Source organism: Phyllostomus hastatus, unplaced genomic scaffold (genome assembly GCF_019186645.2).
Source record: "Phyllostomus hastatus isolate PE091 unplaced genomic scaffold, TTU_PhHast_1.1 phas_contig_283, whole genome shotgun sequence".
NCBI classification, from domain to species: domain Eukaryota; kingdom Metazoa; phylum Chordata; class Mammalia; order Chiroptera; family Phyllostomidae; genus Phyllostomus; species Phyllostomus hastatus.
Genome location: NW_025333833.1, coordinates 16,491,745 through 16,635,923, shown reverse-complemented (window position 1 = coordinate 16,635,923; position 144,179 = coordinate 16,491,745). Strand labels below are relative to the sequence as shown.

Here is a 144,179-nt window from a genome sequence, read left to right as displayed (position 1 = left end):
ATACTATATGTTTGTGTATATATTTATATATTTATAAATAGTATATATATAAATAGTACATAATAAAGATGATATGTAAGTATACAAGTGTATATATGTTAAACAAAAGGTAGGCCTTATTATCATTATTTCTCTTATATTGATGGCTTCCAACACAACCTTTCCATCCCTGTCTGGTCCCAAATTTTCTCTAGATATTTTCACTTGGATGTTTCAATGTTCCTATAAATGTAACTAATTTCCTGCCTCCTTCATCTAAACTACACTTCCCCTCCTGTGCTCTGGACCCAACAGCTTTAGCCTAATGTACTTCTACTTCAATATCTTTCAGAAATGCATCTGTCATGACCTGCTCCTTGATCCCTCAGGTGCCATGAACAGCCCTCTCCGCCAGCTTCCCATAGTGCTTTGTATCTCCCATGTCATTTTTCATTATGAGTAGATTACAACCCTGTTTCCCCCTAAACTGTAAGCTTCTTGCAGACTGAGGCTGTAACAGGAAAACAGCACGAGTATACTATCTGCCACTCCCTGACAGTAAGTACCCTAATTTTCAGCCAGATGTTTACTCTCTGGCCTGTTGGCTTTGGGAGAGATGATCCCACGCCACAGCTAAAGAGGTGGGGTTTTACCACCTAGGGGTATTCCCAGGATGCTTGCCAAGCAAACCGGCTCAGGCCTGGGTGTCTGAACCAATAAATGCATGACATTTCTTTCCACATAGAGATTGGTTTGGAAAGGAGCACGTGACCCAGGCAGACCAATGAGAAATGAGATGAACTTTGCTAGGCACTTCTGGGAAAGAAGTGCCTCTGCTTTTAAAAGTGAATGTCCACAAAAACTTTCCTCTCTTTTGTAAATCCCCGTGTCTAGAAATGCCATTGGCCACAGTCTGGGAGGACAACGTGAAGATGAAGCCAGTGCACAGAAGGGGGGTGATTCAGAAGCCACCCAATTAATCCAACGCTGAAGACTGCCTTACCTCCGAAATTCCAGTTACATGAGCCCCCCAAAAAATTGCTTATTGAGAGGGAGCCTAGTTCTCTGTAACTTGTAACATGAAGAGTCCTAACTGATACAGGGACTCTATCTTTAATTGATACAGGGACTCTATCAGTCACATGGCAGATACTCAATAAATGCCGACTGGGTTGGATGAGCCCGTGATTCTAGTATGGCTGCCCTCTGGCTCTCTGGAGCAAGTTCCCCCTCACTAGGCCCCACCAGCTTCCTCCTCATTTGGGCTTCTGGTGGGAGTGGATTACTTGCTGAGACTAAAACAGAACTTCCTGTTGTGACAGGAATGTTCATGTCTGTCCAGTCCCTCTCTTCCTTGAAACTTCCTCAGCGGGAACTAGCACATCTGAACTCACTGACTGTCCTTCTTCTAGACTTTGGACGGCCACATTTAGGGTTGCAATTGCACTTATCATTCCAACATACTTTCATGAAGTTTATTACTTCCTGGTGATAACTTTGGAATCACCACCATCTAATCAATAAACATCTGTCCACAAAACACGTTAGAATGGATTATTGTTATTAAACATTTCATCACCGGCTATTTGAGGTGCAAAGTCCCATACTATAGAATGATAACATTTCTGAGAAGTTTCTGTTTGTTTCATTTATCTCTTGATGTGGATTATTAAGAGCTTATTGTCAGTGAGTAATATGTCTTGACTTGAATAAATATGCGTTGTCTAATTTCCTCTTGCCTCCATCATTTGTTTTAAATGGCACTCATCTATCTCAGGGACAGCAAATAAGGCTGGAGTTGGCACTGGTCCTAAAGGTCCGATAAGCTGCCCGGGGCCCAGGAAACGGTCTTGTGTGGGAGTATCATGCAACCACATTGCACTACACTGTGTCCAGCCAGTTACTTGGATCACCCCTCAGAGATTCTGAATGCCAACTGCAGACAGGGAGAGTTACAGACTGAGGAATGAAAAAAATTAAGCTTAACCACATTAAATTTCAGTATCCTATTCATCAAAAGACCAATTAAGAGTGAAAATATAAGCCCAGAATGTGGGAGAAATTATTCGCAACAGTATGTAAATGATTAATTGTTACATGAGAGAATTCCTAAAAATTAATATGAGAAAGATATATTACTCTATTCAGAACCTTTGAATGGGCATAAAAAGGAAAATCCAATTGGCTAATGAACAACATTCCCCTCACATTTTTTTAGATTAAAAATATTTTTTATTTTTAGAGAGAGGGGAAGGAAGAAAGAAAGGGAGAGAAACATTGATCAGTTGCCTCTCACATGCCCCCAGCCAGGGACCTGGCCCACAACCCAGGAATGTACCCTAACTGGGAATCGAACAGGCGACACTTTGCTTTGTGGGATGACGCCTAACCCACTGAGCCATGCTGGTCAGGGCTCCCCTCACTTTTAATATATGTGTACCTCTCCAGGGACTGTTCTTGCTCACCTAAAAGAAAGTGATAATGATCCAGGATAGCAGAGGGAGCTGTTGCTGCCCAGAGAGCCCACAGACTCGAAGAGCAGCACCAAGGTAGTGCCCCAGGTTGCCCAGTGGGGAGTGGTAACCTGAACGACATAAGGCCGTCATGGCTAATTGAACACCCCAAGAGCCACTTCTTACTTATCAAGGCCTCTCCTGGTGAGCAAGCTCCTTCTGACCATTGACCTCTCTAGCCTCATGGACTGTCTGGCCCAAGTCCATCTTGTTGAACCACTCTCTCACCCAGCAGTGGAAAGGAAACACAGCCTGTCACAGCCGCAGCAGGTGGGGGCAAAGGTGAGAGTGTGCATGGCCAGGCAGGGTGTGGGAGTACGGTGGGGAGCTCGCCCATTGCACCATGCACACCAGTGGTTGGCTGGCGGGGACAGTGGCCACCTCCCAGCAGCCACTCGGGTTCTGGTTTATTCAGTTCAGGCAGGTTGGAAAGTTCAGGAATGTGATGTGATAGATTTTCCAAAGTTCAATCAGATCGATTAAATAGATGCTTCTGTTTCTGAATATTTGAGTAAATTCCTGTCTGGGGTGCCTAAGCCAAAGGTCACTGGTGTTGAATCTAAAGCCCTGTGTAGCTTTATGTCCACTGTCAGGAGGTGGCCAGCCACAGGAAGAGGAAAAAAAGGACAGGACAATAAAGAACGACATTTGAGAAATCCCCTGTGAAAGGATAACAAAACACACTCTCCCATGCAATGAATTGGCACCAGTTGTTTGTAAAGACTTGTGCTGGGTATGAAAAGGAGACTGGGAGGAAGGCCTTTGTTTTACCGTCCTCCAGGTGGACAACAAAAAAAACGGGGAAGACAAAATTATCCTAAAAGAAACATTAGTACTAAAATAAAACATAGCATAGTCAATATGTCAGAGTGAAGAGACAGGTGAATGAAATGAATGTGGGAAAGAAATGAGTTTGTTTAATTATTCACTTATTCATTCAATCATTCCCTCTGACTATGTGCCATTCACTGCAATAGGGACTAGAGACACAAAAACAAATAGGACACAGGGGCCTCTGTCACAGCTAGAAGTGGGAGACAGGCAGCTAAGCAAACGAAAGCACGAATAAATCATCAGAGCTATCACAGACTGGGACAAGGTTCAGGGCGATTCCAACCAGGTGAGGAGGAGTCTGTAGGCAAAGGTCAAGAGGAGGCTGTCAAGGGCGAAGGTGACAGCTCTCATGAGGGAGGGAGCAGCACTGTGTAAAGGGCAGGCTTACGGTGTGAGGTGCTGTGTAACCCTAGAAACCCAAGCTCCACAGCAACCGTTTCTGTGGCGTGCCTTTAAAACCTGGAAAGCGGCCCTTTGCAGGAGAGGTGCGTGATCCAGGGAGAAGGCAACGATGGGGAACCACTGAACTGTATGAACTAGTTGGACTCTTGCTGGGCAGTCCCCTGCCCTTGTCAGGGCAGCTGGTCATCAGACAGGTGATGCCCAATCAGCACAGGGGCCACCTTGATGAAAAAAGAGCAAGCTGCCCCACCAAACCTTCCTCTAGGAAGTATCGCCCTAAGATTGCCTCTCTGGAGCAGGCAGAAAGGAGCCAGGAGGTCCTGTGGATGGACTCTGGAGGTAGACAAACGTGAGTTGGAAGCCCGGCTCTTTAACAGATGGACAAAAATACCAGTATTAGTAAGAACTTACTGGTTTTAAGGAATAGATACTTAAAACAGCATAAGTGAACAGGATCACTTTAACATCAAGATACGGGGCTGTCTCTCAGCTGGAGTCCAGGGAGGCATGCAGGTGCCAGAAGGACCAGACCAGGGAGTTGGACGGCTTCCTACCAGGAACCATGTGGTGAGCTCGCCCCATCTCTGCTTATCTCTAGGAATTGGTTTTCTCTCTCTCTCTCCTCCAATCTCCGTCTCAGCCTGGAGGCATACAGCTACCCACGGGGTCCTTGTTTCCCTCTTGCAGCCCCCAGCCCTCGGAAAGCCTGAACTCTGGACACAGTTCCAGATGCCCGGGAGACTCTGAGTCTGCTGAGGGCAGGAGAGCAGGGTTCAAGCTGAACAGATGGCTGCTGGGAGCTCCCACTGGCTCCTGTGAATCAGGCAGGCATCTCAAAGGAGGTCAACCATGGTTTTTCCTGTCACTGGTCCCTCCCCCGTGGAGACAAGTCACTACTTCGCCTGGTTATTGAAGAGATTCGATGAGTTACCATATCTAAAACAACAACTTTACAGAGCAGGTCCTTAGAGAATGGAAGTGATTATAATTATTACATTATTCAATAGAGACAGAATATGATCTATTTTTAAGAAAAGCCAGTCCAGGAGACTGGCATGCAGCCTCCAACATAAAGATGTAGAGCAAGGCATCTCTCCCTTCACCTCATCTCTCAACTTTTAGATATAAGTGAAAACTCCCACCCCTACTTCCCCTCCGCCCCCCCCCCCCAGGCTTTCTTCACTATTACAGATTAATTATTTACTCTTTGGGCCCTTGCCACCCCTCGTGACTATATTTAGGGGTGTTAATTTTATATGGCGATTACGTGTCTTTCTTCTTTATTAAACTTTAAACCTGAGGGCCGAGAGACCACATCCTGATACCCAGGGCCTGCCATCCACCTAGTGTTCACTTGATAATGCTTGTCCATTCATCATGCTTCCACAGCAAAGGCTGTATCTCTTTACAGAGTCATAAAAGGAATCTCAAGAACTCATTTACTTCGGGCCACTGCCTTTGACCAGGATAAGGGTGAAGCTTCGTAAATAAATGGCCTCGTGTCTGATTTCTGTGATTTCTGCTCTAACGTCAGCCGACAGTCATACCACCTGGGGTTTGGCATGGACTTTCTGGACCAGGCGCCTCCCGCTCTGGGCTCCTGCCCTGAGACATGGGCAGTTGGTTTCCACTTGAACGGGGAGCCTGTTGCCTTCCTAGGAAGCTCACTCCAGCTTTATCTTTATATAATTTAGGGCGTTCTTTGTATGAAGAATCTCAAACCCGCTTCTGCGTCACTTCCATGAAATGTTCCAAATTCTGAAGCACCACAACTGATGCCTCTTCTCAGACTGGGCTAATGATTGTAGTAGATGCTGTGGTATGCCCACACATCCCTGCTTCAAGACTGAGTCATTCATTCCCTCAACTGATCGGAGTGTTGACTGCTGACAGATCACAGGTAGTGCATGGTCACTTCCCCTCCAGGAATGTAGCCTATATCCAGTGACAGGTGGATGGAGACGCAGCCACCTCACAGTGAGCCAGCTCCGAAGGACAGTCCCCTGGGACTGGCTACAGACCTTTGTTGCACCTGCATCACAGTTCAATGCACCCCTCTGTCCACTTCCACTCCCTTCACTTGACAACAGGTGTGGATCCCAAGGGCGCGCTCAGCAAACTTCCTGCACACACTCTCCATCTCAGTCTCTTTCCTCAGGAAATCATCACAACAATGAGCTTTTGCACTTGATTTGAATTGAATCCACAGCACAGACTCTCCTTTCAGGACCTTTTCTACCATCCTGGGGTCTCTGTTCAGCTTGAAAGACATTCTCCTCTTCATTCTCCTCCCATTCATTTTGCATTCACTGAAGAAACTTTTATTGTACTCCTACTATGTGCCAGGCCCTGAGCTCAGCCTGGGGATTCGGAGACTCGCCCATGTCTTCAATAGTGAAAAGAGAGCAAGCAATTGGGAGCTGAATGTCTCCTCTGTCTCTTTGTCATTTATTAACACTGACTAGGCTGTGGGACTAGCCCGTCTTCTGGCTCTGAACGTGACCCAGTGGGCCTTCTTATCACCCTTGTCATGGTTGGCAAGGCTCCTCTTTGTAAGGGCTTTAACCTTCTTGACACTATCCTTAGGGATTTGTGTCTCTCTTTGTATTCGCTTCTTAGCTTCTGGGTTCTTCCTTCCCGCTCTTGTAGCCAGGCTTGGCAAGGGCCAACATAAATGTTTCATTCACTTAGGACTCTAGTGCCCATTTCATGCTTACTGGGCTCAGGGCAGTGAAAAATCTGGAGGAAAGGTTCTTAAAGCCTTTCAGAAGGGCTAGGGCAGAAGGGATCAGGGTGCAAATTTTCACCCAGTAACCTCTCCAGGACCTACCCACCTCCCCTGGAACTGGAATAAACCAAATACTGCTGGCACTCCTCTCTTTTACCAATGCCAGTCCCTGCGGGCACGCTTCAGCACGGCCTCCCTGCTTTCTGTTCTGTACACCTCCTCATCCCTTCCTGTCAATCATTTTCACGTTTCCCTTGAAGAGGTCTGAGTCATAATGCACCCTTTCCAGGGAGCATCACTTCTTAAGCTTTTTAAAAATACCAGATTGCAACAGAAAAGGCTCTGCCTGACGGACAAGGACAAGGCACTGACAGACATGAAGAAAACAGAGGGCTCTTTTCAGCTCTTGTGCAATCACATCATGGCCAAGCGCTCTTCATTGAACAGATACAACGACGTGGCAAAGAATAAAAGGAACCCAAGCCCAACACTCTCATGCTACAGATGACAGACCAAGGGACAGTGAGGTCAAGCAGTGTGCCTAAGGTCACACAGCAGTAATAGCCGGGGCAGGGAAAGCGGGCACCTTCGTTAGGCAAGGAGACAATACATGGGTGGGATACTTTAGTGTGGGTTCTGTCTAGACCGGTGTTCATTTCCCGGTACTACTCGAGAGTATTACTTTGATCCATGACGTGTAGACGCGGCCCTATTCTTATTAGTCAGGCCTCTTTCACCTGTCACTCCTCCACAGGGAGCAAGACCAAGCCTGAGGTGCCTTTTTTGATGGATGAGAAACAAAGAACCAGGTTCCAGTCCACACGGTTACAGCACTTACAAGTTTCTGACCTTCAAAACATCATTTAACTGTCATTTCCTCAGTCCCCCAGCCTGGCCTTCCTCCCAGAGTCGTGGGGCATCAGGCGAGACAACGCACACACAGTCCCTCAGAACGCTGGAGAGCGCCGCGCCGCACCACCCGAGGAGCTGTTTTCCATCTTCCCCGTGCGCCGGCATCGTCCATGAAGCTTGACATTGGGGGCTGAGGAGGGGAGATAAGAGGTGAGGGGAGGGAGGGTTTGGGGTCAGACCTAGTATCTGGGAACATTTTTAAAAGCGCCCCAGGTAATTTCCACAGGTGCACAGTGGAAACCACTGATGAGACAAAAGAGAGAAGTAAATTACACTGTTAACTAAAAGGGAGTCTTAAACTCTGTTTAGAGTGGATAACTAAGGTCAAACCTAAAGAACAATAAAATTGCCTACCTTTTTCAGAGCACCCAAAACCCTAATCTCAGGTCCCTTTCCTTCCCCTAGAAAAGATCTATATTACTACCTCAGTGACATTTCTCTTACCTTGCAGCACACGCGCACACACACACACACACACACACACACACACCACGAACCATCTCCACCTCCCCACAGGCTGAAGTCAGATTCCAAGTACAGTGGTACCTTGGTACTCCACATTAACTTGTTCTGGAACTCATGACAAGTGGTGAAATCAATGTATTCCAAGCAAGCGCCAAGTGCCAAAATGCTTTTTTTTTTCTCGTCAAAATGTGTGGAGTCCAGGGTTTGATGAGTTCTGAAGCTGACGAGCACGGAGGTATGACCGTGGCCTCTGAGTCATCGCTCTGTTCTTTCAGGTTCAGAAAACTAAGATGCTCAGGCCCTGGGAAACGGATTCAGAGCCCAACCCCAGTCCCCACGCGGTGATCTATAAATCAGATCGTTCATGTATTCCCTGAGGACATCCTGTCAGCATCCTAGTTCCCCTTGTTAAAATAATTAAGTGGCCTTGAGCAAGTTGCTTAATCTATGGCTCTAAGATGATTATTGTCTGACCATCACCCTTTACACCATATTTCCGTCTATGTAACAGTTCCCTTTGGAATGCCAACTGAGTGTCATCAGAAACTTGCTCAGCGGCCAGAGCGTTAAAGAAAATGTAGAAGACTGAGAAGATGGAATTTGAAGAATATTCCACTCAGTCCCTGAGACGCCAGGGTAGACAGCTGTTACTTGTGTCTGCCTCGCAGCTCTTGCCCCTCTTTTGGGAAGAGAACTTCCTTCCTTGAAGGAACCACTCTTTTCTTTCTCTATATGGTTCTGGGCTGTTGGTCAGAGAACATGGACCTGTACTGCTGGGCCACAGGGATGGACATGTGACCTTGGCCTAACCATAATGACACCCCACTTCCCTCACGTTAGCAATTGGTCTGAGGATTCATTCAAGGATCAATAAAAAACCCCCAAACAGGCATCTTTCTAAATAAAGCCGGTGGGTTAAAACTATGTATTCTTTTTGGTCAAGTTGCTATAGAACTGTGGCATCAGAGCTGCCACGTGGGAATGCTGAGAGGATGAGGCCACCACCCAGAGATGAGGCTAAGAGAAACGGAGAAGCAAGCAAGGAGAGAGTAAGTTTTTACGGTGTCAAGTTCCATCGGACTGTCCTGGCGTTGTCCAGCAACTAGTCTTTGGACTCTTTGGCCTACCCTAAGACTCTTTTGCAAAAGCTTCTTTTTTACTTAAGTTTGTTTTAGGATTTCTGTTACTTGTAACCCAGAGTCTTGATAAACAGAAACACTCTGACAAGCTTTCCTCTTTATCATGTTTTTTAAAAAATCCTTACCTAAGGATTTATTGATTTTAGAAAGAGAGGAGGGAGGAGGAGAGATGGGGAGGGGAGAGAGAGAGAGATCAGCTGCCTTCTGTACATGCCCCAACCGGGGATTGAACCCACAGCCTTGGTATGTGCCCTGACCTGACTGGGGATCAAACTCGCAACCTTTTGATATACAGGACAATGCTCCAACCAACTGAGCCACCCAGCCAGGGCTACCATATTTTTTTTTTGAAACTTCAAGAATTTGGGGCTCTGTAAGAACTGAGTGTGTCCTAATGTTTACTTGATCAGAGAGTTGGATTGTTTAGTCACCTTGGTTACACTGGGAACTGTACTTCCCAGCACCCCCTTCTCTGTATGATTCTGGCTAGAGCTGGCCAAACTGAAGTTGCATCAGATGTGGCAGGCAGCAGTGAAGCAGTGGCCATCCTGCTCTGACGGCCACTATTGGCTGGAGCTGGTGGGGGGGGCGGGACACAAAGATGAAGGCTGGCCCCTGTGTGTTCTCGCTCTTCCCTGCTCCCTACTGTTGGCCTGTGGACCAACGGTGACTCCACGCCTGCTATCAGATGTTTTGCTACACACTCACACAGGCAGCATCTACAAGAACCAGCATCCTCCTGAAGATGCTGTAGGAACGAGCCCCATGCCAACAGCCAGACCTGCCTCGCTTTCTGCAAGTTCCACTCTGTTCACCTGCACCGGGGGTGGTTAGTGACCATTCAGTGGGCCTTCGACACCTCCTTGCAGACATTCAGATCTTTACTCCTCCCTCAATTGTGTAAGATTGATTTCTTATAATAAGTTCTTTCTTCCGTGACACTCATAATGGTAGGCCTCCATACTCGGTAACTCTGACTAATGCACATGGGATTGGGTGGACCCTGCCAAAGCAGCTTCCTGCTTCCTTTCTGTGATGCTCACACCCAGCCCTCCTATCTCGAGGGTTTTCCTCCTCTCTGCTCACTACGTTGCCTTCATTTATTCATATATCCTCCATAGGTTCGTGGGAAGATCTGAGCCTGTTCCTGCTCACCTTACCATGGGGCTATTGGCTGTCCTGTCTCAGGCTACTCCTCTCCGACCCCGCCTGATTCACTCGAACACTATCTCCTACTCTTCACTCTAATCACAAGACTATGTCTAGCAGGCAGCATGGATGTTTAACTCAGACTGTCAAATGCTGGGATGTCCTGCCCACAGCCTCCCACTCCTGATTTCCAAGTAGGAAAGTCATTAGATTAAAGAATAAATGTCCCCTGAAAGAACTTAATGGACACTGAGCATTTTCTACAGTAGATGGCAAAGAAATATTTTTAAGATGAATTAAAACTAAAGCTAAGACAAAACAACAAAGTCTTTGAGTTGGAAATTATTGAGGAATATTTTTTAAATGAACATACATGACATGCTGCTGGCCCGGTGGATGTTGCATGCAAGGCTTGAAATTTCCACCGAGATGGGCTCAAGGTCTCTTCCAGCTCCGTGATAATAGCTCAAAGGCCAGAGCTATTAATCCCAGCCAGTCATTGCTCAATGCAACCGTGGTGGAGCCGGCTGGCCTCTCCCGGCTTTGGCTAGGCTATCTGGATCAATGAAGTAAACAGAGAAAGATTAAAAACTTGTGGTATCTCAGGCCTGGAAGCAACCTTAGGGGTTATCTCTAATTTGGGTAGCTGGCCCTTGCTTATCTCCACCTAACCCCTCTGGTTTTGTTTGATCCTTCCCTCAGCTGGGGCCCTGAGGCCGTCTTCCAGTGGCCCATCACTGCAGGCAGAGGCTGAGGGTGGTGACTCAGCCTCTGTTGGGACTCTGTCCGAGAGCTGAATTTTCGTCACATAGAATTAGAAATCCTCAATTTTTAAAAGGACCCTGTTGCCCAGTGTGATATGAGACAAACAGCAGAGTATAACCAGGTAAGAATGGAAAGAACTTGGACCATGCAAGAGGAAGAATAATTTATTTCAAAGAAGAATAAAGCAACTAGCTACAGACACTGGGCATCTAGCATGTGCCCTTTCTCTAGCCTCAGCCTTCCACACTGCCTCGTGTCTGCAGCCCCAGGTCTATGCTCTTTCTGGGACCCACAGGGGATACAGTGGGTTGTGTTTTAAGATGCAGTTAGGGAAGTGTGTGGAGGGTAATCACAGGGCCTGCCAGCTGCAGACACAGCCTCGAGCAGACTCTCTCCAGGCCCTGGCTGATGTGCTGAGCTGCAGAGCCAGTGTGTCGGACACAGGGCTGAGAGGCTCCAGGAAGGCTGAGAATGAGCTGCGGTTAGAAACCTGAACAGGAGGTGGTGAGTGAGCGTGGGGGGCCGGACGATGGCTTGACCCTGAGGAAACACTCACAGAGTCCTTTGCTGACCATTTGTGGCGGAGTAGCCTCTCATTTGAAGGGTTTGTAAGGTTACTGCACTGGCTATCTAAAAACATCCGTAAGGACTGGGTAATAATGGTCTTGATGGAGTGGGGAAAGGCACAATGTCAACACCAGCAGTCCCAGAGGCTCAGAGCGTTCAGTGCGTGCAGAACACCCCTGCGCACCCAGCAGGTGGGCCTCAGCCAGAGCACGCCCTTCCCGCCCCATCAGGGGTCTTGCCCAGGTAAACAGCTGTGGAATGTTGACAGAGACGTGAATGTGGATGCAGCTGAAGATCCTGGACACTGAAGCACCTTTCCTGCCAGAATAATCTCAGAAAGTAGTTGGATGGAGTAGGGAAGGAAATGCACCCAGAGAGCTTAAAAATTTTTTTTGTAAACCTGTACTTGCTATAGCAAATACTGTTTACAATGTAAATGGCCTTGGACTTTTCGGGGCTTCCACTCACGTGTCAAGATTTTGATGATAAGAAAATACATTCTTAAATTTTTTTCTATGCCTATAACATAATTTGGAAAGTTAGAAGCTGAGGTGAATTATTTTTTCCTACTGCAGGACCATTAAAGAAATTAAAACAAACCTTTTGATTGTTTTAAGTAATTACAATTTAGAAAGAGTCACCTTAGCCCTGGCTGGTGTGGCTCAGTGGACTGAGTGCTGGCCTGCGAACCAAAGGGTCACTAGCTGGATTCCCAGTCAGGACACATGCCTGGGTTGCGGCCCAGGTTCCCAGCAGGGGGCAGGAGGGAGGCAACCACACATTGATGTTTCTCTCCCTCTCTTTCTCCCTCCCTTCTCCTCTCTCAAAAAATAAATACTGTACTTGAACAACAATTAAAATTAAAAAAAGAAATAAATCTTTTTAAAAAAGAGTCACCTTATTAATATTTTGACAGACGCCACAGACTCTTACTTATGCTCCTACACATAAAAATACGGTTGACCCTTGAACAATATGGGTTTGAACTGCATGGATCCACTTATACATGGATTTCTTTCTGTTTCCCTGGGTTTTGCATCCGTGGATTCGACCAACTGTGGCTAGAACAACAGCGTTTTGGATCCTCCACTGGAAATCCACAAGGGGTGCTTGAACCAACCCCCTGTGGATCCCTAAAAACAGCTGCAGTTAAGTTTCTGGAGAGTCAAAAGTTTTATGTAAATTTTTGACTGGGGGGGGGATCAGTGAGCAGTTTAAAACATTTGTTTCAATTAAATATTAAATATGAAAACAACATTTCAAACACGTGAAGAACCTAAAGACTAATAAAACACCCGTGACTCTAACACCTGGCTTAAGAGCTGGAACGTCACAATTACCCAGAAGCCCCGCTGTCCAATCGCATCCCTGCCCTCCTCTGCAGAAGAATCGGCTGCCAGAATTGAGTCCCCGCTAGTCCCTTGCTTTACTGTTACCACATGTGCGTGTACCCCTTAACACACACGACTTAGTTCTGCATGCTATTTTATAAAAATAAAATTGTACTTTACGTATGTGCTCTTTTATGACTTTCTTTTAAAACAATTGTATCGATCAATTATATCGTATGTACGAAAACACACAGTCATCGTAAGTGTTCAGCGTGGTGAATTTTCTCAGAGTGAACACGCCCCTGGATCAAGGCACAGAAGATTGTTATCACTCTGGCAGCCCTCCTGGGCCCCTCCCAGGTACTATGTCCCTCCAAAGGGAGCCGATAGTCTGACTTCGAACATCACAAAACGTCATAAAAATTATATGAATGGAATCAGTGTCTAATTTTATACACTCAGCTTTATGCTAATCCACGTTGCTACACGTAGCTAAAATCATTTGTTAGTGCTGTACAGTGTTCTATTACATGACTATATTACACTTTCCATATTTATTTGTCTATTGATGGATATTTGGGCTCTTTCCAATGTTTGCTATTACAAACAAGGATGTTATAGACATTACCAAATGTGTCTTTCTTAAGCCCAAATGCAAAGGTTTCTTTAGGAGAAATTAGGAAAGGAATTTCAGTGTCACAGAACACAGTTAGTGTTGGCTTTATCAGGTGACTCCAAATGTGCAATCAGCACTCACCACTAAAAATAAAGAGCTTTGCCAATCTAATAGGTAAAAATTTAAATCTCATTGTTTAAATTTGCATTTCTTTCCTTACATTTATTTCATTATTATATTTTAAAAAGCTGTTCATTGGCCATTCCTAGTTTTTCTTTTATGGGTTTTCTGTATTCTCAACCCATTTTTCTGTTGGGTTGCTGGTAGTTTTCTTAAGAGCTCTTAAAAACCTTCATATATTAAGGGTAGTACTCATTACACATACATCTACTCAATTTATAAATTGAGACATAACTGACGTAGAACATTACTTTCGGGTATACAACACAACTGGATTTTGCAATTGATACAATTGTGTTTATACAACACAATTGGATTTTGTGTATGTTGCTAAATGATCAGCACAAAGCCAAGTTAACGTCCGTCACTGCACATAGTTACAAACACTTTTCTTCTTGCAGTGAGAACTTTTAAGGTGTACTGGTTGCAACATTCAAATATATAATACAGTACTGTTAACTATAGTCACTATACTGTACATCAAATTACTAGGGCTTATTTCTTTTATTGGGTTGGCCAAAAAGTTTGTTTGTTTTTTCCCATAAGATGGCTCTAGTAGCACTTAGTTGTCTTTCACTTCATTCGAAACAATGTTGTCAGATAGAATTGTGACAGCTGTCATATCAGCGTGCATTAAAAACACACACGTCAAAATTGGTGAATTTTTGTGTAGCCATTTTAATATTGAAGATGGAAAAAATATACAACATTTTCAGCATATCATGCTTTATTATTTCAAGAGAGATAAAAATGCAACTGAAATGCAAGAAAAGATTTGTGCAGTGTATGGCAAAGATGCTGTGACTGATCAAATGTGTCAAAAGTGGTTTGTGAAGTTCTGTGCTGGAGATGTCTCTCTGGATGATGCTACACAGTCTGATGCTACACAGTCGGGTAGACCAGTTGAAGTAGAGAGCAATCAAATTGAGACATTAATTGAGAATAATCAACATTATACCACTCGGAAGGTAGGTAACATACTCAAAATATCCAAATCATTAAAAGTCATTGGTGAAAATGAAAAATGTGTCTTTCATTTTATAGAAAAAGCTAACTGGACATTTTGGTCAACCTAATATAACCAGAAGTTTGTACCTTTTGACCCTCTTCACCAATTTCACCCACTGCTGGCAAACCCAATCTAGTCTCTGTATCTACTGTTTCCTTATATTCCACACGTGTGAGGGAGTGAGATCATACAGCATTTGCCTTGCTCTGACTTATTTCCGTGAACATAATTCTTAGCATAATGTTCTTTTCATTGTGTAGTTCTTACAGTTTGGTTTGTGGTGCTTTTTGTCATTTGGAAGTTTGAAATGTTTATGCCATCAGAGCCACATTCTTTTTCTTTGCAGATCCTGCCCTTTCTGCTGTCAGGGCTGGGCTCAAATGTATTTTTCCACTCCAGGATGACCTGTTTGGTAAGGTGGCTTTATTTTTCATAGCTACATTGCATCTGGTGGCTTTCCAAAGTTACTGAGCAGAGGTAGTAATGGCCGGGTCAAGGCAGGACCTGGATGCTATTTCTGCTCTGCAGATTTTAGAAGTGAAAGTGTTGATGAAGTTTCTATTATCTGGAGAACTGTCTTCATCATACGGAGAATAAAAAGTGAATTGAGCTGTGCTAAGGCCAATTCTTTGCTTCTTATGCAAGGTGGTAGAAGTAATGGTGTCTTTTTCCCAGAACCCAGCAAACAGGCTGGAGTCGTTACAGCAGGGGAATTTCACCAAAGGGAGAATACCTGAGGGACAAGACTTACCTGCCAACAAGGAAGAAATGAGCCCTGCAACAGCGGCCTGGCATGGGCTCCCCTCCCACAGGGGCTGTTGATTGCTTAGGCTTTTACAATTCTCGAGCCCTGTTCCAAGGAGCTTTTGTGGTTTAAATCAATGTGCTTCTGGGAATAAGTGCCCTTATTATTTCTAGTTCACATTGTTTGCTGTGCTCTTATACCACTGTGACATAATGCCCTTTGTGCAGCTGTACAATAACAGTCCTTTCAGGAATCTCTAACAGCTTTCTAATTAGGACCCGCAACCACATGACAGATGTGGAAAACCACAGCCTAGAGACAAATGACAAAGCTTCACCTTGGTCACAAAGGAGCCAAGCCCAGGTCTGACTCCTCCCAGGAAGTTGCAGGGTCTGGCTGTACCACTGTCTGGGAGTGTATCCCTGCAGCGGTGTCTGCCGTGTTGTTAGGCCGCCCCAGCACAAGGCAGGGAGTGCTGGGCCCCTGGCAGTACTGCTTTGAGTTATCTAAGCAGCTGAGCTATCAGGTTGAGGACTGAAAAGCAGAAATTGCCAGCATTGGTACTGGTTGGTTGTGGCTCAGTGGACTGAGCGCTGGACTGCGAAGCAAAGGGTCATCAGTGGTTCAATTCCCAGTCAGAGCACATGCCTGCATTGCAGGCCAGGTCCCCAGTAGGGGGTGTGTGAGAGGCAATCACACTAATGTGCCTCTTCTTTTCTTTCTCCCTCCCCCTCTAAAAATAAATAAATAAAATCTTAAATTAGAAAGAAAGAAAGAAAGAAAGAAAGAAAGGAAAATTCCCAGCATCAGTTGAGCAATAGCTCTTGAGTTTATAACCAGTGCTCAGTGACTAAGCTTCTGGGATGGTGTAAAGCTAGGTCACTTGAAATGGAATTCTGCATTAAGTAATTAAACTTGATTGACTGCCTACTATGCACAAAGATGAACTCCCAGTGCCCCCTGTGGCTGTTCACATCCTAGATGAAAGAGGAGACACATATGGAAGCAAGGAGTTATCAGAAGCTGAGTGCCTCAGTAGAGAGCAGACCAGAAAATTGAGGTAGCACCCAGCTCCAGGGGCTTTCAGGAAAGCTTCTTGGTGAGCAGGACTTTACCCTGGGCAGATCTTTACAGATGGACTGAGCCTGCCATGCAGAGCTATGGGGAGGAGACCATTGCATGCTGAAGGTTAAGTGCATACAAAGGTCTGGAGGTGTGGAATGCTCTGGGATTCAGGGAAAAATGAAAATGTCAACATGTCTAAAGTGGCCCTGGTTATCCCAATGCTCTTTCTCCGTTCTATTTTTATAGCCAAAACTCTGTCCCTTTTTATCCTAAATAGCTTATCTTGGATGTTGAAAAGATCGAGCTTGTTTTTTGTTTGTTGTTTTGTCTTTGCACTATTGCTTTAACCCTCCACTTCTCAGGGTACTGTGGATAGGTCCAATTAGGGAAAAGACCATGTATTGGGGAATGCCCCAGAGAAAGGCACAGAGATGAGTATCTCACTGCATGATAAGGACACAAAGGCAGCTCAGGGAACTTAGCTGGGCTGTTTTCTTGTACTGTCCACAGAGCAGTCAATCCAGTCCTGGTTGACTCCCAAGCTTACCTGTCACAGGTCCTGCTGCCCAAAAGAGGGCCCTATGGTCTGAAACTTGTGGAGTAGCTATCGCTGAAAGCAGGTGGGGGATGAGGATGCGAGGGGAAATGTGAGCTGGCCAGCAATTTAACAGATGACCCCCACAGGAGTGGAAGCACCGGATGTCAGCTGAATGAGTCTGGGTTGCAGCTGGCTCTGGAGTCAGGCTGGACTGGAGTGGCCACCTCTGGCTACCTCTCCTTGCCTTTCTTTTCCTTGGTATCTTCCGTTGCCCACCCTACTTCCCACAGGGTGTTCAGGTAGCACTTTACAAACCTCCTCAGTCAATGAGAATAATTACATGGTGCACTTCTCAGGACTCACCTCTGTGATTTTGGTACCTCTGTGTGCTCTTGGCACTACAGACAAACACTGACCAGCCTTACATATGGACAGTCACTGACCAAAACCTCCTGTGTAGCAGGGACTCTACCTGCTGCAGGGTTGTACTGATAACAGGTACCATCAGTCCATGGAAAAGAAAGGCAGAGAGGGAAAAAGGGGGAAGAGGGAGGAAGGATGGACAGGGAAGAGCCTGGCAGGTAAGTGAAACCCAAATCACTCAAAGCAACAACATATTCTAACTTCTGACCAGGACAAGGCTACTGCTGGGGGCGAGTGGAGGTGATTCTAAGGAAGGAGACAGATGAGCGGTCCTTATTTTTACTTTCCTGTGAGCTCTAGGCACTGGTCCACTCCTCTAGCCTCAGGCTTCATATCAGAGTCTGAGCTGCACTCTCCACCACCACTGGGCCTCTGCGATGCCCGTGGATTGTGTTCCCGTCTCCCCACTGCTTGGAGCTTGGAACTCGTAGACAACTTGCTTTACCCCTTGTCTCCAGGGCGAACGTAGGGTCAGCGGGCAAATCGGTCAGGGCTCCCCCACGCAGGGATGTGAACCAGGGCTTGGTGCTGGGGTGGAGTTGCATTAGGGAGGGTCTTAGGAGAGAGGCTGAATCAGGCACCTAAACCCAAGGGCTGCTTTCTGTGGTAGCAGCAGTTTAAGCAAAGGTGCCGACAGCAAGCAGATCTCATCGCCTTGGGGGCTGTGCCTCTGCCTCTCAAAACGAGTCAAGAGGTTCCACACCCCTTGGGGGGAAAGGGGTGGGAAGAAAATAAAAAGAAAAAAGAGAATAATGAAAGAGTGAAGAATTCAGGATGTATTGGGTTCCCACTGGACGAGGTGAGTGAATCGGGAAGCAGTGGGAAGTACGGATTACTCGGAGATGAGGACTAGCACGCAAGGAAAACAGGAAGTGAAAGTGACAGTTCAGAAAGACACAGTGAGGTTGTGAACTGGGTTGACAGGAACAGAAGGGAAGAAACCGAGATGAACAGCCCCCTTCCTCAAAAGTAGGACAGCTCCTCTCCCTGCCTGGACACATATCTCATATAAACACATAGACACACACTTGGGAGGTGAGAGAAAACGTAATTCTTCACTCTCCCTCTCCTCCGCTGTCAAGCCCGGCGGGGGGGAGGAGGGGCCTTTCTCCTAGGGTCCTCCCTCCCACCTCTCCCGGTCCCTCCATCCCATTCTGGGCAGTGGCCAGAGGCATTTACTCTAAGGACAGGAAGAGTCACGAGGGGGTTATTTATATCTGCAGCTGCACTGCGGAGCCCTCTGTCTGGAGGGCATGTGGTGTTGGGTGGGCGGTAGGACTACACCTCCTTGCCCGGGCACAGCCCTCAGCCGGGGAGTCTGCCCCACATAAGGTCCTGCTGATGTGGGGACAAGAGCACAGATAGGCCACCTCTGCCTCCCGAGAGGCTGCCAGCAAAGGCATCGGTGCGGTTGGACAGAACAGCTCACGCAGTCCAAATGCCACCTTCCTTTAGTATTTCATTATTTTCACAGTTCACGAAGTCCTTCCTGAGGCCCAACCTAAATTTCTTCCTGCAATTTTGTCTCATGTTCTCTTCAGGGGAGATGGCTAATTCTCCAAAACCTTTCAGGAGGGAAATAGTTCTGATCAGTCAGGTAGAAAGTGCCCATTGAATTATGGGGCTTGTGCCCAATAGATTTGATGGCAAGAACTAACTTTGGACACAAGCCCATTTATTTCGCAATTATTAAATAACTCAGAAAGAATGACAGAGACGCCTGGGTTGGCTCATTGAGATGGTGACACTTCCTTTTTTGTCGTCTCACCCCAGGGCTTGCGCTGACAGGAAAGCTGGGTGTATATCAATGCCCCCCTCCTAAGAGAAAAGAATAAATTCCTCTCAAGCCAAGAAATTTTAGTCCCCTTAAGGTTCTAAAATGGCCCGGAATATCACTTTCCTTTAAGGCAGAGATGATCTGCGACAGAACTGCCTCATGAAGCTGAAGTTTCTTCCCCTGCTGTTCTCTGGGCCAGTGCCCCGTGCCGGCCACTCCACCAGAGGCAGGAGGCCCCCAACGTTTGGTGGGCCCCTGCCAAAGTGCAGGCTTTGGGCACGTGTCATTACATTTCATTTCCATAATGCGACAGTTATCAGCCCCATTTCACAGATGAAGAAGCCAAGGCTCACAGAAAATGTTATGAGAGGAAACCAAGACCAAACAGCCAGGGGGCTGATGCGGTGCGTGGAGTGCTGGAGGGAGCTGCCCGTTCCCACTGCCAGGACGGGGTAACCTGAGCTCCACCTGTCCACAGTTAGGCCAACCCAAGGGCCAGGCAGTGCCTCCTCGCACACAGGGCTGGATGCGGTGCTGGTCACAGAGGGACCGATACAAAGAGTCAGGTCTGGTTGGAGGAGTCAGGGCGAGTGTGTCTCTGCCAGGGTCTGGGGGGAAGAGCGGGGTAGCTGGGGTCAGGGGAGAATGCATTCTGATTACACTATTTCCCTGCGGCCAAGTTTGGGGAGTGAGCCGTCTCCCTCAAACACAGGGAACTGAAGCTGGCAGTTCGAGAACTGCGAGGAGGGTTCAGTTAATGCAGGGGCAGCTGCTCAGGCTGAGAGCTTTTCTGAAGGGCCACACAGGAGTCGGCGGGGACTCTGACCTGGACAGACCTGTGCAAACTCACTCCTTCCCCTTTTCCCGGGGGGGAAATGATCAACCACCCAGGAAGCTCCTGCCCACCCAGCATAATCAAAGCCCTCCCTCCCACAGTCTGTGCAAAAACAAGGAGTGGCACAGCCGGGAACCCAAGGAGCTTGTCCATCTCTGTATTCCCGCTCCCTGCTCCCCTGTGCACATCTGAGAAATATTTATTGAATAAAAGATCACCTGTTTTGAGAATTGTTTGTGTCCTTGTTGGCCGGGCTTTTGGCATACATCTGGGAAATCTGCTTGAGTTCACAAATTCCTGCTCAGACAAATGTTGCTGACTGAGCTATAATGCCCTGTGATCTCAGCGGAGTTACCTTCAGGGCTCAGGATGAAGGAAAAATGCTTCCCATCAGCTACTCTTGGTCAGCCACGTGGGGGTGGGAGGAGGGCGTAGGAGTGCTTAGGACAGACTCACCGGCCCTCTCCGGTGTCAAGGGTCCTCAAGGAGGTTCCAGATACACTCACTCTGAGACAATTCTAGCCACAGCTAGTATGCTTTTTGAGCATCCCCCGGGGACACTGTAACACTCATTGGGATAGATCTGATGTCGCTTAAGTGATTCTGTGATTACAGTCACTCCTCTCTAATGCCCTGGTAACTCGACATGTGACACTGAGGGGCTCATGTCATCCAACAGCCCGGCCAGAAGCAGCAGTAGCTTCTGCAACATGATGCAATGTTGACTTCTTTTTGAGTGTCAGCTCCTGCCTCCTTGAGGCTAAATATTGACTTTACACTTTAGGGGTGTACCTTTTTCCCCACATGCTCTTCTGTTCCCCTCTGGCTTCCAAGTAGTAGGTACTCACTTGGCTCTGATTGTGTCAAGGAGAGGGTTTCTGAGCAGGAAGAACACCTGCATTCCCAGTGCTGCAAAAGAAGATGCCACATGACGGCCAGTCTTCTAATTACCTAGGAGCCCCTTCTGACCGCTACATTCAAGGGGAGATACTACCAGGATTTCAGAAATGGCACCTTTGGTGCTCTGTCTACAGGTTTTATAAAGGCCACTTCTCATACTCTGAAAATAGAGGTCTTGCCGTGGCTGATATGGCTCAGTGTGACTGAGCACTGGCCTGCCAATCAAAAGGTCGCCGGGTCGATTCCTAGTCAGGGCACATGCCTGCATTGTGAATTGAGGCAACCCATCAAAGTTTCTCTCACACATTGATGTTTCTCTATCTTTCTTTTTCCCCTCCACTCTCTCTAAAGATCAATAAAATCTTTAATAAAAAAAAATGAAAATAGGTCTTTTTCTGTTAATTGAGGGCTTTCCCTGTCAGTTTCCATGTGCACTTCCACCACCAGCTCAGGGCCCAGCATGGTGATGGCGTACCCCAGGAAAGGCCCTGTCCCCTACTTGCATTTCTGTAGGTTTTACACCTACACGTCCTGGCATGTGGGGAGAACTTCGGCGCTGACTCTCCTGGTCACATGCTGTCTGCCTGTGCTGGTGGGTGGGGGTGGGGAAGGGAAAGCAAGGAGGGGCATACGAACATCAACAACCCACCATCTCTTTGCTCATCTCCTCAAGGTTGAGGGCACACAAAGACAAGATGCACCATTCGCCTCTTTCCAACGGAGAGATGAACTCTAGGGGCACTGCAGCCCATTCTCCCCTCCCACGGTGTTGGGAAACAGACTGGACGTTATCATCTTCTCATAATTCCTCAGTCTAATTCAGTCCTATTTTATCTGTCCTACTCTATTTTAAGAATTTTTGATTCATAGACATGAATAAGCTTCACCAAAATCCACAAATAAAGTCTTCTAGAAAAGCCAAAAGGTGAACTACAGAGTATTTCTTCTCTGCATACAATCTCTTTTTCTTGAACTCACCCTGACTTTTAAGGATACTGGGTAGAGGCTCGTTTTCCTGATTGTTCTAATTCACTTCATATTGTATCACCTCCATAATTTCACTAAAAAAAAAATCTGGAAACCACAATACAACTATTTTTTAGTCTCAGTTTTCCAGCTAGGTGTCACTAAACCAAAGCTACACCAGTAGACGTGCTCTGTAAGGAAGACAGTCCCCAAACTCAGTTCACCGACTTTCAATCTTTAACCAAACCTAAATAATAAGCGAAGAGGGCAACTGCCCAGCACCCTGGGCTGTGCAGGAGAGAATGGCTCTGGGAGAGACTGCCAAGTAAGCAGAGGGCAAGGGAAAAGTACAGACTGACAAGTGTTTTGTAACTGTAGTAGGTTTGAAAAAAGTTATGACATTCTGCATTTTTCATTGGAATGTGGGAATCAATGGCTCTAGGTCTGTGTGTCATTGAAGGAAAATAACACGACTCACTCTGTCTGAATCCCAATTACAATTAAAAATTAAATTGCTCATAGAATGAATACTTCAGACTACACACCACAGGATAAGGGACTAGGCTCCTGCTAGGCCATTAAATACACAGCCCATGATGTTAAAAGATCTTTGTGCTCCTGGGCAAGAAATGGAGAACTACTGGTAGGCGATCTAAGCCAATTCTCCAGACTTTCTGACTTCTCACTACATCCCATCACACTTTTAATGCTGGTGACTGGTAAAGGCTAAATCCAAGGGCACATTCCAGAAAGAACAGGGTCGGGTGTTTGGCTGAGCAACACGGTATTGTATCACCAGATGCAACACACACTCGCACAAACCTCAAACACCTTGTTATCTGCAAAATCTCCCATGTGAAACTGTTGGTATGTCAAAGAATCCCAAGGTAAATCCCTTGGGATTGTCCAGAAACTTACTTAAGAGTTATTCAGGTCCCAGGGTAATAGTGGGTCTCATTTCTGCACTTCTCACTCTTGCACTGTCCAGTTCTACAGGAAGTAGACATATGAGACTATCTGAATTTAACTGAATTCAAAGGAAATAAAAGATTCAGTCACACTAGCTGTATTTTAGATACTCAATAGCTGTGTGTGACTGTTGGTTGTCCAGGATAGCACAGACTTAGAACATTTCCATGACCACAGAAAGTTCCACTGGACAGTGCTGCATATACTCTATGTACCAGGTGTTGGTACACCCTATTCTCAACACTGCTGGCAGATACTGGCATGGAAAGATCCAGTGACCTATCCAAAGATCCACGGCAAGTGATGTTATAAATAGAACTTAAACTGACATCTCTGAGACCCTAATGTGAAGATCTTGTTTGGTTGGTTGGTTCTTCTTTGAACTGTGTCTTAATGTAAAAAGTGACTTAGAGCCTCCAGTTGCAAATTACCTGACACCTCGCTTGTCATTCAAACCTCGCTTGGTTTGAGCTAGAAAGGTCATATCACAAATCTCTGTTTTAACTGGCATACAGCACTACATCAATTTCTTAAGTTATTATAATATTGCCATCACCCTTAAAGGCAATCAGTAGCTGTAGAAAGTATTTTCATAATTTTCCTCATGTCTTTAAATATTTTAATTGAACAGGACTTACAGCAGTGTAGGCAGAATTCCCACTTTAAGTCAACATTAAATTATTTTATTACTCTATGTACCCAAATTGAATACAAGGAAAGATAGTTTAAATGTGTTTAGAAGCAGAAAAAGGTAACTTTTATTTTGAATGAATAAATGCTGAGATTAAAAACTGATCCAACACTGAAAGGTAATACCAGTGAAGGTCACAATAATGATAGAAAACACACATATCTATTTACTATGTGCTGGGTACGTTCTAAGTGCTTTACACATACTAATTCTATAGTAACTCACTTAATCCTCATACCTACCCCACGAAGCACTAATGTGCTTCCCCATTTCAGTTAAAAGGAAAACGAGGCACAGAGAGATTAAACAGCTTGTCCGAGGTCACAGAGTGAAGAGTTAGGGTTTGAACTGTGCCCACCATATGGCTTCTGAGCTTGTGCCCGTAACCACCAGGCTCCGCTGCAGAGTTACTGAACGCTGAGAAAGAGGAGTCCTGTCTTCCTGGAATAAATCAGCCCATGGCCTTTACTATCCGTGTTTCTAAATTCAGGGAACATACTCACTTCACAATTAGTATGTGTATTTTTCTTTTCTGCATAATTCCTCGAGTTATTTTTCTTTTCCTTCATTAGTGTTGAAATTATAAAGTTTCCCTGCACCACAAGTAACTGTTTAATAGTTGATGCCAAAAATGCAGTAGATATTATACCAAACATAACGTCAGAGTCCCAATCTTGGATCTAATAGACGTACTGAAATAAAGTAGACTTTTTTTTTTTACAAAGTTATTTTCATACTCTGAACTATCTGGATGTTTTTATTTTCACAATTCCTTTCCAGGTTTGTGCCAGGGGCCCTACAGTGTATCAAATCAAAGAGTCTATAACTAGACCTATCAAAAACTTATCTTCCCAAGATTTGCTTCTTTTCTAGAGAATTCTGCCTTGCCAGAAATCTGAAATCAACATTGTACGATTTCCTTTGGAAAACAAACAGCCATTTAATGGGGGGAGAAAAGATATTTTTCCCCCATTTAAAAATTTTTTTTGCTTTTAGTCTTCCAGGCATCTCATGATAAAACTCTGGACTGCAGTCGGGCAATCCAGTCTGATTCAGTCACTCCACAGACAAAGAAACTAAAGCCTACGGAGAGGAAGTGACTCACCCCAGGGCCCAGAGTGCATTCATCAGGGCCCAGAGCGGAACCCCTTCTTTCTGATTCAGCTCTACCGGTACCAGAGCGAGGGAGGGGCCCTGCACTCGTCCTCCACACTGCTGGCAATTCTTCCTAAAGCTTACACTCCCAGACGCTGTCGCGGCCATGCATATTGTGCACTGGGGACAACGGGACCACAGCTACACGGGTGTCACCTACAGCGGCCACAGCAGACTTGCATGTTTTGTGACGATGGTCTGGCTGTTAGCAGTGACATGTACTGCGCTGTGACAACAGTTCAAGAAGCCAAGTGATCTTACAGGGACCTGAGTTGTCAGTCACTTCTGTGTGTCACCCCCACATAGGCCATGTGTGATAAGAAAATAAAACGCAAACCTCATTTTTTCCTTTAAACTCCATCCCTCATTTGAACTATTGTCAACTTTAAAGAGAAAAAGGCAAACACAAGCAAAGGAATCGAGAGATTTATTTTAAAAAGAAACTTCCAAGGAATGTGCCTGCTTCATCTGAGGAGCTGCTCTGAACCCCGGTGCCCACCCCATGGGTATCTCAGTGCCATGATCCCCGACGCTTGGAGACGCTGATCCCGAAGAGCTGACTGATCCCCAGTCAATAAAGAACAGTGAAAGTGTATCTAGTATACTGCATTAAGACAAGAAAGTATATAATTTTATCATGGTTTTCAACCAGTACTGAAATAGAAAAAAGGGGATTTCTGGCTACCCAGAATTTCTATTCCCTGAGCATCCCCACTGACTGAGGTTGTGCTACAAAGAGGTATCCTCTCCCGTCGGTCTAGACTGGCATCATGTAACTCGCCGAGAACAAGCTAAACCAATCAAAGATCTGCCCTCCTACCTCAAAACATTAAGAAATTAAATGTGAATAATTTTTTCACTCTTAGAAACAAATGTAAGACATTCACACAGTCACATGTATTATTCGAAAACACAAATTGTTAATGTCCAATCTTTCTATGTAATTGTAAGCTGTGTTTTGGTCAGTTAAATACCAAAACAATAAATTAAGTTTGCTTTAGCACAGAACCGACAGGTAAGGAGCTGAAATCACACAGCGGGGCGTTTCGACTCTGCGGGTGTCGTGTGCCCGCTCTCACACCCTGGAAGAAGGGACGGTCAGGAGACACTTTCACGTCCATCCATGGGAGGACTCAGTTTCCACCGCCGCACGTACTGGTCAGAGCCTCCCGAGGCTCAGCTCGGAGTCAGAGGTGGGGGTCAGGCCGCAAGTGGTATGTTTGCTAAGAAGCAGTCAACTTTACTGACTCAGTGATCCCAACATGTGGCTTAAAAGAAAAGGAAAATGTTCAGCAACAATAAAAGAATAATGTAAGAATGCAAACGTTAAATATGAGATAAAGAACCTGGTGAAAGGAAAAGGGAAAAAATCTTTCTGGTTAGGAACCCAGTTTTTCTCAAATGAAATTTTTAAGAAGAAAAAAGAACCACATTGTTTCAGAATGTAATATTACATTATAGAAACGAGTGGGTACATGGACTCCACATCATAACTCTCGTATCTTAATCCATGAGAAAAAGCAAAGTCTCTTTGCCAATTTAACCAACCCCTGTGAGGTCCGTCGCGCACTCGTCCTGTGGTTAAAACCGCGTGTAGGCGTTTCGCTGCTGCTGCTGCTGTAACGGCTGCTGGGCTTGCTGCTGCTGCAGGCGAATTTGCTGGGAATAAGGGTCTTCCAGGGATTTTACAAATATGGTGGTTCTGGGACCAGTCTTCCATACAATGCCATTGGCGTCTTTCACGGAAGATTCCACTGTAATGTTGTGCGTTCCCAGGATAGCAAAGTTCAACAGAAACTGAGTACTAAAGTAATCGTTATGAGGCTCAACCCTCTGCTCCATCTCATTGGTCATATTGTCAATGGGTATCTGGAATAGAAGAATTGTTAAATAACAACAATAGCTAACATTTATTGAGCTAGGCCCTGCCTAAGTGCTTATTTAATCCATGCAAACAACCAAGAGGTAGGTACAATTACTATCCTTGCTTTATAGATAAGAAAACTGAGGCAGAGAGGTTAAGTGATTTAAGTAATTTCTCCAAGGTCACTCAGGAATCAGTGGTGGAGCTGGCTGGCCTCTGAGCCCAGGTAGGCTAGCTGCAGAGCCTACGCTCCTGGTTATGGAGTGACCCGACTCCTCGCCACCCTTCCTTGGGAAGGAGGAGCTCCCAGAGCCTCGGTCAACCCCTTCCTTGGCTGGCCTCTCTCCCTGGTGAAGGAGTTCGGGACTCACCACCCCCAAAACACACTGCTTTGGCATCCTGATTACCTTGAGCTAAAGGTACCTGAGAAACAACAAATGCAAGAAGGGCTCTTGGACCTGCCCCTTTTTACCTAAAACAGGCCACAGAATTTCCCACAAGGGAGGTAGCCTCCCTATACCAGGAAGAGAAGCGCGTCCTTCTCCGAGACTGGACATTGATGCCGTAATGGATCTGCACAAACAAATCTACTAAAATAAACCTTATCTTCCACTGGCCTGGCCCACTGCCCTGATGGATGTCCTAGTCACCTTCTCACAATTTAATGCCCCAAATCCTTTGTCTTGTCATTTCGTTATGAACTTATCATTTCTGTGTCCAAAGGTATATAAGCTTTCTGTTCTGGTAACTTCTTTGGGTCTTTGTTCTCTTGTGGAGATTCCCATCTACATGTAAAATTCTAATAACATTTGTATGCTGTTTTCCTGTTAATCTGCCTTAATGTCAATATAATGTTAGGCCCAACTGGAGGCCCTCAGAGGATAAAAGAGGAATTTTCCCTCCCTTATACCTATTAGCAGATCCCAACTCTAACTCCCATTTCTTTAGTCTACGAAAAGACATTCTGAAAAAACAGGAAGCAACCACCTGTTTCAGGGAGTTTAAAATATAACAGACTGAAAAGAATGTAACACTTAGTATATACAAGTTAGGTTTTTCTCCCTCCTAGCTAGTCTCCTTTTGTATTTCTTAAGTAATATAATGATCCTTCCCTCCTTTAGTATTAACTTTAGAATTAAATTAACTTCAGAACTTGCACACCACTCACTTATTCAGTGTCTTGTTCAGAAGGGTGATATAATACACTGTAAAGCCCAGATTTATGGGTTCATTCACTTGTTCAGCTAGACAGACACTCTTGCTGTTGTCCTTCAAAGACAAGGTGTGAGCCTACCTCTACCCAAGGTGAGGCATGTCAGGGAGACACTTTTTCTGAGGGTGCATCTAAAGGTAAGCTTAATGAGTATTTGACAGCACTGCTGTACGTCTATGTGTACTTCTGTCGTGCAATTAATGATATAAATGTGCCCTCAGGCTTTGTCTCAATAAGCAGTTACCACATCAGTTTTCCACAGTCATTACCTGTAACATTAATGAAACAAAGTCACTAACCATTCAAGATCTTGGAGTTATTTATAGGTCTTTTCTGTTTTTGTTTGCACATTCGACGTTTGCAGGGTTTTCATTTTCCTAAAGAATGTGCCAATCAAACAAGAACTTCCTTAAAAGGACCAGAAAAAGGACCTCATGATTCTAAGTGGGCGCTGCATTTTAGGTTGCAAACTCACTGCAGGTAATGTTACGAAGCCATCATGGACAACATGGCTTGTTACATCAGCTTCCTGACTTTAGTCAGGGCCTCTCGAGAGAGAGGTTGGCAAGCAGAAGGCCAGCACTTCTCAGTGTGAATGTGTTTTTTCTTCATAGTAGAAATCATTATATATAAGGGACAGAATCATGGTTACTGTTCTTTCAAATGCAAAGTGAGGAGAGAGCTGCAGTTACCTATGTAAATTCTCACTACGATTTTTTGAGACGAGAGATCACCCAAACATAGCTGTTGTACTCTAAATAGAGTAAATGATTTTTTTTTCGTCACCAAGTTTCTAGTGAGTAGCTACATAAGGCACCATGCTTTGGGTCATGAAAATCAAAGAGGAGAAGAGAATGAAGGCTGAGCCTTATCAGACGGAGTGAAGAGTGCCAGAGTGCATTACCAAAGTAAAGAAAGTGATGATGGCTTAAATCAGATTGCCCCTTGGCTTTTTTAGCCTAAAACCACAAGAGAATAAAATGCTCTCTTCTTATCTTTACTCACACCCCTTTCCTTGCCGTGAACCTCAGTTCAAGCATGCCCCCAATAAACCTGGACATGAGCACTTTGAGCTCCTGAGCAACTCTGCTCATACAACTGTGGGCGTGATACCCTGCTCCAGGCACTGTGAATAAACCACCGCAGAGCAGAAAAAGACGTCTAAAGGAAGCAACATTCTGCGTCTGGAAGACTGGTATTTCATGGGCACTCACTCAGAATCATAGCTTTGGCTGACAAAGCAAGCATGACTTTGGTGAACGTATCTCATGATTCTCAAAGCAGTGACCACTAGGGTTATAGCCATGAGGAAAGTTTTTACCTTAGCTGACTGCTGTACGTCAATGCTGTACTTTTTTGGAAAATGCTAAAATTTACTTAAAATAGAGAAAAATAAATAAATGTGTTCTTTTGGGGGCAGAGACACTAGGGAGACACTTACTCCCCACTCGTGATGTTTCCCTCGGTGTGAAAGGACCTTTCATTAGCTGCACAGCGCTGGGCTCCAGAGCGGGTGATGGATCCCACTGACTGTTAAGTTTCGGGGTGGGAACTGGGTGTGGGGAGCTAAGCATCGTCTCTGTTCCTTCTTTGGGTTTCCAGTGCTCCTCCCTGCCACCGGTGTCACGGGAGCAGGCTTTGTGTGCACTTGCTGGGGCCGAGTGGGAAAATTCAACTGAGGGACAAGGCCAGAAGTCCTTACAGCCAGGTGCCTGGGCTCTAAGAATAACAACACTCATCACCTGGTCTCTGTCTGCCTGGATGTTTGGTCTATCAAATGGTTCAGGAAGGGAAGACAAGTGCCATTATCAGCCCCTCAAACCCCAGTATGTGCTTTCAGCTCATGTGCACCTGATCCCTGGGGAGGTGGAACTGCAATCCGCTTACCCATGAAAAACACTAGAAAACTTCCATCAACAAGTTGATTAAATCACATCATAATTCTGCTTGTAGTCTTACAGATTTAATTACCTTGTAGTCTTGTCCAGATTTACTTTGTAGCGTGGAGGAAACATTCAGACAGACAGACTGAATTTTGCGAAAGAGTCCTGGTTTCGAGCCGTGCTGAACCACTCCCTCCACCTTCAGCGCCAGCTGCTGGTTGTTCTGGACGGCAATGGGCTCTGCGGGGTTCCGGGGGGACGGTGACAGAGCGAGCTGGAACAACAACATCAAAATGAACCCTGACCACCAAGAACGGGCTTCTTTCCAACACATGTCTGTGCTAGTCGCTGCTATGGGTCCAAGTGTGTGTGTGTGTGTGTCTCTCTCACACACACACCCCCAAACCCCACTGCGCTGGGACAACCAGACAGACAAGCCTTAGGAGTCAAGGGTTCCTTGTTGCTAGTGCCTCCTTTTAAATACCCATTGCCTTATTTTTCTCTAATAAAATAAACTGGGCCCAGCCCCAGTTCTTCTGAGTGCAACAGAAGATTCAAGAATAACAAAGGCACTGCTGTCCCACTTTCTGTGGAAAGGTATTTCTTGGACAATGAACCAATTCCAGTAGGGAAATAAACTATGTAAATTTTCATGTCCAGCGGCTGTCTCTTTGGTCTTAGGTTATTTTAAATGGACTAAATTCAAATGCAAATGACCTTAAAATTCTAGGATTACATCTATAACCAAGTCTCCATAAGATAAAAGTCATTTTCCACAAATGAACCAAATGACATTTTAAATCTTTTTAATTAGAGTGGTTTTTCTTTAAAAAAAATTAAAAATCCACTTCAACTACAGAAAGCTCAAATCTTGCTACATAAAAAAATGGAAAAAAATTGGGTCTTTTTGATAATGCTGTTGAACGGCTGAATTAATCAGCTCTGGAGACCTGTTTGTTACCTTAGGACTTCTTGCTTAATCGATTTTCCTTATTATTCAGGTCATTTGAAATGGCTTACTTTGTTATTTGCAATCAAAAGCATTTGGATGGATGCCATAATGTACTGAAGACATTTTCTGACAGGGATAATCCAGGAAATCTCTCAGAAGTGACAATTTCCCCCTTTCCTAACAATTCAATTCCTTGAATCAAAAATAGCTTCCAAATTTTAGGTAGCTTAAATATTTAAAAATACTAATTCTATTCATTAGCCAGCTCCTCAAAACTTGTTATTCAAAGATGAAAGTGCTTTGGAGGTAGGACTGGCCATGTCTTTGCTGGACTGGTTTCACTCGAAGCACATGCTCTCGGAGTGGGGAGCCAAGGCACAGAGCTCCAGGGACCCAAACACCAGCCTCACTGCACTTGGTGCTGGCAGGTGTTCCATTCCCTTCATCAAACCAATTGGTAAAGGGAGGAAAGGCTTATAACTAAAGAGGTAAGTTTTATTAAAACCAAAGGTCAGATCCGGAACTAGAGCTACATCCCATTAAGATAGCTGGGTTTTTGATCTATATTAACCTTAGCATTCTTCCTGTATTACCTTGATGCTGGTAGACTGTAGTTTCTGGAAAAAATATCTCTGAAATGAAAGAGGAACTTTCAGCAAAGCAATGATGGCATTGCAGAGGCAGGCTGTATGCTGGGGAGAAAAAAACCAAATCAAATAAAAATAAATTTCCAAATTTCATCAACAAATGGTACATTCAGGAAGAAGTTTCTACGAAAGCTCACAGACTACTACAAAATCAATACTGATATCACCAATCAGGAAATCGTCATAATAGCTAGAAATTGTGAATATCTGCCAAATCACTCACGTTATGGAGTACAATTATAGATTTTTACTTTAATTTGAAGTAGTACATTCAATAAAAAGTAAATGACAAAAGGGAGAAAATCCACATTGCTCATATTATGACCCTAAAATAGAGAGTAACTATCAGTTTGATAAAGTATGGCAAAGCACGAGGAAGAGCATACGGTAAAGAAGCCAGAGCAGCACACTGGCACCCGAGAGCTGACACCAACTCCCGCGCGGAACTTCGGCTTTGAGTTGCCTGGTTTCATCCATCGTTTCCACAGGGCGGCTCGCTGACACTACGGCCATGAGGTCCCACAGAGTGGGTGATGGTGAAATCTTACCAGAATTCAGATTAAGGACAACTATATAGTCCAACTCTACAGAATTCTGAAACTTTAACAAAATACCTTATTTCTAGTGTCTATTTCACAAACTTAACTGAGTTTTGAAATCCCAGCATTTACTGCAGAGTAATAGTAACACTAGACCAAATCATTTGAGTCTTACTGAAAAGGATCATAGAACCAGAATTTAGGGGTTCAAAGATTACTTACTTAATTTAAAACTACTCTATTGAACTCCCATCTCAGCAAGACCTGTCCTCTTCCATGAGAACATATCACTAATAAACCCTGCTTGCACATTAAAAAAAAAAACCTACTCTACTGATATACGACGACATACAAAAGCTGTATATATTGAAGTTATACAACTTGATGGGTATGGAGGTAATTATACACCCATGAAAGCATCAAAGCTATTTTATTTTATGTGTGTGTGTGTGTGTGTGTGTGTACACATACTTTATCTTCACCCGAGGACATTTTTTCGTTGCTTTTAAAGATAGGGGAAGGGAGAGAAAGAAACATGGATGTGAGAGAGAAGCATCAATTGGTTGCCTCCTGCATGCGCCTGCACCAGGGATTGAACCTGTGACCTAGGTATGTGCCCTGACTAGGAACTGAATGTGCAACCTTTCAGTAACAGGACGATGCTCTAACCAGCTGGCCAGGACCATCAAAGCTGTTTTAAAAATCACCCTCTATTTGATGATGGTACAGGTTACCTAAGTAGGTAATGGAACAAGCTGGAACTAGAACCTAGGTTGCCTGATGCTTTACTTAGTTCAGTGATTTTTGTTTCACTTCACCAATGATTTGCAAACAGCAGCAAAAAAACTACAGCCCCAACACAACACTTAAACTTTGGGGCACCCAGAAGCATTCCTGCTCGGTTTACCATCCCTCCTCAGCCTACGCCCCTCTCGGTGCCCCCCGCCCCTCAAAGCACCACAGGTTGAAAACCCTTCACTACACAGTGTGCTGTCTGTCCTTCAAGCTCCTGCTTTCCAGTCCAGGGGTGTCAAATTCATTTTCACGGGGGCCCCATCAGCCTCGAGGTTGCCTTCAAAGGGCCAAATGTGATTTTAGGACTGGATAAATGTAACTACTCCTTAACAGTTAAGCAAGAGCTCGGTGCTGTGCAGGGCATAAACAAGGTTCCGGCCGGATAAAACCAGGTGGAGGACCGGATTCGGCCCGTGGGCCTTTTGTTTGCCACCTGTGAAGTAGATTGTCACCTAGTTGACTACACTAAACATTTTTGAAAAATCAGGCAATAAGGCTGAAAGACAGAAGAATCTACTCCTCACTGGTTTCAGGCTATTGAATATTTTATGCCCGACAGACTACTAGTAGTAATAAAAATACCAGGTGTATTACTTGAGAGTGACAACACCCATTTAAAGGCATTGGGTCTGGTATTTTTTCAAGTTCAACTGCTAAAACAACACTATTCATCTTCCTGCAACAAGAAATATGGGAAGCATTTGCAGGGAACCTTTGATGGCACAATAGTGTTTAAGGAAAGAAAACATCTGTGAACAACAAACTTAGAGGACTCCAAGTGACCTCAGGCTGTTCCTGGGTAAAAAGACACCATTCTCACCCCTGACTGGCGTAGCTCAGTGGATTGAGCGCGGGCTGGGAACCAAAGTGTCCCAGGTTCGATTCCCAGTAAGGGTACATGCCTGGGTTGCAGGCCATGACCCCCAGCAACTGCACATTGATGTTTCTCTCTCTCCCCCTCTCTCTCCCCCCTCCCCCCTTCCCTCTCTAAAAATAAATAAATAAAATCTTTAAAAAAATAATTTAATTAATCAACATCTCACACAGATGTGTATATTTACTTCAAAGATAACCTTTTCAATCTCCCTTAGCAGCCAATCTGAGCATCAGACCTGTGTCAATCAATTCAGCGAATATGTACTAATGACCTTACATGGGAAGCTCTATGTCAAAGAAAGCATCTGTCCTTAAAATCTAATCTAACTCTTTAACAACATATCCTGCCAATTTCTTCTAAAATACCTGATAAACAGCAAGAGTCCAGAATGAGAAGAGCAGGAACCAGGAGAGAGCTATGGGGAATATCAGCATCTAATGTGTGAGCAGGGCAAGAGAAACTCTCTAAGTAGTAAAGTTCAAAGACAGTGCTGTGGATTGAATATGCATGCCTTCTCCAAATTCATATGGTGAAGCTCATACTTACAGTATGTTGGTATTTGGAGATGGAGCCTCTGGAAAGTGACTAGGTTTTGATGAAGTCATGAGGATGGGACCCCCATGATGGAATTAGTAGCCTTATAAAAAGAAAGAGACCAGTGCTCTAGACAACATGTGAGGACACAGTGAGGCAGCCTGAAAGCCAGCAAAAAGGCACTCACCAGGAACTGAATTGGCTGGCACCAGTTAGCTGGTTAAAAAAGTGACCCTGGACTTCTGAGCTTCTGAAACTGTGAGAAAGAAATGTCTGCTACTTAAGCCACCAAACCTACTGTATTCTGTTCCAGGAGCTACAGTATTCTGAGCTAAGACACTGGAGACTGGCCAGACACGGAGGAGAAAATCTGGGTGAGAGTATGTCCATCAGCCCTGTAACTGGGAAGTCAGGAAACAAGACTGAATAAAGAGCGAGTGATCTACAGTGCCAGAGGCAGCAGAGATTCAGCAGGGGAAAGGCGGGCAGGTACACTAAACGGTGTCATTGGCATCACCTCGCAGAACTGATTTACTGCCAGTCAGATAACAAGCCCAGTTCTTTCGGTATCAAATGGCCCGTGGTTGTTCTCAAGCCTGGCAGCATGAGAGAATCTCCTGGGAACTGAGCTGTTAAAAACACTAGTGCCTGGGCCTTAACTACACAGATTCAGAGTTCATTGGTCTGGGGGTGGGGCCTGCATACTGATGTACTTTTTAAAAAGCTTTTAAAGTGATTCTAACGCATAGCTAGGGTTGAGAACAATTACAACTTCAGTTAACTTGTTAAAAAAGAAAAGAAGTTTCTGCAATCAAATCTGCATTCCGGTAGAGCAGATTTGACATCTTAATGTGACTATGTAGCAGCTACAGATGTGCTAAGTGCTTTCATGGATCGTCTTCTCATTTCATCCGTGTCACAGTGCTGTGAGGTGCCCACTGTATTAACCTGTCACAAAAACGGCACAGAGGAAACAGGCAGAGACAGGCTGACTTGCTGAAGTCCCACAGTACGTACCAGAGATGAGTAAAAACCCACTTGCACATAGTAACAACTCAGTAACACAAATGCAACTTGCCATGTAAGAAACAGGGGTGTATTTCCGATTGAGTGATTCCACCTCCTCCAAAACATGATTATACACAGACATCATTCTCCTCTCATATTCACTGTCAGCATGGGCTGCTCCAGTAGATCCATACTCCTGGAAACTGAAGTTAAAATCAGTACCAATTAATCAACCACAGCAGTAACTATGTTATGTCTAAATGCATCAGGCACTTTACACACATTTTCACTTCATTTTTAAAATAATGGAGTACACACTGTTAATTCTGTTTTACAGATGAGGAAACTGGGGCTTGGAGAGGTTAAGTCATTTGACTTCAGTCTCATATAACTAGTAAGTGACAAGCTGGAAATCAAACTCAGATCTGACTTCAAACTGCATACATGTCTTTCCCACTCTGGTTGTTAGGCAGTATGAAAGTATTAAAACTCGTCCCTGTAGTAGTCATACACTTATTTTGTAGGCAGTAGAAATAAAGGTTAAATACAAAGAAATCATGACAGATTGAATAAGAAGCTAAATAGAAAAATGTAATGAACAAGCATCTCAAAATAATTTCTCCTAATAATCCTGAACGCTGGTATAAGGCAGATAACAACAGTCATGATTACAAACACCTCGCCCATTCTATCCCACATTTACTGCAACACCGGCTCAGGTACTACGTTAGCTGCCAGAGGTACAAAGTTGAATAAAACAAGATGTCTTCTCCCAAAAAACACCTTCTAAGCTATGAAATACACAGATTTCTGTAAAAACTACAGTGAAATATCAATGTCGTACATCACTCTCTTGGGGTTCTTTTTACTGGTATGTCCTTCTTTACTCAGAAGGCACAAAATATATACTATCAAGAAGTTTTAGAAGGAATCTACTCCTTGTAGTTATACACTATTGTAAATAAAACTCAAAGACCTCTCCCTCAAAGTACAAGCTTTTTCCCCAATTTTTCATTTCTCTGAAGGGCACAGGTTAGGGGAATGGGCTTGCAGGATAAAAGGGGGTGGAAAAGAGTGAAGAAAAGCGGTAGGAAGGGGAGCAGGTAAGAGAGCACCACTGCAAGCGGGCTAGATAACTCCCCTCACCCCATCCCTGCTGACAATGTGCCTCTCTCTCTGATAAAAAGTTAATCAAGAAAAACACTAATTTCTATTATATCAACCAACAGCACAATGACACCAGATTTCTAAGTAGTTAAATGAGCACTGTACAATGAGAAATGGCGTGACCTGAAGTATCAATTAATTGGCAAAGACTATGAAAAATATGGAGGTTTAAGAACATCTTCAAATTTAAAAAGGAGAAGCTTGTTAAAAAAAAAAAAAAACCCCGCAAGTTGAACACTGCAGACTAGGGAAAATAAACAGATGCAAGAAGGATAAATAAACATACAAGTAAAAATTAGCATGTCATGAAAATATTAAAATAGATAAGTGGGGGGAAAAACTGCCAAGTTGGCTAGTCTGAGATTAAGCAGTACTTTAAAAGAGAAGGCAAGGAACTTGGTATAGCCCTGAAAAGAAATAGTGAGTCAATGTTTTAAAGCAGAGAAATTTAAAATGCACTGTTGATTATATTCTTTGAGAAAGCTGATCCTGGAACCATAGGCTTTTCAAGATTTGAAACCAGACAGCTGAAAATGCACAGCCCAAGACAGTATATTATAATGGGAAAAACCAATGTGTTATTCTTCTGTAAAAATATCTGAATAATTAATTAGTTGATGGGGGAGGGGAGAAGAATTTTAATAAAGTAAAAATAGGAATTTTTTTTGTTTGGGAAACCAAAGGAAAAATTTCAAGCTCAAGTTTAATTATATTATTAACTCAATTTTTCATACCAAAGTTTAGTTACAATATATGAGAAGAAAATGTTCAAATTCAATGAATTTCTTCCCAGTTATTTTTCCAAGTCCACGCTGAGACATTAGGAGTTGGAAGTGAGTAAACAATACAGTCAGAAACTCCAGGTTTTGTTACTAACTACGTGACTTTAGACAAATGCTAGAGAGGTTCTTCCTTTGGTATTTTTTTTTCTTTCCCTTTGATACCTCTTCCAAAACACTGCTGTGATAATTAGGTAAGAAAACACATTTGAAAGTGCTCTTTAATGAAAACTATTATTAGAAATACCTTGCGGATTCTGGATCCAAAATCAGAGCCTCTATTGCATGAGATATCAGTAAGCAGCTCTGCTGCTGTCTGGATGAATGTTAAGGTTATGCCTGAAAATAAAAAAATCCACTATAGACTTTACATTAACTGAATATTAAAGAAGTCAAGGTGAGGATATTTTTAGTGAAGCATATTTATCAATTAGAACAGTTTGGGGCTCTATTTTTTCCTTTTAAAAAATAGACATGGTATCTGAAATAGTGATCCTGAAATTCTGTACCAGGAAGGGTACTTCAGATGCTGCCTAATCGGAGAGGGGGAAACCAAGCAACAGGCTCTATGATTCACAGAAACTGTTTCTTTTTTTTTTAAGATGTTATTTATTTATTTTTAGAGGGGACGGGAGGGAGAAAGGCAGAGAAATATTGCCTCTCCTGTGCCCCTCACTGGGGACCCGGCCCACAACCCAGGCACTCAATCCACTGAGCCACACCAGCCAGGGACGCAGAAACTGTTTTTTCATCTGTCATAGGTATAGGGGTTTCACTGATAAACGCTGACAACAGTGGTGAGCAGCGTAGACCCCACAATGGTACCCGAGGGAATCTGTGAACGAGCCTGACCTTCCGTGCAGATACTGAGGGGCATGTGCGCTACCGTATTTTACCGTGTAGAATATGCTTCTTTTTGCCCAAATTTTTGAGGGAAAAATAAGGATGCAAATTATACATGGGTAGTACTAATTCTATATCTATATAAATGTTTTTAATTCTTTTATTTATGCTTATGCATTAGAAGTGTAACTCTAGAAAGCAATAACGATATGTTCAAAAATAAATGCTAAACTTCCTTTGTAATACAAAAAATGAGTATCTAAATATAAATAAAAAATGAATTAAAAAGTTAAAACACAAGATTTTTTTCCTGAAAATCTGGGCCAAAACTGTGGGTACACATTATATGCAGGAGCACATTATACATGGCAAAATATGGGTACATTCATTTTTCAGGGGAGAGGGCCCAGAGCATTCATTAGGTTTTCAATTAGAAAACCGAAATGCCAAGAACTACTGATTTATAGGTCCTACAACTTAAAAAAAAACCCAACAATTTAACTCTTCCTTTTTCTCAAAAAGGATTTGAGGCCGCTAACAAGAAAATATGGAGACCTTAAAGAGCACTCAGGGAACAAATGTGACAACTGAAACTATTTACTAGATCATTAATAAAGGCGATGGGACCTGATGCTGTCAGCTATGAAGATAAGAAGGTGAGACAAAGCACAAAACAGTTCCCCTGTGGGAAGATGTTCTGGGCTGTCTGCTGTGGCTCCAAGGTGCACGAAGCATGCAACACTGGTAGGATCTGGGTTTTGAATGCTCTTCCTAAAGGTGGAGAAAGACCACCACTGGTCACCATTTTTTGAAAGAGCCTAGTTCAAGTTAAAAAGTAAAATTCTACTGCTCATAATCGATTTCAAAGGGAAAATTATTACTTATAATAAATTTATAGGCTTGTCTGAATATATAATATATATATTTTAGTCAGGTACAGCTGAGGTATTTACATTAAAAAATACTGCAAAAGAAGAAGACACATTGGAACAAGTTTAGGATACAGTTCTACATTCCTTAAAGTTGCTGAATCGGCATCAAAAGATGCCTGATAAAGATCCCCGTATCGGGAAGCAAGGCTTCGAAATTCTTCCATGGACTGCTTCATCTATAAAGAAGGAAAAAACATCAATTATGATATATAAACATGCTATCATTATTGTATAAATACGAAAACCTAAACAGTCAAACCATAAAAATTATCTAAAAAATATTAAAAATGTTCATGTTCATTCCACTCATTTTTATAAACCTTGTTAAATAAAATTAACAGAGGGCAAATAAAACCACGAATGTGCACAAAATTATGGTAATTTATATCTGATGTATAGAAACAAATAAAAAAGGTTACATTTTTAGCTCAAGCTATGCTAAAATAATTAACGTAGTTATTTAAAGAAACTGCAAGGTTTCTTTAAAATGTATGTCCTTTCTCTTTATATAAACATGTAGCATTTAGTGAGACATCATCAATCACTTTGTCATTCTAATAAGACATCAGCCTATTTTTGGCAAAACAGATGAGCTAATAAGCATTTGAGGTTTAATATCTATGAGTCAAACCACTGATTTGTAAATTACAGGATTTTTTATGTCACAAATAACTTCAAAACCTCTAAAGTGTCAATAAAAACTGCACTGAAAATAAAGTTGAGACATGCCTGATTAGAGATACGGCCACACCTCTGGAGGTCATTCCCCAAGGTCATGGCAATTGTGGTGGCGATTGCTGGTGGAGGGCTCGTCTTTAGACTATTACAGGTACAGATCAGTTGAGAGAAGGCTTGTAGAAGGTCAATCCTGAGTTTCACAAATTCACACTGAAAACTTAAAGGATTCAGTGGTGTACTGGCAGCCTGGGGAAAAAAAGATATACTTAAGATAAAATAAACACAGCAGCAAGATTGTGCAAGTACATCAACAAGTTTTGAAGGCAATAATATCTCATTTCCTAACTGGACATTTGTTTTATTTTTCAGATACCCTACATAAAATATGTAAATATATATCTATTCAATACATAATAAAGAGAAAAAATAAATTAAAAATCCACTGTTGTAGGCAGAATGCTAAAATGGTTCCTGATTCACACCCCTCTGGTATTCACACCTTGTGTAATGTTTCCGCTTTGAATGTGGACAGACCTGTAACTTGCTGCTATCTAATGAAGTATGGCAAAGGTAATGAATTTAGGTCCTTAATGAGTTAAATTTATATTTACCAAAAGGGAAATTATTTGGGTGGATTTCTCCTAATCTGGTGAGCCCATTAAAAGAGGGGCTAGTAAAAGATAGAAAATTGTACTGCAATAATTTAAATAAAATAAAATAAAAATTCTAAAAAAAAAAAAGAGGGTCTTGAAGGTGAGCACTTCTCTTATTGGCCTTAAAGCTCCCCCAAGTTCTATAGCTGTGAGGAAATAAATTCTACCAATAACTACACCAATTTAAGGACCCTAAGCCTCCTTGAGCTGCATTAAGATTGGCCCTGGCTGACGCCTTCACTGTAACTTGGTGGCAACGTCGACCGAGGAGAGAGGCCGTATCTAGACTTCTGACTCATGGAAGCTGAAATGCTAAATGGGTGTTGCTTTCAGCTACAAACTCTGTGATAATCTGTCACCTAGCACAGAACATGAACACAAACACCTTTCAGAATTTTTATTCCTAAGAAGCAAGGTAGGTCTATCATTAATCCCTGTGTTGGGAAGTCAGACACCCAACATGGCTTACAGGGTCCCCATAAGCACAGAATTTTGACCTTCTCGTGTTCAGCTTGGCTGAAGCAGGTAAAAGCTATATAGTAAGCCTCATCGCGGAACAATCTCAGGTCAGCTCACTCACGTGTCAGGGAGGACAAGGGGCAGCCCATACTCACATGCTCTCAGTTAAAAAGACGGAAAGCCAGTGTCGATCCACACTTGCGAAATGAAAAGATTAAAAATAAAACCTTAAAAAAAAAAATAAACCCTAATGGTGTATCGTACAATCAGAGACGTGGGAAGTGCCAAATGATCGTAAGGACTGTACTGCCTTCCCCTCTAGACTATTCGCAAATGGAGAATCATTTCCTGATGTATTTATCTGTTTGTAATCCACAAGCAGCGCGTGCTTGCAGTCAGCTGAATAAAAGAACTCTGTTCCAAAGGGAGATGGTGTGAGGCCCGAAAACGTGTCTCAGGTCACAATGTGTTAATGGCGAAGTGGAGACTAAGACAAGGGCCTTCTGTCTGTCTCCTACGTCAGACTTCAGTCCTGAATTACTACCCAAACCTCGTTAATACACACAACCATACCAATCTTATGAGGCTATGGAATATTCAACAGGGGTTTTCATATTAATTCTACCTGCCTCAGAGTTTCGTGGGCCTGTTTCACAGTCTTTAGCATTTACTGTACTGAATGATTAATAATTTTCTGTTCCACATAAAACAGAAAATGAAGTAATTCTACTACTGATTAGAACCAATAATTGTAACTTTTGATTTTCTGAGGCATTTATTAGCCTGATATGAGCAACAAAAATCTTTTCCTAGAATAATCAAGAGGAAAATAATCAGAGTAGTCAATGCTACTTTTTAAAATGGAGAGGTGCCTCTATTTTAAAATAGCAATCGATCCTAACCAGAAAAATCATACTTCAAGAGATATGTACCCACAGGAGTCTGAATATTCTGTCTCTTTTGTGACATCGGTTTATTCTTTTTCTATTTTGAAGCATTTCTTTTAGGATGGACCACCATTAAAAATATTTTAGATTATGTGATAAATGTACATAAACAGTTACCAAAAAGTTTTATGGCCCCATCTAAATATATACAACTTTAAAAGTTGTATAATAATATTCTTTAAATGTTTAATGTTGATTATATAAACTTTTTACTCTTAAGGGGAAAAAAGTCTTCGCACTAATATAAGAAATGCTCATTTTAGGGAACAGGTTCTTTTTTAGGAATATAACTGATTTCAAGAAAACAAGAAATGTTAAGTGTCTGCCTTCTCTGCAACCCCTTCACTTTCTTGGCAGAGAAAATGAAAACTGTAGCTGGCCAACTATTAATTTGGCATAGGAAGGTACGGAGGGGGGACACTAGCATCCTTGATAATTCCTTCTTTATCCACAAAGCAAGCAACTTTAGCTTCTTAGTGAGTAGCTGTGAGGTATGAGATGGGTGGGGATTTATGTTGATGGTGGTAGTGACCCAGGTTGGGGTCTTACTAATAGGATTCTGGAAAGTGAGGATCCTATTTCCATTTATCCCTTCTGCATAGATTCAACAATCCTCTCCATATGTGGTTCCTGGTATTTGATAAAAACAACATAATAAACTCTCATCAATCTACGAATGTTAAGAGATAGGGGAGGAGTTAAGAATCTACTTCCATGTCCTATTTATTACTTTAATATTGCCATATATATGTATACCAGCAGATGTTTCAAGGTGGTTAAAACATAATAATAAAAGAGATGGGAGACCATACTCACTCAAGCCATCATCACCAAAGGAGAATTCAGAGGACTTACTGTTAAGGACGCAATCCCTTTGTGGTAGAATTTTAAAGACTCAGCAATGCAAGAAAGTGCTGAACTATAATTCTCTTCTTGCAACCCAGTGAAACACTGTTCTGCATGTGAAAACTCCTTCAAACTATTCAGCCAGAAGTAGAAATGCTCTGAGGCAACCTGAGTCAGCAAACTCTGATAGAGCTCTCTGGCCATGTCATGGTTACCCTAAAAAAAAATCATGGCACGTAATGAAGTTCTTATAATTGAATTAGGAACAAAAAGACAAACCCAACTCTTGGACATGCTATAACAATCATTCCTCGTATTATGTAATTCTTTGAGATTCAGTCTAAATATCTTATCAGTATATGTTATACTTAGCTGCTTTTACATAACCTAATGCCTGCAACTCTTTACTACAACACTTCCAAGAGAAAATAAATGGAATTAACTACAACCTAAGTCTAGCGTTTTAGTTCAAAATACAGAAAATATAAATACTTGCTGTATGTCATTTGGTACGAGCTATTGAGTGAGGTAGGGGGAAACTCCAGTAAGTTTCATTAAGTGACTATCAAGAAGAATACTGTGCCTGCCTCTGGCAGGGCAGGGTAGTTGGGGGGTACATGGGGCCATTTAATGCCTGGGGACCAGGGATGCTCAGTGACCTGCAATGCTTGAAGCTTGGGACATTTGGGTGTAATACAGAACTGGCCAGTCAGCAGTGGTCCTCCTCCCATTTGAGAAACAATGAAAACATGTGCCTCACTCCCCTACAATAGGGACCCCCATCAGTCTGGGACTGTTAGGATCCGGGCCACACAGCAAAAGGTGGGCTTGAATGTTATGCTCTTCAATCATCCCAAAAACATCCCCCAGCCCCCAGTCCCTGGGCAAATTGTCTTCCACAAAACCTCGTTAGGAATGTAATGAGGTCCTTCCTTTCGTCATCTTTCAATTCATGACTGAGAAGTACTTCCATCTTTATTTTTCAGTTTTGACCAGGAGTAACAATCCTACAATCTAAGGTGTGTAACCTGCCATTTTCACCAGCACAGTTCACTAGAAGGGCCCCACATACCATTCTGGATGCCTGCCTGGCAATTCGGTACACAGTCCACCCATTGGAGACACTTTCAAGCTGCTGCTTAATGACAGCCTTTACTTCGGCAGACAGTGCTTTCTGGCTGGCGACAAAAATCACAGTGGCCAAGCTCACCTAACATCGAGCAAGACATAAGACAATTTCAAAAGTCATGTAATGCTATCAATGGCACAGATAACTCTACCCCACAAGAGAGAAAAACTAGAGAGTGCCCACCAAAAAGGAAATTTCTTCCCCCTTGACATTAATTTTTCACTTTAAAGTTATCAGGCAATTTATTCCATTATTCAGACAACTGTTTATAATAGTGAATAATTCTGATAAACATGGGTAAATTATAAAATCACACAATGAAATACTACACAGCAGTGAAATGAGTTAAGTAAAGACACTTTTCAATACAGACATTTAAACAAAACAGGAAAAAATAAGCAAAATGCAAAATATTACATGCAGTTTGACAGCATTTATATAAAGTTAAAATATGCAAAATAATAGTGCACATTACTTCATCCATACACTAAGGTAGTAAATATATAACAACATGCATGGGAACGATAAATACCAAACTCAGGACAGTGCTTATCTCTAGGAGAAGGGAGGTGCACAGGGAGGTACAATTCAACTGTACTGTTAATATTTTTTCTTAAACTAGGTGACAGATGCAAGGGTTTTCATTGTGATATTCTTTACATTAAAAAAAATTACATTTCAGAATTTAAAACTGCCTTAAAGTAGCACTAACAAAAAAAGGGATAAAAAGCATTAGTTGAAAATGCTGCTTTAATTAAAAAAAAAAAAACTTGGCTAACTACTTCATGGTGTTCCAAAGTTGATATATACAAGGTCCATACATATTGTGGTCACTGTATGACATCATTCCCATGACCACTGACACTTGGTCCTCAAAGTACCCCTTTCCTGATAGCAAATGATGAATGGGGTAATCTTTTACAGAATACACCCTGGAGAATTAAATATAAAATAGGCTTGAGCAAGTAATTTCATTAAGCTTTTCCCAATCCCTAAATTCAGATGACCAGAACAATATGCAGTGGCTGACTTAAGGTTTACGTCTAATTTATGCCAATTTAGAAAGTAGCCTACTCTCAGCCTGGTAGAATTTTCAACTAAACATTATTGTATCACTTCCGTGACTTCAGTTTCTTTATGAGCATGCACCTTTCTCAACCCCAGGACTGCACCGAAACCTAAACTGGATGCTACACAGCTAGAGATGTCCTGGACTGGAAAAGAGGAATCTGTGCTAAGTTGTGGTCGCTGTTATCATTAGGTCTTTAACTTATTATCTTCAGAAGTACAAAACACAGTTTATTTCATTATTTATTTGCTTTGTATAAAAAAGAAAACATCCATTTTCATTTCGTTCTTTGTCATAGAACAAAAACAACAGACTGAGGGCTTTGGCTACACTAAGGTGATTGACAGGACTTAGGAAAAAAGTTTTAGATCCAAACTAAATGGGATCTACTCAAAGTGGAAGTAGTAAAAAGCTCATGGTTCCAATTCTACTTTGACTTCAGCATTCCCTTGGTCTTAGATAATTACTTTAACCTGTTGTTTGCTTTGCTTTTACATAAAGTCAAACAGTCCTGTTAACTTCTTCAAGTAATTCACACTAGACCAGATCCCATTCAGCCACAGCAGGTTTACCAGAAGTTCCTGTTGCTTGTCTGTGGCTGATCGCCCGATGACCTTGTAGAGCTCCACGAGGTCGCCCAGCATTCCATCGCCCAGCACTGGCAGCTGCATGGCAATGGCAGCCAGGCAATGGCACATCAGGATGCGGGCGGCATCCTGAGCGCTGTGCAACTGAGTCAGCAGGGTCTCAACCACAGACTGGCTGAGATGGGGCCTGCCCTTGGCCAACTTCACCATACAATTCAGAGCAATCTGCACATTGAAAAGAAAAAAGACCAGTTTTAGGGTATTAAGAAAAGCTTTAAAGAAAAGTACTTTGTATAAGTTATTGGAAAAAATCTAGGAAAAGGTTTTTTTTGTAGGCATAACATTTTTCTTCCTAAGAAACACAAGACAAAATGGATCTCATATTGAAATATACAAAGTGGCTGTGTTTAAAACCAAATAACAAGTCAGGACTTGGCTACTCATTAACCACTCATTGCAATCTAGTACTATTAAAAAGTAAAAAGATGAGATGACTATCATAAGGAACAGTGCTGAAGAGGCAAAATATATGCTCAACTGAATGTCACCATTATATTCATTACTTCCAAGAACTGCTTCTAAAAAATGGTTTGTCAGCTTACCTATGCCATCATCTCCCTGTGCTAACAAAAACAGAGATTCCCGGGTCCTGCCCACCCCAAACTTAACACACTAACTGTGTGTGTCTGTGTCATTGAGAGTTTCAGTGTGAGAAAGGCACCCTAGGTGACTCTTACGCACAACAAAGTGGGGAAGGGGCTTCTAGTTTCCTCATATTTCTCAAGTGAAAGCAAAACCCAATTGGCTTTGGAGCTCCTATTCGGGCCAGTTAATGGCATCACTAATAATCCAGTCATCAAAACTAGAAGTCCATGTCAGTCACTGTTATAGACAACGACTGCTAACTCTCGTAATCTCCACTTCTGTCAAGTCTCTAACACCAACCTCTTCAGCTCCTTTTCATTCTTTCTACTGCAACAGAAATCCCCCCTAATTCCAATCTTCTGAAAAGATAAGCTCATTAATCCATCCCTCACACTGAAACCATGTAGTTCTCAGTGTGGTGTTAGGCAGGAAAAATGAGCCATAGAGTCTGAAAGACCCAGAGACGAAGGTCAGCTTGCCCTTTATGAGCTAGATGTCTTTGAACACAGGATTTTATCTCTGAGTCTTAATTTCCTCATGAATATAAGAGCAGGGCAAATTTCACTAAGATCAAGTAATCTTAGTGTAAAGATTAAAAAATAATTATACAAGTCTTGAACAAAGTCTGGCACATAACACACACATTTAAATAACAACAAAATTACAACAAAGGTTAAAGCATGTTGCTTACTTAAAAATTTTAGTATCTCCTCACTACCTAAAGAATCACGTTAATGTTCATTTTGATATCTTCCATGACTGAGCTGCAAACTACTTTTCCAACTCCTGTTTATCATCCATCCACCTGGGCTACTCACCATTCTTCCAACAGAACAGATACATTTTTGCTTTCAAGTTTTTTCTAACAATGCTCCCTCTGGTTCAAATAATCTTTCTTCAAACACTGAAATTCTACTCCATTTTTCAAAGTTCAACTCATGTATCTACTTGTTCAAGCCTTCCCTAACACCATTAGTTGGAATTAATCACTCCCAACTCTGTCCTCTCATTAGAAGTGCACTTTTGTTTGTACTTTAGAAACTTACTGCATTTTACTTAGCATCACAGTCCCTTACATAAAGGTCAGTATTGTCTAGATGGGGAGCTCCTTTAACACGGGAACCTTTCTTGACTACCTATGTATGTACCACTGTGGTGAGGCCAGTGTTTTACTGACGTCCGCAATTGGAGGAAAAATAATTTGGCTTTCTTTAAAAACTTTTTTTTACATATTTTGGTTCCAAAGGGACTTGGGATAAATCACTTGCCAAACACAGGTGGCCTACTTCTTTTACCGCCTCTTGATGATCAGCTTTAATTTAATGGTACCAGTATCTCTATTGTTCATCACCGTGACCACATCATCCCGCCACTGAACATGCTGTGTTCCCTCAAACCATACTCCAGTGTCTACCTAGCAACCTTCCACTTCTATTAACCCTGCTTCTCTTATTAATTTTATACTATCAAATTATATTTCATGTTTTATTCCAAAAAGAGTAGTTTCATTTCACATTTAAAAAATTTTATATGTCTCTAAGATAATTTCTATAATTAAGTGAAAATTTTTACAATTCTTCACTTTCCTTAAAAACTAGAGCCTCTATGCTCTGGAAATTAATACAAACGTGCATATGCAGAGTTCAGCTGCAGTTATTCCATCGTTTTTTTGTGTGTGTGACTTCATCAGTGCTACCTCAGATTATAAACTTCGAAGAGTGTAGGAGCTCGGCTTATTTAATTTTGCTTTGCATTGTCTAGGACCATTATACGTATCTACTACAACCTAACAAATACTGTCAGCTGATCGTAAAAAAGGACAAAGCTTAGAGTTTGATCCTGTCTATCTGTTGGAGCTCCAATGGTCAACATGCCAGTGTTGAAAGTGAAGACCAACCGAAGTGTTCCTTTAAAACAAGAGTTACTAAACTGTTGCCCTCGGGCCAAATCCTGGTCTGTCTTTTTGCAAATAAAGAACACCCCCCCTTTTTTTAAATAATGCCCAAGTCTTTGTCCTACAAAGGTAGAACTGAGAGTGTATAGTCTGCAAAAGGTAAAATATTTACTATCTGACCTTTACAGGGAAACCCTGGTTTCCTGATTTAGGCAATGAAAATAGGGATTGTATTAAAAACAGTGATGCTTTTACCTTTAACATGGCTTGAGCACCGGGACTATCATCTTGACTACAAAGTACCAGAAGGGATTCCAGGCCAAAAACAGCATCTTGCTCCAGTGCCAAAAGGTCTAGAGGAAAAACACTAAGTTTTATAGTGGCTCAGCAGAGAAGATTAAACATGCACACACAAGAAAAAACATTATGGAGTTTAAGATACAGGAAACACCTCAATGAGCAAAGCTAACCTTCCTAAAAAAGTATGTCTGGCCTTATTTCTGAAATGCAAAAGCTATCTTCATACTTCTGTATATCTATTACTTATTAAAGATTATAAAAATATACACATTAAATTAAGAGCTAAAGCCACAAAGATTTAAATAAAGCATAACAGAAATACTGTCAGCTGATTACCTGAGGAAAATACTAGGAACAGCAAACCACATAGTGTGTGTTAATCTTTCTTTTTATTTTATTTTATTTTATTTTTTAAAAGAGTTTATTTATTCTTAGAGAGAGGGGAAGGGAAGGAGAAAGAGAGGGAGAGAAACATTGATGTGCAAGATACATTGATTGGTTGCCTCTCACATGCCCCCCAACTGGGGACCTGGCTCACAACCCAGACATGTGCACTGGCTGAGAATCAAACTGGCAATCTTTTGGTTCATAGGCTGGCACTCAATCCACTGAGCCACACCAACGAGGGCTGTGTTAATCTTTCTAATCAGACAAATTATGCAGGTACATTTTCACCTCAAATGTTACAATTTTTAGCTCCTAATGAAAGCTGAGCCACTTTTAAGAAGTAATGAGGCCCCTACATATCATATTAATGTTGTTAAGTCGAACCATAAATGACAAATCCCTTACATGTCTCATGCAATAGCAGTTTTTCAGCAATTTTCACTACCTTAGGGCTAAAATTTCTCTAGAGGTTCTAGAAAGTTCTACGTATGTTAGCTAACTGTATTTAGATTAATATATGTCAGCTCTGAAAACATACAGCAGTTTTCTATGTAACATAATAGAAAACACTCATTACGATGCCAAAATAAAACAGATTTAGGTATTCCAATCAGAATCAATACACAACTTAGAGAAATGTCTTCTGAGTTAGTGTAGGGGCTTGGAAAACAGTGTAAGGGCTGGTAGTGAAGGTCAGGGTGTTAATAACAAAGTAAGTACCAGGAACAAGCAGAGCTGAAGGCTAGGAGGGATGGATGAGGGACAACTAAGCTCATGATCCTTAATAAACAGCAAAATACACAGTGAAACAGATGGAACAATGAAAGTGCATTTCCTGTTTTTGAACACCAGCATGAACTCCTCCAAGCCTTCTGGCAAAAGATGTTAGGAATTCAATAAAATACATGCATTATTTTCTGTGTACGTCTTTCTTAATTACACAAATCAGTTTAATGCTCTAGATGCCTAGAGAGATAAATTCTATAAAAATTTAATTCACATTGTTCTATTAATTCACTTGCCCCTGGATGAAATTATCTGTTAGTTAACCCTCCTGATAATTTAAGATTTTCTTTTCCTAAATTTTCCAGGTGTTTGTACAAGTGAACAAATGGCCTCACACCAAGGCTAACCATAAGCAGTTCCTGTCCACAGCACGATGTACGCAGAGATAAAAGGTGAGAAGGAATGAGAAATGTTCCATAAAACCTTTCAATCCCACAATCCCAATCCCAAGGTCCTTGTATTTTAAACAATTTTTCAAAGGAGAAAACGTGCTTTAGGAACACTTCAAAAGGAGGCAACTAGATCAAAGCACATCGGCTAAAAATAGTAAGGGATTAAAAAACCAAACACACAGAAATCTGCCCAAACGCCAATCCAAAATTTTCTATCTACATAGTATCAGTCCTGGTCAAACTTACCTTTTTCTTGACAGGAGACGGTTATGTTAGTCAGGACTCTAACTCCATGAGCTGCGATGCCCCTGTTATTGTGGTAACAGCATTCTTGGGCTAATCTGACTAAATCAGAGGACCTGGGCGAAGAACCCACATTTCCTAAACAAGCAGAGAAAAGTAATGCAGGTTATAATTCATTTATATAGTTCAAAAACTTTTCAGCTTACCGGTTCATTTTCTCACTTTCAAAAGAAAACCTCCAACAATAAACTTCAACAAAATTTTCTACCTCTACACGGTTCCTCATCGATATATCCCCATTTCTCTTTCTCCTGTCAAGGTACTTAGAATAGATATGTGCCAATAACTGTGTAACGATTAGAATCTAAAATCAATGTAAGACATTACCACATAAATATTTAAAACACTGACTAAGGAACAGTGCACACACCACAACTACAGACTGTATTTTGGGAGTTCTAATGGGATGTCATTACAGGCTTCTTGTCAGACAACACCTTACTTTCAGGAAAGGGATAAAAGGAGAAACAATTTAGGTTTGCTTTTCTCATCTCAATTGCTGCACTTAGTTATCCCTCCAAAGGTTTACATAAGTATTCATGATTTGAGAGATGGAGTGGATTTGGGGATCATCTGGTTCAACTTTTACAGAAGAAATCAAAGCCCAAAGATTTTAACTATTTTGCCACCAAAGTAATACCCTTGTGCTTTACACCCAAGTTCTGTGCTATAGATTGCAGCAACTTTTCAAATTCACAATTGCAATTCTATAACTTAAGGTTTATGTTGTGAGTGCTTTTCTTTATAGTAGAGAAGCTCTCAGTTATAAAATGAGCTTCAAGAAGAATTAGGAAATTAAAGCTTAGTTAACTCTTAGCAGAATCTCTCATTATTATCTTCTTTTCCCCTCCTTATTTTTCCATCCTATCAACTTCAAACTTGTCTCTCATACCAAGGGTGACCGTATTTTCTGAGGCCAAAGGGGGCACATACTACTAATTATAATAGGCATAAAGCAAGGCTCTCTTAGGCAGTGTGGGGCACATGGTAATCTCACTGACTTCTCAAAAGTACTCATTTAGGTCAAACCTCAGTATTTTCAAAACAAGCAAAATATCAGAAATACAAAACTATGAGCTCTTTTTAAAAAAAAAAACTATAAAAAAACTCTAAAAAGAATGGAAACTTCCTCCATTCTTTTTCTTGCGCATGTGATATGGAAAATGCAGACTCATTTATAAATTTACCACCCCCCTTCCCTGTCAAGACTCATAATACAAAACTTGGGGAGAAAAAAAAAACAGAAAAATCCAAACAAAAAACAAAAATCATCCCAAATCCCACAAATCAGCATGACCTTACTGTTAACTGTTACCTTTCTGGAGTATTTCTTTTCAATTTTCCCATTATGAAAGCCAATACAATTTAAAAATTCATACATAATTAGGATACTGGACAACATCCTGTTTTTAAAATATTTACTTTTAAGCCTTTCTCTGTGTTAACTATCTTAGGGATAAAATTATTATTTTTAATTTTATTTATTTAGAAATGATTTATTAAGATAAATTCACATGGTTCAAAAGGTTCAACAAATAGAAGGTAAAAAGCGAGTGAATGGAACATCCCCCGTCCATCTAAAGCTATTAGTTTCTTGTGTATCATTCCAAAGAGTCTATAAATTAGCAAACATACATGCTCCTTTCTTTTTTCTTTTATACACTTTTCCATCTTATTTTATTTCCCTTTAAACATTATATCATATATTGTCCCATGCCATATATTCTTTTAAATAAATTGCATTGATTTTCATTGCAGTTATGTATCACAATTTCTTTAATGGTTCCCTGTTGACAGGCCTTTTTATGCTACTACATCCCCACTGATGGACGATGCCTTGCTATTTCATACAATGATGCTACGAATAACCCTGCACACGTCATTTATCAAATGTGTGAACACATTAGTAGAATTTAAATTCCCAAAAGTGAAGTTTCTGGGTATACATGTATAATTTTGATGAGTATTTCCAAATGGCCTCCGCAGAGGTTTAATCACTCACATCCCCGCTAGCAGTGAACGAGTAGCTGCTCACCCGTGTCCTTGTCCACACAGCGGTTGTCAGACTTCTGACTGTGCCAATCTCAACAACGGTGAAGTGTTCCAGTGATGTTTTGATTTGCATTTTTCTTAGATATATATGATACTGAACACATTACATGCTTAAAAGTCATTCACTAGTGATAATTTAAACACTAAATTTAAGTTTGTTTTATAAACTATCCTGGCTATAGAGAAAAAAACTAATCAATGGAATAAACATTTACTGTTATTTATGGAAATAATCTAACTTTGGAAAAATCCTTTACTTTTGTTTCATGTGAACATTACCTAGTCTGGTTATTTAAGCCTTTTGTTTAATTCCATATATAACCTACAATTTAACAATTAATACTCTGTCTGTAGCTCTTTCAAAGGGTGATGTCAGCCAAGAATATTAACTGCAAGCTAAGAAACTGAGACTGGCTGATTTGTGCATAAAAAGAATGTATTGAAAGCACACTAAGTGATAGATTGTTGGGAAACTGTGATAATCTCTCCCATCCCTTGTAGGCTTGCCCCATTGCAAGGTAATTTTCTAATTCCTCACATCAAGAGGGGTTTATTTCCCCACCCATCTGGGCTTGGTCATGTGACTTGCTTTGGCCAATAAGACGTTAAAAAACATGTGCAAGCAAAAGGCTATAAAAGTGCTTATGTGTGTGCTCATGGTCTGCCTTCTTTTGGCTGCTGCTGGAACTCTGAGAACATGCTATAAACGAGTCCAAGCTAGCCTGCTGAGAGTCACCTTGAGGAGAACCAAGGAGCCTCAGCTGAAAGCTGTTCAACCTCTGCTGAATGGGGCCATCCTGGACCTCTCTTTCTGATCAAAGCTCCAGATAACTGCAGTCTTGTGAGTGAGCCAAAGTGAGACCAGCAGAACTGCCCAGCTAAGGCCAGTGAAAATTACTGATTTGCAGAATCAGAACAAATAAAATGGCCATGGTTTTAAGCAACTATGTTTTGAGGTGATCTGTTATGTAGCAATAGATGACTGATACAGAGTACCTCACAGAATTCCTGGAAAGGCTGGAAAATCAGCTTGGAGAAAAGGCAAGGCTAGACCCCAAGATCACAGCCCAAAGCATGCACAGAATTAGTCCAGTGAAGATATTAATGCCACTGTTACTGACATCTTGATGTCACAGCTTACAGCGCTGGCAAAGGTACAAGACATAGCCAACAACCACTGCTACAGTGTACTGGAAACTGGAGGTTGCTGTGGTCATTGTTTTATCATCAGAAAAGGGATTCTCCCACATCATTCCTCTTTGTTCCTAGCTTCCAATTCAGTCTGTGGTATGGAAATGATTTAAGTAAAATCCAGCCACCTGTGCACCCCAGGTGGCAGGGAGGCTTGGCAATAGAATATCAGGTCCTTTCGGCCTCCTCTCTGGACTTACAAGTCAGGGAATTCCCTTTACCCAGTAAGTTCATAAGGTGTAAAACCATAAAAAGGACTAATGCACATTACAGTTCTTTAATTAATCCAAATCAAATTAACTGACTACAAAAAAATAAAGATTCCATAAAACTTGCATTAAAATAAAACAAAAAAATTTAGCTTTAAGTCTATTAAGTAAGTAAACTCTTCCCTGGGCATTAACGAAAGCATCGTGGAGTTAATTCATCTTGAATTAGGCAATCCGTAAAGCATTACTGATCTGGGGTAAAGTTTTATTTTAACCATTTTCCAGAGTGATGTGTACCTAAAAGGTAGCATGACATTTGCTTTTAAAATTCACCATCACTTGGCCTTTGAAATGTACTGAAATTTAAAGGGCACTTTAAGTTATAGGCATAGAAAGGCAAACCAGCTATTTTAAGCATCCTCAAAAATATTGTTGTACCCACATAGAATTAGAAAAAGAACAAATATAGAAAAATAATATCCTTCAGTTAAGATCAAGGATTCAAGATTTTATTACCATAGGCATTAGTCAAGAAGTACTTTTCAAATAAATCATTAGCAGATAACAGATTCTAAAGCTGTAGAGGAAGCAACCTGAAAATCCACATGAATTAAGGGATCAGCACATCATCCATGCACCATCTCCTTTCCCTCCTTACCCGAAGCTATGCTGAAATAGTGTTTGACAGCGATGGTCCCTGAGAGCGTGGAAAGGACAGAGAGCATCCCCAATTTTAAGCTGTCGTAAGGAGTCTGGAGGGCACATTCACAGAGTGCCTGAAATGCAGAAAGAGAAGAACATAAAACCTACAGCATCAATATACTTTTAAAGTGTCTACTCATTTTACATTTTCTAGCTTTTAAAAAATATACGTATTAATATCTTTTTTCCATGATAAAAAAACAGTCAAACTGCCACAGCCAAAAGGCCTAAAGAGACACGTTAGCTAAATATAACCCAGTATCCTAGATGGGGTCACAGAGCAGAAACAGGACATTAGGCTAAAACTGAAGAAATCTGAATGAAGTATGAACCTTGGTTAATAGTAATAATGTATCAATATCGGTCAACTGTGATGATGTACCATATTAATGTAAAATATCACTAACAGGAGGAGCTGGGTATGGGGCATGTACAAATCCTCTGTACTGTCTTCTCCATTTTTCTGTAAAGCTGCACCTATTCTAAAAAATAAAGACTTTTAAAAAAGTCATCATATGTACTATTTAGTCCTCACAAGCAGAACTTCCACCATATTTTGCTTACCTAATAGATACCAATTATACGTTCATATACGTAGATTTTATTTTTAAAAACATTTTATTTTTGAGAGAGAGGGGGAGGGAGAAAGCGAGGGGAAGAAACATGGATGTGTGAGAGGAACATCGATTGGCTGCCTCTCACCCCGTGCCCCCAACCACAAACCTGGCCTGCAACCCAGGCAAGTGGCCTGACTGGGAATCAAGCTGGTGAACCTTCCAGTTTGCGGGTAGATGCCCAACCCACTGAGCTATACCAGTCAGGACCATATAAGTATATTTAAAAAAAATAGTAGAGTGTGGCATTCCATCTAGTTTATATTGAGTGACCTAACTATCCTCTTCCATTTCAGGTCATTTATTCCTCACTAAAGTGGTCTGAAGTATTACCAAAACAAGATGCCAGGGGTTCTCTCAATGCAGTGAGCCCTAAATACATTCTCCTAATACAGGTCTGCCTCATTCTGTACGTGTACTCTTACGATGCTGACAAGACGGCACGTAATATAAATGGTCCAATAAATGCCCTGCTAAACTGAACTAAGTCCAGTTCTCCCACAAACATTCAGAAAATAAGCAAAGACTAAGGGAAACATTAAAAATAAAATTCCAGAAAGGTTAAATTAAACAACAAATTTTACCCAAATGAAAACATTGACAAAATTTGGAGGAAAGGAGAGGTCAGATAATCTGCTTTTAAAGATTATATAGAAAAAAATCCAAAAAGATTCTGACAAAGTATAAAGAGGGGCCTAAAGAACACGCCCTACTAAATATTAAAATGTAAAATAAGTTCCCAGAAATCACACAAGTCTTTTTCCTACTCACGAATGCAGAAATCAATGAACGAGAACTGGCCCCAGAAACAGATTCAAACGCACACTAGAATTCAATGTATGACGATGGCTTTTCGGATCAAAGGGACTATTCAATAAACAGTTCCAGAAGAACTGGCCAGTCATCTTGCTTGTTAAACAAAACTAGTCCTTTGTTTCTTTTTTATAGCAAATTAAAAAAAAAGAAAAACTATAAAAATCACAGATATTATACAAATGGCTTTTAAATATGTTAAACCTCACTCATAATTTGAAAAATTCAAGAGTTGCTTTTCACCAGTCACAATGGCCAAGATTAAAGTTTAATAATACACAGCGCTGGATACAGTATGGGAAACAGGCATGGTCACACCCTGTTGATAGACAGGTAAGACGGTATAAACCTCATGGTGGGTAACTGGCATTAAATCTCAAAATTTTCAATGCATATGTCATTAGACCACCAAATTCTTTTTTTATATACCCCCACCCCACACCGGGCAATCACCACACTATTGTCCATGTCCATGAGTTTTTTCTCTTTTCTTTTTTGTTCAATCCCTCCAACCCCCACCCCCAGCTGTCAACCTGTTCTCTCTGAATCTGTTTCTATTTTGCTTGTTAGTTCATTAGATTCCACATATTAGTGAAAGCATATGGTACTTGTCTTTCTCTGACTGGCTTATTTCACTCAGCATAATGTCCTACAGGTCCATCCATACAAAGGGTAATATTTCCATTTTTGGTTTTTTTATAGCCAAGTACTATTTCTCTGTGTAAATGTCCCATAGTTGTTTCATCCACTCATCTACTGATGGACACTTGGGCTACTTAATAACACTGCAATGAACATAGGGGTGCATATACTCTTTCAAATTACTGTTTCAGGTTTCTTTAGATAAATTCCCAGAAGTGGAATTACTGAGTCATAAGGCAGTTTCATTTCCAATTTTTTGAGGAAACTCTATACTGCTTTCCACTGTGGCTGCACCAGTGGCTGCACCATTCCCACCAACAGTACAAAACAGTTCCCCTTTCTCCACATCCTCACCAACACTTGTTGTTTGTTGATTTATTAATGACAGACATTTTGACAGGTGTGAGGTGGTATCTCATTGTGGTTTCAATCTGCATTTCTCTGATGATTAGTGACATTTTGCATCTTTTCATATGTTTATTGGCCATCTGTCTGTCCTATTTGGAGAAGTGTCTATTCAGGTCCTTCGCCCATTTTTTAACTGGACTGTTTGTTTTTTTGGTGTTGAGTTTTATAAGTTCTTCATAAATCTTGGGTATTAACCCCTTATCAGATGTATCATTAGCAAATATGTTCTCCCATTCACTGGGGTTTCTTTTCATTTTGTTGACAGTTTCCTTTGCTATGCAAAACCTTTTTGGTTTGATGTAGTCCCATTTGTTTATTTTTTCTTTTGTTTCCCTTGCAGGAGAAGATAAATCAGAGAAAATATTGCTACAAGAAATGTCTGAGATTTTACTGCCTATGTTTTCGTCTACGATTTTTATGGTTTTGAGTCTAACAGTTAAGTCTTTAATCCATTTGAGTTTATTCTTGGGTATGATGTAAGAAGGTCCCAAATTCTTTCTTTTAGAAATATATGTCCATGAAGGTGATTTTTTTTACAAACTAGTCAATACAGCAATGTAAACAATAACAGTAAAAGTACTGGAAACTGGTCTAATGTCCTCGCAGTGGGGAACTGGGAATATACAGGGAGCACCACAGAGCTGGCAAAATAATGCAGAACTACCTGCTTATATGAGAAGTTCCCCTAAGACAGGGCTGTCAAACTCATTTTTGCGGGGGGCCACGTCAGCTTCAAGGTTGCCTACAAAGAGCTGAAATAATTTTAGGACTGTATAAATGTAACTACTCCTTAACTGTTGAGGAGTTAAAATTACATTTGGCCCTTTGAAGGCAACGACGAGGCTGATGTGGCCCCTGGTGAAAATGGGTTTGACACCCCTGACCTAAGATGTACTGTTCAGTGATAAAAGGTTCAGAACATGCACACTTTATATTTTCATTTGTACAGAAAATAAAAGAGAAAAAAAAACATGCTTGCAAATGGATGAAAAATTCAGGAAGGACCTGGGAAGGGATGGAACACAGACTTATTTTTCACTCATTGTATACCTCTGAACCCTGTGAATTCTTCATCATGTGCATATATACTTTTTCAGTTAAAAGAAAAACCTAGTTAATAACAATGATAGAAGCAGCAGTAAAATGTTATCATGGAAGAAATGGAAATGAATCTGAGAGATAGAGTAGTTCCTGGTAATGGAAGGAAACACAGTCTAGGTGAAGCAAATAAGAACTGTGACAATTAGGAATATGGAGTCTTCATTGGTGGCCTAAGAGGAGGTACATCCAAAAGGGATGAAGAATAAGAGAGAATGCTGAATAGGGAAGATCAGGCTAGATTATAGAGGGCCTTGAAAGTTAGACAGAGATTTAAACCCAATGAGAAAAGAAAACAGGAAGCCACTGGAGAGGAATAATGTCATCTGAAGTGCTAGGGGATATTATTCTGGCAATGGTAAACAGAACAAGTTATCAAAAAGAGTTGAGAGTTAAGGACCAACCAGCAGTTTATGGCAATAATTCAGGCAGGTGGTAATGGTGGCCTGAACTAGAGCCTGGTGGTAGGAATGGAAAACACAGAAGGACTATGAGATACAATTGGAAAGAGATTATACAGGGTGGGCCAAAAACAGGTTCACAGTTGTTGGTATGGAAAATAATGCAATAATAAGTAATAGTACAAGAATAAACTCTATTTTGTGAACTCACACCTGTAAACCTACTTTTGCCCCACCCTGTATATGATGAAATGAACAAGACGGATTCCATGAGTTTTTTGACCAGAAAATGCTGATTCCATTTATAAAGATTAAATAATTATGAGGATAAGTTAATTTCAGAAGAAGGACAGAAAATAGGAAGACTAGGAAATCTAAGAAGAAATACCCACTCGGTATTTGGAATTGGAGATGTAGATTTTTTCACTGAAAGACTTGCATTTGAATTTTGGTTCTGCCACTTACCCTCTCTGTGATCTGAGCCAATTACTGAAACCTTTGAGTCTCAACTTCTTTGTAAAATGGAGGTAAAGATTTATACAGAATTGTTTTCATATAAAACACCTCTGGGAAAGTATACAAGAAATCAGACATTGGTTGCCGCTGGGCAAAGGAGATTAGTGGATAGTAGAACAGTTAATGGGAAATATTTTACTCTATATCCTTTTGTGGCTTTTGAGTTTTGACATGTGAATGTACTGGCATTAAAAGAAATGAAGTAAAATGTAAACTATAAGCGGGGGTCATATCTGTTATCTGTAAGATTAAACAGCTTGAGAGTCAATGCACTCTGCAATCCCTACTAGCTGCTATGCTGGAGATCAATTCAGAAGCTCAGTACAAGAACTAGACTGTAGAGGAAGGCACGCACTTCTGTTAAGGGAAGCTACCAGAATGGCAGAAAGGAAATGGAAGAAAGCACCTGGGGTCAAACTCGGAGGAAAAGGGGCAGTGAAGAACACAGAGAAGGTACAGTTTAGAGAATGGAAAGAAGAGTGAGGACAGTTAAGTGCCAAAGAAACCAAAAGAAGTACCTTGAAGGTATCAAATGTGTTAGAGAGGACAGATGAGAAAGGCAGAAAAGGCTATGGATTTAGCATTAAGTGCCTTTTAAGTGCCTAAGCAAAGTGATAGGGAAACAGATTGAAAGCAAGTGTATTACAGAAAGCAGGGAACAAGGAAAAGAAGCAGACATAGCTGCTGTTTTTGAAGTTCAAAAAAAAGCATTTTTTCAAAAGTGACTGTGATTAGGTAATTGTTAGTTATTTATTTAAATACTTAAGCCTATTTCCATTTAACCACTTTTTATTACCTAAACAGTCCTGCCTGTACTGTTAATTAGCTTGTGCTTAGGAATAATATTCTCACCCAAAGAGGCCCCGAGGTTAAGGACTATGTCCTGTGTTCATATGTATTCAAAATTACGTCTTGTAGAGTGCTCTGTGTGTAACAGACATTTAACCTTTTGGTATAACCAAGAAGGAAGTGAGACATTTTATATATGATAATGATATTAGTAATCTTAAAGAAGCAAGAATTTTACCATCTGAAAAACTCAACAGAAAATTTGTTATAAAATTATTTATAATGTTATCTTCTAATTTCTGTCACCTACCACAGTATTGAGTTCCTAAAATGCTCTCAGTAAATATGTGCTCATTTAAAGGTTCATTAATTCAAATTAGCAAGTTTAACAGAGCACATCACAAAGTTCCCCAAAGATGGCACATCAATCATATTTCAATAACAAAATCTGGTTCAAGTTCCTGTTTCAAGGATATTACCCATAACAAAATTGTTCTTACCAGGACCATTCTTCCCACCAGCTAAAAGGAAAACCTAACTCTTCAAACAAAGCCCCCTCTCTCACGCACCACCGTCTTCCTCGCTGACTATTAAGCCTCAATTTCTTTATGCTGGTGTAACTCACTGCTCAAACGAAGTGCGTCCTGAATTACTGTTTTCTGGGTCAGTTCCTAAACAGGGGCTTCTCTACTCTAGAATGGAACTGACCACCAGGGATGTGTTCCAGAAAAGACTGGCAAAAAGTTTATAATCTTTAAAATAAAGAAAATGCCATGCTTAAAAGTACTCAGTGTCTGAGATAATACCTCTACATTTTCTGTTTCCATCGTACTAACTACAAAGAAAAAGATTATTAAAAGAATTCTCAGGCTTAACTTGTCATCCCTCCTGGTATCAGGTAAAGTACAAATCTAACCTGGCAAGAGAGATAATGCCAAAAATAAAATTATATCTTTGAGAATGTCTAGAACTTGGTAACAGAAAAGTTACATAAATCAAATCTCCTTTTCAAATAACACTGTAAGAATAGTGTAAACTATAATACAGATTAACACCAACTAAAATGGATAATTATCTTAGCAAGGCATAAATAAAATCCAAAGAAAATATATGATGAATATTTGTGTTCCTAAAAATTAACTGGTTTTGATGACTTTAATAATAATACCCTATACTTGGGCCCTTCATTCTGTTGAGTTTCTAAAATATTCAGAATGAAAGCATTTCCTTTAAACCTGTCCATTTGATGTCACATAGAATTATATTACTTACCAACACACCAGTAAAAGTAACAATGAAATGGACACAATCTGCATTTGAAATACCAAAACTCCCAAAATCAATCAGCAGTGATAAGACCCACTGAGAGGAAGGAAAGAAAGAAGGAAGAGAGTAAAGAGAGGAGGAAGCCTTAGAAGAAGAACAATTATTCTTGGTAATTGAGAGTAAAATTCAAATTTAAAATCAACAAATTATTACCTTGTAAAGTAAATCATTAGAAATTTTTGCCTCTGCTCTATGTCATTGTTTTAAAAAATACAACTAGGTTTTGAAAAAACAATTGTTTGACCACATCCAATTAGTGAAAATCAATATGCTCAGGTTTTAGGCACAGTGGGAAAAAATTCTTTGTGGGAAAGACAAACATTTAAAAGTATATATTTTAAGCAAAAAGTAATCAATGTTTAATTAATAATCAACCTTTGACAGGGCAAGAACCATGTAATTGGAAATGCTCTCAGAATATTATCCCTGGAAAAAGTTCTACATTCAGATGGATTTATAGCACTTTTTAAAGCTATACCTTCAAGAGGTAGAAGTTTCTATGTCATAGCTCTTAACCACTCCTGAATTCAGAAAGATCCCAATTCATTTTAAGACAGCATAATGCCAACCCTACAATTTGTCAAAGTATACAAATAGGAAAACTACAGGATAATCCTACCTTTAACATTGTTTCTTAGAGCTGTTCTTATACAAGCATTTTTTTTGTATATGCCAGACACTCTACAAAGGGGTGGACTAAAGGAGGTTTTTGTATGGAAAACAGACACGCAGGTTATGATTATTACCATCGCTTTATTGACTCAAAAGAAGGTTACAACGGCACAGGAGACCTACTTTTGCCCACCCCATGCATTGCTTCACTCCACTATCTGGCACTCCTCTAGTACCCTAGTTCATTTGCATTTCTATTTTTGTTCAAATCTCTGGCTTTGCATCCTCCATTCTCACCCACACCTTATGATCATGTTTCCATATGTGGTCTCCCCCCTCTCCAGCTGCCTTCTGTTTTCCCCAGCATCTTTTCCGAGAACCCTGCTTCCTCATGAGATGCCCAAAGTAGAACAGCTTCAGTTTTGTCATCTTTGCCTCTAGCTGTGTTGCAGGCTTCATTTGCCTTAGGACCCATCTGCTTCTCTTTCTGGAGGTCCAGGGTATCTGTAGAAGTCTCCCTCTAACACCATACAGGGTGCAGCAAAAGTAGGTTTACAGTTGTTTGTATGGAAAACACAATAATCAATCAATAATAATACAAGACTAAACTCTGTTTTGCATGCTCACAACTATAAACCTACTTTTGCCCCACCCTGTATTTCGAATAAACCCATTTTTTCCCTATTGGCTTTCTGATAATACTTCTGATAAACTGATGACTCTTATAACTTCTAGATCTTCTATAACTAAGGTAGATCTGTTCACTAAACTCCAGACTCCTCTGTCCGTGGCACCTCCACTTGGATGTGTGACACTGTAAACTGTGCGCTCAGAACTGAACTCCTTCCTAATCTTCTCCTAGAGAAATAAGCCCCCCAGCGTTTTACCCATAACCAAGGAAATTTTTTGAAGCCCAAAACCTCAGAGTCATCCTTTTTTCCTCCTCTACATATCTCCCAGTAAATCAGTCAGCTTTGCCTTTAAAATCGAGTCCGGCAGAGGTGAGGCTTGCTTGAGTGTGGCTGGTAGGGTACATCACTGTCTCACACGAATGGACAGCAATTTGAACATTTCACCTTAAGTGTCATATGGTGTGCTTCAGTGTGATATTATTATGTTACAGAATTACATGTTTATGATTTTGTAATTAAAAAGGGGCGTTATTTGTGCCGGACCCCAGGATATTATCACTTCTCGCTGATAACCCACAACACCCAGGTAGCCATTGTATTTTCCAACTGGCTTATTTATAATCATCTCCTGAATGTTCTGCTTTTGCCCTTGTGCCCCCTACAATGTAGTCTCCACACAGCTAGGCCAGAGTCTTTTAAAATTCAAGTCAGATAATATCCTCTGCCCCCTGCCCTCCATTCCCTGGCAACTACCATTTCACTCTCTGCTTTGACAAGCTTGGCCTTTTCAGCTTCCATAAGTAATACGATACGGTATTTGTTTTTGTCTGTCTGACTTGGGGAGCGGGTAACTGGAGGGACAGGACAGATAATGTTCAAGGGTACCAACTTGCAATGAGCAGGAAGTCAGTCCTGTAGATCTAACGTGCAGCATAGTGCACACAGACAAAAACATTCAAACTTGCTAAGACACTAGAACTCAATTACTCAACCACTAAAAGAAATAATTAAATAATATGATGGAGGTGCTAATTATTGCTATAATAATAATAATATATTACAATGTGTAAATGTATCAAATTAACATGTATACCTTAATTCACACAATGTTACATGTCAGACATAACTCAATTAATAAAAAAAGACAATGATCTCTGCTTCAGGTTTTCCAATGGCTGTCCATGCCATGCACAGTGAAAGCTAAAATCCTTACAAAGGACTCAAGGGCCCTATACGATCTGCTTGCTCTCCCATCCAACCTTCTATCCAATGGCATCTCCTGCTCATCTCCCTCATTTTTTACAGACACACTGACCTCACATTCATGCTGCTCCCTCTGCTGGCATACTCTCCTTTCAGAAGCACAGGAAGTCAGTGCTTCCTCCTTTAGGTCCTTGCTCAACTGTCAACTTCTTAATAAGGGCTTTCCTGACCGCCCCATTTAAAACTCCATCTTCCACACTCACTACTAATCCTCTTCCCTGACTTTATTTTTCTCCACAGCATGTACCACTACATGACCTCTCTATGTAACAGAAGCAAATGCAAATCTCCTCTAGTGGAACGCACTTTCATTCTGGGCCTTAAAGAATTCCCACTCATACTTTTCCAAGGAAAATGAGTAGTAAAAACAGCCAAGGATACAAGGAAAAAGGGTACAACACAGAACCAATAGTAATCGATAGCAGAGACAAGATCTGAAAAGATTTTAGATAGGCTGGAGACATAATTACTAAACCCAGAATACAGCATAAAAAGATAAGGACATAGAATATATAAAGATAAAGAACATGGGGGATTAATGGAGAAGGGCTGACACACATTTAACTGGAGATGCAGAGACAAAAGCAAGAGAGACTGGCAATGTCTGAGGAATTATGCCTGACAATTTCCCACAACTGTTGAAAGACACCAAACTTATAATTCAAGAAACTCAATCATCTACATAGTTTAAATAGAAGAAATTCACAACCACACACTTCACAGTGAATCTGAAGAAAACCAATTACAGAGAAGATTTTACGAGCAAGAGGAAAAAATTTACCCTAAAAAAATACTGCTACTTTTCAGCAGTAACAATGGAAACCACTAGGGAGGAGAGTGGTATCCTCAATGTTCTGGGAATTCTATCGCCAGTGAAAGCACCCTTTAAGACTGAGGGTAAAATGAAGACATTTTCAGACAAGCAGATACTGAGGAACGCAGACCTTCTCTAAGGACTGTCCAAGGGCAGAACGAAAAGTACCCCAGAGCCTGAGGTGCAAGAAGAGCAAAGACAGTGGAAGGTCCTAAAAAACAATGAATTTACAAAACAATAGCAAATTGTTTGACAAGAAAAGATAGAATTAAGACATATGACAACAATATATAAAAGTTTAGAGGGATGTAAATACAGTTAAAGTGTGTCCTAAGGTCTCTGTAACAGAATTAACTTTAGATTTTCATAAAAAATATGCATGTTGTAATTTTTATGGTAACAACTAAAAGAATTAAAAAGTCTGTAAACTTCCAAACTATTCAAAGAAAAATAAATGGTAGATATTAAAAAACAATCCAGAAGGTAGCCAATAAAAAGAGGAGGAAAGAACAGTGAGACATAAAGAATATAAAAGATAGGATAAGACTTAAACCTTAATACATAATAAATCACAGTAAATGTAAGTGAACCAAACACTACATTTTAAAATGACCAAGAGTTCCAGGCTGGATTAAAGATAATCCAGTTACATGCTCTTTATAAAACATATCAGAAACATAATGATGCATAAAGGCTGGAAGTAAAAAGATGGCAAACAATATACCATGTAAATACACCCAGGAGAAAGCTAAAGTAGCTATATTAATATCAGAAAAAAACAAGTAAGGCAAAGGACAAGACCTAAATAAACGTAAAGATATAACATGTTCATGCATTAGAAGATTTAACATTGTAAAGACATAGATTTCGTACAAATAGATTTTTTCTGTTCAGTGCAACCCCGATCAAATTATCAACTTTTTAAAAAAGTGGAACCTGACCAGCTGCTGCTGAAATTTATATAGAATTGCCAAGGACCAATTAGCACATTTTCGGACTATAAGACGCACCCCCATTTGGGAGGTATAATGGCTGTTAATGTTGGAGTTCTATTTACATTTATACTGGTGAAATATTATGTTATTTATGTTATTAATATTTTACCACATTTTTTGCTTCAAATTTTTTCCCCTATTTTCCTCCTCTAAAACCTAGGTGCATCTTATGGTCTGAAAAATACGGGTAAGTACGAATATCCGTAATATATTCAGAATGACTGCAAATCAACATAAGAGGCAAGAAATGTGAACAGCCATGTCACAAAAGGAGAAAATTCAAATGGTCAATAAACACTGAAAAAGATGTCCAAATTCTTTAGTAATCAAGGAATTAGAAATTAAAACTACAGCTTCTAAATTGGTAAAAATGTAAAAGTCTGATCATTCTACATGTTGGCAATTAAAAGGAAAATCCTGCAATCACATAGATGACTCTCACAAGTATAATGTTGAGCAAAAGAAACAAAAACTCAGCAATATTTCAGGAAAGCATACATAGATGGTGAAGTTATAAAGAGCAAAGATATGATTATCACAAAAGTCAGAATAGTGGTTTCTTTTGGGTAGATGTTAATGTTCTAATCAAGGAGGGCCATGGGAGGGAAGGAGGGTTCTGATCTTGCAGTTGTTCTCTTTCCAGCTGGAGGGTGGCTACATGGGCTTTCAGGTACAATTATTGAACTATTAAATATACATTTAACAAACGTTCCTGAATGTGTGCTCTGTCTCACAATAAGGAAAACAATGAGAAGGAACAACACCGTGACCATCCTTGGTTTGGTTCAATTTGCAAGTTGCCCAGGGTGACAGAGGTGACTGGGCACATTCTCTTTTTGGAAAGACAGTATTGTTTAGTAGGAAAAGCACCAGATGAGAGAAGTGCTCTTAATTCAATTCTTAATTAAGTCCTCTTAAGAAACTCTCTTAAGCATACTAAGTCTCTCAGAACTCTAATTTGCTCATTTACTAAATGCAAAAACTAACAACTGCCCTTATTTCTTGGAATACTTGTGGCTATCAATCTATAGTATATTGACATATATTTAGAAAATTGCAATCAAAGAAACAAACACAGCAGCTTAGTTTTAATCTGAAATTCAAAGGTTTTTGCTATACCGTAGCTGTAATGATACCAAGAGATAATAACATCCATGAAAATGAAGGGCAAATTCTAACAATCTTCCACTTCACTTTAAACAGAATTTTTAAGAAAATGGTGCATCTGTTATCAGTAATGTGGAAACAAACAGGGTTATATGTTGAGAAAAAAATACAAAATAATAATTCAACCTAAGAAATGCTATAAAAAGATACCATATTAAAAGTCTGGAGAATGAGATCTGCCCTTGTATTTTTTATGGAAGAAAACTTTGGAATGTCTTTTGCTCTCTGTGAAGAGAAGAAACATACTTTGCCAAGTTATCCATCTTGCATCTTCTCCCTAATAAATCCTAGTAGCATCAAAATTATTCTCCCTAAATTGACTGAAGGAGACAGGAATAAAATAAACAATTTAACTGGCCTTCTCAATTAGCCTTATAATGATGCTTATGTGAAAATTAACAAGAAATTGAGAGGCAAGTCTAATTCACTAAAATAAACTTTAAATGATAGAAGTTTCATGCATTTATTTTGCCACATATAACTTCTGCTATAAATTCAACAATGTTCTAAGAATTTTTCATATTCAAACACTCAGAATATGACAAAGACAACATAAAAATTTAAAGCAAAACAATTTATTACAATGTTATATTGTTCTATAAAAATCATTAATGTTCAAAGTTCTACATACCTGGATGTTTTCCCTACTCCAAGTATGTGGTGTTTTATTTGCAAGTAATTTCAGATCTTGAATAGCAAGCCTCTTTACAGCTTTCCTGGGGTCATTCTTCAAATACTGCAAGAGAAGCTGAATCTACAAGGGAAATAAGCCACACAGTTAATACTGGCACTGAAATTACCATTAGGGAAGCAATGTTGCTTAGTGAAACTTTTAGACTTGAGACAGGACTCATTTCAAAGTGCAGCCCTGTCCTTTATCAGGGCTGCCATGTTTAGGCCTCGCTCTCTTTGTGTATAAAATGATACCGTCATTTAACTCGTGATGTTCCAGCACAGGGCCTGGCCTTCAAGACTCAACCCTTTCTTTCTTTACGCTCTATGCTCTGCCATGTACCCATCTCTACCTCGTTTCCTCAAGGAGTCCCAAAAATCAGTGTTGTGAATACAGAGAAGGAAAAAACAAGCACAAGGAAATTAAACAGATTTTTATTAGGGAAAGGGTATCTTAATATTATGAATATGTCTGAGTTAATGAGTTATTTATCTTTTGTCATATACTTAATATGCAAGATTAGTGAAGAAAAGGCAGTTTAAAAAAAATTCAAACTACCTGCTTAGGTGTATCCACCAAAGATGAAGCTGCAAGCAGAGTAAAAGTGTGCAAAGAAACGATGACCATTTTGGTGGAAGGATAGGACGTGACTAGCTGTTGTAAAAGCTGACGGGCGCTGGAAGCCAGGATCGCGTCGTGGTGCATGTGCTGCAGGATTGGGATCAACTTCAGCTTCAGGTCTACAGGTGTGGCTAAGCCTAGGTACAAAAAGGGTCCTCAAGATTTGTGATCATCCTCCTTGATAACAATTCACATGTAAAAGTTCTGACTCAATTAACACAATACCCACTTAAAAACAAATAGTATATTTCTTCTCATTTCTTTTAGCACTTTTAGCGTACTAAAAAAGTATAAATATATTTATATATGAGACCTATCTAGAAAAAGTGCAGCCACTGTTAAAATAATGAGAATGGTTTGTGCAACATCATTGTAACCTGGCAGCAAAAGAGTGGACTAGAATGTGCATGCATGAACAATGATGACTTCACTGTACTAGTCAGTTGGGGCAGTAGACAAGGTTGAGTGAGCATAGGTACTGTGTGGCTGTCACATGCAAAATGACTGAGTAAAACAACGAATCTGCATCAAATTCTGCATTAAGCTTGAACATTCCTCTGTGGAAACTATTCGGATGATTCAGAAGCCTGTAGCTTTAGGCAACTTGGTGACTGGCTTCGCCACAACATTTTGTCCTCTCAGGCATCATGTCTTGTGCAGAGTTTTTTGGCGGAACATATAATCACCCAGGGGACTCAGCCCCACTACAGCCCAGATTTGATGCCTTGCAACTTCTGGCTTTTCCCAAAACTAAAATCACCTTTGAAAGACAAGAGATTTCAGACCATCGATGAGATTCAGGAAAATACAACGGGGAGTTAATGGTGATTGGGAGAAGTGTGTGATCCCAAGGTGGGTCCCAAAGTAGGTCCCAAGGTGACTACTTTGAAAGGGACTGGGGCACCATTGTTGTAAGTACAATGTTTCTTGTGTCTCTTTCAATAAATGTCTCTATTTTTCATAGTACATGGCTGGATACCTTCTGGTCAGACCTCGAGACACACACATACTCAATGGCTAAAATTTGATGATATTTACAATTTTAATGATTTCCTTCAACATTAAGTCAAAATCAAGATGTGAACACACTATGCATTGAATGGTTTTGAATTTCTGTGAACTTTGTGTAGCAATGCTGTTCCTACTGCATACACAGCTGGAACTCCACAAGAATTAATGCCAATGCATCTTTTCCTATCAAAATCAGTGCTAAACAAACAAACAAATAAAAACGAAACCCTTTTCTTCTACAGCAGGGCTTTGCAGTGATAAAGATGAAAAATTGTCATTCATAATCTACTACATATATGCCAAAAGCTAATCTACACTCTGCAAATCACTGGTTTTCCCACTGCAAAATAACTCTTAGTGTGAACATATGATAACATTTCAACTTTGGCTTACATCAACAAACTCCCTTGCTATTTGGCCTCTGTTTGGGTTTGGCTGAAGCACAGAACCCCAGGAGATGGCCGACCCCAGGAGATGGGAGGGAGAAGAATGAAGTCAGAGTATTTATTCCCTGGTTCCCTCTACGTAGGGTCACATCATATTCATGGACAGTCAGTCTTTCAAAGTGACCCTCTTGACACGACTCCAGGTTCCTGCTAACCACTCCCTCCCCTGCATCCTAAAGAGGTGCAGGACCACATTATCACCTATAGTTTACCCTGCCCATATGTTTGTAAATGGTTCCTTCATTAATAATGTGTCACTAATATATGTGGATTATGTGTCCTTGGATTATCTTAATTCAAGTATGCCATCTATTTCTTTGCTGAGATCATATCTGAAAGAGCAGGATTTAATAAAAACCTGCTCCATGATGCATGATGCTTCCTTCTAGAGACAGCCCTTTCTGTAGGAAAGCCATTTGTGGATGGCAGGAAAAAGACATAGGGATAAAGGGGAACAGGGTAAAACTCAACCACTTTATCTTCAATCTAGTCATTTTATTTCCTTTTCTGTAAAATAAACATAATAGCATTACCTATACAAGTCTGACAAGTTGCACAATTCAAAAGGATGTCATTTACAAAAATACAAAGGACGTGGTGTTCTCTAGAACTGTGCAACGCAGTAGCTCCTGAGCTCCCTTTTAAATGGGGCTAACACACATGAAGCTAGGCATGGAAGATGACATTAGAAAGCTTGACATTTGTAGACTATGTAAGGAATTTGAATTTTAGTTGCAATTGAACACTCTGAAGTGACAAGAGGGCCCCAGAGCTTCTCATGGCTCTGCCCTCCTCCACATCAGAATGTTCTTCCCCTAAAAATCTGCATTTCTCACTCAAATATCACTTCATCAGAGGCCTTTTTTCATCAACATATATAAAATAGAAAAGTTCCTCCTTCCATCCTACCATCTACTCTAGGGATTCGCTATCCTTCTTACTCATTTTTTCTCTGCTGCACCTGGTCTGTCATGTTTTTGTCTATTGCCCCTCCCCCTCCTTCCACCACTAGAGTGTAAGTTACTGGAGGGCAGGAACTTTGTTTTGTTCACTGCTGTATCCTAAGCACCTAGAAAAGCTCTGGTGTTGAGAAGATGCTTAATAAAAATTATCTGAATAAATAAATGAGTGAATAGTGACTAGCACATAGTATGTACTTAATGTTAGCAGCTATTAATAATAATATAAATCTTATTAAGTCACTTTATAATACTAAATAAAGCATACATACCTTGAATCATTTCACTAATTTTGTTACAGATTCCTACAGCAAAATCCCTTTGGAAAGAGAGAACAGCAAAAACTTTAAAACCAAATAATTAAATTAAGGTTTCTAAGGACTTAAAAGAAACACAACACAATTAGCACTGGAAAAATGCCAATACACACTCCAAAGTGTAACTAATATTCCAAAGGTAGGGTGCTGGGGGTGAGCTAAGAAATGCAACTGAAACCAAAACTCTAAGCATCGTATGGTTTTATGCCGACGCTGTTCTCACTTGGTATTCAAGGAAAGATGCTCTTACTTATGGTGTTGTTGCAATTTGCATCACTGAGTCATACTGCCTAAAGGTTCAAGGTTACTATCCCAATCTATTATGTTTTAGAATATACTTTTAATTAAGAAAAGCTTTTAACACACTAGCTGATTACATAAGCAACAAAATACAATGGGAAACATTGACAGAATCTTACTATAAAAGCCAAACAATTTTAAGTTACCCATGTATTTGTAACATTATATATGTGGATTTTCCAAGGTGCTGCTTTTGATTCAGTGGCAATAGAAATATCATAGAATGTTGCAAAAGTATTAATAACATTAATATATGGGATAAAATACAATATGTAAAGAAATATGATAAGAGATAATAGGACCAAACCTGGCTTGTTTATCCATAATAAATGATATGTAAGACATAAACTACTGCCCTCACTGATATGGCTAAGTTGGGTGGGTATCATCCTGCAAAGCAAAAGGTCGCTGTTTCAATTCCTGTTCAGGGCACATGCCTGGGTTGTGGGTACAGTTCCAGGTCAGGGTACATATAAGAGGCAACAGACTGATGTGCCTCTCTCACCTTGATGTTTCTCTCCCTCTCTCCTTCCCTTCTCTCTAAAAACGTACACATAAAATCTTTTTAAAAATACTAAAAAAAAAAAAAGACATAAGCTGCTTCCCCTCTACAGTTTGATGGATGTCTAAAGAAAATATTTCCTGCTATTAAGATATGATTTGTCATTTTTAAATTACTTCTCTCACAAGTGAACAGTGGAGTTTTCCAGAAGCTACGTGATATACGAAGACAGCCATCTACTGACAACTAATGGAATGCATGATTGTGTATTCTTTTGTTTGCTAGAATTTTCTATGGTGGCTTAGTGTATAAAGGTGTTTCCTGAGACTAACTCAGTTTGTTCTCAATTATTCTATTGTGCTCTTACTCTCTCTGACTACATCTATTATAATCTCAGAAACCTTATTATCATTCAATGCATCATAATTCTGAAATCCTGAAGTTTTCTTTATGCTTATACAGAAATAGATCAGTAAGTAAAGTTTGTTGTGCTTTGCAGTAAAATTTTGAACAGTTTTTCTAAAATTTTACCTAAAATTGCTTTTGTTTTAGAATTTAAAATATTGTATTCTAAAAAAAGCTCATGTAAATTATTTTTTTTAATACTTTAAGAGTGAGTTATTGGCTTGAAAGAGAGATTAAGACTCATTTTTCTCAACGCAGTTCACCACAGTCACCGCTAGAGGGCACCTCTCTATTGACAGTGCTCCTCAGGCCCCTTCTGAAGGCACTTGGGCTTGCATTTCAGCTCCAGTTTTGTGACTCAGGGGACTAGTTCTTTAAAAATTTAAAATCTTAACCTTTTTTAGAACAAGTTAGATGTGGTTATGGCAGTAGACAGGGAAAGAACAGAATCAAATTCTCAAGGCCTGATTTGGCCAGCTATTCTCATTTGCTGAAGATCCACAAACTGGTAAACTGAGACACTAAAAACCCACTGTATTAGTTGAGATACCTGATCTCAGGCTGGGTCATCCATCTTCTCTGGGAAAGAGGTTTTTGTTCATTTCACATTCTAATCCAGTTAGATGAGCCTTCAGGCTTTCCACTGTATTAATTTTGGTATTTTTTAATATTACAAATTACAAGCATATACTGAAGACAGGTATATCAAAAACTGCTTCTACATAAATGTTCATTTAAATGTTCATTGGTCATTAATTCCTTAAGTAAAGAATCTTGCTGTTTCTATGTTACTTACTCTTAATCATTTCCCAAGACAGATAAAAAATTCCACTGCTGATAAAATTAGCTTCTGATAACAGAAGAGAAAAATCGAACCAAATATGATTCTAGTAAATTTAATCACTAAATTTTAAAGTTATCATTTAGTAATTACATTTAGAAAACTACTTATGGAGTCACTGTACATATTTAATCTGACAGTGCTAATCAGATGATAATTACTCACTAGATAATAATACCTCCTTATCAATAGAAGCAATTTTTAAAAGTTCTCTCAATATCAATGATACTCTCAATAATAAAAAATTTCCAATTCTCAAAAGCACAAATAGAAACTGTATTTAACTCAGATATTTCACCTCCTCAATTACTGCCACACCTACTGATTTTGAATAGTAAGTTAAAAATGATATGCTTTCTATTCTCTACTCTCCTTTTCCAATGAGTAATCCTGGACTTCTAAGGTTTGATAAAAGCAGCCAAAGAGAAGAATATGCACGTAATTAAAAGGTGAAGCAAGAAAACTGATTATTTCAATTACTCAAAGTTAGCAGAGGGTCTTAGTAGAAATGCTACTTTTTATTCTAAAAATAAGTTTAATATTCACTTGATTATAAAACCAAAACTTGCTCATGCCAGGATATGGAGAAATTTATAAAAAATAAAATTAAAATTAGATACAATCTTACCACCCAGAGACAAGGTTTTAATATATATGGTTCTATAAGAACATGACTTCCCAAACAGGTTAAAATTGGTTTTAACTCAAGTTTCTACTGTCTTTGTCAAATTGTGTACAGCTCTACTGCCAAACAACTTAACCTGAGAAGACAGTAAGAAAGCAGCAATTCTGTATTAGGGCTATGTACGTCTGGGGAGGAACACTCTTCAGCAAACAAAGCTTCCGCTATCCAGTAACACCTTCCCCCACGACTCTAATCTATACTGATTCTGTCCCTCTGGAAACTTATTTCATTTATACTTAATGCCAACTTTTGCACTTAACTATTCTGCTCTGTGTATTTAAGTTTTGCTTCCCCAACATGACGTAAACCCTCGTGGAAAACACACCTTGCCATTTACATTTTTCTGTATTGCTTAGTATTTATACGTATTGCTGAGTGTTTCTCTCAAAACCTCTTCTTGAAAAGCCAAATGGTTGAAAGGCCTAAGCTTACTTTGACTGTGCAGAGAAGTTTGCAGCAGCAAAAACAGCAGCTTCGACTTCTACATTATCATGTGAATCCAGACTCTGACGAATACTATGATGAGCATTTTTCCTCTCAGGAATTATTGACGCCAGACTCCCCAACATCCTACAGAAACAGAAAGCAGGAAGCATGAAAATACAATAAACTCCAGGTCAGGAAAGGAAGAAGCAAGGCAAAGCTAAATTACTAAAACTAAGGTTTGTAGGTAATTCCATATCTCAGGTTAATAAAGCATCAACTTTAAGAATCAAGCAGTGACTGAACTTCTAACCATGATTCCATACTTCAATATGTCAGAAAAATTAACATGGATTATCTAATACAAGCAAAGTTTTTAAAAATCATCTTGAAGTACATCCTAGGTATCAAATACAACCCAGAAAATAAACTTTTAAATTATTAAAGCATTACAGTATCAATTTTCCAGTGCTGCATAAAGAAGTCCAATTTAACAAAGCATTAACAATCTAACTTTCTGGTTTTAAGAATATCCACAAAGTTAAAAAAGTAAGACTTCCCAACACCAGTAAATACTGGTTCCATGATTTTCAAACCCATCCTCAAATCAAAAAAAAACTCATGCAGAGGATGCTCCCTGGCACTCATATCAGAATCTGCAAGGTTGAGGGAGGAAGAATTTGAAAAATACACAGTCCATTTTACAATAAAATCATAAATTCAGAAAAGAAAAAATCTATTATTTGTAACATAACTATAGAAAAGGAAAGTTTGAAAAATCTTCTCAGCAGAAAGGCAGGAATTTTAGAAGGCTATAAAAATATTTCAATAAACAAAACAGAGTTCCTACAATAACAACCTTCCTCAAAGTCAATATCCTGAGTTACCTTCCAACATGACATATCATCTCCTAATTATTGTATGGAGATATAATTGACTGGACACAAACAGTAGAGTTCTTATAAACAAGATATTAAAATGGGCTAAATGTGTAATTTAATTTCAATTAGAAAGGAGAATTCTGAAATTACTTAGATAAATTATTTCACAAAATATACAACTTAGAAGGATTATTTTTCAAAATATGTAAGTAACAAATGGCTAATAAGCTAGTATTTTATACAAGAAAAGATTAGACCAGGCTAATATTGACATATCTTGATGAACAGATTGTTACTATAATATAACAATATAATATAATAATATAATATAGTATAAAATAAGTAATATAAAAAGGCAAAAACAAAAGCATAATCCCATATGACACTACTTTCTGAAATATTTCTGGTAATATTAGAAATAATCTGTAGCACTACATTTCTAAAGCAATGAGTATTTCCCATCTTCTTCTTCCATTTGTTGTTTTAATCTATAAGTCTAAAGTAATGGGTGAACAATAAAACATCTTTAAAACATGAATCACGAAAGTACTTAATTCTGAACAAGAGGAAAGAACCCGTTCCTGATGTTCGAATACGGACACTGTGGGAAGAAGTGCCACCCCAGACTCCGTGGTCAGAGGAGTGCTGTCAGGAAAGGGCAAGTCCAAAGCGAGCCCTAGAAAAGTAAAAGCGGTGGGAAAAATGTCCTCGGGGGAGGGGAAAAAAACACGTGCACCAATACACAATATGGCTACTTACGAATCTCCTCATGTTTATGTGGATTTTATTTGAGGGAGCATGTATGTATTAATACATTTCTCTAGTTTGTTTTACCTAATTACATAATAAATATACATTAATTGAAAAAGTTTATAGAGTACCAAAAAGCATTAAAAAGTATAAATTCATAAACATAAAAAAAGAAATGAGCCTTATATATAATTTAGGGATATAAATTTCTAAATAAATAAATAAATAAACAAACAAATAAATGTATGAATAAAACATGATTCCACAGACATCACAGCTAAAAAGAGAACATGGTTCAAGCTGAATATAAAGCTTACAATTTTTAAAAAAGATTTTATTTATTTATTTTTAGAGAAGGAAGGGAGGGAGAAAGAGAGAGAGAGAAACATCAATGTGCTGTTGCTGGGGGCCATGGCCTGCAACCCAGACATGTGACCTGACTGGGAATCAAACCTGTGACGCTTTGATTTGCAGTCCACACTCAATCCACTGAGCTACGCCAGCTAGGGCAGCTTACAATTTTTAAAAAAATTCTAACAAAATTTTAAAATTTTAAATACCAAGAAAGAAAAGGCTCACAAAACTACAGTTGTTATATCTGGCATTCTCTAAGGAGTTCAAATATAAATTATGGTATACAAAAATGAGTGGGTAACCATGGATGAATACAGGAAACTGACACAAAACAGTATGAACAAGATTAGGAAGGTCAAAATAAGCTAAAGCCAAGCTACATTTAGATCCTAGCTCTTGGATCAGAACATCTACCTACAGAATGTTCCAAAAACAAGTTAGGCAACAATGTACAACCAAAACAGTATCATAGGTGACAACTAAGAACCATTTACAGGTTAGGACAGTTATGATATTTTACATTGAGTCCTAGTTGAAAAAACAAAAATAAATTCTGAATACTCAAAATGAAAAAGTAAATATATTGCCTTTTTTGGTTATATAATTATAACTCAAACATCTTGTGGTGAATCATAATAGCAACGCAATCTACCGGAGTGTGATGGCTCTCGCTACAGGATCATTACTATGAATCACAGAAAAAATCCTCTTCACGAATTCATCCACATTTAGAATCTTCTCCAAATGCTTCTCACTCTGTTGAGTAACTTTAAGAACACAGAGCCTCAGGAAATTGTTTCTACAAAAAACCAGAGTTAAAATAAATTAGACCATTTTAGGAAAGCAATATTTAATTAAGAATCCAAATGACACTATTAATATTCAATTGTAGCAACTGGCAGATGTTTTCGATCTCACTGGTCTCTCCTCACTAAGAGTTACAGTCCACAGTGTTGCAGCGGGGTACTAAGCACAAGCGGTCAGGATGACTGCAGTCCTGCTGCAGGATACCAAAGTGGCAGCAACACAAGCAGCCCTGGGGCAGAACTGAACCTCGCCACATTCTAACCAAGGCAGGGAGGTCAGACAGTCTTCCTCCTCTCTTGAGCTAATTCTACAACATCTTTTCTCCTTCAGGTCTGACCTGGTGTGTGTGTAACCACATGAGTGGTTGGAGAATGGTAGAAAGAAATGGGCTGGGACTGGTGAGGAAAAAAAAAAGGGAAATAGGTATTTCATTCAGTGCTTACACGTTCCAGGCACTTTGCAGTAACCTGTAATCTGTTATAAAATAAGCTATAAAATCAGAAACTCTCCAAACAATCAACACAAAGCCACAGATATTTCCAAAATACACAGTAACATATTAAGGTTGTCTTAATTTGATTTATCCTGTTACCCAAAGAAATAAGTACTCTCCAGTTTACACTCCTCAATTTTGCTTAAAATGTCATTAAATCTTCCTCCAGAAAGTATTACACACTATCCTGAGTGTCCACTAAAATGGTAACCAACATGTGGACGTCCTGCAAGTCAAAGAGAATAAAGACCACAATACAAAGCAAAGATATGAACAAAGTACTTTGGGACACCGAGGATTCAGAAAGACTTACCCAACTCTGAAAACATCAGCTAACTTTAGGAATGCAGAATTGATGAGAATAGGGAATGGATACTTCTGAAAGAGCCTGGGAAAGCGAACAACTGCTTCGCATTGTTCGCCAAGTTTGCCAGACCGTAGACCTATGAAAAACATAAAAAGAAGAGAATAGCTTATGGGTTTGTGGCTACAATAAGGCAAAAACAGCAAATACACAGTATTATCTAGTGAAGTTATAAGTGCAGTAAAATAATTCTTAACAGTAGGGTAAAGTGCAACTGCAATTCATTACCTTTTAAAAAATATAAATGGTGTATAAAATAATGATTTGGTATATTGTCACTTTTAGATAAAGAACAATGGAAAAGGCCCTGGCCATTGTGGCTTAGTTGGTTGGAGCATCATCCTGAAAATCAAAAGGTCACAGGTTTGACTCTGGTCAGGGTACGTGCTTAGCTTGTGGATGTTGCCCCAGGTCGGGGCGTGTGTGAGAGGCAACTGATCGATGTTTCTCTCCCTCTTTTTCTCCCTCCCTTTCTCAAATCTTTTTAAAAAATTTAAAAGGGCTCTAAAATCATACCATGTTTGATCTCTGATCATAACAATTAAATCAGGAATCAATAAGAGAAAAAAAGTGTAAAAATAAACAACACATTTCTAAATAACCCATGAATGAAAGAGGTAATCAGAAGGAAAATTAGGAAATTATCTTGAACTAAATTAAAAGTACAATCTGTGGGATGCAGCTAAAGTAGTGCTGCAAGGAGCGTTAAATGTGTTGCTTCCAAGAGAGAAGATACCTACCAAGAAGGTCTTGGGTGGATAACTGGGCTCAAATTTAGAAACACAGAGTCTAGCAGCTATTGCTAAACAAAGGCTCTCATACAGGCCCCACTTTAGTGAGAAGCCTGCATTCAACTGCCCGTCTGCATTGTGTTCTTGCTGTCTGAGTTAACACTTAAAAGGAGTTCCTGAAATCATATTTTAACCAATAGGACTGAGACATTCCCTGTTCAAATGATGCTGTGTGATTATATCCCCACTGGCATCTTCACCAACCAATCAGAGCAGCCCCACTCCAACCCATTAGGACAATGCTTTCTGGACCAATCGAACTGTCAGGATTTGCAGTCCTCATGTGCATGAGAACATACCAGTCAGGGACCAGGATTGGGTCCTTCTCAATATACAAGTCAACTCCCCTCTGGCTTGGGGAGTGCATCATCCCTTTCCATCCAAGACTAAAAACACAAATTACCCCATCCCCAACAGAGTGAAACCAGAGGGCCACCATTCCTAGTCACCCTAGGGCTGCCTGACAGTCATGTTGTCTCATAATTGAGCTGTTCCATAGCTGTGCTGTATCACTACTGAGCTGTGTGCACTGAATAAAGTTTCCCTCTTCACCATACTCCAAATTGGAGATTCTGCTGGTCCTGAATTGGCACTAATGATCATCAGTTGGCAAAGGCTTATGTTAGGAAAAAGAAAGGTCCCAAATCAATGATCTAACAAAAGTGCCAAGATAATTCAATAATTGTGCAAAGGATAATCTTTTTAACAAATAGTTCTGGAACAACTGGGTATCTACAAGCAAAAGACCCTTAATCCTTAACTTATACCATATATAAACATTAACCCAAAAAGAACAATAACTGAAATGTAAGAGCTACAATTATAAACAGCATAGAAGAAAACACAGGATAAAACTTTATGGGCTTGGGTTAGACAAAGAATTCTTAGAGAAAACACAGAAAGCACAAACTATAAAATAAAAAAGTGATAAACTAAACTCCATCAAAATTAAAAACTTTTCAACTTCCGGCCAAGATGGATGTGCAGGTAGATACACCTTGCCTCCTCATACAACCAAAAGAAGGACAACAACAAATAACCAGAACTGCCAGAAAATCGAACTGCATGGTAGTCCGACAACCAAGGAGTTAAAGAAGACACATTCATCCAGACTGGTAAGAGGGGCGGAGACGGGCAGCCAGGGTAGAGAGGATGCACTGCAAGGCAGCGACTGCAGAACCAGGGCGGACGGGTGGACCCATATTTGTGTGAAGATAAACTGGGAAGAACAACTGGGAAGCAAGATAGGCCACACAACCTAGGATTCCAGCATGGGAAAAGGAAGCCTCAAAATTTCTTGCTACAACATTTGTGGGAGTTGCGGTGGCGAAAGGAGCTCCCAGCCTCACAGAGGAGTTGGTTGGAGAGACCCACAGGGTCCTAGAACATACACAAACCCACCTACCTGGGAATCAGAACCAGAAGGGCCCAATTTGCTTGTGGGTAGCCGAGGAAGTGACTGAAAGCCCCAGAGAGCTGAGCAAACAGCATTGTTCCCTCTCTGACCCCTCCCCTACATACAGCACCAAAATGCAGCAAAATTGGTTGCCCCACCCTGGTAAATACCACCTCTTGCAACATAACAGGTGTGCCAAGACAAAGAAATATGGCCCAAATGAAATACCAGATCCAAACTCCTAAAATAGAACTAAGCAATAAGAGATGGCCAATTTATCAGATGCACAGTTCAACACACTGGTAATCAGGATGCTCACAGAAATTGTTGAGTATGGTCACAAAATAAGAGAAAAAAGTGAAGGGTACGCAAATTGAAATAAAGAAAAATATACAGGGAGCCAACAGTGAAGGGAAGGAAACTGGGACTCAAATCAACAATTTGGAGCAGAAGGAAGAAATAAATGTCCAACAAGAACAGAATGAAGAAACAAGAATTCAAAAAAATGAAGAGAGGCTTAGGAACCTCCAGGACAACTTTAAATGTTCCAACATCCAAATCATAGGGGTGCCAGAAGGAGAACAAGAGCAAGAAATTGAAAACTTATTTGAAAAAATAATGGAGAACTTCCTTAATCTGGCAAAGGAAATAGACTTCCAGGAAGCTCAAAGAGTCCCAAAGAAATTGGACCCAAGGAAGCACACACCAAAACACAGCATAATTACATCACTGAAGATGAAAGATAAGGAGAGAATCTCAAAAGCAGCAAGAGAAAAGGAAAGAGTTACCTACAAAGGAGTGCCCATAAGATTGTCAGCTGATTTCTCAAAACAAACCCTGCAGGCAAGAAGGGTTGGAAAGAAATATTCAAAGTCATGAAAGGCAAGGATCTACATCCAAGATCACTCTGTCTAGCAAAGCTGTCATGTAGAATGGAAGGGCAGATAAAGTGCTTCCCAAATAAGGTCAAGTTAAAAGGAGTTCATCATCAATAAACCCTTATTATATGAAATGTTAAAGGGACTTACCTAAGAAAAAGATGATCAAAAATATGAACAGTAAAATTACAACTCACAACTATCAACAACTGAACCTAAAACAAAAACAAAAACAAACTAAGCAAACAACTATAACAAGAACAGAATTACAGAAATGGAGATCACATGGGGGGTTATCAGTAGGAAGAGGGAGGGGGGAGAACAGGGCAAAAGGTACAAGGAATAAGAAACATAAATGGTAGGTACAAAATAGACAGGGGAAGGTTAAGAATATACAGGAACTGTAGAAGCCAAAAAACTTATATGTATGACCCATGGACATGAACTAAAGTGGGGGAATGCTGGTGGGAGATGGGGTACAGGGCAGAGAGCAATAAGGGGGAGGAAAAAATGGGACAATTGTAATAGCATAATCAATAAAATATACTTAAAAAAATTAAAAACTTTTCAAAAGATAATGTCAAGACTCCCCAAAGATAAATTACATGCTGGAAGAAAATATTTCCAAAATTAGTATTGTGTATCATAAAGGGCTTAATCCTTTATGATTATAACTCAGTAAGACAACTCGGTATTTTAAATAGGCTAGATTTTAAAAGACATTTCATTAAAGAGGAAACATGAAAGGCAAGTATAAGCATATGAACAGATACTCAACATCGTTAGTCATTAAGAACATGCAAATTAAAAAACACAGTAAGATACCATTACATGACTACTAGAATAACAAAAAATTTAAAAAGACCAACAATATCAAATGCTAATGAGAATATGGAGCAACTATAACTCTTACACACTGCTGGAAGAAATGCAAAACTATCCACTTCTTTGGAAAACAGTCTAGCTGTTTCTTATAAAGGCAAACACATACTATACACTCAGTAATCCTACTTCTAATACTTATCCAAGTGAAATGAAAACATATACAAAGATATGTATACAAATGTTCACAGCCGCTTTATTCATGATAGCCCCAAAATGGAAACAACCCGAAGGTTCACTGACTGATAATGATAAACAAAATGTGGTATATCCAGTAGAATGGACTGCTACTAAGCAATAAAATGTAATGAATTACCAATTCATGCACTAACATCACTATGCTAAATGAAAGAAGTGAGACCCAAAAGACTACACACTGTATGATTCTATTTTACGTGACACTGTGGAAACAGCAAAAACTAGTGGGATGGAAAACAGATCAGTGGTTCCCAGGAGCAAGAGAGAAGGGACTCCCTTCTGTGCTCCTTACTCTCTCAAGTAAAGGAGCACAGGGTAGGTTTTTGGAGTGAGGGATATATTCTATGTCTTGACTGTGGTAGTAGTTTCATGAATGCACATACTGGGTGAATGTTGTTATTTACAAATTATACCTTAATAAATCTAATTTTAAAAATCAAAAAGGGGGATCCAAGATGGCAGCAGAGTAGGTGTCAGGAACACTCACCTCCTCCCAGGGCCAAACTAGAATTACAACTAAAATATATAACAATCGACCTGAATTACCAACTGAAGACTAGCCGATCAGAAGTCTTATAACCAAGGACTCACAGAAACCACATCAAGACTGGCAGGAGACTTGAAAAAGGCTGGTGTTGTTCCCACCAGCAGTGGCTGAGACTCTGGGTGGATATCTCAGCTACAAAGGCTCCCCTTGAGAAACATGGGGTCTCAACCCCACACAGGGCTCCCCAGCCCAGAGAACAAGAGCCAGGAAGACGTGCCTATATAACACCTGGCTGTGAAAATCAGAGGGTATTCTGTCCACCAGGGAGAGACGGGAGTCTGCTATAGACACAGGTGCCTCTTAAGGGCCAATACACAAAATCTCCTTGATAGCCACTCACCCTGGATTCCAGTGGACAGTGAAGCAAACTAGACTCACGGAGAGATGGGGGTCTGTGGCTCTGGGGAGAGAGCTGGGAGGACAGCCAACAGGATCCCCGTGCTGAATACCTCTCCCACACCGCAGACACCATCTTTCTCTGGTGGAGTACTCCCCTCCTTTCAGCATTAGCCTGAGCATGTGCAACAGCCCCGCCCTCTGGACTCTCTGGCACCCCACCCCGTGGAGTTTGCAACCTGCTGAGGAGTCGGCTACCTGGGCTGGGGTGGAGAGATCCAAGCAGTCTCAGGGGGTGTCAGTGACTGAGTTGTGTGGCTTTGGGGTGAGGTTGATTTCCCCCACTTTCCCATAAACTTGACTGGGGCCTCCCTCTCACAGGAGACCCACAAAACACTCCCTGTAGGGTCCCAGTGGCCCTGCCTTGCTGAGCACAGGCTCCTCAAGAGGGCTGAGCAGAATCTGAGAAAGACTGAGTTGTGTGGCTCTGGACAGTTAGTTACCTACCAGGGAGCTCCTATAAGACTGTCAGCTAATTTGTCAACAGAAACATTTCAGGCCAGAAGGGACTGCCATGAAATATTAAAAGTGATGAAAAGCATGGACCTACAACCTAGACTACTTTACTCAACGTGGTTATCATTTAAAATTTAAGGGGGAAATAAAGAGCTACCCAGAAAAGACCAAGCTAAAGGAGTTCATTACCACCAAACCAGTATACAAGAAGTGTTAAAGGGTCTTCTTTAAGAAGAAGAAAAAGAAAAAAAAAAACAGAAATAGTTATAAAAATAAAATGGCATTAACATGTACCTATCAATAATCACTTTAAATGTAAATGGCTTAAATGCTCCAACGAAAAGACATAGGGTAGCTAAATGATCAAGTGGGATTTACTTCCAGGGATGCAATGTTTGGTACAATACCCGCAAATCAATAAATGTGATACACCACATAAACAAAATGAAGGTTAAAATCACATGACCATATCAATAGATGCAGAAAAAGCATTTGGTAAAATTCAGCACCCATTTGGGTTAAAAACTTCAGCAAAGTGGGAACAGAGGGAACCTACCTCTACATAATAAAGACCATACATGACAAGCCTACATCAACATCATATTCAACACGGAAAAACTAAAAGTGTTTCCCTTAAGATCAGGAACGAGACAGGGATGTCCACTTTCACCACTCTAATTCAACAGAGTACTAGAAGTCCTAGCCATAGCAATCAGACAAGAAGAAATAAAAGGCATCCAAACTGTAAAGGAAAAAGTGAAACTGTCATTATTTGCAGATGACACAATACTGTACATAGAGAACCCTAAAGATTCCAACAAAAAACTACCAGAACTGATAAATAAATTCAGCAAAGTAGCAGGATACAAAATAAATATCCAGAGATCAGCTGCATTTTTATATACCAATAATAAACTATCAAAAAGGGAAACTAAGAAAACAATCCCATTTACAATTGCATCAAAAAATAATAAAATACCTAGGAATAAATTTAACCAAGGATGTAAAAAACCTGTGCTTGGAAAAATTATAATACACTGAATAAAGAAACTGAAAAAGATACAAACACATGGAAGCATATACCATATTCATGGACAGGAAGAATTAAATGTCCATACCACCTGAAGCAATCCATAAATTCAATGCAATTCCTTTCAAGATACCAATAACATATTTCACAGAACTAAAACATATATTCCAAAAATTTATAAGGAACCACAGAAGATCAAATCTTACCTTTGCAACAGGATGAATGGATCTGGAGAGTATTATGCTAAGTGAAAAACCCAATCAGAGAACGACAATTAATCTATGATGCCACTTATATGTAGAATCTAATGAACAAAATGAACTAACAAAATAAAAAGAGATTCACAGATGCAGAGAACACACTGACAGTTGTGAGATGGGATGGGGGTTAGGGGATGGGTGGAAAAATGAAGGAATTAAGCAAAAACAAAAACCAAAAATCAAAAAATACCCCCTAAAATAAACCTCATGGACACAGACAACAATATGGTGATTACCAGAGGAGAGTGGCAGGTGGTAGAAAAGGGTAAAAGTGGAATACATGGTGACAGAGGGAAACTTGACTTTGGGTGTTGAACACACAATGCAATATGAAGGTGGTCCTGACAGGATAGCTCAGTTGGTAACAGCATAGTCCCAGTACACCAAGTTTGCAGGTTCAATCCCCAGTCAGAGAACATGTAAGAATCAATCAACAAATGTATAAGTGGAACAAATTAATGTTTCTCTTTCTTTCGCTCTCTCCCCTTCCTCTTTCTCTAAAATTCAATAAATACAATTTAAAATATATACAAATTATGTAATACAGAATTGTACACTTGAAACCTGTAATTTTATTAAACAATGTCACCTCAACAAATGTAATAAAAGTTAAAAGAAAAAACAAGAATTAATGTTCCATCCTTTAAAAAATTATTTTTTGAACATTTAATTTATTTATTTTCAGAGAGAGCAGAAGGGAGGAAGAAAGGGAGGAAGAGAAACATTGATGTGTGAGAGAAACATCACTGGTTGCCCTCGTGCACTCCCAACTGGGGACCTGGCCTGCAACCCAGGCATGTGCCCTGACTGGGAATCAAATTGGAAACCTTTCACTTCGTGGGACAACACTCAATCCACTGAGCCGTACCAGTCAAGGCAAAAAAAATTATTAAGAATTAGTATCTTGATGTGGAATTAACAGCATCAGGTTCAAATATTTCTTTACAAGTATTTTACCATTCACAAAATGCTGATCTTATCTACATAAGAACAAGTGCCTTACAATATCACTCACTGTTCAGTGACCTTTGCTCATCATTAAATAATGACAAACAAAATGTTTATCTGAAAGCTTTTTACTAGTTGTCACTGTTTCAATAGAAAAAGACCACCAGAAAGTAAATGTGCACAGGCAATTTCAATAATTCACTAATGGACTACATTCTGTAAATGCTTCATGTTAGCACTTGACTTGGAACATATTTCCTCATAGAAAAAAATATCACTTTCAGTCTTCACAGCACTCTAGAATCTAATAACTGCTTATGATGAAAGTTCCTATAAAAATTAATTCAAAAATAATTCATATTCCTAATTAAGATATTTAGAACATAAGCCTTCTTCGTCTGCTCCTTCCCACCAAAAAAAAAGGTCCTTCTTTTGTTCTGTATGTACAAAAGAACTGCCACTGAAGCTCTGAGAGTCTTCTTCCCACCAAACATACAGTGTCAACAGGGTTATTCTAAGTGACCGACAGTGGCTCATGCAGCCTTACAGGCGTTTCTAAAGACCTGACATGAAAAGGAGGATCCACACAGCTAGGGCAGTGAAGGACACAGGGAAGCGGGGAAGTGGAAGGCACGTCTGAGGATGAGCTAAGAGGAACAGAGAAGGAACAGATGTGTGCTTATGTATATGTGCTGGGGAAAGGGGCGGGAAAATCTGTAGTTATTGGATTTTTTTCCTCCTCTCCTCACTGCCTGTAGTTGAGTTAGATGCAAACGATAGTAAAGTTTTGTTTGTAATAAATTAACCTTGAATGGAATAAAAGAGGCAAAGAAGGAAGTAGTCCATGCAGAGGGAATCTCTCAACAGAATATGATCTGTGTTACTTTTCCTTGAAAAACAACCACAGACCACAGTGATTTGTTTAAACAGGATAATTTAAAATGTACCAGAAGTAATTTTAAATACGGACAGAGAAATGTTTTGATTTCTTTAGCATTTCCAAATCTTATTTCTTGAGAATAAAGTAAGCCCACATTCCTCTAATTGTACCATCAAAGTAAACAAGCTAAACAGTAAATTTCTTGCTTATTTCTGAAGAGCCTTATTAGAAAGGAAATGACAAGTTAGGCTAACTCTAAGGGACAGAAACTAGGGTGTAAGAGAAGACAGAAATGCATTAAGGCCTATTATTTAGCAATAATTTTAAGCTGGAACAGGATTGTACCCATCTTATTTGCTCTAGGCCAATTTCAACTCCATGGTAAACCAAGTACCTGAAAACAGGTACACAACACAATCAGATCTTGGTCTAAGGGGTTATTTGCTTTATTTATATTGTTAGCTACAAGTAACCTGAGCAAGAATGCCCTGACCGTAAGTCCAATGATCATAAGAGTGCCACTATAAAGCCAGAGATGAAGCGGAGGCATGGCTGTTTCTACATTTTACTTCTTATTTTCCCACCAAACAGACCTCTCTTCCTTTTCAGTGCCTGGTGTTAAACAGTGCTTAATTCAGCTGCAACACGCAGGTAGACTAGGGAGAACTAAAATTGGTTGTTTGTAAACTGTATATTCATTCAAAATTCACCCGGCAGTAGTAAAACACATTCTTCTAAATTTATTTAGCACCTAAAATGTGCAGAATGTTTTTCTAGAATAGTGGTTTTCAGTTCTGGTTCTGCATCAGAAACATTGTGAACCTTTTCAAAAATACCTATGCTAGGACTCCAAACCTACCAAAGCTTTGAGGCAGGGCCCACATTTCTGTTTAGCTGCGTTGAGAAGGTAGGTACTTCGATCCTCAAGCTATCCTCTGTCACTTGTGTCTTATTTGACTGGTCCTGCCTATATTGATTATACTAGGGGTTAGGAAAAGAGTAGGCTGCTGAATCTAGTCCTCAGAATAACTTTATCTGATAGACACGTTTTTAAGGATTTTGAATTCAATGCCAATATTAAAAATGAGATTTCACAAAAAATCCAGGAAATCCTGGCTTCTTTTCCAAAAAATTAAAGATCTGAAATGTCAATGAAGAAGGTAGGAAAATTTTGATCAAAGAAACACTGTAGCATTGTAGGCCTGTTTTAAGGGCAAATAGGGGTTTGATATGACTTCTGATAATAGTCACACACCCTGTTTATGGATTTCTCTAGCAATTTTTGGCTGCCTTTGGGCACACATGACTAGAATAGAACCTTGGGTGAGAATTTAAAGTACTGGTAAGAAAGTAAATGAACTTAATGGATTGAGGAATCATGAAATCTTAAGCTGGATAAAGAAGTTAAAAAAGAAAAGGACTGACTAGTAAGGGAAACTACAGAGATGAGTATACAGAAGTCTGAATGAAAATAAACAATGGTCAAAATAGTATAATCATGATGATGATGATGATGATGCATATCAAGTCCTTATACTGTGTCAGACACTCTAGTAAGCACTTTACATGCATTAAAGCCTCACTTTATAATCACAGAAGTTACCATCCTCTCTTTAAAGATGAGGACACAGACCAAGAGAAGTTAAGCAACTTGCCGAAGAAACAACAGATGGCAATCTGCAATCTGGCTGGAGCCTGTGGTCCTAACCATTATGCTACAACGCATGTCTAGTAGAAAGATGGAATTTAAGATTAAAGAATGGAATATCTGAATTAGTGATTTGAGACTGGTGTAATTCTGAGGAATGACAAATTCCAGGGAACTGAGGAAGAATAACATAAATCATGGTAAACTTGGGGTTTGTGACGTACCTTAATTATGTAGCAATTATGTGATGTGTGCAATTAAAATAGCACACATTTCCAGGTATGTATCAGAGTTCTTAGCTGCAAGCAACAGAAGCTAACTCTGCCTGATTAGACAGAAAATGAGTTCACTAGAAGACTACTAACCGTTTTCAAGGCTAAACTTAAAACCCCGAAAACCACACCAAACTGATTAGATGAGGAAACTGTTACTGCTATGCAACACCAGATGTTACAATTAGCTCTGCTGTCACCTAGGAATGCTGGCAACTAGTGCTGCTTCTATGACACACTAGGAACAGTGCAGTCACTTCAAGAACAAGGAGTTGTGAATGTCCTCTTCAACTGTGCCTTCTTGTATCCCTGTACTCCTAAATCACCGAACCTGTAGGTCTGTCTGACTGGCAGAGCGTAGTTTACATCCTGTGTTCTTGCAAGGGAAACTAGGAAAGTGAGATTTTGCTCCAATTTTAGTGAGACAGGGCTCATGATGTGGAACATTCCTCAAGCAGAGTAAGAGTGTTTAAGAGATGGTAAGATGTAACCACCAGAGTGACTAATACCCACTACAAAGAACACTGCTAATACACACTGCCATACAAGCGTATTTTAGGAGAATGTCATAAACATTTGCTTTAGCTAAGTGGTTAGGATGACTGAAAGTGGAATCATAATCTGTACACATCTTCAAGTTTACTAATTAAAAATTGGGGGAGGGATACAAACACAAGTATGCACCACACATTATAAGGTGACACAGCAACCCACAGCTTAATGGCAAAGTCTCAATAGATTAGGTTATATCTAAAAAGCAGGAACAGAAACACCTGAAATGACAGTCAACTGGTTATGCATTAATAATAAAACATCCTTCTGTCAAATTTCAGAAATTATCTGTAAATGTACATGATGGACTGTATTCAATATTGTGCAGCATACACATATAATACTGATTTAGAACCATAAACAAATTAATTTTACTTTACAAATACCAACCTTTAGGACTATTTAATAACTCACTTTGTAAGTTAACAAGTAGCTGTTAGCCAAACATAAAATGAGCCTATGATCTCAGTAAGAACTGAAGAAGGGTCTTAGCTTTTTGGATCAATTCATGGTCCATCAAGGGATCACCAATTAGGCTCTAAGAATCAGTCCTTCCTAATGCTGGTTTTTATGTGACTTTGAGTTGTTAAGAGTCTGACCTTAACCTCAATTCTACAGGACCTTACAGGTCCAGTTCTCAGCACTGTCAGACTAAGTTTGGTCTGGCAATACAGATTCTCACACGAAACAATTTGATTGGCTCAGTGTGGGTCATATGTCCCCTACTGAATCAATAATTTATGGCATGAAATTGGTCACCTGATACAAACTTGAAGTAGAACTTACAGTATTTTGACCCTATGGCCTTTGGCTCACAAAACACTTTAAAAGGTAAAGAATGAAATTACTCAGATTTAAAACACTAATCTATATTCTAATAATCAGCTATTTTCATAATCCACTTATTAACAGCTTTAAAAGGTATAGATAGCATCGGAGGTGAAAAAGATGAAGTTTTGTCCTTGTCTTGTTGAAATTATCTTTCTAAGCCTGAGCTGCATCTGTGAAATACTCACCCAAGGGCACTGCTGGGAGGACTGGACACAATCACTGACTTAATATCTGAGACTGACACCAGTTTACAGTTAACACTCAACAGCCATCCACTTATTTCTCACAGAACGGAAATATTTCTATTTCAACTTTACGGAGGGAAAAATTGTGTTGTTTGTTTTTTACCACAATTCCATTTTTTTAAGAGTTAAACAATTCTCGATTTCTCATTTCTTCAGAGCCTCATCCCAACCTCTGTTTTACAACCACTGTTGTACCACAGTTATGGGATGAGCCCCGTTGAACCAGTGATAGAACTTGCCTTTAGAATTCGTAAAGAATTATGTATTTGAGCCTGCAACTCTCAGAGGGGAATAAGCAAGGAATTACCAGAATGGGTAGGAAAAGATAATGTAATGTTTAAAAAACACATTTAATGTTATCATTTTTAAACTTCAGAGGGGGAAAGCCCAATAGCTTTGGGAAGAGAAGGCAAAGCTCCTATTTTCCTGACTGACGAGGATGCACTAAAAATTCTGTGCCTCAACCAAAGGAATACCAAATTGGAGTGTTGTGATTTTTTTTGATAAAAGGCATTAAAGGCTTTTTTAAAAGTCTGAGAAATTCTTATCTAGACCAACCCATTAGAGATGTTTACAGGTTAAAAAAGAAACAAACAAAACAAGTCCCCCAAAAGTTAATAAAGTGTCCAAGCCAGAGGTGGGAAATGGCTCAAAGTACACTTAAATTAGATCCTTCTAACCTTTAGTCCAGTTCTCAATACACTGTACATTGGCTACCGTTAATCAAGAATTCACTGTATAGCAGGTGACAAAATGTGTTCCCCTTTCAATAAGAATCTTTGAATGAAGTACACAGAAACAAAGGTTTCATTTTAACACCTGAGTTCTGTATTGACAAATACTTGGCCTTGTCTTCCATATTCGTATTTACAACAATCTTGCCGGCTCAATAGTACTGTACCCACTTTGCAGAGAAAAACCGGTTAGGTGACTCGTCCATGAATATAAAATTAGTAAGATGGGAATTCAATGCAATCTAATCTCAAAGCTCCCTCTACTACACCAACTTGCATTCATCGCCCCCGCAAGGAAATAGAACCCATGCAATTGTCTGCAGAAAATGAGCAGGGGATGGTTTTCGTTTGGTCTCGGCTGTATTTAACCTGCCTAGTACCTCGCAAAAAACAGTTACAGAACTCAAATAAATCGCTATAAAGTCAGTGCAAGATTATTTATCTATCTTGGTGAAAACCTGGTCTCATCTCAAATGAACGTCCTGAAAAAATAATTTCACGATTTCAATTAAGCATTTTTAAAAACTGCTCGGATTATCGGGGGTACTGTGCTCCCAAGTGGTTAAAGCGGGACCCTCACTATAGCGCTCAACTTGTTCGACTAGCCCAAGGCCAATCCAGCAACGCGGCAATTTCCCAGATTCACCAAACGCACGGGCGCCCGCCCAGAGAAGCTACGCGCATGCGCCTTCCCCGCCTTCCCAAGGCTACCTCCGCCTGGTGGCGCCACTTCCCCAGACAGTCGCTCAGCCCGCTCTTTCCAATACCTTTGTCTAATTCCATGAGGGCAGAGTTAGCATCCAGCTCCTGTTCGCCATAGCCGGCATCTGCCAGGAAAGACTTAGTTGAGTTTGACGCCATGACCCGAATAAGTTATTCATCTAGCCTATTCAGAAAGATTGCAAACTCTGTCCCAACACCGCCATCTTCTACAACCACCTCGAGGATTTTTCCTCCGCGCTATGTCAAGCCGTGCTACGCATGCGTCCTGGTCAACCCGCCGTTCGCTAACGCCTTTGCGGCCCCCCGCGCAGGCGCTCAGTGAGCTCTTGAACTCTTAGGTTCCCGCGGCTGGGAGAAATGGAGGCGGGGATTGGAGGGGGAAGTGACTCGGCGGCGCCGGACGCCGCGGTGAGAGCCAATCAGAGGGCGTGACGTCAGTTTGGCGGGGAGTTTGGTGGCCGGGGCTTACAGTGGCGGGAGTTGGAGGCTATAACTAGTCCTCTTCACAAGGACGCAAGCCACCACTTCTGCTGAAGCTGATAACATATCTACGACATTTTTATTCAGTTGAGCCTTTTCCCAGGCCCAGATGCTCTTCAATTCGGTTCTCCGACAGCCCCAGTTTGGCGTCCCGAGAAATGGTGAGTAACGGCCCTAACTGCTGCTTGTTGCTGGCGAGATTCGCCTCCCCTAAACCACACCTCGGACCTAGGCCGACTCCAGTTGTTTCCCAGCCCCCGAGTTCTCTTACGGCCGGAATGGATTCGTGTTAGCAAAGACGACTGAAGAAAGCTTCACTTTCATGACCTCGGGACACTTTTAATCGTAGTCTGGATTTCTAAAGTTGTAATGTAGGCTGGCGGAGGGACGGGAATGGATTTAAATGGCTTCCTTTACGGCTTATGTATGTATTAGACTTTAACTGCAAAACGCGTGCAAACGCGCCCAAAGGGTCGAGTGTGGTTCTCTTGACAGCTATGTGAGATTGAGGAGATTCATATTAATTAATTTGTTGTAGAATCTGAGTGAGCTCTACTATTTATTTGACACCAGTGAATGCGACCCGCTGTTAAGGAACTCAGTCAAACAGAGAAGACAGAACATCTGCTTCTGGCATGGTCAAAAAGTTTTTTTTTCTCCCTGATTACTTCATATGCATGAAATTTTCAAATTATAGAGTGAAAAGTGTCCATTACTACACCCCGCAGAAATGACGACTGTTAAATAGATTGAAGTATATTTTTCCAAATGTTTTTAGATGCCAGAGGTGGTATTGTTATTTACAGAAATGGTATCAAGGTGTTTTGTTTTTCACTTTAACGATGTAATTTAGGAATATTTCCGTATTAGTGTGTAAAAATCCAACTTATTGTCTACAGTTCTTGAGGTTCCTTAAGTTAAAACATTGGCAATAAGAATTTTGAGCTTCGGTTTGGGTGTCATTGACCTGAAATTTTCTGATAAGGGAGTTACTACCCAGACTAAGCTTGGATAGAATGAAATTTTATTCATTTAAAAATGGACAGATCTTCCTTCTTAAAACCACGTGGAAAACACAAAGGAAATCTGAGAAGGGAACTTTTTATGTTTAAGACGTAAGTCTAGGACAGAGATTTTCAACCGGTGTGCCACAAGAATTTTTAAAATATGGAATACCTGACTATTTAGTTGGGGCTCTGACCTCTTTTCCCTTAGATTGTCAAATAAGGAAATGCCAACAGCCAACACAACAATAGCCATCCGGTGTGTGAATCAAAACTTATATCTTTTTTTTTGTCAGATCGGCAAAAAATATATTTTTGGGGTGTGCCACAGAATTTGGTAGTTGCTTTATATGTGCCATGAGATGAAAAAGTTGAAAATCATTGGTCTAGGAAAAGGATTTTGAAGAGACTAAGTAGTCCTTCAATTTCCTGCCCCCCATCTAAAACTTTATACTAGCACTTGTCCATCCATGCTGTCACAAAGGGTAAAATTTTCTTTTCTTTTCTTTTTTTTTTTCAGTGGAGTAGAATTCCATTGTGTAAATGTCCCATGGTTGTTTTTCTTCTTAGGTAACCCTTTAAATCATACTTTAAATATCCTCTCTTTCTGTCTCCCCTGGGACTTTGCTTGAGTCACTCCTCTACCCTCTGTGTCATGAGTGGCAGTACAACACAGTGGTGAAGAGCTGTGTCTTTGGAGATAAAATGCCTGAGTTTTAAATCCAGCTGCATTCCTTATCATCTGGGCGACTTGGGACAAGCCTTGATTTTGTCATACATTTTCTTATAACTCTCCAATCTATCCTTCCAATCTTCCCCTCTGTTATTCATAAATTCTCATTCATTGTTACATGTTAGGCTCTGAAATTTATTCATTCTTATGTATTGTGTACTGAACATTATAGGGCCATCATCTTCTTTCCCTTTGCACGTTGGTGTTCCATCCTAGATGCCTTTTCTCCTTCCATCCACTTCCACTGATGATTGTGGTCTTAATCAGGGCTTCTTCCACTACCACCTGCAACCTTCCTTCTCTAGACTTTTACATCCAGTCCTGTATGAGTGTCTCTACCTAGATGGTCAGTCCCACGGGCATCTCAAACTCAAATACCAAAACTGAACTCACTTTCCCCCCAACACCTGCACTATTACCTATTTTTGGCTGTGGTTCCATTATTTTAAACTCAGTCTTCCCAACTTAAGAGACAATCAAAATTTCCCCATTTTCCTCAAGATACACATCCACAAAGTTTTCTTAAAATCTTACTTTTTACCCTCTCCCACCTGCCTGCAATCACCACACTGTTGTCCATGTTCAAGTCCTTTTTCCTTGATCCCTCCACCCTCTAACCCTGCCTCCCATAGCTGTCATCCTGCTCTCTATGAGTCTGTCTCTTTTGCTTGTTAGTTCAGTTTGTTCATTAGAGTCCACATATGAGTGAAATCACATGATATTTGTCTTTCTCCGACTGGCTTATTTCACTCAGCATGATGTTCTCCAGGTCCATCCATGCTGTCACAAAGGGTAAACTTTTCTTCTTTTTTTTAACAGCGGAGTAGAATTCCATTGTATAAATGTCCCATGGTTGTTTTATCCACTCATCTACTGATGGGCACTTGGGCCCCTTCTGGATCTTGGTGATTATAAATAATGCTGCAGTGAACATAGGGGTGCTTATGTTTTTTCAAGTTAGTGTTTTGGGTTCCTTTGGATAAATTCCTGGAAGTGAAATTGCTGGGTCAAAAGGCAGACCCATTTTTAATTTTTTGAGTTATCTCCATACTGCTTTCCATAGTAGCTGTACCAGTTTGCATTCCCACCAACCGTGCCCAAAGGTTCCCCTGTCTACACATCCGCACCAGCACTTGATTGTTGACTTACTGACGATAGCCATTCTGACACTGACATTGAGCATCTTTTCATATGTCTGTTGGCCATCTGTATGTCCTCTTTGGAGAAGTGTCTATTCAGGTCCTTTGCCCATTTTTTAATTGGTTTGGTTTTTTGGTTTTGAGTTTTGTTAGGTTCTTTATAAATGTTGGATATTAGCCTTTTATCAGATGTATTAGTGAATATAGTCTCCCATTCTATGGGTTGTCTTTTTGTTTTGTTGATGGCCTCCTTTGCTGTGCAAGAACTTTTTAGTTGGATGTAGTCCCGTTTATTTTTCTTTTGTTTCCCTTGCCTGAAGACATGTATCAGATAAAACACTGCTGTGAGCAATGTTCAAGATTTGACTGCCTGTGTTTTCTTCTAGGATTTTTATAGTTTTAGGTCTAATATTAAAGTCTTTAATCCATTTTGAGTTTATTCTTGTGTGTGGTGTAAGAAGGTGGAAAATGGGGAATTTTCCTCAATATACACTCCAGAAAGTTTTCTTGAAATCCCTTAACCCTGTCCTCTCTTTCCCTACTGATTTTGCCTCTTCACCATATCTTAGATCTCTTCTTTGCTTACCATTACATTTCCTCAGATGGAGCCCTGATGTCTTCTGGTCTGGACTGTAGCAGGTCTCCCAAATGGCCTCTTAGTTTCCCTCTCTCCAGTTTATTCTCCACATTGCTGCCAGTGATCTTTCTAAAATGGAAATCTGATTACTCGTCTGTGCATTTTTAAATTGGGATCTAAATTTTTTATCGTAAGTGTAAACAAATACAAAGATTTAATTTCTGGCCGTTTTGTAAATATTGACATTTTAAAATAAAAACACTGCATTATTCTTTTAAAATGCTTTTTGTAGTGATTTGATAACCACATCAGTTATTTTTTTAAAATAGGAATTATTTCAACTGTTATGTATTCTGCAAGGTTAGTTTTAGCCCTTGAATTTATTTCTCCCACAGAATTTACCCTAATATAATTTGATTGTAAACTTGAAAAATTGATTAATAACCCTATTGTAATCCTCTGTGTAAAAAAATTTTAATTGATATTATCTGTAATTGTAAGGCTGTAAGTGTTAAAAGTTCTTCTGGATTGAATTATTGTAGTTTATTAGTACGTGATTGATCAAAACTATAGATTATTAATTTCAATAAGTAATTACTAAGCAAAAAGTAAAATTTTACTGGAAGTACATCTTTTCAAGCAATGGATATGGGTGTTTGTGTGCCTTTATTAAAGGAAATATTCAGTTGTCTTTTATTTGGAGTCACAAAAGTGTTTATACCTTGGGTCAGTGCAAAGTGTAAGACTGGGCCGTGGAAATGCCTTTCTTTTGAAAGTGGAAGAAAGTCAGTGATGAAGGGAGAGGAGAAAAAAGCCTCAACCTCATCAGACAAATCAGTGTTAGGAATGCATATATGTGGAATTTGAGTATCACAAAATTGATTCTCTGAAAACTTGTGTCTTCAGACACTCCTTGAAAAATCTGCATGTAATTTGTGGTACATTGAGTATATAATAGATTTTTCAAATGAGTGTTGTGGTGGGAAGCATTACAAGTTCATGTTGGAAAGATCAAAGCACAATAAGAACCCAAAGGTAGTTTAAGGGGCTGGCCCAAGAAGTGTGTGTTGTGAGGAGTGCAGAAATGGAGGGGACTAACTAGTTATTAAGTCATGTTAGGCCATTTGTTAGTGCTTGGATATTAGCCTGTAGGTGACGAGGCAGAGGTGAGAGGGTTATTGTTTAATTGTAAAGAATTAGATCTCTATAACATACATATTGTCTTTAATTTCACCAAAATGTTTGAAATTCAGTTCTTTGGAATTTGTGTGTTGTAGTCATTAGATTTTTTTTAAAGTCCCAAACCACAAGTGTACATTTATGTAACTTGAGAACAGAGGCTTTGTTTTATTTAAAAAATTTTTTTTAAATATTTTATTTACTTATTTACTTATTTATTTATTTTTAAAGAGGGGAGGGAGAGAGTAAGAAAGGGAGAGAAACATCAATTGGCTGCCTCTCACACACCCCCAACCTGGCACCTGGCCCACAACCCAGGCATGTGCCCTGACTGGGAATCTTACCCGAGACCTTTTGGTTTGCAGGTGGGCACTCAGCCCACCCAGCCACATCAGCCAGGGCAGGGCTTTGTTTTAAATTCTTTCTGTGGATGAATATTTTTAAATCTACAATGTAACTAATTATTGTATTCTCCTTTTGGTGGTCTTTAATGGCTGACTTATAAATGACATCTGACCTTGAGGTAATACCCTCAAGAATAATTACTAAATCTGGATTGAATTTCTTTGTCTCCTTTGTACTGATTCCTTCAGGTTATCTCTATGAACATCTGAGGTTATGTCAGGCTAAGTCTTCTCTAGCTTTGTGTCTGTTTGTTTGTTTGCTTGTTTGATGAAAAGTGAGCATTGAAAGTACCCTAAAATGTGAGAGTTTGTTCATTATTTAGACAGGCCTCAATATGTTGTAACTTAGTTGTTTCCTTCTATGCTTAATAAACATTTGGTTCTCCATAACTTTATTAAATCAGTGTTATTTTCATATATTTAAAACATTTCAACCCTTATATAAAAATGATTAATCTTTGAAGATGGTTTACTGTTTAGACCATAGTGTACATTAGGTTTCTGACCCAAGCAGAATAAACTTTCCTGCTACCCTGAATTTCTTCCCTTCTCTTGTTTATTCAATGAAGCACTCATCTTTCAAGACTTAGGTTTGATTTCACCTCCTCTAAAGACTTTCTGACCCTACTATTAGCCAGGGCTATCAACTTATGAATATGTTAATGGCTACAGTAGGCACATTGACATAAGTTATTTCCTTTAAATTTATGACCATTGGATTTTATATGATGTTGCTAGTAACTTAAGAGTTTATAATAAGGTTGCATTAGAAACTCTAAAAACATAAAATTTTAATTGAAGAGAATGGCAGTTTTAATGGCTGTGGTCATGACCAAAGGGTGGGGGTAGAGCTAAGATTTCTGTGCAAAGGCCACTTGTTTTATGTGCAAAGTTCACTTGTTTTTTGCAGTCTTAAATGTACTACCGAGTCTCCATTTAGGTGGTAAGCCCAATGTTACATACTTCACCAGAATTTGGGAGCATTCTTTTACTCTTCCTTAGGAAAATACCAGAAACTGTATTCTAGAGGGCCATAGATAGTGAGTAGATCTACATTAAGTATATAAAGCCTTTTAAAATAAATATTTGCCTCTGCATTTGTTAAAAGTACTAATATGTGATGATATATTGAAATTCTGTAAGGAATTGTATCTTATTTTAGGGTGGTCTTCACAATACCCTCTACAGTCCCTTCTAACTGGTTATCAGTGCAACTCGAATGATGAGCACACTTCTTATGGAGAAACAGGAGTCCCAGTTCCTCCTTTTGGATGCACCTTCTCTACTGGTAAGAAAATTACTGTCTAGCGAGGTTTGGTCAAAAATGATTTATTTCACACACACAAAAAAGTAAGAGAAGTGGTAGAATTTTTCCAAGAACTGTTCATCCTGATTTATGAAATAGACTTTTTAAAATTTTTATACATAATTATAATTTCCTCTAAAGCACAGGACCATTATAGGACTTTTTAAAAAACTGAGATAGGGAAAAAGTTACAAACGTTCAGCCATCATGAAAACTGTTTTGCCCAGTAGGTAGCACTTTTGATCTGAGTGAATCTATCTTTCTGTAATGCATTGGGGAACAAATGAACAGTAATATAAATACTTGTTACCACTGTTAATGTTCTAAAACAGGAAAAGTCAAAGGTTGTGAAAGGGAATTTTAAATTAATAGACTCAGCCTGCTTGTGGCATATATCACATGACTTCTTTTGCCATTGGCCAGCACCACTCGTGTTTTAAGTACCACCCTTCATTCACCGCTTCTCTGAATAAGAGGCTATCTGAAGATAATGTTGATGCTTTTGAGTCACTTACTAAATTAGACAGTGTGGCCAATTTTAAGCAATTTTTACTTTAAATTATCTCTCTACCATATCAGATGCTATTTGTGTAGAATCATTTTCCTTCTTTTCAAATAGATTATTTGTGTTTATCTAGTAGCTTTCAATTAATCTATATTATATATGTTATATATATGTGTGTGTAGATATATATATCTTTGTAATCAGCTTTAAAATGTTTGTGTTACTCTTTATATTCTTTTCTTTATTTCTTATTTAGCTCCCAACATGAAACATATACTAGCAGTTGCCAATGAAGAAGGATTTGTTAGATTGTATAACACAGAATCACAAACCTATAGAAAGAAGTGTGTTAAAGGTAAGTCTAAAGTTTGTTCCAACATTTTTAATTTGTGAAGCATTGAGTAAATTATCATTTGACTATATTCCCAGTTATATTTACTTCTGGTTAAGTCTGTTTAAGGACCAGGCTGTTTCTCCTAATAAATGTTAACTATGGCAATGACTTTACTGAAAATTAAGAAAAATACATTTTAGGATTAAAAACAGTTGTCTTTTAAAAAAGTTAAATCTTTTACACTTAATGTGGTTGGGAGAAAGCATTGCTTTAAAATATTTATATTGACCGAGCATCTTTCACATATAAAACAAAGTTCTACTGATCTTAAGAAACTGACAATTTGGAACTAATAAGTCAACTATTGAAATAACAAATAAAACTAAGATGGTAAATGATAGAAACATACAAAGACAATGCTATAGAAGACAAGAGAAGACACTCATGTACTAGAGAAGGGGAGGAAATTTTTTCATAAAAGGTAGGGCATTTGAGTTAGACTGTGGTATTAGATCAGTGGAGATGGTATGGGACAATCCAGGTGGAGAGGACAGCATTAGCAAAAGGGGTTAATGGGGGGAAGGGTTTTCAGGAACTATTATAAAAGACACGTGGACAAAACCAAGGGGGAAGGTGGAAATAAGGGGGTGGGGGGAAAATGCAGACAACTGTAATTGAACAACAATAAAATAATTTTTTAAAATCCTAGGGATAAGAAAGAATTGGATATAATAAGGAAATAGGGAGTAATCCAGTTTGGTTTGACAGTGAAAGATAAAGGACAAAGTGACAGCAGTAAGGGACAAAGGTGCAGAACCTTGAATGTCCAACTAAGGTACTTTAGACTCTCTTCAGAAAGAGAGTTGAAGCAGAATGAAGATTTTTAAACTGGAAAATGTTCTAGAAAAAATTCCATTTTAGAGAATATATTACTAGTCACCTAATGGAAGTGAATTTGATTTGATATCAAATGTTAGTTTTTAAATCTTCCTTCTCCATTGTAATACTCTGGCCAATGGTCCATAGGGTGCTGACCACTGATGTTTTCAATACAGCTTTCAAGGCATTTAAACTGCTATTGATCAGACTACCACAGAACATAGTCTAGACATTTCACATTCACCATTTTCTTTGTTTAGAATGGATGGCTCACTGGAATGCTGTCTTTGACCTGGCTTGGGTCCCAGGTGAACTTAAACTTGTAAGTGACTCATTTTATTAGAATTTGAATAGGTACTGGTAAAGGGGTCCTTTATTAAATTGTAATAACATGTTTTTTATAGGTTACAGCAGCAGGTGATCAATCAGCCAAATTTTGGGATGTAAAGGCTGGTGAGCTGCTTGGAACATGCAAAGGTCATCAATGCAGCCTCAAGTCGGTTGCCTTTTCTAAGTTTGAGAAAGGTAGGTTTGTGCCTGTTCTCTTGTATCCCTTTAACCCCTTTTACAGTGGGGTCAAAAAGGTCAATTTTAATGTATTGTAGTTGCTGTTGAGACTGGAACTTTCAAGAGGAAAGATGACATAGATTTTTTAAATTTATTTTTATTTAGTTATTTATTTTAAATCCTCGCTGAAGGATTTGTTTTTATTGATTTTAGAGAGAAACATCAATATGAGAGAGGCTTTGTTTATTTCTTCAATATTTTTAAATTTGAGATATAATTAACATACCATAAAAATCACCCATTTGAAGTGTACGTTTCAATGTTTTTTATTTATTTGCAAAACTGTACAATCATCACCACAGTGTAAGTTTAGAACACTTTCATCTGCCCAGAAAGAAATCAGAACCCATTAGCAGTACCTTCCACCTGCCTCTTAGTCCTACACAATCTAAACTACTTTCTGTCTCCATATTTGCCTATTCTGTATTCATATAAATGAAACTGTACATGTGTGGTTTTTATGACTGGCTTCTTTCACTTGGTGTAATACTGAATCTTATTTTCTTCAAATTGAATGATTTCTATTGCTCTATCTTAAAGTTCACTGACTTTTCCTCTCTTCTCTTCATTCTAGTCTTAAGCCTATACAGTGAATTTTGTCATTTCAGAAATTGTGTGTTTTTGTTCTAAAATTTCCTTTTCTTTTTTTCTGGGGGGTGTAAGTTCTGTTTCTGTTGAGATTTCTCATCTTTCATTGATTGTGAATGTCAATTTCTCTACTTAACATAATTCTATTTGCTTTACAATTTTATCTGATAAAACAACCTCTGAGTTGTTTCAGGATTGACCTCTGTTGATTTCTTTTCCCTTGAGAAGGACTCATTTTCTTGATTTTATATGTCAAATAATTTAGGTTATATCCTGCGTACTGTAAATAGTATGTTGCCCTCTGGATTCTGTTATATTACTTAGAAAGAGTTGATGTTTTTAACAAGCAATTAACTGAGTTAGATGCAAATTGCAGACTGTCAAACCTGCAAGAGGGCAGTGGGTTCAATCTCAATTCTGTTCAGTAATTTAAGTCTTAGTTGAAAGCTGCTTTAGTTTTCCCCTTCAAAGATGGTTCAGGGGTCAGCCAGAGACTTACACTGAATTTAAACACAGAATTAGGCCTTCCCTTTCTCTGGCTTTCTCTAGGGTTCCCCATCACGCTGGCAGCACTTGTTGCCCCATGTTTCGTTTTCCTAATTTTTCTGACATGTAAGATGGCAAGTGTTTCTATTAGCATTTTAACTGCTTGCAACTGTGGCTTCCCTCAAGATAAAACCATAAAAAAAGAGTAACTTACCCCAAGCCAATCACTTGCTTAGTTGGTGGCTTTCCTCCAAAAAGTACATGTTTTTGTTCAGTCTCTATAGAGCCCTCAGATCATTTTTTATATTTCTTTCCAGAGTTTAAAAGCTAGTACATGTGGGTGTTTCTTCTCCAATCCATTGTCTTTTATCCCCAGATGCAACCCCTTTCACAGATTTTGTATGGATCTGGTCCATATTTTTATACCGAGACAGTAGCTTGGAGGTTTGGAGTATGGGCTCTGGATTCATACTGTGAAGAATACCTTTATAGTTTACTTACGTTCTCTGTACCTTAGTTTTCTCAGCTGTAAAATAGGGATAATAATACCCACCTAATAGGGTTGATAACAAGGACTAAGATAATTTATATAAAGCACTTAAGATAGTGTATAGCACTTAGTAGGCACTCCATATTTTTGTTATTACTGTTTATCATTATTCTTGTGTGTGTGTGTGTGTTTGTATATAGTGTTTTATGTGGTTTTAAGAAAATTTACACGATTATTTTATAAAGTTTTTGTTTAACATAAGTGTTTTGAGTTATTTATAATCCTTTCTCTTCACACTTTGTTTTCTCTTATTTGTTGCTTAGCCATATATTTAAAATTTTTAATTTCCAGTGCCAATTATAGAACCTAGCATGTACCAAGATACTCTAGAAAACTTAAATTGAAATACATATGTCATCAACAAGTTTTGTTAACTTTTTGATTAATTATTTCTCCATAGCTGTCTTCTGTACGGGTGGAAGAGATGGCAACATTATGGTCTGGGACACCAGGTGCAACAAAAAAGGTAGTCTAGTTCCATTTTAATTTCGATAAATGTGGTCTGTCCCCATACTTGATTATTTTGAATGAAATGTTCATTGATTTCATGTGATAACCACCAGGGGGCACTTGTTCATGATCCTTCATTTCTGTTCTAATTCTCATGATTTTAGTGATTGTTGCAAGTATTACCCTCTGTATTTACCTCATATTGTCTTCTGAACTATAATGCTGTTTACCTAAGTGATTCATGGGATTAAAATTGTTAATTAATGACCTTTTAATTTATGATTTTTTGGCTTTGAAAGATTGGATTAGATTAAATATAATTATGCTTACCTTGCCCAATGATGCTATTAAGCAGAAACTAGTGATCGTGTCTCTGCTTATTTTCTTATTTCAAAAACATATTTTTTCAAAGACTTTTTTTAGAGCAGTTTTAGGTACACAGCAAAATAGAGCAGAAAGTATAGAGAGTTCTCTCTGTACTGGTGTGCCCCATCCTCACAAGCCTCTCCCACCAATAACATCTCACACCAAAGTTGGACATTTGTTACAGCTATTGAACCTATACTGATACATCACTATCACTTGTGGTCTATCTGTACTTTACATTAGGTTTCACTCTTAGTATTATATATTCTATTGGTTTCAACGAGTGTATAATGATATGTATCTACTATTATAATATTATAGAGGATAGTTTCACTGCTTTAAAAATACTCTGTGTTCCACCCTGGCTGGCGTAGCTCAGTGGATTGAGCGTGGGCTGCAAACCAAAGTGTCGCAGGTTTGATTCCCAGCCAGGGTACATGCCTGGGTTGCAGGCTATAACCCCCAGCAACTGCACATTGATGTTTCTCTCTCCCTATATCCCTCCCTTCCCACTCTGAAAATAAATAAATAAAATCTTTAAAAAAAAAAGTTAAAAAAAATACTCTGTGTTCCACCTATGAATCCTGCCCTCCCCCAATCCTTGGCATTCACTAGTCTTTTTATTGTCTCCATGGTTTTGCTTTTCCCACGAAGTTATATAATTATAGTAAGCAGTCTTTTCAGATTGGATTTTTCTTAATAATATGCATTTAAGGTTCCTCTATAACTTTTTTATGGCTAGGTAGCACACTTCTTTGTAGCACTGAATAATATGTCACTATCTGAATGTATCAAAATTTATTCATACATTCACATACTAAAGGACATCTTGATTAATTCCAAGTTTGGGCCATTATGAATAAAGCTGCTATAAACATTTGTGTGCTTATTTCTTTTTTATGCATTATAATCTCATGACAAAAGATATAGTGTGGTAACACTGTTGGTTTTTAATTTCACTAAGAAAGATCTATATATAAACATTACATTTAGCATAGGAATAAAGTTCTGAAAACTAAATTCCCTTGGGATATCTTGCAGATGGATTTTATAGGCAAGTGAATCAAATCAGTGGTGCTCACAATACCTTAGACAAGCAAACTCCTTCAAAACCTAAGAAGAAACAGAATTCAAAAGGACTTGCTCCTTCCGTGGTAAGGTTTTATAACTGTGTACATGTGTGGGATATCAACAATAGGATAGAATCTTCATTTTCTCTAATATCAGTGGACTTATTGCTTAATTTTAACTCAATACCTACACTAGTGGTTTTGAAAACCTAGTGTGCAATAAAGGAAGCTGGGGAACGTGTTAAAAATTCAGCTTCCTGAGCCTCATCCCTAGTGGTCTCCATGCATGTGCTTACTCCATGCATGTGTATAGTGTGATTCACTACAAGAGGAGGAGTAGTTTGAACAAGTGTAATACTGGGTTGGCCAAAAAATTCATTTAGTAGTGCTTAGATGTCTTTAACTTAATTTGAAACAGTTTTGTTAGATTGTATTGTTGCAGCTGTGATATCAGCATCCATTTAAAAAAAACTTATCAAACTGGTGAATTTTTGTGTAGCCTTTTTAATATTGAAGATGGAAGAAAATACACGACATTTTTTGGCATATTATGCTTTATGGTTTCAGGAAAGGTAAAAATGCAACTGAGACACAAAAAAAGATTTGTGCATTGTATGGAGAAGATGTTATGATTGCTCAAACATGTCAAAAGTGGTTTGTGAAGTTTCTTGGTAATATTGACATTGTGGCCAAATAATTCTTTGCTGTAAGGCTATCATGCATTGGAAGATGTTTAGTAGCATCCCTAACCTCTACCCACTAGAAGCCAATAGCAGGAGATAGCCAACATACTCAAAATACCCAAATCAATAAAGTTATTGGTGAAAATAAAAAATGTGTCTTTTATTTTACTGAAAAAACTAAACAGAATTTTTGGCATACTATAATGCAGTTTCTGCTGGGAAAGAATCCCTGTTGTTTTCATATAGTACCTCTCTAGTACTTGATAGTCAAAGTTCAAACAGTGCTCAGAAAACTTTTCTTTAAAAATAAGTCACAGTTTCTCTTTAATGTGTTTATTTTTCTAATACTCCTGGTCTGTGGGATTGAACTTAATATTTGGGGGAGGTGTGATTGCTAAAACATTAGGACTTAAACTTGCACACCATAAACAGTACAAAGGCATGAATGGAAACTGACAAGGTTAGCATGAGATCTTTGGAGGCCAGATGAAGTTAAATGAGTAACATTTCAGACACTTAATCAGATTCTGAGCCAAAAAAACTTGTTGACAGCTTTTAGGAGGCAGAATCTTTTTTGAGTACCTTTAAATTTTTTAGAGGATGTAATCATCTTTTTTTAAATTATATTTTATTGATTATGCTATTATAGTTGTCTCAATTCATCCCCCCTTCATTTGGGCCATGTTTCTTTGTCTCCTCAATTTGGCAGCCTCCCTGTGTTTCTTTCTATGTATTAGGTACAGCTGATTTGACTCCCTGTCTTGATAGCATGGCCTAATCTAATAGGTGTCCTATAGGGTCCAGTGACACAGCCCCTCCTATCACTCAAGCTATATACTCCTTTGTATGGGCTGAGTACTCCCTCCTCTTGTAGTTGAGCCTTGATTGCTGTTGGCAAGTCAACAGGAGGTATTTACCCAGGCCAGTCAGCTTCAGGGACTGGCCATGATCACTGACCACCAACCTCTGCCCTTTGTGGAGGATCAGTTGTGGAGGGGCAGAATAGTGGTCCTCTGGCATGGTCTTTAGCTGTCCATTGCATGCAGAGGCTCTGCAGTTTCTGGGGTGGTGCAGGCCAGGGTCAGCCCCAACCTGTGTTTTGCCCAGGGCCACCCTACCTGGGCTATAAAGCAATCTGAGATGGCTGCTACTTGTGCTGGGCTTGGAGAGTCCAGGAGAATCCAATTGTGAGTCTAGGCTGGCGGGGCAAACAGTGTTAGCCAGGTTGATGGAGTCTCAGATACAGCACCCGCCTGGCAGCTCTGTGGGGGAAAGTTCAGAAAAGGGACAATGACCTCTGCCTGCCTTTCTGTCTGGGAGAATACTGCCCTCCAGCTCCCACATTGAAGCCAGACACTTCTTCCCTGTATGACACTGGTGCCTGTCCAGATGGTAACACTGTGCTGGAGCTCAGAGGGAGTAAATCTTAGTAGGTGAGTCCATGTGTGGGTCCTTTTAAGAGTTACTGCTTGGGACTCTAGAAGTTTTTTCCACCTACTGAGTCTGCACTGGTTTTTGCAGCCAGAAGTTATGGGCTCTTATCTTTCTGGCACTGGAATCCTGAGCTCAGAGGCCTGGTATGGGGCTCAGACTCCTCGCTCCTGAAATAACCCACCCGAATTTTTATCCACCACACATGGGTGTGAGAGCAGCCCATTCCACATCTCCAGTCCTCCTACCAGTCTGCATAGGTGTGGTTTCTTTAATTCCATAGTTGTCAGACTTCCATTCAACTCAATTTCTGGTGGTTGTGAGTCATGGTTATTCTACGATTTAGTTGTAGTTTTAATGGGGTTGTGCAAGGAAGTGAGCTGTGTTTAGCTATGTTGTCCTCTTGTCCCTAAGTCCCCTGTAATTACCTTTTATTGGTAATTCTTCAGACACTCTGTGGTAATCTAGGCAGATGGTGACATTTTATAGATGAAACACAGAAAGGAAAGTTCAATGAGTTTCCTAAGGATACACAGTTTATTAGTATGTCTGATTCTTAGAACCAGTAGGTTTAAACAAGTTAAATCTTTTAATAATCAATATTGGGGTTTTTTAGTATGTCAAAGTGTTAACACTGTGTACTGTAACTTAGTGATGTTTAGGTTATTTTCTAGCTAAAATTATTTCTTGCTCAGCACTAATGAGGATTGTTGGAGAGGGAAGATTTAGTCTAACTCAGTTTGGGAGAGAAAAAAAAAAACATTTAACATCTTGAACTCCTGATGGTAAAAATTGCTATATCCAAAACAGGCTTTATTCATTTTCTTTTTCCTCCTTGTGTTATTAGGATTTCCAGCAGAGTGTTACCGTGGTCCTTTTTCAAGATGAGAATACATTAGTCTCTGCAGGAGCCGTGGATGGGTAACTCTTTAATTCTCAGTTCTTTTGATAAGGTTTCTTTCATGAACTGCTGTGGGGAAGTCACCTAGTCTCATTATAATTGAATGTGTGTGCTTTTAACTTTCAACATGGGGAATATCCAGCTGAGAAGAGGACCTGCAGATGACACTGGAAAAGATCTAGTTCGGACTCTTGCTCAAATAATTGAGATAATACATGTGTCATACTTAGCACATTGTCTAGCACATACAAGCAGTGTTGGCTACTCCTATTATAGAGACGCTGGATAGATAAGTTGCTTATCTATGCAGTATAATTCAGTCAGTGATTCTTATTTTAAGACATAAAATTTCTACTATCTTGGATTTTATCTTCTCGGGTTTAGTATTAACCTAAAAGAAGGAATCTGATTCAGGGCATGTAATTGGCATTCTGAGAGTACTTGAACTAGATTGATAGTAAGGTCTAATGATTTTCAATTCACATATGTACCATCCATGATTGGCCTGAATTTTTGGCTTCTAGGTAGGTTTGTAGTACTTCTTGATTGGTTGCTTTGTTAGAATATAAGTTATTTGAGTATAGGGACTCTTTCTTTTTTAAGCACCCTTCTTTGTCCCCTTATTTGCTCATTATATCTCTGAAGACATCCTTCTCTTGAAAAAACATAGTTTAAAAAGATGATGACTTGGGAGTTAAAAAGGAGAAAACTGTAGTTGAACAATGATTAAAATAAAATTTAAAAAAATTTAAACTGCAAAAAAAAAGATGATAACTTAATAGTGTATCTTCTGGACACTAAAACTCTCCTGTGGACCAAATTCTGAGGCACAAATGAAGCATTATCTAAAGGTTATCAGTGGTGCTTATAAATGGCTATGAGTGCTTGCTCTGTTTGTTTTCAGGGATACTGCCCCGTTACACCAAACTTGTGTTTTCAAGTTGCCTACAAACTAGATGTAGAGGACTAAGACAACCACCCCCAATAGATGAAATGAAAAAGAAAATAACTTTATTTTACAGAAAATAACGTTTAGATTACTTAAGGAGTTACATATAGAAATATAACCATATGGGCACAGCTTGTTACTTATGCTGTCAAAGGTTATGTACAGAGTATTAAAAGCATAGGAAATGTTTTTTTCTGCAAACAATGAAACAATGACTATCAGCACCCAACCTTCATTTTCCTTTTCCGCTCCCTTGAAGTAAACTCAAGGTAACCCATCACTGGGTCATATCACATCTGTTTCCGTTCTGCCAGAATTGTAAGCCTGACATTGGAGACAACAGTATGAAGCAGTTCAGTCTGTTTCCCAATGAGATATCCTCACTGTACCTAATTCGTGTGCCAGAGGAATTAGATTAAAAGTCATTTCATGTTCAATATAGTTGACACTGGTCGGGTTGGAAAGGACTACAAAATAACTATTTCTTTACCTTGGTTTTAGGGTAATTAAAGTATGGGACTTACGTAAGAATTATACTGCTTATCGACAAGAACCCATAGCCTCCAAGTCTTTCCTGTACCCAGGTAGCAGCACTCGAAAACTAGGTAAGCTTTTTCATAGACTATAGGACTTTTTTGTAGGATTTTTGGGGAATGTAAGTTTTTGTTAAAATTTAAAAATAGCCCTGGCTGGGTGCCTCAGGTATTTGGAGCACTGTCCCATGCACCAGAAGGTTGCAGGTTTGATTCCTGGGCAGGGAACATATCTTGGTTGCAGGTTCAAACCCCAGTTGAGGGAGCATGTGGGAGGCAACCAATCCATGTTTCTCTCTCCCTCCCTCAATTCCCCTTTCCCTCCCTTCTTCTAAAATCAATGGAAGAAAAACATATTCTTAGGTGAGGATTAAAAAAATAATAATAAAAATATCAAGCTAGTTTTCAGCAACATAGACTAGAGAAACTCTAATATGTGGTTGTATTTTTTTTGAAGTTCAAAAAATACAAACAAATGTTTTTGGTTTGTAGATACTTTGGAGAAGAATTTTATGGTTCTTCTTGTGGAATGATCTTTTGGCCTTAGCATTTTTACCCTGTTTCTACTTACTGTCACCAGGACATGCTAACTAAAGTTTCCTTTTTCCAGGATACTCAAGTCTAATTTTGGATTCCACTGGCTCTACTTTATTTGCCAACTGCACAGATGACAACATCTACATGTTCAATATGACTGGGTTAAAGACTTCTCCAGGTAAGATCTAAGTCATAGTTCATATTCTTACTCAGAAACTAGAATAGACTTTTCTGTGAAAGATAATTTAATGTTGGTTCTTTTCTAAGCCAAATTTAAGACATATAAGGGTTTTAGAGTCTTTGATTAGTTCTACTGATGAATTATGTAATTTTTGTGGGACAGAGAAAGCTGTTCTGCTCAGCTTTTGTTCTTATTGCAGGTTGTTTATAAAATTAGGCATCTGAAGTTTTTAGGCTCCCAAAATAATACCTACCTACCTCAGCTTTCTCAGTGTTAGAGGCTATATATATTGCCTCTTTTATGTTTTCCCCACCCTCGCCCTCTTTTTTCCTTAAAAAAATATTAATGTAGAATCTGATATGAAGCTGATAAATGTCATTTTTAAAAAGAAACTAAAGTTTCTCAAGCATAGTCTAAGACGGTTATTTGGGTTACATAGTTTCAAGAACATTATTAATTACTTAGGCAAGCTACATGTTAGTAACCCGGTTCTTCCTATAGACTATGAATTCTATAACCAATCCCTGGATCTGCCTATTTCCCACTAAAATAAGAGGTGCTGAAAAATATCTCAAAATAGTACAGAACTTCGAGGGGCTCTTACAAAAGTTTCCAAAGACTTCCCCCAAGCTATTATTAGGACTTTGTATCTGTGGCAGTATCACAATTGGCATTTCCAATGCCCTGAAATAGGTCTGGTGTTATCTAAACAAAAGCAAGGGTATTTGGGAAAGGAAAAAGTTTTATAACTCACTTTTCTATTTTCCTGAATGGAATCAGAACTTAGACAACTTCTAATTTAGTTATCATTTTGTTATAGTGTGGCACCAAAAAGGAACCTTGAGTTCACTTTGTCCCCCGACATCAAACAGATATGCCCAAGGCCACTGTACTATATTATAGACCACTATAATAATTCAGTGATGTTTTTCTTGTGTTCTTAAAATAACTTGATTGGTTCTCATAGATGGATGGATAGATAGATGGATGGGTAGATAGATAGATTTAATGTTTCTTTAAAATTAAGTAACAGACGTGTGTATGTGTGACACATCTGGTGACTGCTGTCTTTCTCAAAGCTTCAAAAAGGTCCTGGGCTCAATACTTTATCTCCCATACTTCTAATTCATAGTATTTTATTATACTAAGTGATGTTCATAAGGAGGGCTGTGAAACACTTTAATGAAGCATTTTAAGAGCCCAAACAAAGAAAAATAAAATTGAGCCCACAATAGGTTTTAGAAGGAGTTTTTGCTTGATTTGAAACATTAGTAGTGTACTTTATGCTAGCCTTTCTTGTACCAGCAGAGGGCAATAAATACTTTTAGGTTTAGTGGGAAGTATTATCTGTAGTTTTCCATTCATAGTTTAGAGTTGTTGAGAAAGATGAACAGTTACCGTTTTGGAATTGTATTCAGAATAAAGGAGCCTGTATATTTTGTTTCTTAACAGGGAGAAAGAAAATTCCTTCTACCCTTCTAGGTTCTTCTGGCTGGTCTAAGAATTAAATGGACATGTTGCAGATTAACAGGAGAAAATTTAACTTAATTTTTTACATGTAGGGGTTCCACAAGAATATTGGGGGGAGGAGGTGGCAACGACAAATTGGGCAGTTGAGCTTATGCCATCTTGAGCTAAGGAGAAGGGGGTAGTGGTTTGGGGGTCACTTCAGAAGGGCAGAAGGCAATTCACTTAGAGATGGAAAGGCAAATGTTTGGTAAACATCTGTTTACTAGGCCTTACAGAGGAAGTGGGATTTGGCAGGCTCTGATCTCTAATGTACCCCCACCACACCTAGTCCATATTCTTCACAGATAACTGGTGATATCTCTGTTATGGGAACAGGCCCTTTATCCAAGTTCTTTTAGGCAGTTAAAGGGGAGGTAACAAGAAAAACTTCCGGAGCCCTCTGTTTCTTTAACAAACTAAAATTAATCCTTATGACAAAGAGACACGTTTAGGGTGGAAAATTTTGCTCCCCTACAGTCAGTCCTGCCTTTGAAACTTGCCTTAGAAGTTCACAGTCCAGAAGCTGAGCTGATAGATTGTTCTGTTGCATTGAATCAGTCTCTTCATCCTGGCAATAATAGGTCAGTCCAATTAAATTCGTTTCAGGAGGCAGAGAGGCATGTGGTCTCCCAAAGCAGTCTATATTGTGTAAACAAGAAGTCAGGCATTTAATATAAAGAGGCATTTCTTTGGAAACAAAAGAGAAGCAAAGGTTAATGGTTAGAGCAAATTATACAACAGTTTTTGAGCTTATGGAGTAGCCAGTCAAGAAGATTGCTAGATGTCAGGGTTGAAACATCTTTTGCAGTTTGAAATGTCTTTGATGATGTCATCAGGTGTTCAGATAAACTTTCTGAGTGGCTTACACAACAGCAGGCAAAAAGGTTGTCTAAAAATGTACTATTGTGGTGACCTCTCTTAAGTGTTTATCAAGTTCAGCTTCAGTTTGCAGGGCTTTGGGAAAAGTACGGTTTTAGTTCTCAGTGATTCCAAGTCAAAAGTGGGAGAAAAATTGGAAATGTTACTTTGTTGAGTTGTTAGCCAAATATTTGAGGAAACTAGAATTCGGATCCAGTCCAGTTTACAGGTGGAAAACAAAATCTCAAAAGCAGTAGACAGTAGAACTGAAATCTTATATCCGCAAGTGTGCCTCATGGTTTCTATTGAAACAAATTGTTTTTTCTCTAAAATAAATCACCCTCGTTTTAATCAAAGATAACCAAATTATGACTAACTTATTTGCAAAATAAGTCTGGTTTAAATAAACTTGGTCAGATTATTTACATAAATGCTTCAAGAATGGCAACTGATCTTTTAAATCTGCTTTATGTAACTTTTCATAAGGAATCTCCAGACTCAAATTTCAACAGCCTCTCAAAGCTAAGCCAAGCCAAAGGCTTGCTATTGGACTTCACTTGTAATACCTTTAGATTTGGGTTCATTCCTCTCTTATTGAGCTCCCTAAAATATCCAGAGTTTCCTATGCCTGCCAGGAAGTAATGTGATAAGGCTGCTGAACCCTGTAGTCAAGGTACCAGGCTGATTTTTTTCCCCAAGGGGGCTTTATTGGCTTCTATAAACTCAATCTTAGTTCCTTAAAGCTGTCGGGTCATATCTGAGTTTATGCATGTCTCTGTCAAACATGACATTCCAGTCAAAGCCCTGCTAATATAAGCAATGTTTCCAACTATATCCTGTTACAGAGAGGATAATATCCTGTTATAGATTCTTAATGAACTTATGTAAATAACACTGTTGAGTGGGAAAAAAAACACGAAGAGTTTCCAAATTCTGTAGGATTCAGGTGGAAAGAAAAAAATAAATGTTTTAATTCTGCTTAGAAAGGTACAATTTACCAAATTGCTTTGGGTCGTGGGTAGCTCAGGAGGGGAAAAAATGTCCTTGTATCTGGAAAACAAAGATTAAAGATCCAATAATATTTCAAACTGAAAGTGATAAAAATTATAATCATCTTCGTTAGTTCATTTAATCCTATGCAACTATTATTATTATTTTTAAAGATTTTATTTATTTTCAGAGAGGGAAGGGAAGGAGAGAGAGAGAAACATCAATGTGCGGTTGCTGGGGGCTCTGGCCTGCAACCCAGGCATGTACCCTGACTGGAATTGAACCTGCGACACTTTGGTTCGCAGCCCGAGCTCAATCCACTGAGCTATGCCAGACAGGGCTGCAACTATTATTTTTTTAATCCTCATCCAAGGACGTGTCCATTGGTTTGAGAGAGAAATACCTGTGTGAAAGAGAAACATCCATTGGTTGCCTCCCCTATGGGCCCTGACTGGGAATTGAACCCACAACCTTTCGGTGTACAGGACAATGTTCCAACCAACTGAGCCACCCCGGCTCAGTTGATCTTGATCTTTTATTAGCAGTTTTATGAAGCCGTCGATTTTTTTTTTTCATTAGAGTTCTACAAATTCTTGCCCAGTTCAATAGTATAATCTGAAAGTTAGTGACATTCACCCATATAATATAACCTAAGAAGTCTTATCATCACTTATTTGACAGTGTTTCCCATGTAATGTAGCATGACAAATAAGCCTAATTAGTTTCATATCTCCTTTTTTATAAAAGAACAAATCCTGTGAAATGATTCAAGGACCCTCTGAAAAATTAGTTGAGGTCAAAAAGACTGCATTTAGAATTTGATTATAGAAAGTTTGTCAAAACTGTCAAAATGTTTTAAAATAATCAAATAGGATCATAGATCACTGTGATATAATGCTTAGTTATTCATTTAAGCATGATGACAATTAAAGATTTTACAGGCAAATTCAGAAAGTTCAGTACTTGTAAGTGAAACTTAGCCCTCATAATCAAAGACCTGTTAAAACAACATAGGCGTTTACTTAGATAAAACATAAAATTCCTGCTTTTTAGTTAGATTACTCAAAGGTAAAGAAAAACTATTCAGAATCTCTCCGTCAAGAGCAGATCAAAGGTGCAATAAAACTTTTGCCCTGGCTGGTGCGGCTTCAGTGGATTGAGTGCTGGCCTGGGAACCGAAGGGTTGCTGGTTTGATTCCCAGCCAGGGCACATGCCTGGGTTGGGGGCCAGGTACCCAGCTGGGAGCATGTGAGAGGCAGCTGAACTTTGTTCTTTTAACAGAGAGAAAACCAAATTCTAGTTTTGTATCAGGTTACTTTTGATATTAAAACTCATCTACTTGATTAAATTCATCTCAGTGTTAGCCAGCATGGCCATGCATAAAACTCTTCTTAAGGTTCCTATTTTACAAACCTTTTATAACTTCCTTTTTTACATTCAGATTTTGTCCTATTCTTTCTTTCTTTTTTTAACTGCTCTTTAGGACAAAATCACTTTGTTTTCCCTTAACAAAATACATGTCCATTTCTTACACTGTTTTTTTTTGTTTGTTTTTTTCAACTGAAAACACAAATTTTCCTTGCATACTAGAATGTTTCCCTTATTATTTTAGTAGTTTTAACTGCGTATATTGTTTTAATTTTTAACACTTAGAAACCTTAATTGCTAGTGAAAACTAAGAATTAAGCAAGTGTGGACTGTTAGTCATACCAGTATTTTTTGATTGGCAAATTATGAACACATTTCATAATTCCTAGAAACATGTTTGTTCATAATACAATCTTTCAGTAAAGCACAAAAACAGTTTCTAACCGGCCCAAACATAGTAGTTGAGTCTATACTACGTGTATCTGAACTGATTCATATCCTGCTTGTAACTTCACAGTGAAAGTGTTTAATGTGGAGAGTATTTGATATGTAGTATTTTTCTTGAAAAGCTTTAGATAGAAAGGTTTTTTTCCAGTTTTATTCTAGCAAAAGGAAAGGATTTCTGTGAACAACTAATGGACAGCTGTTCAGACCCTTAATAATTCTTTCCCCTCTGTTGGAAGATTGGAATGAGATTTTTTTCCTGCCTAAATGTATTCTTAAGTTCTCCAATAATGGATTTTTTTCTGTTACTTTCTAGTAATGTTCTGATTCTGGAGCCTTCAAATTTGGTCTCCTTAAGATAGAACAACCTATCAAGCACATTATGCTAGATTGGATAACTTGCCCTTTTAACCATGTATAGTGAGAAGTCTAAACCTAAAGGCTAAACCTAACCTATTTGGAGTATTTTATATATGACCATATAGTTTACCCCACTACCTCCTTCTACTGTTCAGCCTATTTTAAGTGCTGGGTTTAAAGATTCCCTCATCCCAGACAAGTTATCCATAAATCTTAACTCTTGTTACTAATTTTTACCTATTCATGCAACACATGTTTGAAGATCTACTCTATTCAAAGTAAGAATGTTTTCTTAATACTTTCTTTTCTGTAGTCAGCCATATACCAAGTATTTGAGTTTAGATCATGAGATTGGATCTAATATAATATAGCCTCTTTCTAGAATTTGCTTTACTTCCTGACAATGCCAGGTTCCTTTATATTTGGTGAATGTAGCTTGACCATCAGCTTCAATAGTCAATACACTGTTTTTCCCCCCCTCTGGTAGTGGCTGTCTTCAATGGACATCAGAACTCGACCTTTTATATTAAATCCAGTCTTAGTCCAGATGACCAGTTTTTGGTCAGTGGCTCAAGTGATGAAGCTGCCTATATCTGGAAGGTAAGTTACCAACTTCCCCCACAAACATGAGACTAAAATATTCTTTCAAATATTTTTTCCAAAATGAGGTAAGTTTAGTGTAAATATATACTATTAACTTTTTCTACATCAGATGTTCAGTTAAAGTTGCTTCTTGTCTTTTTAATATAGCCAAAATCTCACTCTGTTGTCATAAGATATATCACACTTTTATGGCCAGAGCGTCGCAGAAATTGACAATCCATATCTTCAGTAGTTTCACAGGTTATCAGGAAATTGAAAATTCAGAAGTCTGGAAAGAACTTTAATTACTTTGTCCTGCTTCCTGGAAAAACATGCTGTACTACCTTTCTGCCCTGTGTTTTCAAATTCTCATTCAAAACACACACACACACACACACACACACACACACACACACACACACACACACACACAGTACTTAAATCTCTAGGATTCAGTCTATACCCAAATCAGCCATAGAACTTTGCACAAAATACTGAAAAATATCTGTATAATAATTGTGTTCTTTACTCTCCTGTCTTAGAAGTGGTTCAGTCTTTGGCCTACTAAAACAGATGTGGCTGGTTTATGTTTTGTATATATTTAATAGCATTATTTAAAAATTTTTGATTTTATAGACTTCTCATTTCTGCTATACAAATTTATATATATACTTTTTACTTTTTAAATAAGTGATTCTAAAATGACTACTGGAAGCCAAGAAATTTAGAACTGTCCATTTGAAATTCACTGGAGAAAACTGAAATGTTACATACATACAAGTAGCATAAAAATTATCCTTGAAAAGTGGCTATCTTGGGTATAATTAGTATAGAAATGTCTGGGAGTTCAAGAAAGAAGAGCATCAAGATATTGTTTACCTAGGAATAGAAATTAGTTATCTTCTAGGTTGCCCTGTAATTTCTAAATGTCCTTGACATTGGTGAAGTGAATGATCGGAGTTTACACATTCTGGATTTTTTGTTTTATTTTGTTTTTTATTGATTTTATTTTATTTTTGTATTACCATTTAGTCCCATTATACACACCCCCACCCCAAAGCAATCATCACACTGTTGTCCATGTCCATGAGTCCTTTTCCTTTTTGTTCAGTCTTTCCACTCCCTAACATCCCCTTCCCCACAGCTGTTTTCCTGCTTTCCATCTATGAGTCTGCCTCTGTTTTGCATGTTAGTTCAGTTTGTTCATTAGATTCCACATATGAGTGAAATCACATGGTATTTGTCTTTCTCTGGCTGGCTTATTTTGTTTAGCATAATGTTCTCCAGGTCCATCCATGCAGTTACAAGGGTAAAATTTTCTTTTTTCAGCCAAGTAGTATTTCATTGTGTAAATGTCCCATTGTTGTTTTATCCCATTATCTACTGATGGATACACACAGGCTGCTTCCATATCCTGGCAGTTGTAAATAATGCTGCAATGAACGTAGGGGTGCCTATGTTCTTTCATATTTGTATTTTGGGTTTCTTGGGGTATATTCCCAGAAGTGAACTAGCTAGGTTCTACTAGTGGAAAGGCATATCCATTTTTAATTTTTTGAGGTATCTTCATACTGCTTTCCACAGTGGCTGCTTCAGCCTGCATTCCTACCAACTGTGTAAAGGGTTCCCCTTTCTCCGCATCCTCACCAGCACTTGTTTGTTCATTTATTTTTTTTTTTTAAGTACCATATTTTTGGAGCATAAGACGCACCTAGGTTTTAGAGGAGGAAAATAGGAAAAAAATTTTGAAGCAAAAAATGTAAAATATTTAATAACATAAATAACATAATATTTCACCAATGTAAATGTAAACAGAACTCAACAGCAGCATTAACAGCCATTATTCCTCCCAAATTTGGGGGGGGGGACTATGTCTTATAGTCTGAAAAATACAGCATATTTTATTGATTATGCTATTATAGTTGTCCCATTTTTTCTCCCTTTTATCCCCCTCTCCCCTGCACTCTGTCTCCCTTCAGCATTCACCCCCTAAGTTCATGTCCATGGATCATACATATAAGTTCTTTGGCTTTTCCATTTCCCATACTAATCTTAACCTCCCCCTGTCTATTTTGTATCTACCAATTATGCATCTTATTGCCTGTACCTTTTTCCCCATTCTACCCCCCACTTCCCCACTGATAACCCTCCTTGTGATCTCCATTTCTATGATTCTATTTCTGTTCTAGTTGTTTGCTTAGCTTTTGTTTTTGTTTTTTAGGTTCAGTTGTTGATAGTTGTGAGTTTATTGTCATTTTATTGTTCATATTTTTTATCATCTTTTTCTTAGGTAAGTCCCTTTAATATTTCATATAATAAGGGCTTGTTGATGATGAACTCCTTTAACTTGACCTTATCTGGGAAGCAATTTATCTGCCCTTCCATTCTAAATGACAGCTGTGCTGGAGAGAGTCATCTTGGATGTAGGTTCTTGCCTTTCATGACTTCTAATCCTTCTTTCCGGCCCCTTCTTGCCTGCAAGGTCTCTTTTGAGAAATCAGCTGATAGTCTTATGGGAACTCCTTTGTATGTAACTGTTTCCTTTTCTCTTACTGTTTTTAAGATTCTCACCTTATCTTTCATCTTGATGATATAATTATGATGTGCCTTGGTGTGTGCTTCCTTGGGACCAACTTCTTTGGGACTCTGAGCTGCCTGGACTTCCTGGAAGTCTACTTCCTTTGCCAGATTGGGGACCATTTCTTCATTTGTCCAAATAAGTTTCCAATTTCTTGCTCTTTTTTTTTTCTTTCTGGCACCCCTATGATTTGGATGTTGGAGCACTTAAAGTTGTCTCAGAGGTTCCTAAGCCTGTCCTCATTTTTTCGAATCCTTGTTTCTTCATTCTATTCTGGTTGGATGTTTATTTTTTTCCTTTTGTTTCAAATCATTAATTTGATTCCCGGTTTCCTTCCCTTCACTGTTGGTTCCCTGTATATTTTCCTTTATTTCACTTTGCATAGCCTTCATTTCTTCCTTCATTTTGTGACTGAACTCGATTATTTCTGTGAGCCTCCTGATTACCAGTGTTTTGAATTCTGCATCTTATAGGTTGTCTGTCTCATTGTTTAGTTCCTTTTTTGGAGTTTCGATCTGGTATGTCTTTGTCTTGGTGCACCTGTTATGTTGTAAGGGGCGGAGCCTTGGGTATACACCAGGGTGGGGCAGCCCATTTTGCTGCATTGTGGCACTGTCTGTGGGGAAGGGGTCAGTGAGGGGACAATGCCTCTTGCTTGCTTGCTCAGCTCTTGCCCCACTTTCCCTCACTTCCCTCGCTTCCCACAAATGTATTGTGCCTTTTCAGGTGCTGATTCCCAGGTGGGTGGATTTGTGTATGCCCTAGGATCCTGTGGGCCTCTCCAACAAACTCTCCTATGAGACTGGGAGTTTCTTCTGCTGCTGCAACCCCCATAAATTTTTACCACAAGAGGTTCTGAGACTTTAGTTTCCTGTGCCAGAACCCTGGATTGCAGTGGTTTGTGTTGCTCCCCAGTTGTTCTTCCCAGCTAATCTTCATGCAAATGTCCAGCTGCCACCTTGCCTTCTCCATCGGCCTGCTGCCACCTTGTCATTGTACCCTCTCCACCCCAGCTTCCTGTCTCTGCCCCTCCTACCAGTCTGGATGAATATTTCTTTAACTCCTTGGTTGTTGGACTTCCATACAGTTTGATTTTTCTGGCATTTCTGGTAGTCTTTGTTTTTGAATTGGTTGTTTTCTTTCTTTTGGTTGTACGAGGAAGCAGAGTACATCTACCTCTTGCCTACATCTTGGTTGGAACTCCTGTTAGTTGGTTTATTGATAATAGCCCTTCTGTGAGGTGTGCAGTGATAACTCACTGTGGTTTTAATTTGCACTTCTCTTGTGATTAGTGGTGTTTAGCATGTTTTCATATGTCTATTGGTCATCTGTATGTCCTTATCTGTCCAATTTCCAACACCATTAATTGAATAAACTTTCTATAGCCTATTGTACGTGCTTGCTTCCTCTGTCAAATATTAATTGACTATAAAGGTGTGGGTTTATTTCTAGGCTCTCTATTCTCTTCCATTGATCTGTGTGTCTGGTTTTTTTTTTCTGCCAGTACCATGATATTTTGATTACTATGGCCTTATAGTATGGTTTGATATTAAGTAGAGTGATTCCTTGAAATTTGTTCTTTCTCAGGATCGCTGTTGCTATGCAGGGCCTTTTGTGGTTCCATACAAATTTTTGAAATAATTGTTCTAGTTCTGTGAAATACATCATTGGTGTCTTGATAGGAATTGTGTTGAATCTATAGATTACTTTGGGTAGTATGGACATTTTAATGATGTTAATCCTTCCTATCCATGAACACGGTATGTGCTTCCATTGATTTGTATCTTCTTCTGTTTCTTCAGTGTCTTATACTTTCCCAAGTACAAGTCTTTTACATCCTTAGTTAGGTTTATTCCTAGGTATTTTATTCTTTTTGTAGCAACTGTAAATAGGATTGTTTTCTTAATTTCCCTTTCTGTTCCTTCGTTATTGGTAGATAAAAATGTAAATGATTTCTGGATATTAATTTTGTATCTTGCTACTTTGTTGAATTAACTTATAAGTTCTAGTAGTTTCTTAGTGGAATCTTTAGGGTTTCTTTGTACATACAGTATCATGTCATCTCCAAATAATGACAGTTTTACTTCTTTCTTTCTAATTTGGATGCCTTTTATTTCTTCTTTCCTGATTGCTGTGGCTAGGACTTCCAGTACTAGAATCCAGTACTATGTTGAATAAGAGAAGTAAAAGCAGACATCCCTGTCTTGTTTCCGATCCTAAGGGGAATGCTTGTAGTTTTTGCCCATTGAGTATGATGCTGGCAGTGGGTTTGTCATATATGGCCTTTATTATGTTTAGGTGTGTTCCCTCTAATTCCACTTTGCTGAGAATTGTTATCCTAAATGGGTGTTGGCTTTTATCAAATGGTTTTCCTGTATCTATTGATAATGTCCTTTTTTCCTTCATTTTCTTTATATTGTGAATCACATTTATTGATTTGTGAATGTTGTAGCAACCATGCATTCCTAGAATAAATCCCACTTGATCATGATGTATGATATTTTTGATGCATTGCTGTATTCAGTTTGCTAATATTTTGTTGAGGATTTCAGGGTGTTTTTTTTTTCTTTTGCCTATCATTTTCTTCCTTTTTAGTGTCTTTATTGAGCTTTGGCATTAGGATAATGCTGCCTTGTAAAATGAGTTTGAGATCCTTCCCTCCTCTTGAATTTTATGAAATAGTTTGAGAAGTAGGGGTGTTGGTTCATGTCAGAATGTTTGGTAAAATTCACCTGTCAAGCCATCTGGTCCAGGGCTTTTGTTTGTTGGGAGTTTTTTTTTTTATTACTGCTTCAGTTTTACTAGGTATACTCTGTTTATTCAGATTTTCTAATTTTTCTTGATTTAATTTTGGAAGATTGTATGTTTCTAGAAATTTATCCATTTCATCCAGGTTGCCCAGTTTGTTGGCATATAGTTTTGTTCATATTTTTTTAAATCCTTTGTATTCCTTTGGTATCAGTTGTTATTTCTCCTCTTTCATTTCTGATTATATTTATTTGGATTGTTTCTTTCTTGATGAGTCTGGTTAAAGGTTTGTCAATGTTATCTTTTCAAAGAAACAAGTGTTGGAATCATTAATCTTTAGTATCATTTTATACTATATTTCATTTATTTCTGCTCTGATCTTTATTATTTCCTTCCCTCTGCTAACTTTGGGCTTTGTTGCTCTTTTTCAAGTTCCTTTAAGTATAAAGTTAGATTGCTTATTTGAACTTTTCTTATTTTTTGAGATAGGCCTGTAATGCTATGAATTTCCCTCTTGGGATTGCTTTCTCAGTGTTCCACAGATTTTGGATTGTTTTGTCCTTATTTTCGTTTGTTTCAAGGTATCTTTTGATTTCTTCCTTGATCTCATTGTTGACCTATTCATTGTTTAATAACATGTTATTTAGGTTCCATGTCTTTGTGTTTTTCAGTGTTCTTGTGATTGATTTCTAGTTTCATAGCATCGTGGTCAGAGAAGATGCTTCATAGGATTTCAGTCTTAAATTTATTGAGACTTGTTTTGTGTCCTAACATGCAGTCTATCCTAGAAAACATTCCATGTGCTCTTGAAAAGTATGTGTATTCTCCTGCTTGGGGTGAAATGCTCTGAAGATATCAAATCCATTTGATCTAGTGTGTTGTTTAAGGCCACTACCTCCTTGTTGGTTTTCTACTTAGAAGATCTATCCATTGAACTCAGTGGTGTGTTAAAATCCCTGACTATGACTGTATTTCTGCTTATCTCTCCCTTTGGTCCACATTTCTCTACTCTGTCCCTTCTACCTCCCAGCTGATAACCCTCCAAATGGTGCATGGATTAAGAAGCATAGTTGATAGGTACAAAATAGACAGGGAGAAGTTACGAATAGCATAGGAAATGGAGAAGCCAAGGAACTTACATGTATGACCCATGGACTTGAACTAAGTCGGGGAGATTGCTGGAGGGAAGGGAGAACTGGGCAGAGGGGACAAAATGGGGAAAAAATGGGACAGATGTAATAGCGTAATCAAAAAAACATACTTTAAAAAAGATTTGCTTCACATATTTAGGTGATCCTATGTTGAGTACATAAATGTTTACTAGGGTTATATCCTCTTGTTGGATTGTTCCCTTTATCATTATGTAGTATCCTTTTTTGTCTTTTACTGTAACCTTGGTTTTAAAGTCTATTTGTGTTTTTTTTTTCTCCTCTTTTTTTCCTTTCCATTTGCATGAAATATCTTTTTCCATCCATTTACTTTTAGTCTGTGTGTATCTTTCAATCTGAGATGGGTCTCTTGGAGGGATCATATATATGGGTTTTGTTTTCTTATCCATTCAGCTACCCTGTGTCTTTTGGTTGGAGCATGTAAGCCATTTACATTTAAGGTGATTATTGATAGATACGTATGTGGTGCCATTTTATTGTTGGACTATTTTCCTGTTTCTTTTTTCCCCTTTCTCTACTTCTTAAAAAGCAAGCCCTTTAATATTTGTTTCAGTACTGGTTTGGTGTTAGCAAACTCCTTTAGCTTTTTTCTTGTCGGGAAAGCTCCTTATTTCTCCTTCAATTTTAAAGGATAGCCTTGGTGGGTGAAGTAGCTTTGGTTGTGGACCTTGCTTTTTATCACTTTTAATATTTCATGCCACTACTTTCTGGCCTGAAATGTTTCTGTTGAGAAATCAGATGACAGCCTAACTGATGCTCCCTTATAGGTAACTACTTGGTTTTCTCTTACAGCTTTTAGGATTCTCTTCTTGTCTTTAAGGCTTGTTGTTGTAATTATAATGTGTCTCAGTGTAGACCTCTTTGGGTCCAACTTGTTTGGGACTCTCTGAGCTTCCTGGCCTTATGTGTCTTTTTCCTTCACCAGATTAGGAAAGTTTGGGTCATTATTTCTTCAAATAGGTTCTCAATCCCTTGCTCGCTCTCTTCTCCTTTTGGCATTCCCATGATGCAGATGTTGTTACCCTTCATATTGTCCAAAATGTTTCTTGAGCTCTCCTCATTGTTTAAAAATTCTTTTTTCTTTTAGTTGCTCTGCCTGGGTCTTTTTTTCTACCTTGTGTTCCAAATCACTGGTTTAATCCTCTGCTTCATGTAACATACTATTTGTTCCTTCCTGTGTGTTATTTATTTCAGATACTACATTCTTTATTTCTGACTGGTCCCTTTTTTTATGGTTTCTAGTTTCTATGTCGCTTTTCATGCTACTGAGTATCTTTATAATCATTTCCCTAAACTTTGTGGTAAATTGCTTGCCTCTGTTTCATCTAGCTCTTCTTCTGGAGAATTCTCTTATTCTTTCATTTGGGTTCTGTTTGTCTTCTCATTTAGGCTGCCTCTTTGTATTTGTTTCTATGTATTAGTTAGATCTGCAAAGACTCTGGTGCATGTCTTTGTCAGACGCTGCTTGTGACTGGCCCTGGTCAACCTGTTTGGAGCTATCAGAGATCCACAGCATGTGGCTCCCTCTGTTGGTCCTTTTTGGGTGTCTAGAAAGAGCCAGGTTGCTCACATCAGTAGCAGGTTCTGGGGAGGGTCAGCTGAAGTCTCAGATCTTACAGAAATCTGCCTTAGCTGTTAAACTAATCAGTGATAATGTCCTTAAGCTATAATTAGCACCCTGGCTTATGTACCACAGGGTAGGGCAGAATTATTCCTGCAGGTGGGGCTCTTGCTCCCCTCAGGCTGATGCCACTTAGAGAGGAGTGCTATGACTGAGAACTATGGCTTCTGCAGTATAAGGAACGACTCAGCACAGGGATCCTAGCATCGTTCCTCCAGTTCTCTCCCCAGAGCCACCAATCCCAGACTCTCCTCAAGTGTCTTTAATCCACTCTGCCCTCCCTCTGCCAGAGCCCGAGATAAGGGGCTACAAATGAAATTTTGCGTGTTGATTCTTTAAGAGTCTTTCTGCATCTCCAGGAGTCTCTTCTTGGCAGACAGAAACCTTGCTGCTTTTCACAGCTAGATGTTATCCAGCTTCCTTTCTAGCTCCAGTGCTGTAGGCTGGGGAGTCCAACTTGGGGTTTAGATCCTACGCTTCTCAAGGGGAACCCCCCCCCCCCCAGCCACTGGAATATCTCTCCGGAACTTCCGCTGCAGCCCGTAGGAGCCCAGCCAGCCCTCTAATGTCTCTTCACTCCGTATCAGTCATGTTATGGTGAAGTGGTTTCTTCTGTCTGTCCAAGGTTATAAGGCTTCTCTCCAGCTAGTGTTCAGTTGGTTATTCAGGATGATTTCTCTGCAATTTAGTTGTAATTCCAGATTAGTCCTGGGAGGAGGTTAGTATAGTTTCCACATACTTCTCTGTCATCTTGGATCTGTCTACATTCTGGATTTTAGAGTCAGGGGTTCCATATTATCAAATCCCTTCTCAAGAGAAATTATATCATTTTTAGTCCTGCCAACTTCTAGGAAGACTATGTTGTCTTAGGACAAGGGTAGACCCTCTTGGGTATGAAGCATAATTCTTCAGCTTAATTTTATATGGTCCTGAGGGAAGTAGTAAAAATGTCATTTCTCTGTATACCTACAGTTGCAAAAATGCAACACTACCTTATTAATAGCTTTTAGTAACACTATCCTAGATGGTCACAAGGTGGAGTTATTATTCTATCCAAGATGCTTTTGTGTTTGGCTTGCCTCTTTTTCTACGACATATTTTTTATTTGTATTTTTAAATGAAAGTTTGCTTATAAAACATATTGGAGACACTCATCTTGTGATAAGTTTTCACCTAGTTTCTTGTCTATAAAATTCTCCTGACTTGAGCTTTACACTTTTAACAATACGTGTCACTAGTATTGATGTTTCTGTCTTACATTTTAAATTTTGAGTTTCAAATTTGGTCTTATATCTTGTTAAGTTTCTTTCTTCTTAAAAAAAAATCAGACACACCAAAAAGTGTAATGAAAGATTGTCCAAAAATACTTATGCCCTGATCTTTTAAAAAATTATTTAAAATCAATTTCTTACTTATATACATTAAGACATAGATACAGTTTTGTTGCCAGTTCTTTCAAAGTTCCTCCCTAGCCCTGTTTGGTAGTACAAAGACCTTTTTTTGGTTGTTTCGGGGAATGAGGGTTTAGGGATACTCCCTAAGGGCATGAAGTAAAGATACTCAGCAGTTGTTAGTAACCCATCTTCAGGTACCTAACTAGTGGCTGTCACACACATGGGTGACCCTTTCTGAATTCTAGGCTGGGTCACGTGTTAGTGCTGAATGACGTGGGTCAGACATGATGTTCTCCTGCCTGTCCACACATAACTCAGCGTGCAGACTCTGATATTTGAGATCCTGGCAAGCTTACTGCTCCTAAAATTGAATTAGCTTAGTGAGGTGGCTCAGTTTCTCTTTTCCATGATAAAACAAGAGGGTTGGACCTGTTAAAAAAATTTTTTCCACAAGCTGAATATCCAGCCTGTTACGTTGTGTTATAACTCTGCTACCTTTCCAAGAAGTCAGAATTCTCTCAAGTTTTGGTATTTTCCCTACACTTAGAAGTTCATGGGTGTAAGAAGACAGAGTAAAAATAAAAGAAGGAAGTTTTAGATCTTGAGACACAGGAGAATGGCTTAATTCTCACCACTGCCCAGCAAAGGGGAGATATAATATAGACTGATTGTGATGTCAAAGACTTAAAAATAAAAAGACTTAATATTGTATTTTTTTTTCTTTTTAATTTTCTACCCCTTGTGACACCCTCACCCATACTCCTCCCTTCTTCCCTGGTTCACTTCTAATAGAACCACTGAATAGTATTCAAGTGGTTATAAATAAACTGATTTGGCATAGTCATTCTACCGCTGACTGGCAAAACACTGAGCCTGACACTTTAGGAAGTGTAAATGATCTCATGGCAGAAATAAAGATTAGATTTGGTTTCTTACTGGACCAAGTAAGGACATTTTTTTGAGGAAAGGTGCTGATCTCCTTAGTATGTTGAAACATATTAAATGTTTTATGAGGTCTGTAGGTTAGAGCCAGTTACTGCTAGAGGTACCTTTGTAGCTCTGGGAGGTACTTTGGAATTCTTATGCCTTGAATTAAAGTCTTTATAACAAAGTGGAATATGTAAGAGAGGACAATTTTCTGTGTTTTAACCATTTCCAGAATGCAGAGATGTAAATGTCTCTTGGACTTTAAATAGTCTCCTCTTCCTTCTTAAAGGTCGAAGGAGGCTTTTTTAAAAAAAATGTAATCATGTAATTATGGCAATGTTTTTTATAGTAACAGTGAGCATAAGTAAAAATTTATCTGAATAAAATGAAGAATTTAAACACCACCTGAGTTTCATTAGAGGAAACTAATCTTCCTTGAAGCAGTCATTAAGTGAAGCATACTATACCATACTAGAACAGTCCTAATCTGCATTCATAAATATTTATTGGACATTAGTTCTCATTTCAGCTTTACAACATGCTCCTCTCTCCACCTTTTTTTATTTAGGTAGAATTCATATAACATAAAATTCACCATTTTAGTCATTTTAATGTATACACTTCAGTGATTTTAAATATAATCACAATATTATGCATGTATCACCACCATGTCATTTCCAAACATTGTATCTCTCCAGAAAGAACCTCCGTACCCTTTAAGACTCACTCTCCATTTCCCCCAGCCCCTGGCAACCACTAATCTATGTTCTGTTTCTATGGATTTACCTATTCTGGACATTTCATGTAAATGGAATCATGTAATATGTGATCTTTTATGTCTGAGTTCTTTAACTTAACATGTTTTTAAGGTTATCATTGTTGCATGTATCTGTACTTCATTCCTTTTTATGGCTGAACATTCCATTGTATGTTATGTGTAGTCCACAATGTATTTATCCATTCATAAGTTGGTGGACATTGGAATTACTCTACTCTGGCTTTTTGAATAAAACTACTATGAACATTTATGTACAAGTTTTTGTTTGAACATGTTTTCACTTCTCCTGGGAAAATATACCTAAGACTAGAATTGCTGGGTCATATGGAAATTAATCCTATGTTTAACTTTTTGACGAACCATCCCTTCCCTTTTAATGCTACGTAAAGTGCCTAGATCATGGTAATTATTCAAGACATGCTAAATTTTATTGTCATTATTATTATTCCTGTGTTATAGTCAAATTGTAAAAAGTTTTTTAACGGGTCTTGTCCTTTGTTTTTTGCTCTTAGATCCTGTAGATAAATGCACTAATGTACATACATTCTATTGGTAGATGTTTGGTTTTTCTTGAAATTTATTTTGATCTTTGAGTACACATTTAGGTTCTCCTGGGTATTGTAAAATCTGGAAACTGAGCAAGGGGGGCAGTATTGTGAAATGAAAATCTAGAGGCAACAGCAGAGTAAACCAATGGAGTAGAATAATGTGCTTCTACCAGGGAGGGTCAAGGGGACTTGAGGATTTCCTTTTCCTTTTAACTTGCTGCTACCAGACCTGCTTGGGTGTGTGGTGATTAGAAACTTAATAGGCTGGGGCCCACTAGTAGAGGAGGAAGAAGAATTTCTGTGGCTATTGAGATAGTTAAAGATTATCTTGAAAGTCTTTTTTAAAATATGCTAACTCAAAGGAGAATAAGTCATTGTTCTCTGTGATGTGGTAGGAGTAGGCAGTAAGTGAAATCCTTTTAGATAGTACTCAGAAAAAGCTTCCTATCTGTTAAACTTTAATTCACACAGCAAGGCAAATTAAATTAGACTCTGGTTTTTGTCTTTTGCTTTTTGAATCATCATATATGTGCCATTTAACCCAAGAGAGAGGAGTGGTAATAAGTTGGATAACCTTATGATTCATTGTGTCAAATCTCTTAACTATAATCTGAGGAATCTATTAAGTTTACTTAGTCATACAAATATTCTTCCCAGAGTCGCCTCCACTTTCTTTATATAAATGAGCAATGATTCAGAGCCTCAGGAAAATGAAGAGAATAATTTCTCCTTTTTAAACACATGCTAATAATAGTTATATGAGTTTGTACTCCATATTGTGCTGATTAATTCCCATGGCCTCTGAAAGGGATTGGCAACTCTTGAATCAGACAGCTGTCAAATGCATATTATTAGTGGCATCCAATGAGGGGGTAAATATGATTTTAGTCATGTATGTAGTACTTCAAAATGTGACCCTTCTTTTTTATACTTTAAAATGTAGCAACACTTACTTGAAAATTCAAGTCGTCTTTAAGCAAATTAACTGAAACAAAATTTTAGAGGAATTTTTCTTCCAAAAAGGATATCAAGTGTCATATAAAATGTAGTTTATATCCTCTAAAATGAAAGGATATATAACTTTGGACTTTGGGAAAAGTCAGTGAATCTTCTTTTGGAAGAAAGACTATCTTCTTGTCCCAGGAATGATGATAGCATGTCTCGGGTGCCTTCATGTTGTGTCCCTGAAGGTAGCTGGCTAGAGATCTGAAAATGTCTAGGCAATGTAAAAACAAGATTCTACTTGAACTGCAACCAGTCTTGAATTTTAGTCAAAATATGTATAGCTGGATGGCCCTGATTTGAACTAAGACCTAAACTAGAATCTAAGCTCATTATTTACTTACTTTGGCTCATTCCTGTTTTCTCAGATTGATGACAAAAAGTACTTTTATTACCCATTGGGACTCTTTTTCTAATCTATAACTAGGCATACACAGGGGCCTTTGGTAACAATCCTCAAGATCTCTGAGACACCAATATGAAGAGATTCAAAGCCTTTAGCTGGGAGAACTAACACAACTCTGCTAACTTTTTTTGTGGGGTTTTTTTGTGTGTGTTTGTTTGTTTGTGCACAAAGGTGTCCACACCCTGGCATCCTCCAACTGTGCTCCTGGGTCATTCTCAAGAGGTCACATCTGTGTGCTGGTGTCCGTCAGATTTCACAAAGGTTTGTAAACAAATACCCATAGTTGGTTTAAAAAGTAGATAATAGATTTGTGGTTTTTCTCAAGGTTAGTTTGAGATCTATATAGACTTTCATGCTTAAATAAAGATTTAAAAGAACTAGAGGTCTTCCAAGATCTGTTCAACATTAACTATACATATTCTACTTTTTTTTAACAATAGAGAAATTGTATTATGCAATAAGGTAAAGGATTGATTTCTTGGTTTCCTAGAGTCATTCCTTTCATAAACATAGAATTAAGTTTTTAATCTAATTAAAACAATCTTAAACTCTAAGGTAAGAACTTGTCTTTTTAGTTTTCTATGTATTAGAAATGTGGTGTATTGAAGGTAACATCTTGACTGTTCTTCACAGTCCCGCTTGGGCTTCACATGCCTAAAAAATGCTTAGTGTGAAGTTCTACTAGGTTAGGTTATCTGTGGCTAAACTACACAAGAAGTAGTTTCAAAATGTTTTAGATGCTCTGGAAAGAAGAAAATACTGTCACTTAAAAAAAGAATGTTTTAAGTAGTGAAGATAGATAAATAACCTGAAATGTAGAAAGGCCAGAAACATAAACAAACCCCTACATGTATAGGTAGGGGGTTTCACATAATATTAGCCCAAGTTCTACTCTCTCCCAGCTCCTGCTGCCTCTGGTCTTTGGGTTATTCTGGGCTTATGCAAAATCTCAGTTATGTGGAGGACCATCTCTCTCTCATCTTGACATTTTAAGGTTTTGTTGCCTATTGTTCCCATCTGTTATTTATCTTCCAGAAACTTCTCATGGTCTCATCTACTCTGGCATCTCTACTAGCCCTGTCTAGTGATTTCTGTGGTCAGCTTCACATAGACTTTTTAAAAAAATCATTGCTTTAATTACTAATAATTACATTGACATTACACTAGTGACATTTTCCTCTGAGATTCCATGTTATTTACAGTGAAAGATCTTTTAACATGAAGTTCTGTGTCATCATAGAACTTATTAAGGTGATTTCTTTAGTGGCTCAGTTAATTGTGTCATCTCTTTGCAGCCATCATCTGTTGCCTCTGTGCACAGAAAGAAGAGGCAGGGCTGTTTTCCAATGCTAATCTAATGACCGCCTTTTTAAAAAGTTCTTTGAAATAATTTTGTCCCTAGCCTAGAGTTAGGAAGGTAAAATATGGTTTTAAAAAAAAGAGATCTAGCCTTGGAAATTGGAAAAATTTGGATTTATTAGATCTGCCACTCAATTATGGTGACCTCAGACAAATAACTTTATTCCCATTTTATAGATGAGATTATTTAAGTATGAAGATTTTTATATTGTGAGAATTAAATAAGATAAAGAATGCAAATTGTCAGACACACAGGTGCTCTATAAATAATAACTCCTGTTAGTACTGACTATAGAGTAACTGGGGATTCCAGGCATTTTTTGTTGAGCAGTTAAGTATGTGTCTTCTTTTGGCCTCCCAGTAAGGAAAGGAAAAAGCTGCCAGTCTCCTGGGGGCCAAGACTTAAGAGAACGTGTGTGTGTGTGTGTGTGTGTGTGTGTGTTTCTATCTCTTTAGTGACTGAAATAGAGAAATTATATAAACAAATGCTGGGAAATAGCTCTGGTACCAGTGGCCATTTGCCACAAGCTCTTCAAGCTGGACTTTCTCTGCCATAAAAGGCTTGGGACCAAGATCAGGAATGGCCAGATATTTTTAAAGGGGCAAAGGTTATTTTTAACTTCTTTCAGCTTAGTGAACTTGTTTTACCATATTGCTCCTTTTACCTATCTAGAAAAAGTCTCAGGATTGGTTTCATTCTGCTTGTCACAGCCTACTAGAGTCATGAACTAAGCCTGATCTTGGAACTGATCCCATTACTTCAGCAATAAGCCAGAACATGCAGAATTCAGAAGAAAGTTTTAGAAATTGAAAGTCAGTAGCATACACTGATTGATCATCTGAGGGAAAGAGAAAGCAAAAAGTGTTTCTTAATGAAATATTTCATAGTTACATAGAAGATGGTAAAGATAATGACTTGCCCAACTTATTGAGAGTAAAATGAAATGAACCTGGTTTATAGAAGAGCTTTAGATTAATAAGAGATGACTGGTAACAAAAGACATACTAGCAGGATCTGTATAAAAAAAGAAACTAGAGAATTCACTTCTTTGGAAATCTGCAATGATTCCTAAAAACAAGGGATAGAAATATCTTTCAGATGCCGTTTTCTATATCCTGTTATATCAAGCAAAATAATTTTCCAGTCATGAGCCCTTAAGACACATGTACTTCACTTGTCACAAATCTTTGATTAAAACTTAACTCCCTTTCTGGTTCTCATTAGATTGCTACCTGCTCTGATGACAATACACTGAAAATCTGGCGCTTGAATAGAGGCTTAGAGGAGAAGTCAGCAGATAAGCTCTCCATAGTGGGTTGGGCCTCTCAGAAGAAAAAAGAGGCAAGAGCTGACCTAGGTAAGGATCCCATACATTTTTCTACATTTGTTTATGTTTTGATTGATTTAATTCTGCTATGCAGAGTGGTAAGGTAAGATCTGATTTTGTGTTGGTATATATTTTTTTAAGATTTTATTTATTTATTTTAAGAGAGAAGGAGAAAGAGAGGGAGGGAAACATCGATGTGAGAGAGAAACATGAGTTGGCTGCCTCTCACACACCCCTAACCAGGGACCTGGCCCACAACCCAGGCATGTGCCCTGACTGGGAATCAAACCAGCGAGTGACCTTTTAGTTCACGGGCCAGTGCTCAATCCACTGAACCACAATAGCCAGGGCTGTGTTGGTACAGTTTTAAAGAAAAATATCTTCTTGACATTTTTCTTTTCAGTAAAAATTTTTTGAATACTACTATGTTTGTCATCTACACAAGATACTTCAATACACTGGTGGTTTTATTTGTAAAATATTTATTGAATGCCTACTATATGCTAGGCACTGCTCTAGGTTGCTGGGGATTCAACAATGAACTAAAGAATCAAGAATTCCAAAGATGTAAATGGAGGTTACATGTTAGCATGAGAGACAATAAACAAATTAAAGACATATTAAAACAAATATGTACTATGCCAGATAACGGGAATGCTTAGGAAAAAGGGAAGGGGGCAGATTGGCAAAGTGTGCTATTAAAATTTTAAATGAGGTGCCCAGGGATGCCTCAGTGAAAAGATGATGTCTGAGTAAAGAAAGTGAAGTAGGGAACCACGTGGATGTTTTGGCAAACAAAAGAGCAAAGGCAAAGACCCTGAAGCAGTAGCAGACCTGGCCTACAGGGTGGACAAAAGTAGCTTACAGTTGTAAGTACACAAAACACAGAGCTTATTCTTGTATTATTTATTAATTATTGTATTTTATTCCATATGAACAACTGTAAATGTACTTTTGCCCCACCCTGTATGCGTGTACCATAAATACACCTATTTCAAGTATACAGTTCGGTCATCTTTAATATATTCAGAGCTGGGCAGTCATTGACACAGTCTAAATCTAGAGTATTTTTAACACCCAAAATTAGGGTTCTGATTTCTCCTTATCCTTACTAACATTTGTTATTGTTCATCTTTTTTATTTTAACCATCCTTGTGAGTGTAAAGTGCTATCTCATTGTAGTTTTGGTTTGGATTTTTCTCTGATGGCTAATGATGATGAACATCTTTTCATGTGTTTATTGGTCATTTGTGTATTTTTCTTCAAGAAGTACCTGTACAGATTCTTTGCCCATATTTTAACTGGGTTATTTGTCTTTTTATTGTTAAGTTATAAACATTCTTTATCTATTCTGGAGTTAAGTCCCTTGTCATATAGTGACTTGCAAATATGTTTTTCTTACTCTGTAGGTTGTCTTTCATTTTCTTGGTGTTGTCCTTTGACACACAAAATTTTCTAATTTTCATGAAGTACAATTTATCTCTTTTTTATTTTGTCTTTTGTGTTTTTGATGGTGTGTCTAAGAAACCATTGCCTAACCCAAGTTCACAAAGATTTACTCCTATGGTTTTCATCAAGCTGAGTTATTTTACTTTAGAGCTATATCCAATTTGTGTTTATTTTTGTGTACAATGTGAGACAAGGATCCAAATTATTCCTTTGCATTCTGGATATCCAGCTTTTTCTCAGTATCATTTTTTCAAGAGACTATTCTTTAACCCATTGTTTTGGCTTCCTTGTGAAAATCAAATGACTGTAAGGGTTTGTGTAGTGTTTGTTTCTGGACTCTCAATTCTGTTCCATTGATCTATTGTGTATGTCTGTCCTTACGTTGGTACCACATTGTCTTGATTACTGTAGCCTTGTGGTAGGTTTTGAAATTGGAAAGTCTGAGTCTCCAATGTTCTTTTTTCTTCTTTTAAGATTGCTTTGACTATTTTGGGTCTCTCTTATTTCTATATAAATTTTATGACCATTTTGTCAATTTTTGCAACAAAATCTCTCTGGGATTTCTAGGGATTACATTGAATCTGCAGACCAGTTTTGGTAGTATTGTGTTACCCATGTTCAATGCATCTAATCCATGAACATGGGATGTCTGTCTGCTGCTTTGCCTTTATATGTACTTTTCCTTCCCTAATTTTAGAAAACATAAAAGAGAAGAATCATACGAGGGAAAAAGCCATCAGTATTTCTACTCATGGAGAATTTTAACATTTTGAGTGTTTTTTCAGATTTTTTTCCTTTATATTCTTAACAGAGTCACAGTTATATTCTATATACATTTGAATTACTTAGGGATTTTTTTCATTGAACATAATGTTCTAAGCACCTTCTATGTTATCTTTTTAACAAAATGTAAAATAGTCCACTGAGTTAGTGGTCCATTATTTACCTGACTGTTCTTGTAGAGTTGGACATTTTGCTTCCAATATTCTGTGAAAATTATTTTATAATTTAGGGTCCCTCCTTCCATTAAAATAGATTTCCAGAGGTGGATTTTCCGTGTCAACAGCTATAAACATTTTAAGATTTTTGATGAAAAATATGTTGCTTTTAACTTTATTTTTAGTATGTCACTAATTATTCTTAATTTTGGAATCCAAATCCCCCCAAAAAGTTCCACATATTGACCAAATTTGGATCATAGTAATAACGACGTATAGCCATTGTTGAGTACTACACAATTGTTCTAAGGACCTACTTGGATAATCTCAGTTAATTCCCCAAACACCAAACTGAAGCTCAAGGAAGTTGGACTTACCTAAGAGGACACAGGTGTGAAGCTGAAGTAGCACCAGAGTTGAACCCTTGTAGTCTGATTCTAGAGTGTGTGTTTGGGAGCACTCTACAGTACTGCCTCCTGTAGAACCCAACACAGCAAAGCTAAGTTCAAATTAAGACCAAACCAGGAGTTATACTAGTTTTCTCCACCTCTGAGTGGTGCTGGAGTCGCTCTGAGTAGCGCTACAGACTGACAACCTGACGTGAGTGCCGAAGGCCAGCACACTGACCGTTCAGTCCTAGAAGCCACCATCTGGCAACAGATTGGCTGCTGCTAATCACACTGCCATTTTGAAAATTATGTTCCTCTGTTTTCCCAGTCTTCTCATGGCCACCCCAACTTTCCTGACTGTCCTGGACTGCATTGCATATCTTCTCTTCTGGCCCTTTTAGCAACCAGCTGGAAGGCTTTATATCCCAAGACACAGCCCCTTTTCCCTCTGCCCTACTTTTCCCAGCCAGTACCTGCTCTGTGGCTTACTATTCTTTCACTGTGTCAGCCGGAGATCTGACAAGGCCAATGGTTCTTGACCCTGGCTGTGTATTGGAATCACTTGGGGGGCTTTTTAAAAGTTTGTGTGTCACATAAATTGCTGGGTCTGGGATTGAGGCCAATTACCTGTACTTTTTTTTTTTTTTTTTTAATAAAGCTCCAACTAAGTCTGATTTGTGTGGCTAGTATTGAGAACCACTGGTCTAGGCATTACTGAGTGACAAAGATGATAATCCTTATCTTGAAGAGAAGGAGACCTAACCTGTTCTAACTTAAGTGCTTGCTGCACTCTTGAAAGTCAGCAGAATGTTTACAGAGTCCTTTGTTGTTGTTGTTGATGCCTGGAACCTCAGTCTCATCTGTCTCAGTGGTAATGAAATTTAACAAACATGGTTTGATAATTCCTGGCTGGGTACATTTTAGGCACTAGACCTAAAAATGACTAAATCATCATCACCTGCCCTTCAGGTGCTTGCAGTTTAGTCCAGGAGGCAAATTCTTAGAAAAACAAAAAAATAGCTATAGTATATTGTAAACATTACTCCTAGCTATATAAACAACAGCCCTGCAAACCCTTTTCCTGTGGAGAGAAGAGCTGTATGAGAGAGGAGGAAAGAGGTTTGTGAATTGTCATCAGAGCCTGGAAACATGAGGAAAATTTTTGCCTGGCAAAGAAGGGGCAGACTTGGCACGAAACCCACATGAATAAAGACAGAGATGTGACAGTGCACAGCCTGTTCAGGAAGCAGTGAGTAGTATCCTGTAACAGGATCCTAAAGCAGTGTAGTATGTAATAAGATTGAAAGGTACAGTGAGGCCAGGTGGCAAACCCTTATGTAAAAAGAAGCTACAAATTGCATGATTACTTGTAAGCTTTCTATGTAATTTTTTGAAGGCACTAACTTTTCAGACACCTTTAGAGCAGTAACCCAGCCTGTACTGTGTCATCAGATCTCATGCAGTGCTTTGGGTTAATAGGGATTGATGCATTTAAGTAGATGAAGTGCTATATGGCATGTCATACTTGAATCTATAGGTCAATATGGTGACATACTATCCAGCTGTTAAAGAAAAGCATAATGGATCTAAGCGTACCTTCATGAAAAGATATCAAAAGATACACTGTTCAGAGAACAGCAAATTGCAGAACATGTGTGTTTAATGATCCATTGTGTTTTTTAAGGCATATACATATACCTTTGTGTGTGCTAATAAGCTCATAGAAAATTGTGGAATGCGCATATAAGTGAAAGAAGAAGCTTGAAAAGGACTTTTTGCTGTTTGCCTTATTCCCCTCTATAATTGAAATTTTTTAACATGAACTTGTATTACTTTTATAATCTAATTGCTATTAAAAATTTTAAAAAGAAAGAATTTAAATTTGACCCAGAGTTTAAGTTCTGTTAACCTTCAAAGTTAACAAAATCTGCTCTTTGACCCCTACGATCTATTTCTCCATTATAACATCCTGAAGGAAAAGAAATGCCCCAACTTTCCACCACATCACACTTCCTACTGACCTTTGGTAAACACTTCAGGTGTCTGCCACTGACATAACGGAAACTTACATACCTGCTTTTTCTTCTGCCCTAGTCCTGCCTTCAATCTGCATGTTGTTGTAAGACATCCTGTTTTAGGACTTTCTGCCCTAAACATTCACTTCAGCCCACCTTAATGGCACTAATGACTGTAGGGCTGTGCAGTGACTGTTGACTTGCACTGAGAAGTGTAGCGAATGAAAAGTTTCTTTCTGTTTGAAATAATAACTATAATCAAGCTCTGGAACATGAATGTCAGCTCTATCGCTAGATGCCCCACGGACAGGCCTCTGGCTCTACCTCCCCTCCCATAGTACATTATAACAAAATGGGGTTTTCTAGTGTTGACCTTTATGGAAGGAACGGTATCATTTTGGCCATTTCTAAATGTGGTTTATGAGAAAAGTTTAAGCAATTCAGTGGTAGAATTTCTCTTATCTCAAGGCAAGGCTGCTTGAGTAGTGAAAGCACAGGGTAAAATGTACAGGGTAACTAAATGGCTGAACTTAGTCTTCCTTCTAACTAAAAGATGGTATTTTTATGTCAGGCCATTCTAAATTCAGTTGCATATAAATGCAATTAATTATTAAACTGAGTTAAAATATCAGAGCTATAGTTCAAAGACTTTATGGCCAAGAAATAAATAGATGTTTTTTCCTTGTTATTTGAAGACAGAAACACTATTCAGAAATCTAGGAAATTCAGAAGGAAAGTAAGAAAATACAGTGTTGTCTGGTGGGGCCTCAGGGGGGAGAAGCATACGGTTTATAAGAATTTGCCTGAAGGACTTGCCATTGCTTATAAACAAGGGGCAGGACACACAGAAAAGAGTAATACCCACTGTTTAATTTGCTTTACCAAGAGCAAGCATTGAGTTTCTGCAATGTTCTTTGGCTTGTGAAGAATAGTAGCCATGTGTAAATTAAAGTGGAAAACCACATGGGGCCTGATAACATTAAGAATTTGATGGAATACTTGTGTAGATTAAAAACTGTATTTAACAAATAGGCCCTGGCTGGCATAGCTCAGTGGATTGAGCTCGGGCTGCAAACCAAAGTGTTGCAGGTTCGATTCCCAGTCAGGGCACATGCCTGGGTTGCAGGCCATGGCCCCCAGCAACCGCACATTGATGTTTCTCTCTCTCTCTCTCTTTCTCCCTCCCTTCCCTCTCTAAAAATAAATAAATAAAATCTTTAAAAAAAAACAAATAAGGAAACTGAGGCAGAGGAGCTAAAGGATTGTGTTCAAATCACATAGATTACATGCCCAAGTAAGTATAGGAAAGACACTAAAATTGGTTCACCTAGACACTTTCAATCTTTTTTTTTTCCTGAATTTTATAGATTTTTACAAGTATAAGTTTTAAAGTAGGACACTTGGGAGGCTGGCAGTTAGGAAAGGGGAAGGAAGAGGCTAAGAGGAAATGGTAAGAATCAAATGATTTATATGATCGATTCTCTGGGAAATCAACCCCTGGGTGATTAAGTTACCTATAATTTTCCTTGATGCAGATTCAGGGATTGTCTTTGGCTTTCACTTCTGACTTTTGTGACCCTCTTTTCTTTTATAGGAACAGTGACAAGTGGCCAGAATACTCCTGCCAAAGCCCCCAGAGTAAAGATCAGTCCATCTAGTTCCTCCCCTTCCTCAGCAGCCTGTGCTCCGAGCTGTGCAGGAGACCTCCCTCTTCCTTCCAATACTCCCACATTCTCCATTAAAACCCCTCCTGCCAAGGCCCGGTCTCCCGTTAGCAGAAGAGGCTCCATCTCCTCTGTCTCTCCCAAGCCACCCTTATCTTTCAAGATGTCCATTAGGAACTGGATGACCCAAACACCTTCTTCATCACCACCCATCACTCCACCTGCTTGTGAGACCAAGATCATGTCTCCAAGAAAAGCCCTCATTCCCGTGAGCCTGAAATCATCCCAAGCAGTGGCTTGCTCAGAGTCTAGAAATAGAGTGAAGAGGAGGCTAGACTCAAGTTGTCTGGAGAATGTGAAACAAAAGTGTGTGAAGAGTTGCAGCTGTGTGACTGAGCTTGATGACCCAGTTGAAAAGCTTCATTTGGATCTGTGCTGCCTTACTGGCAACCAGGAAGACCTTGGTAAGGACTCTCTAGGTCCTACCAAATCAAGCAAGATTGAAGGAGCCAGTATGAGTGTCTCAGAGCCTCCTTCTCCTGCCAGTCCTTATGCTTCAGAGGGCTGCGGGACACTATCTCTTCCTTTGGGATCTTGTGGAGAAGGGTCTGAATTGGTAGGCAAAGAGAATAGCTCCCCAGAGAACAAAAACTGGTTATTGGCCATGGCAGCCAAACGGAAGGCTGAGAATTCATCACCACGAAGTCCATCATCTCAGACCCCCAATACCAGGAGACAGAGCGGGAAGACTTCTCCAGGCCCGGTAAGTCAACAGTGGTGGTAAGATGCATTTCCTAACTTGAACAGGGCAGGTACAGATCCCTTCTCAGAAGTCAGGATGCTTTTAGGTAAATCTGTTTATTTTAGGGTTGCCAGACTTAGCATGCAAAAATATATAGGACAGAGATTGCTAAACTTTTTATACTACAAATTATTTGTTTGAAATTCAAATGTAACTGGGTGTGTGCTGTACTTTTAACTGGCAACTCTATTTACTCCCATTAAAGTCACTCCTGTTAAGGTCCATACTCCTCAGCCCTGCTGCTGTCTGATCCATCAAAGCCTCCTTATCCTCCAGGATATCAGTTCAAAAATATCTTCATCCCCTCTGTTTGACAATATTTCCCTCCCTGCCCCCTTTTGCTTATTTTCCTCAGCCTCAAGCCCTTGGCAACACCTTTTGATAGACTTCTTCCCTTTTTACAAGTGCAGGCTCCTTCTAGATTTTAATGATTATCCCTTATCTCTTACAGTTTCCTTGCTCACACCAATGTTTTGGCAACTCACCTGTATCTACACTTTATTAAACATCAGCTTAGTTTTACGTATCTTTTTAGGGCTCTTATTTTTCAGTTGATATACTATTTAAAATTAGATAATCTCGAAAAGCAGAAACTGCTGGCAGAAATAGATTTATAAACCTTAAAAATCAAATGACTCATTATAATGATGGAGGCAGAAGTAGCTGAGAGCATTAGGTGAGCCATGGGCAGCAAAGGGAATAAAGTTTCTGTTAATCAGTTTGTCAGTTAAGGGGCGGTGGGTTAAGGAAATTTCTGTGCAGTCCATAGTAGCTTGTGCTCTGTGTTACGGAGAAAGTGGTAGAATGACTAAAATGCAATCCAGAGATCATGACCAGCAACATCTGCCCTTTTAAAAAGTAGAAGCTGGATAACCTTAGGCCAGCTCTGTCACCCACCTACTATCATGAAGCCTATCCCATAATTTTAGTAATAAATTAGAAGTATTTTAAGATTCCTTCAAACACAAACTTTAGCTAAGACCTTGCTACAGAGCATTTTCAAAGAGTGTGCTGGTTTAAGATACTTCTAGTGTTAAAACAACAAAATTCAACAATTCATGAATCAAACAGCATCCCATCTAGCAAACATAAAGGAGTCCTGAAGGGCTATACAGAATCAACAGCTTTTTGTATTATCAGTGACTCAAAAGAGACAGAAATATCTATTTGTTGTTCCACTTATTTATGCATTCATTATGCCCTGGCTGGGTATTGAACCCTCAGTCTTGACATATCAGAACAATGCTCTAACCAACTAAAATATGTGGCCAGGGCAAAATAAAAGACTTTCAAGGACAGAAAGGAAGAAGGGAAAGGAAAATTGAAAGAATGAATTATTTCAGACAAGGTCTCTTTCTTTAGGGGAAGGCAGGGGGTATCAAGCAGATTACCTCACTGGCATTAATCAGGAAATTCCAGACTGGTTAAAGGTTACATTCCTGGGAGAGGCTGAAACTGCAAATGGGTTATATATTACTAGTCTTGTTTTGCTGAGGTGGGGCTTAGCACCTGTGACTCCATTTTGGGCTTGTTTCTTTTTTAACACTGGTTATTTTTTCAGTCTTTGAAGCTAAAGTTTCTTTAAGTTTTTTTGTTTATGTACACGATAATGTAGTCTTCTTCAGATGAGGGTAGTTAGTAGCTGCCATTTGAATACCTATTGTTTTAAATTTGAGAGGGTAGTTTATTCATTTCAAAGAAGATAGTAGTTTTAACCTCTTTGGTTCCAACTAGGAGGTTAAACTGGTAAATATTTCTGTTCATGTGAAAGTCCCTTCCTTTCTTCTTTGTATACTGTCTATTAAATTTTTTTTTATTTTATTTAGTAAAAATCAACCAAAAGTGACATTGTCATAAAAGTATTTGAGACTGAAAGTTGGCTGACATTAGTCAAATATCTAGGCATCCTAACATAAAATATCTGCTAGGGTAACAGGTAGACTTTTATCTCAGAAAATGTCTGAAATCTAAACTTTCTTCTTCTAGGTCACTATTACTCCCAGCTCCATGAGGAAAATTTGTACATACTTCCACAGAAAGTCTCAAGATGACTACTGTAGTCCTGAACAGTCAACAGAATTATAGATCTTAATCTGAGTAAGTTAACTGAACTTTGGCCCATTTAAACAATATAAAAATACAACAGAGTGGCTCTATAAGAAAGCCACCATTTTTCATTTTTAGAGACAATCCTTTCAAACATTTTCAATAAGTAGTCGTCGCTTTTTTAATTATTCATATTCTCTACTATAATAACATACCAGCATATAGAGGCAAAAAACAAGACTTGTCTCTTGTTACTCTGAGACTTTCTATGCACAGTGTGAGGTGCCTGCCGGCCAGAGCAGGAGGCCTGTCTGGGAAGGCCCGCTGCCGAAGACCCCGGATCTGTGCTGCCTCCAGCAAATATACTCGCATTTAAAATATATACTCTTTCCACTCTAACTCCTTCTGTTTGGTTTTTTTAGTATGTGTAAAAATGTGATGTTCAGATAAGTACATTTACGTTGATTTAGCGTGTGATTCAATGATAATAGTCCCTTTAGTTAAAATCATTTTTACTTTAAAGACAGTCAACTCTGGAAAAAGTAGAACAACACTAGAACCCTTATTTGTATTTTTCCCCAAATATATCTCCCACGTGAGATTTAAGCTCCCCATATTTTTGCTAAGCAATCTGCTATGTTACCAACTCAACATCATGCTCTATAAGAGGTTGTGATTTTTGCCATTTACAAGAGGAGATGTTTATAAACTCAGTAACCATACACTGAAGCTTGGGTTTGAATTCAGTCCTCAGTTCTCTGGGTGCTGCGACTTTAAAAAAAATAGTCATCAGATTTTAAGAAAAATTATTAATATCTTATTGAAATTTTATAAAAGAAGATTGTTCTGAGCTGAAAATCCAGAACCTCAAAAATAAATCTTGGCTTTCACTTGCTTTTTTGGATTTTCTTTATATATATAAAAAGCAATTGCCTGCTAGTATAGCACTGAGTCAAAAAATCTTGGAATTTTTTATGCTTTTTTTAATATAGAGTATATAGACTAACTCTAAGTTATAATGTGCAAAATATCTTGAACATCCCTTCCCTTAATCAACAGTTGCATATCGATCATCTTGAGATGAACTGTTGTTTTATATTTTCCCCCATTGTAACCTCATAGCTTCATATACTTTCTATGTGCTGTGTCCTTGGGAGGGAGTGCCCTTGCAATCATGAAACTTGATTCATTTTATCTATATATTTGAGGACTGTGTAGACTTTCTTCATATTTTTGTGATACTTTTCAAATCTGTTCTAATGATAACTCTTTAATTCCTTTGATTCTTATAAGTTAAGTTTGTAACAACCAGAGCTGCCAAGGTCAGTTAAGCAGGGTTCTCCTGGTTTTATCCAAGGAGGAAAATAAAGGGAAGCCATAAAATTACTGTTTTAAAACAGAGCACACCAGTGTTACCTGAATATTTAGGAACTCTACATATATTTGGTTTTTGAATTTTGAGTGTTAGACTGGGGGACGGTGTTATTTATGATGAATCCTTGCCCATAATGCTGTCTATCTTTCTCTTGATTTGAAAGCCAGTAGGAAAATAATCCTTGAAAAAGGAAAGGATATCTAAAGTAGATGATTTTGTTCTTTGTATTCCTGCACATCTTCTGACAGCTATACTAAGTGAAATTGGGGCAAATGTGGCTGTCAAAAGTTGCTGAGAATCTGCTGGGTATAACATGTCTCTCTTGGAAACTAGTACTTCAAATGGGTGCCAAAGGTCAAATGTAATGAGATAATTATCCCTGTTATGTGTCAGTGTCAGACTCTGAGCTGATCCTGAATAATAAAGCCTTTTCCCTTATCTGATGTCCTTTTTTGAGCTTTTTGCATTAACCTAGAAGCAGTCTACACAAAAGAACTGCAGTAGTAATCAAGAATCTCTTCTGCTTGTTCATTGAAGAACATTTGTTTATTCCCAAGGATATGATCTAGTTCAAATTGAAAGAGGCTTTAATAAAGTACATCTCACTTGGTTAAACCTTGAGCACTTCGGAGGCTTGGATTACTTGATGAAGGAGGGTGGAGTGATGTAGAACTTTTTCTAAACAAGTATTTCCAGCCCAAGCGTTTCCATTTGAGTGCACTGCAAGCGCTGTTGCTGCGACACTGTGTTAGTTTCCTTTTGGCTGTTTCAACACAGGCCCTTAATTTAATTTTTTGAGGGTTCACTAATTAATCCTTTAAAACAGCTCTTTAATCTTGGCTTCACATTTAACTGATAATAATCAAGACCATGTGTAGCTAACCCTGTTGGACTGGCAAGGGATGGGTTCAGCTCATCACCCCCATCCTCAGCCCTAATAGCTTAAAACTTCACTAAGATTTTGGGACACCCTGTATAGGAGGCATTTTTAAAAACCTCCATTGTGTAATATGGATGTCTGGAGATAACTCTTTGAGAGAGAGAGAGCGAGCGCGCAAGAGAGAGAGATGACATTAGCTTATAGCCATGATCTCGTATTATAGGTCACACATCAATCAGTTCAGCACTTGCTTTTTGGGAGCCTATCATAGCAAACCCACTGCTGCTTTTAGGTCTGTTTTTCCTATTTTCCTAGTCCCAAGACGGTCTGGACGTCTTTTCACACTGCTCTTAAAGTCAATACCAAGTAGTCTTATAGAGCCAGTTCCACAAGTAGGTGGTATGGGCAACATTTTACAGACGTGTGAAAAGAGAGACTGAGTGAGAGTGTCGTCATACAGTCGGCCCTCTGTGTCCATGGGTTCTGCACCTGCGGGTTCACCCAGTCTCTGGTCAGAAGTGTTATGTTGTTGGCGGTATGTACAATGTAGTTAGGCCTACTATTGTTGCATCTATACTCAATACATACAGACTTCTTTCTCACCATTATTCCCTAAATAATACAGTAAGACAATTATTGTATAGCATTCCGTTGTATTAGGTATTACAGGTAATTTAGAGATGATTTAAAATACATGGGAGGATGTAAATTGGTTATATGCAAGTACTACTACATTTTATGTAAGGGGCTTGAACATCCACAGATTTTGGTGACTGGGCAAGAGGGGGCAGGTCCTGGAATCAGTGACACCCGAATACCAAGGGATGCCTGTCCTAAAAAACTGAGTTATTGTCCTTTTTATGGCAATTAAACCCAGGCAGTTTCAAACTGCTTCAAATTTTTATAAAAGGCTGCATGGAGGCCCAGCTGAGCTCTTGCTTGTCATAGCCCACTGCTTCTCACATAGGTCTTTATAGGAGGTTCTTTGCCTGGCTAGATTTGAATCATGCCAGATGGTGGATTAACCCTATTCTTAAATTCTGAGGAATTATGGAAAAACCTGCACTATTCATTAGGTCCTTAGATACTGGTTGGAAATTTCAGGCAAGCCAAACAACGCTTTGTTGAACATAAGGTGATCTAAAGTTAAGAAAAAAAAAGAATAGGCTTGTCCATCTCAAAAGCTCATCCCTCCCACTTCCCTGCTAAGCCAGGAAAAAGGATTTCAAGGATATATAACCAGGTTTTTTATTTTGAATTTTAAAGGTTTAATACTTCACTTATGCCCCATTTCTCTTTAATTTCCTTAACTTGCCACATGCCCCTTCCTGTTTTGACATTCTAAATAATTTATATTCAAGCCATTTTGTGAAATATGAATATCACATTTCAAAATGCCTTTGATTAAAAGGTGTTCAATTCAGCCAACACTGTTTATTCAGTACCTGGGGGCCAAGCCCTGTGTGAGGCACCTGGCCTGCAGAGTTCCTCCCTTTTCACTCATCAAGGACTTCACTGTATCTAGGGCACTTCGATAGGCAACAGTCAGTACTAGAGAGAAACAGGCAAGGATCGGATTTTTGAGTCTTTTGAGGGAAGTTGTTTGTGAACAGCCATTATGTACAAGTGCTGTCTAGATGCGGGCTCTCCCTCCAGAACTTCGTTCAACTGCTGTTTAGAGCACCTTTAACTTTCCAAAGTAAAATGCGTTTCTTGTGCGTGTTTTTGTTACATTCTTTACAACATTATAAATAATAGTTTAAAATATATCATCTTTAAAGCCAAGCTGCCCAGCTTTGAATCCAGGCCCTCGCTGTATACCTTGAGCAAGTTCCCTAACCTCTGTGAATCGGTTCCCTTGTCTGTAACATGGGATTGGGTGTCATTACATGTATCGCTCCTAGGACAGTACCTGGTATACAGTAGCCAACATTTATAAACAGTTACTGTCAGAATTATTCTCATAAGGTAGGGAAGGCAGGGGTTATTTGATAAATGGACATAAAGGTTTTTAAAAACTTTCCAGTTTTCCTAACTCATTTCTATCCCCTTTCTGCTAAAGCTGTGATCCTCAAAGCTACATTGCCTGGGCCTCCTAGTCCTAGCACTCAAAAAGAGCTAGTAGGCCTTTGGGGTATTTGACATGCATGACTCTTTCCCACCAGGTACACATGAAAATTATAGAAGTTATTTCATATATGGCCCCAGCCACTGTTTAGAGAGGCTATAATTTGCAAATCTGTATCCTGGACTTTTTTTTTTTTAGTGCCCTGACCAGGAAGCAAACCCCTAATCTTTTGGTGTACAGGGCGGCA

The 144,179-nt window shown here is 39.1% G+C and overlaps 2 protein-coding genes, 1 long non-coding RNA gene and 1 other non-coding gene across 5 annotated transcripts; 3 read left to right on the top strand and 1 right to left on the bottom strand.

The window, feature by feature from the left end:
* The first annotated feature begins 3,698 nt into the window (after positions 1 to 3,698).
* Positions 3,699 to 8,706, top strand: LOC123818532. Its single transcript, XR_006785639.1, has 3 exons — positions 3,699 to 4,295; positions 7,211 to 7,518; positions 8,345 to 8,706. It is a non-coding gene; the product is annotated as an uncharacterized LOC123818532 (long non-coding RNA).
* A 9,228-nt stretch (positions 8,707 to 17,934) lies between these two features.
* On the top strand, positions 17,935 to 18,065 carry LOC123818586. Its single transcript, XR_006785655.1, has one exon. It is a non-coding gene; the product is annotated as a small nucleolar RNA SNORA68 (small nucleolar RNA).
* A 6,998-nt stretch (positions 18,066 to 25,063) lies between these two features.
* On the bottom strand, positions 25,064 to 90,789 carry INTS7 (integrator complex subunit 7). Its single transcript, XM_045838760.1, has 20 exons — positions 90,549 to 90,789; positions 76,787 to 76,916; positions 75,826 to 75,972; positions 73,198 to 73,335; positions 69,988 to 70,034; positions 67,237 to 67,436; positions 66,637 to 66,759; positions 53,872 to 53,989; positions 49,705 to 49,839; positions 47,849 to 47,946; positions 45,040 to 45,279; positions 43,342 to 43,479; positions 42,279 to 42,485; positions 39,416 to 39,610; positions 38,759 to 38,862; positions 37,159 to 37,227; positions 35,036 to 35,168; positions 31,159 to 31,257; positions 29,702 to 29,887; positions 25,064 to 26,522 (listed from the first exon to the last, which is right to left on the bottom strand). The coding sequence occupies exons 1-20, from the start codon at positions 90,640 to 90,642 to the stop codon at positions 26,235 to 26,237; spliced, it is 2,889 nt and encodes a 962-aa protein (XP_045694716.1). The 5' UTR covers positions 90,643 to 90,789; the 3' UTR covers positions 25,064 to 26,234.
* Positions 90,790 to 90,982: 193 nt separating this feature from the next.
* DTL (denticleless E3 ubiquitin protein ligase homolog) lies at positions 90,983 to 141,413 on the top strand. Of its 2 annotated transcripts, XM_045838570.1 has the most exons (16): positions 90,983 to 91,145; positions 97,183 to 97,308; positions 98,088 to 98,186; positions 99,305 to 99,366; positions 99,449 to 99,569; positions 101,636 to 101,701; positions 103,093 to 103,205; positions 106,083 to 106,156; positions 107,587 to 107,690; positions 108,229 to 108,333; positions 114,354 to 114,466; positions 127,791 to 127,880; positions 130,204 to 130,336; positions 136,692 to 137,524; positions 139,550 to 139,660; positions 139,886 to 141,413. In XM_045838570.1, the coding sequence occupies exons 1-15, from the start codon at positions 91,094 to 91,096 to the stop codon at positions 139,646 to 139,648; spliced, it is 2,190 nt and encodes a 729-aa protein (XP_045694526.1). In that variant the 5' UTR covers positions 90,983 to 91,093; the 3' UTR covers positions 139,649 to 139,660; positions 139,886 to 141,413. The 2 variants fall into 2 exon arrangements, with proteins under 2 accessions (XP_045694526.1, XP_045694525.1); XM_045838569.1 differs by having other exon boundaries at positions 139,550 to 141,413.
* The last annotated feature ends 2,766 nt before the right edge of the window (positions 141,414 to 144,179 follow it).

Excerpts from the sequence above, each read along its gene's own strand:
- DTL (XM_045838570.1), top strand. The coding sequence starts at position 91,094 with ATGCTCTTCAATTCGGTTCTCCGACAGCCCCAGTTTGGCGTCCCGAGA. Across the intron at positions 101,702-103,092 it reads CACCAGGTGCAACAAAAAAG|ATGGATTTTATAGGCAAGTG; the intron begins GTAGTCTAGTTC and ends GATATCTTGCAG. Across the intron at positions 127,881-130,203 it reads GTCCGTCAGATTTCACAAAG|ATTGCTACCTGCTCTGATGA; the intron begins GTTTGTAAACAA and ends GGTTCTCATTAG.
- INTS7 (XM_045838760.1), bottom strand. The coding sequence starts at position 90,642 with ATGGCGTCAAACTCAACTAAGTCTTTCCTGGCAGATGCCGGCTATGGC. Across the intron at positions 66,760-67,236 it reads TGGTGGATACACCTAAGCAG|ATTCAGCTTCTCTTGCAGTA; the intron begins GTAGTTTGAATT and ends TTTCCCTTGTAG. Across the intron at positions 43,480-45,039 it reads ACAAGCAACAGGAACTTCTG|GTGAGCTTGGCCACTGTGAT; the intron begins GTAAACCTGCTG and ends GCTCGATGTTAG.